The sequence below is a fragment of the Aythya marila genome (genome assembly GCF_965140915.1).
Source record: "Aythya marila genome assembly, chromosome: 1".
NCBI lineage: Eukaryota > Metazoa > Chordata > Aves > Anseriformes > Anatidae > Aythya > Aythya marila.
The window spans coordinates 67,619,082-67,735,745 of NC_139042.1; the positions used below are offsets into that span (position 1 = coordinate 67,619,082).

At 42.1% G+C, this 116,664-nt stretch overlaps 1 protein-coding gene across 1 annotated transcript; it reads left to right on the forward strand.

The window, feature by feature from the left end:
• Positions 1-1,156: 1,156 nt before the first annotated feature.
• Positions 1,157-101,430, forward strand: AFF3 (ALF transcription elongation factor 3; the record flags this gene model as incomplete). The annotated part of the gene is made up of 15 exons (XM_082784610.1): positions 1,157-1,179; positions 2,404-2,455; positions 17,683-17,723; positions 48,921-49,089; positions 56,724-57,776; positions 60,270-60,394; positions 64,603-64,804; positions 67,013-67,137; positions 79,247-79,310; positions 81,986-82,122; positions 84,175-84,246; positions 86,792-86,885; positions 89,871-89,920; positions 90,050-90,264; positions 91,305-101,430. 15 exons carry the CDS (start codon positions 1,157-1,159, stop codon positions 91,424-91,426), a joined length of 2,544 nt encoding a protein of 847 aa, XP_082640736.1. The 3' UTR covers positions 91,427-101,430.
• Positions 101,431-116,664: the final 15,234 nt, after the last annotated feature.

Genomic DNA, 116,664 nt, shown 5'->3' on the forward strand with positions numbered 1-116,664 from the left:
AGCAAGCGAGCAAGCATTTTATGGTGACCTGTTTTTTCCTATCGCCAGCATTCGGGGATTGTTTGTGCACTTACAGTAGTTCCAAGAGGGGCCACGAGCCCCAGGCAGGCAGTGCTTTTCTTGGAAAGCAGTGCTTCTAAAATGAGAAACAGACAAGAAAAATAAAGACAGGCTAAAAAATACAAGCAGGGAAAGCAGGATAGGCCAGCACTGTGGTTTCTTGTTCCTTTTGTGTGGATGATCCCTGCATGTATGTCTTGTGTCTTGCCTTAACTCTGCTTGCACTTCCACTCAACCTGGAGCCTTCAAAGCCTTATGGTACCAGCGAGCCACAGGCTCACAGTACAAAATCTTTTATGTTGATACAAAAAAGCCAGACACTAACAAATACTTACAGCTACCTAGAATATTTCATTATCAGCTTTTGTTTTTCAACTCCTATATAGGAGAAGAGCTAACCTGCTGAATCTTAAACAATGTACTAAAGTACCACATTTCTAGCAGGAATACAAGCACCTAAAATCAAGGAAGCGTGGGCAGTGGCATCAGGAGTTCTCTGCTTTTCACACTATAAGCAGATCTCTCTCTGCTTAAATAACTATCCACACAGTGTTTGTCACATTTAATTACATAATGCAAAATCCCAGATCTGTGCTTTCTATTTTCCAACACTATTTTTCTCAGGAATGCCCTAAACAGAAAAAAATGAGTATCTATACATGTATAATGTTGCTATTTTGAAAAGATCCACTGTAAGTGGCAGGATCCAAAGCCAGTGTGGATCTTACAGTGTTTATAGGAAACTTTCCTCTCATATTTTAGCATCTATGAGATGAATCCTATGTCAATGGTACCTGTACCACCTGCCAACTGCTCAGCAGGTCTTGTGAGCTTGCCCTGTGGCTGCATCCATGCAGTCAAGAGAGTTTCTGCTGACTAAGGAGATGGTAGAGTGAGTTTTTTCCTGCCTGTGGACATATTTCCCAATAAAACACAGGAGGGCCTTGCTATAATATTGTCAGCTTGAAGGGTGTCTGATATACTTTTCATACTTGAGGTGTCTGCATCACACCAAGATTTTGTTGAATTTGCTCTGTTGGCTTTACAGAGGAAAAATCTCGAGGTAAGTAGAAGTAAAAGCTGGGAAAAGCGAGACATGAGATTTAAAGAGGTGAGCGAGTAGGAGTTCCTGCTCTGCCCCCGGTTCTGTTCTCGTACACCTACGTCCTCCTGAAGGTGCTGCAGGGAAATAGGGGCACAGCTGTGACCGCAGCGACTGCACATATAGCTGCGCGTGGTGCCAACAGCTACTAATTTGGGGGAGGGTGCAGTGCTCGTTTAAGACCTGGCATGCCATGCAGCCCACTTAAGATCCACGCTTTTCAGGCACGCTCTTGGAAGATCCAGGCACAAGAACGAGGAGGTGGTTTGAAATTACTACATATGTCTTCTTGATATATTTACACTCCAGGGACCACCCACATCACAGAATGTGTTTGAATTGTTCCCCAAGCTTTCTTCTGGAGTTGAGGCTAAATTACAGATTCCCTTTTCCCAGAACACAAGAAAAATTAGCAACTTTCTGAATGATTATTGTTATTACAGAGGTATTTTTTTTAAATAGGTCCCATTCTTGAAGACCTTTCAAGCAGTGGGAGAAATCTTTGCACCTCTTCAGCTCCTTTAACTGCTGGTTACTTAACCTTAGCTTGTAAAAAAAAAATGCATGGAGGTAAAGACAAACTGCTCTTTTTTGAAAGCCAGTTGAAATAACTTGAGGAAAGGATATGGGAAGGGAAGATGAAATCCCCTTAGAAAAGATGCATTATTTTCTATGTTTGTATGACAGTGAACTCCTTGTGCATACTCCTGTGCACTGAGACAATATATTTTAGTTTTAATTGTTTCAGTCAATGTCAATTTTACATCAAACAGGCAATAAAGTAAAAATGGCCTTTGGGGAAACATCATTGAATCTTATTTTGTGCTGCAGTACTGCCAGTGTAAATATCTAGCTCTGTTTTGTAAGCTCAAAGCCAAATGGAGCAAAATTTTCCTTTCAGAGAGACTACTGACCTGTCAGCATCAAAAATATTATTTTTAGCATACAAAAATTGTTTGTCAGTGATTGTAATAACAATAATCTTTGCAAAATCCATTATTACTCCAGTAAACATTTTCCCTTAGGCACTAATAGCAGGAAACAAATTAAGAAGTTAGTTGATAACAATTGGATAAGAAAAAAAAAAAAAAAAAAAAAAAAAAAAAAAAGACGTCACTTCTACAGAGTTCCTGGCATAAAATATATTTCTTTCTATTTTTTATTTTTTTTACAGTAGCTCTGAGATCTGAAACATTTTGGTAAATCATAATTATTAACTTATTCTGCTGCTTGCTTTCCAGAATGCTAGAAGATGACCTCAAGTTAAGCAGCGACGAAGAAGAGAACGACCAGGTAAGAACCAGACAACAACCGTGTAACTTGTAGCATGTTTCACGTCGAGACAGAGCTACTGCAAACATTTTGCTAATGCTTTTTCAAAATATACATCAAGGTTATCAAAATACATGAAAGTACTGTAAATGGAGTAACAGATGTTCTTGCTCTGCGCCAGACTGCATGTGCTAACTGCTGTATTTGTGGGGAATGTTCTGCAGGGGTCTTGATTTATTACCTTGATGCAACCCAGAAGGTTTTTGTATCAGTCTCCTCCTGATTGGATTTTGTTTTGGAGGGGAGAAACAGGAATTCGGATTAAGGCTTCAGGCCAAGTCCTTCAAGCACGACCTGGGCCTGAGGGACCAGTCCCTGGGCTGTTGACCTGCCTAGAGCCTTGGATGGGCGCTTGGATCCCTCCATTACAGAGCCATTAGGGCATTTGCTTGGGCTTTAAAGACCCCAAAACACCTGCCTGGGAGCAGATTCTTCACCCAAGGTTTTCTATGGGCCAGGAGAGATTGTTTTTGTCAGGGTAGGGGTCTTCTCTCCTTGAAGCACTGCCATGTTTTGTCCAAATTATTCTTTAATCACTGGAGTAGGGCTGGATCTTGGTTTTCCCTTGGCTGGCTGAGTCCCTAGTTGAAAAGCTGTACTATCACAAGCTCTCTCTCAATATACCGGGGTAGATTTGGTGGGAGTGAGAGGGCAAGAGCCACTTCCCTTTCTCCTTGCATTAAAATGCACGTCCAGTGCCTTTGCCAGAGCATGTGAGGGAGGCACTGCCCCTGGTTGCCTCAGGTGTCTCCAGACCAGGATATAACATGGTTTCAAATGTGATTATTTCAGTCAGGGGTAACTGGAGCTATTTAGACTTCTGAAATTCAGGGCCTTAGGCAAATAACTCTAAGTATGTAGACCTGAAAACCTTCCAGGCTTTTCTTTAGCTCTCATTATTAGAAGTCTGTATTTTACAATACATTCCAAGCAACAGGTAAGTCAAAGCCTTTTCATATTTATATTAAACCATTATTTCATCTATTTTGAGCAAAGCTGCTTTGTGCTGAGAAGATTCAGCACATGAATTCAATTATTTACATATTTATACAATTTCCTTTTTGTTTAATGCATTTCATCCCGAAACACTTCACATTTAATTACTCTTCCTGCTTGTCTAGATAGTTTAAAATACATCACACAGACAGCGTAGGGCAAAGTCCAGTGAGGGACAAGAAGGGATGTCTGAAGAATACCAAGGGCACGCAGCAACACTGTGGTGCAGGCAGGGGAAAGGAGTGGTGGGGAAGGGGAGAGGCAGCGATGGGGAGGCACAGCTTGTCCTTTGGGTAGAGAGCAAGGTGGGATCGTGCCTAAAGGAGAGCAGTGCAGAGTTGGCAGAGCCCATGCTTGGGTGGCTCCACACTGTGTGTGCTTTGCCGGGTCTTCACTCAGTGACCAGAGGTTCAAGGCACAGCTGGTCCAGCCAGGGCTTTCTCCTCCGTGCTCCCACCCACAAGACCCCAGAACCAAGGCAGCATTTGCCACCAGCGTGGCAAGGAGCAGAGCCAAGGTCCCATTGCTCAGCACTGGTCATCATGTCAGCAGCCTTCAGCAATTACTTTGTGGTTTGGTCCCCCCTCTCTAAAATGGATTAATGATTTTTTTTTTTTTTTCCAAAGTTGGCTGTACAGATAAAAAGCTCCTGGGGGCACAGGCTGCCTCAGGCCCTAAAAATCCTTTGCAGAATCTCACTTAAGACATGCAAGTTTGCTTAAGGAGCAAACCTAAATATGATTGTGCCTGTTGGCTAAACAAAAGACCATGTTTTCATCTACCTAACAGGAAATAGGCCCCAAAAAGAATAACACAGACCCCTCCCTGCCAAACACATTCACAGATTATTACATGGATATGTACCTAAATGTCAGAGGAAGAACCCTTTTTTTTTTTTTTCACTTTTTAATTCTGAGGCTCTTTAATCTCAGACTGCTTCCTGAACTCAGGAGCAAGAAAGTAGGAAATCAAAGATGAAGGGATAGGAACAGTACATGAGTGATTCCCAGACACTCCTTACTGAATTAATTGGCATTTCAGCAATTGTACTCATTTAAGTAGTCCAGTTTCTTAAATAGCTGAAGGTGAGCTGTGCAAGAGCTTGGATGCTTTTCTTGTTTGCTAATTCCTATATGGAAATTTTGGGGGAAAAGATGTGGAAAACTCAGAAGGTGATTTTGTGTGTCCATTTGAAATCACCAGGCAGAAATGGAAAGTTCCTGTGGCGGTGCAGATGGGGACAGGTGCTGCAGCAGCCCTGTGGCTGGTATTTGGGCTGTGCCCGACCCACAGAATGTGAGCAATGGGCAAGGGAGGCCAAATGTGAGACAGCCGCCTGATTGAGAGCCTCGGGATCCCAAACGCTCCCTCCGTGCCAGCAATTAAGGTAGCAAGATTCACAGACCCAGGAGAGGCAAAAGAGGCTGGGTTTAAGCTGAGCGTGTGTGTGCCCACAGTAATTACATTATCCACACATATTAGTCTCTTAATTTTAATTACATAAATGTATTTTTCCTCTTTAATGAGCATAGTTTATCCATTTAAACTGATCGTTTTAATTTTACAGGCAGTGATCTTACGATCTAATATGCAGAGGGAAAATTTCCTGTTGGCATATTTTACATCACACAGATTGAAGAAAATATATTTTTTAATCCCCAATCAATATCTGAAGAGCAAGCAATTAACAGATACCAAGGTAGTTAACATAAATCTGCAAGTTAAAGAGCCAATTCATTTTGATTTATAACACATAAGGTAATAATTTCATCATCATCTCTCCCAGAAAGCATCTGAAGCTTTGTAGCATGAAGATGTCAAAATTGTACTTAAGATTGTTCAGAGTACTGAATTGTAGTGGTTATTGCCTTTTGGTTCCTTGAAGTGTGGCACAGCACATGAAACTGCCCCCATTATAATACCCTGCTCTTCTCTGTAGAGGTCACTGGATAACTTAAATCAGTCTTGGGTGAAATATTGAAAGGAGATTGTCAATTGTAACATGAACAATTCTCTTTTTTCCCCCTACTTGTCCTTTTACAATATGAAAATTTTGCAATAGCAAGTAGTTCCTTTAAGGGGAAAAAGATCCCTGGATCCATTTGTGCAATTCATGTCAATCAATAGACAAAAAAAATTAACTGACTGGTACACATACATGGAATAATAATCTAACATATTTTTGCAGCCCGAGTCTGCTTCCTTGCATGCATTTTTTCTGTGCAGGATCAGGTTGGTTGCCACTGAAGTTTTGTGGCTGTGAAAATTTATTACCCACAGAGTCAATCTGCGTTCTGGCTGCCAAGTCTGAATAAATAGAGTCATTGTGCTTGTCTGGAATATGTAACCAAAGTTCATCCAGTCAGCTTGACTTTCACATCCCATGAGATTCATAAAAGCCAACACCCTGGTATGTGCTCTTGATTCCTGCCAAAATTTTGTAAAATTGTATAAACAGAAGTTGAAGAAGCAATCAGAACACCCTCCCAGGGACGCAGCTCCAAACTCAAGCCCCTGTTGCATCTCAAAAGGCAAGACAGAGCCTTAGTCCTTCTTCTTCATTTTTAAATATCCCATAGCTGCAGCAGGTAAAGAGGTTGGCTGAGGCACATAGGGCACAGGGTTTTGTTCACACCCTGCACAAAAGAAAGAAAGAAGGCAGCATCTGCCAGGGAGCTGCTGCCCTCCTGCTGAAGGGACAGGGAGGGGGACAGACATCCCTGCAGGATCTGAGGCAGCGTGAGCTCAACCTCTGCAGGGTGGCCAAAGCCAACTGTGGGGGACCTCAAGGGAAGAGCAGCCTCAAGGAACTACTTTGGTGCAGGGAAATAAAAGTCTCAGGAGCATGTTCTAACCCACAGCCCCACAGAACAAGGCATCCCACCCAAACCTGGGGGCTCCTGGGGCTGCTCCCCATCAGTCACAGCCTGGGAACGGCCAGGCTGCTGCTCCAGGGGGCACATCCATGCTCCTCTAGTGCTCCAGTAGTGGCTGAAATGGAGATCTCAATACTGATTCAAGTTGTACCCACAGCTCCAGTGGGGACATCGGTGCCTGTGCTTCCTCCCCATCACATATGTGCTGAGGGATCAGTGTGGGAAATGCATGTTTCTGGCAGGGCTGTCTGCCAGGCAAATCCACTCTGTTGATGCAACAGGGCAAAAGTCCATCCCCATGGTCAGTGGCAGTCAGCATGGCCCTGTTTATATATAAGTAGCATTGGGAAATGACTTTTTAAGTCCTAAAATTGTGCTTCAATGGTAGCCAGAAACAAGTGAGAAGAATGTATTTAAGGACAATCTCTTTAATCAGGTGCAGGACTTTTCCTTCTTATTTCTGGATACGGACCAACGGTCAACAAAAAGTTACAAATTACCCTGAAACAGTCATGCATACACCTTCTTCCAGAAGGACTAATTTTTAGCAGAGTCCATATAAGCACTACTTCTGCATATGAAATCTAATATTCCAGCTAATGCACAGGAATCTGCAATGAATTCTGAAACAGATTAAAAAAGAGGCAAAGTGGCTGCAAGCTTTCTTTCCATCAGACCTCCCCTGTTATGACAGCTCTTTCTGATGTCAAAGATCAGCCAAGCGAAGAGCAGAGCCAGGTACATCCAGAGAGAGCAGCTAGATTAGGCAAATTATAGGATGCCGTTGCATAGCCCTGTTCATCATTAGAACTATTTTTAGTCAGTGCTAATTGCATGCACATATGCCGTGTCCAAATATTTTAACCACTTTAAGTCATTTTAGTGTTGTGCTCCCTTTTATTCACCTCTTCATCGGTGCAATACTTGATCAGAAGTGAAAATGAGAAAAAAAAAAAAAAAAAAAAAAAAAAAGAGAGAGAGAGAGAGATCAGAACACTCAGTCCTGGGGAAAAAAAAAAAAAATAAAGAAAGAAAGAAAGAAAAAAAAGCATGGAACCTGAACCTTTGCTGCAAATGAAGTTGGCTTTAAAAAGTAGACTGATAAACTTGAAGAAATATCTTTCTGATGTGAAGATTCTCACTCCACTGAGCCAGGGAAACTTACTTCATGAAGTCTGCCCACGTGCGAGTGTGACTGCAACTGAAACTACACAAAGCAGAGATAAGCAAAAATGGAAAAATTAAGTTTTGGGTTGAGGAATGGCTGGAACCTCAGGTGCTTTTGTACTTAATCCAAATGGCCTGCTCAGCCCTCTGTCACTACAATGTGAGTGCATTTTCAGACCAGAGGAACAGCCTTTGTAACAGCCTTACTTAACTCAGATAAGTCCATTATTTCCTGTGTATTAGAGAGGCAATCCTTTTGGTATCCAACATAACTAAAATCCAGAGCAAGATTTAAGCCAGCTGAGCCAAGCTTTTTTGTGGTTTGCCAGCTCTGATTTTAAAATCTCTGTGACATCTAAATTTGCACTTCCACTAGGCATGACAAGAAAACCAAGATTGCCTCACTGAAACTGTCAGATGAAACAAAATAAGAGCTCAGTCTTGTCCTGCCAAACTTGGCTCACATCACTGCCTATCTTACAATATCAGATTCAATGTCTGTCATGCACTGGCAGGCAAGATCAAGCTCTAAATTTGAACACCACCACCATAAATGACAGTGAAAAAGGTTAGAGATCAGCTTGACTCTTGGGCGTATGCAAAATCTGGGGAAATTCAAACACAACGCTCTGATCCCCATGCACACCTCTAAAAATAGACTAGAAAATAAATTTAAAATACAAGGGCATCTTCCTTGTCTCTTCATGTTGATGCTTTGACTAAGTTATAGCTCTAGCAAATCCTCTAGGTCTGCCGTTTTCTGCTGGTATCACCCTTTCCAAGGTATCACTTCCTCACGGCCTCTTGTATCTTCCTTTACCTTTCTTGAAATCTCTGGTTAGTTTTTTCACCTGGTGAACTAGAATTCCTCTATGAACATCTGCCACGATGGTCATGGGAACATGTCCTGATGCAATCAATTCAAAAGTGCCCGCTGATTTGGGGCATAAGGAGGGATTATCCCCTATGTCTCCAGGCTTATTTTCCCTTGTCCATACATAAGCATTTGTAAAAACACAGTTAATTAGTTTTGCCATCTTGCAGAAAGAGCCCTTGCTGGAGTCAGCCACCACCTCTGAGCCTGCACCCCTCACAAGAGTGGCCATAAACCTCTGTTTGCCTCCAGGAAAATTCACTGCAGTGTGCCTGCAGGAGGACGGTTAAATAACCAACAGCCATGGATAATTTAGAGCGCAAATTAAGGTTGTTTGTAATACCACAGCTATTACAGGCTGTAACAAGAGAACATACCCCTGACATATCCAGGAGCTCACAGGGCATGTACTTGCTTACCCCAGCCCGTGGTTTCTCTGTTGCTGTACCTGTCTGTCCCACTCAGCTTGTGAGCTTTTAGTACCAGACCAGCTTTGGGGAATCATCAGCACCAGCACAAGGGAAGCAGAAAGGAGAGCAATGAGGAACAGCTCCAGCCACAGCTATACCAACCTCACTCCCCTTGGGCTTTCAGCTCTGGGTGGGGTGGTGCTAGGAGGCGTGGTGGCTTCACCCACTTGGGCAGCAGAAGTTCACCACAGCCACTCTCTCACTCCACCTCCTCAAAGGAAAAAAGGGGAGAAAATACAATGGAAAAGACTCAAGGGTTGAGATAAGGACAGGGAGGTCACTCAACAATTATTGTCATGGGTAAAACAGAATCAGCATTGGGATATTAATATAACTTATTGCCTATTACTAGCAGACTGGAGCAGTGAGAACTAAAAGCAAACTAAAAACACCTTCCCCTCCATCCACCTTCTTCTATGTCCTCCCCCTGAGTGGTGCAGGGGAATGCAGTCAGTCCCTGACGCTTCGTCTCCGCCGCTCCTTCATGGTCCCTCTCTGTCCCTGCTCCCTGTGGGGACCCTCCCACGGGATGCCGTCCTTCCCCAGCTGATCCTGCAGGAGCTGCCCACAGGCAGCAGCTCCTCAAGAACTGCTCCCACACGGCTCCATAGCACGGGGTCCATCCATCCCCCAGGAGCAAACTGCTCCAGCACAGGTCCCCCACGGGTGGGCAGCAGCTCCCCCCAGACCCCTGCTCCTGCGTGGGCTCCTCTCCACCGGCTGCAGCTCCGGCCCGGGGCCTGCTCCTGCGGGGACTCTCCATGGGCCGCAGCCTCCTCCAGGCCACATCCACCTGCTCCACCGGGGGCTCCTCCACCCATGGGGGGGCTGCAGCGTGGAGATCTGCTCCGTGTGGGACCCATGGGCTGCAGGGGGACAGCCTGCTCCACCAGGGGCCTCTCCACAGGCCGCAGGGGAACTGCTGCTGTGTGCCTGGAGCACCTCCTGCCCTCCTGCTGCTCTGACCTTGGGGGCTGCAGGGCTGCTTCTCTCACATGTTCTCACCCTTTTTTTCCCTTCTTTCAGTCTGCTCTCACAGAGGCCCACCCAGGATCTTTCCCTGGCCGTCTCATTAGCATGAGGAGCAGTGGGAAGGAGATGTGAAGCGTGGGGATGGGTGACAGCAGAAGCAGAGGAAGCTGAGAATATGTCAGAAAATAAAAGGATCATGAAAAGAGAATGGGTTAAGGAAATAAAAAAGAAGTGAATGGAGAAAAGAAATTGAAATAAAATGTCATTATAAGAGGGGCAGCAGCAACATTAGACATTATGAAAAAATAAGGAAAAAGAGCCATCATCCCATCCATCAAAACTAGTATTTAAATAAAAGGGACTGGGGAAACATTGCTACAATTTCTCCTGAACCTAAGATGAAATCTTGCTCCTCTGAAGGCCACAGGAGTTTAGCTACTGATTTCAATCATCTTAGGATGCTATTCTGTGTGGGTGTTTTTTTTTTGTTTCTTTTGTTTGCTTGTTTGTTTGTCTTTTTTTTTTTTTTTTTTTTTTTTTCCTAGCACAATCCAAGCACTACCAATTGGGTAGTAACAAATGCTTCGTAGACAATTGACATAGCACCTCACCAGGCAGAGTTACTGCTGTATGGGGAACTTAGGCTGGTATTCGCCCCATTTTCACATATATGGGCTTTTTGGGGAAAAAAAAAAATAAAAATCTTGTAAAACCTGTGGCATAACACGGTCAGTTTGCCTGAGGTATCACGAGTGTTAAGAGTACTTCAACAGCAGTGCCTATTCCTGGGTAAGAAGACTACTTTGGAGACAATGGAAGTTTTCCAAGGTGACTACTGGTTTACTTGCAACAACTGAGACCTTCAACCAACTTTTTTTTTTTTTTTTTTTTTTTAAATTAACCATTTTATTAATGTAAAGTACCAAGGACTTTCAAAGTACCCATGACCTTCTGCTTGTCTCCACTGAAAAAGATTAAATTTAACTCTGTCTTGAAACCCTGTGTGCTTTTAAGAGGCAGAATTCAAGAGAAATCTGAACAGATGCAGGGCAGAAGACTCAACATTCACAGATATATAAAATTTTCTGAATTGTTAATACCCATGCTGCTTTTACAGTAATTTGGAGATCCAAATCACTTAACAAGTATTAACTACTTAATGCAATGCTCCTGAGAGGTATTTAGGTACAGTTAAGCAAGAATTATTATCTCTGTAGAATTGACAGGGAGACAGAGGCTGAGATGTGGCTCGTTTGAAACCACATGGCAAGTCAGCTGCAAAGCCAGGATTAGCACTTGGGTCTTTCAATCCCAGGTGCCATGTTCAAGTCACTAGATTGCGCTGCCCCTGAAGATTTATAAGGATTAATGGGCAACGCAGAGGAGAAAGAACAATGTACGCCAAAAAATATAATAATAAAACCCCAGGGTGAAAAATGAATACTGAGGTGTTGAAAGGCCTGGAGAAATCATGAAATCCAGAAAGGGTTTTATGGTTTCTTAAAAGATGTGGCACTGATGATGACCAACTCCAAAAGGGGAAAGAAGAGAGACCCTTCTAAGTCTTACAGCCTGTAAATCCTAAATAATTATCAACCAGACAGTAAAACTCACATTCACAGACTTACATTGCAAATTTACAGAGAAACACTCAAGCTGCAGTTAACAAGTGATTTTAAATCCCTCAGAAACCCACACTGAAAAGTGATCCTCAAAACAAAACTCCTAGAACACTGTGGAGTCCACAGTATTTCATTGAGATAAGGCACATTAAATATTACTTAGGATAAACTGCCTGAACTGGGCTTCTCAGGCAGCTCCTCGGGCCGTGCGGATGCAGAGGTGTTAAGCATGTCAAGTCTATGGGTGTGAAGGGGTTTTGTTGCCTCTGTGTGGAGTCCTGGTGGGAATGTCATTGTGGCAGGGTGCAGCTCTGCACTCGTCAAAGAAAATGCTGAAAGATGATGAGAGTTTCAAAAGAAGGGAGAAGGATGCCTAACATGTTTGGAAAGCATGCCTTGGGGTGAAAGCTGTCTGCACAGAGAATTCATAGAACCATAGAATGACTTGGGTTGGAAAGGTCCTTAAAGATCACCCTGTTTCAACCCCCCTGCCATGGGCAGGGACAGCTCCGACCAGACCAGGTTGCCCAAAGCCCCATCCAGCCTGGCCTTGAACACCTCCAGGGATGGGGCATCCACAGCTTCTCTGGGCAGCCTGTGCCAGTGCTTCACTATCCTCATAATAAGGAACTTCCTCCTTATACCTAATCTGAACCCACCCTCTTTCAATTTAAAGCCATTACCCCTTGTCCTATCACTACACCCCCTGACAAAGAGTCCCTCTCCAGCTTTCCTGTAGGCCCCCTTTCAGTACTGGAAGGCTGCTGTAAGGCCTCCCCAGAGCCTTCCCTTCTCCAGGCTGAACAGCCCCATCTCACAGACAAAAGTGTAGCATCCAGTGCAAGAAAGTACTTACAAACAAAGCTGGGCTAAACTCAAATCCTAACAAGAGAGTGAAGAACCTTGTGAGTGGTTGGATCAAAGCGGATTCACTCTAAAACTGTTATTGAGGATTTTGCCCTAGGTTCACAACAGCTCCCCAGATCTGAAGTAGAAAAAAGCTCTGGAGAGTCCCATGGTTCAAATTACGGCAATCAATAGTGTTGTGCCATTCACAAAACTTCTCAATGGCTTCACTAACTTAGGAATAAAATGCATTTATATTAAAAACAACCAAAGCATTAAGAAATTAAAATAGAATCAATGTGGAAGACATACGAAGAGTGACACATGAAAGAAGACATATAAAATGTTTGTGCTGGCCTGGTTGCCAAAAGGCAGAGTACAGAATTTCATCTTTCTCACACAGCTGTCATAACTGAGCCCTCTCGTTATAACAGTGATTACTCCACAGGACAAGAAAAAATAGAAGACAAAATGTCTGAGTTTGCCATTGGTCAATTCATTGGCTTTTATTTGCCAAATCATGCCCTGGGCAATGTGAAAGAAAATGGATCCATGATCAACCTGCAGTGTATCCAAGACACCCTTCCAAGCCCAGCAGAACATTCTTCATTAGTTCTCATTTGCTTTTTTTCCAAAAATGACTGTAAACCCAGCAGTTTATGAATTCTGTTCCAACTAATTTTAGAAGTGAAATGAAATAATAAATAAAATAAAATAAAATAAAATAAAATAAAATAAAATAAAATAAAATAAAATAAAATAAAATAAAATAAAATAAAATAAAATAAAATAATAAAATCTGGAGACCACTCTTAACACTCCTGGATCACCAGCTCAAGCTGTGTATTCAACCCATTCTGTTCACTGCTCAATCCCAATTACAATGCACTAGCTAGCTGCTCAGCCCCAATTACTATGAAAGTATTTAACTTCCTCTTTGATTTCTCTTCAACAACAGCTTGCAACTTGTGACACTTCGAGTAATTTTGGTAGCTCATTTAACACACACACTGAAACCTGAATATCTGCTGATTATGTTCCCAAGCTCCGGCTCACTGCAATAAAAGATGGAGAGAGGACATGCAATCTCTGGAGATTGAGAACCTGAACATGATTACTGCTGCCTGAAAACTTGCTTTGTCTCGGTAGTCTTAGGGTACAGCGAGGATCTTTCATGAATGATTAATGAACTATAGGCAGATCAATGAAACTCCGCCCTAAATGTATCTATAACCAATTCAGGTGTGGGACAAAGAAGTCTAACCAGCCGGTATCCTGTAATTTACAACTCTTGATGTAGTGAAACAGAGTAATCCATCAAATGTACTGTGGCTACTTTCTCAAGCCCAAGTACCTGAGCCACCTAAGTGATTTATTTTTTTTTTCCTTCCCCTGCTTCCTACTCAGAGTTAAAGTTATTATGTTGTGGGTTGGCCTCCAATATCCTTGTTCATACTGAGGAGACCCTCCCTCCATGAGTAAGCCCACTGATTCCAGGAACTGAAATTTTAGGATTATACTCATTACTGATGAACACATCAGAGTCTAGCACAATCACTTATCAGGAGAATCACTTATCAAGAGCACCTTTTAGTGGTAATTCTTGGAGATCTTTAAATTCTGTCAGCAGCATTGAACTTTGAAAATTATTTCTTATCCCTAATTTCTGTAGCCAGCGTAGTCACTTACTTCCAGGAATAATAAAGAATGCATAGCATATTCTCATTTTCTTTCTTGATGGATGGTGAGCTGGCCTCAGTAATGTTGTTAATGATGTAAAATAAAATGCAAATTAAATATCACAATCAAAAGGAAGCTATTCAAAAATAGCAGTGCAGGCAGGACACGATACTAAGTACCACCCTTTTGCTTACGATGTTACAAAGATAATGCCAGCGTATTAGAAACATAATAAATCAGAGAAAGCCATTTCTATAACGAGAGTTTTTCTATGGGTCATGACCCTCCATGGGGATTCATGAACGAGCTTAAATGGGGTCACAATAAAACTGTTAGCAAGAACCAAGGGCAGATATTTCTCCCTAAGCCGAGCAGCCAAGTCCTCTAGCAGGGGAACAAGAGAGCAGACTGTAATTAGTGGCCACAAGTATTTATGCTTGCTACAGAACTGCTAACTACCTTTAATTACAACAGTTCACTTTCTCCAGGAGAGGGGAGCAATATAGGCTAGAATTAAAATTGCCAGACAGTTGCTAACTGCCTTTCATTGCAGGTAATAGATCTGCTTCTCCAGGGAGGAAGGGTAAACTTGCAACTGAATTGCATTCCCCCATCACTCAGAAATGGAGCCATGATCAACTCAAAGGGTCACACAAATATGCAGCCAGACATGGCTGTATTTTCAAACAGTGTGAGCAAGAAATCAGTAGTCTCATCTGTAGAACGTGCCACCTCCAGGCAAGGAGTGAGTTGCAACCTGCATTGCATCCTGGTGAAGAAAGATGCTTATTAAAGGACTTAATATGAGAAGCTAATTGAAAAAGTGGAATGATGTCACTGAAAAATACTTGTACGTTTCTCCCTGCTGCCCTGGCTGTCATCTGAACCCACTTGCTGGCCCAGAAAGGATCACCTTTTCAAGGCTGTCAGCAGCTGGATGTACCAAGTTGGAAACTGAACATTGGCACTTGAGGCTGCAGTCCAGCCCCACATGGCCTGGCTCAGTTTAGCACCCTGAACAGATCGAGACAAATCCTCTCCTTTTCCCTCCTAAGGGCTGCTTTCAACTAGACTGGAGGCGAAAGTATACAGTTCTTCTCCCTCTCCCAAAATTAGGGATTTTCGGGAAATACAAGGGTGGTAGGCACTTCACGCCCCCATGTCAGGGAGCTTTTAGGGTCATCAAAGTCCATGTGTGCTTTCTTGGGGTCTCTGCAAGGACCCTGAGGACTGTGGCTACAGAGCAGCAGTCTCTTTTTGGCTCCAGCAGCCACCACAAACCTTGCTCAGGTCGAGCTCTGCATCTCCCCGGAAGGAATTAAGAGAGACATCAGGTGAAAATGAACTCACTAGCAGACCTGCCCTTTTCTTGTTGCCCCCTCAGTCCTGTCCCCATTCTCACACCACACCCTGCACTGCCTCCCTCCCCCTGGGGAGGCAGCTCAGAAAAGGCATGCAGCTTACAAATGACCTGGCAAAATAGATAGATAGATAGATGATAGATAGATAGATAGATAGATAGATAGATAGATAGATAGATAGATAGATAGATAAAGGAAGAGTGTTAATTTCCAGCTGGATGCGTTTTCTAACCTGTTTCATTGCCCAACCACCTGTGGTGGTCTTAGCCAAGACTGGGAGACATTAAAAGTGGCTTAAACAGCACTGCCACATAATGGCTGCCTGCAAAGGAAAGATGTGAGAGAAGAAGGAATGGTGATTTGCATGATGTCTACATTACTTGGGCATGGGGAAGGGCTCTGATAGTGCAAGGAAGCTCCAGACCTTTGCAGACAAAAGCATAACAGTGTAGAGGCCAGCACTGGGAGCTGGACAATATGAGTCACGATGGCCAAAAGCTCCTGCTAGTGAGGGTAATTAAGCATGAGAGGAGATGGGTTCACATTGGTCTGGGTCGTTTAAGAAGAAATTAAGTCACAAGACATTCTTAAACCCAAGATTTGGGTCTCTCCTGTGTTTTTGTGCAAGAAGTGGGGTGAAATTATCATAGGGAGCCCCCCTCAAAGGTGAGAACAAACAAGGTGCCAGCCTACTGAAATGGAGGGCAGGTGCTCTGCTTAAAACCTGTCCTGTACCCAGTGTCCTGGTGGACCCAGACAGGGTTGTACCCAAAGAGCGTGCCAGTAGAATGAGCTATCAGAGACAATAAAAGTCCAAGCTCCATATTATTAGAAAATAACACTAAAACCAGCAGGTTCATGCCATGGGCACGTTCCCACTGAGCTGGTGGGACCTTTCCAGCTCTTCCTGTGGGCTCTCTGCCCACCACAGAAAGTGAAAGCAAAGGGAAAACCCTCCTGCCAGCAGGGGATGTGGCACAGCCCTTATCTCCTGACAACCCAGCATGGGACACACAGCAAACCACTCTTCCCTTTGAAAACTTCCTGAAAGTGCCTACTTCCAAAATCATGTGGACACCCTTCCCAAAGCACTTCTGCACTACTGTCAGATCTGCATAGATCCATTCAGGGAATCTTTTTACCCCTGTCTGTGAAATGCTCCAGTCAATGAGACTGCAAGTGAGGTTTTATCCAGTGTTTCTTTGTAGCCTAGCCAGGAGGGCTGCTTTCATGCTCTCTGGTGCTGACCAGGATGCCGGGATGCATGTTCAGGGATGGGGATGTTCAGGGATGGGCATGTTCAGGGATGCAGCCCCCTGCAGCCTGAAGAGCCAGAGATATCGTTTGCGAAACATGCTTGCCGGTGGCTGCAAAGAGAAAACCTACACTTAATTTTCTGCCCCTTGACTGCCTGTGCTGCGTGGCTTTGTGTCCCTTCTGCGCCAGGCGAGGCACAGCCCGGACAGGGATGAGTGGGAAGGAGCCACTCCAGGCAGCCACAAGCAGAATTGGGGCTTTAAAGTAGATTTTCAGAACATTATGGATTTCATCTTTGCTTAGCAGCTAGTTACTGTGCTGAAGTCATGAATCACCCTGCTTGAAGTGATTCAAGGAGGGGAAAGAATAATAATAATAAAGTGGCAAACCAGCTCAGGGATAGGCTTGGGAGTCCTATTAAACTTGAGAGGCTACGATTTCTATTCCCAGGACTGCTGGCTAACACAAGAACGAGCACCATGCCTCCCCACCCCATCCAAAAGAGTTGTGCTAGGCAAAAACTGAGGAGCAAACCAGCAACAGGTCAATCCTGTGCTGCGTAGCCCAGAGTTGCCAGCAGATTAACATGGCAGCGCTCATGAAAAGTCTGCGGCAGCTCTGGCAAGCTTTGCAAAATCTATAATTATAGCTACAGGCTTCGTCGCACAAGGAACCAAATATGTGATGTTTGTTTCTGTGGAAGAATGGGAGGAGACTGATGGTAAAGGAGAGGGAGTGGGAGTGCGGAAGCGGGGAGAGGGGAAGGAAGAGAGCTGAGCCCTGCAGAGTTTTCAGAGACCTGCAGAAAACCGTCTAAATAGAGCAGTTCAGACCTCAAATACTGCGCTGTGCTTTGACAATCTCCTGGTTTATGGCGTACTTAACAAAGTGTTCTTACATTTACCAGGCTGGAATGTCCATTTTGCTGTAGACTCTCTGCTACTTTGCTAGTACTTTAAAATTTGGACACGTGACAAAAATGTGTGTAACGCATTTTTTAAAGTGTTGATTGTACTCGTAATTTTAAAGTCAGAATATAAAATAAACATCTCTGCCCTTTCTTCCAGCAGGCAGCACAGAGATCTGCTCTCCGCGTTCTGTCTGACAGGTACATTTTGTCATTTTTATGAACTATAAATTGCTTTATGAAACGTTGAGCCCTATTTATTGTGGCATATAACTCATAATCGGATTTTGTCCCCAAAGTATCTGCGAACTGGGATGTTAAACATTTTGCATGCTTGGATTTGTCATGCATGTGTAGAGTTTATTACTGCAAAAATCACAGTCTTGTTGTATTTCATACAGAGTATGCAGAATCCCTTGTTGTGATACCAAACGAGAGATAAGAAACTTACTGGAGAAGGCATGAATGATGCAGTAAATTCTCAGCTTTAGAGTTTGCTGAGATATATCTAAGCTCATTTTTCAGCAATAAGTACTTCATTTATTTTGAGATGTTCTCTTTTGACTTTTTCCAAATTCTTTCCCTGGGAATTGCTCCTCTTGTGATGAGATACTCCGTACATTTCAGGCACAAAAACAATGCCTTTTTTTACCCCATAAGTTTTGAGGGATCAGTATTTTAGAGGAATTTAATTCATTATTTTTTTTACTTCTTCTGGAACTGCAGCAGTGCTTCAGGCAGATAAGAAAGGGACCAAATCCTTAGCCAGCTTTCAGGTTTTACTCAGCTCTTTTTCAAGCGAATTTCCATCAACTTCAATGGGAAACTGGCCTGAGCAAGGAATTCAGGATTCGGGCCATAGTAAATGTTATAGTTGGGCCGTAATCTGCACAGGTATTTACCTTAAATGACTTTTATGAAAGAGGATTGATTGAAATATAAGGTAGCTTTCTAAGACGGTCCTGATTTCTTTTCCAGTTTTGGGAAGAGGGGGGAGGGAAGGGGAAGGAGAGACTGTACGTTTTAGTGCCTGTGAAAAAGAACCAGCAGATTTACATTTATCCACAAATGAGGTACTGTGTCATGCGGGCTGACACAGAGTAAATTTCCCCCTGCCTTGCTGGCAGCCCCCTGCGCTCCGCCTGGCCCCCCGCCCCCCGCCTCCCTGGGAATAAGCAGTAATTGACTCTCGAAGCCAGCTCAGGCCAGGATTTCTCCAGAGCAGAGCCTGTCACTTAGGCTGAATTATATCTTGTGCACGGATGAATAACATTTCTCTCTGGTCTGAGGCTAAGACTGCCAAAATTATCAACCTTCCCCCCCCCACCTCTGCCCAGTTTACAAACACCATTTTGTTTAGGATTTCTTTTACCCCCCTTAAAGAAAAAAAAAAAAATAGAAAAAAGAAAAACAGACTGAAACATATGGGATGCAGGAGAAATCACTGACTCGGTTGTAGAGTACACGAGTATTTGCTGTAATGGGGATGAATGCAAAAAGAAAGAGGAGTCAGGGCAGCATCGTGTCCATCTCCCCGGAGGTGTGCAAGCTCAGCCACCAGGCCAAGCAGCTTTCACACGTGGTGGGATGATGCTGTGACAGTGTGGGGAGGCATTTCTCAGCATCCTTCCCCTGGGCTGAGCAAGGAGCACTCCCACAGAACTGCCCCTGGAAGCAGTCAGCAAACCCCAAACCCTGCTCTGTCACTCCTAGGAAGAGCAGTGGTGACGGTGCGTAGATGGTCCCAGCCCCACTGGGGGTGAGGAACCTCTCTGCATCGAGCAGGGGCCCAAAACTGAAACTGTAAAGGTTCTGCCTAGCCTTGGCTAAAGGGAGAGCTCCTGTGATATTGTTGCCCAGTGCTTGTGTCCCAGGAGCAGTGACGAGTGCCTGGCCACACACCAGCACGTCCCAGCACCAAGGGAGGTGAGGTGGCAGGTTAAATCAAGCTCTCGGCAATTTCACCCACCATTCTTTCTTAAAATTTATTCTCCAGTAGTTCTCGTTTCAGTTTTTGCTTTCAGGTTTTGTTAAAAAGCTAACAGTTAGCTAAACTGAAAGAGGCAAAAAAAGGGGGAGTTTTTAAACCTGTAGCCATTGATTTCTCCAGTGTGCTGCACTCAGTCTTGTTTTCAGACTGCCACAGTAACCCCCAACAGATTTATGTGCAAACACAAAGATTAGTGACCCAGAAGCTCGACTGAAACAGCTTTTCTGCTTCCAGAAGACAGGTTGCTCTGCACATGCACTGACTGTTTTGTCAGGAAAGATGCACTGGCCCCATTCACTTTTCATTCTCTCATGGAAAACCTTCAGTGTTTATACAGCACAGCTTCGTTTTAATTTTATTATGCTTTTCAGTAAAGTGGTCTAACTATAAAGATTGCTCAATTTCTGGGACAGAGAAGTACAAACATTTAACTCATATACCTTAATGGTATAGTGCTAGCATATCTTCAATGGCATGACTCTCGAATCCACTGCCTGAATAGCTTTCAAATTAAGAAAAATGTCTGTACCTAAAATACTCAGTGCGTTCTGCTATTATTTAACAGTGAGCAGTGTGGTTAAGCCAGGTCTTAAACCTGCTTAATCCCACTGAGCTAAATAGATTTTATTATTGACTCCCCTGGTCCCAGCACTCTGACCTCAGGACTAAAGTTAAAAGCTAATTTTTTGCAGGCTATTACGCTAACCCAGAGCACTTGCTTGCTGGATATATTTGCAACGGGGAATGTCCAGCTGTAAATTACAGATGTTTGTAATCATACCCAAACACAACACTCATTATTATTCTTTTGTTCTTTTTCGGCTGAAAAGCCCACCATGAGGGAGACCGCACAGTACTTAATCCACACATTAAATTTAGTCACAGCTCATATTCATGCACAAGATAAGATTTTCCATGAAGTAAAGATTTACAGTGGTCCTAGGGCACTTCTATTCCCCTAGCTGCTTTTATTTCTCTGTGCTGTAGTGCAGGCCAAGTGGGTCTGACTAAGAGTCTTGAGTACTTAGAGGAAAGCCTTGTGCCATCGCTGAATTTCCTCTCTCAGTGTAATAGGGAAAAGCTGTCTCATTCCCTGCAGTGCCTGGGTGGTACTTATGGGACACGCTTCATTCACAGGCCCAGTCTATTATCCTCTTTGTGTCCTTACTGTGGAGGATGCAGAGAGACGTTGCTAGCTCTGCCCACCCTCACCCAGGGGCAGAGGTGGGAGCTGAACTGGCAGCAAGGGGTCCCACACAGCCTGGACATCATGCAGTCATGCTGGCCAGCCCTTCCACCCCACCTGATAAGAGCCAGCTTTCCAGCTTACACTCAACACCTGGTTTATATATTTGTTTCATCAAGGCCTGAACTGTTCAGTACAGGCTGTGATAAAACTGTTTGATTTACTACCCTGAGCTGCTGCTAGACAAGGCATCTCAACACAAACATCAGTTTTGCACTGTAGATGAGCACCATTCATGAGGTTTGGTGAGCTTCAAAGCCTATCTGTCCTTTGGCTCACCTTCCTGTTGGGTGTACTTTACATTTCCCTGTAGCCATACCCTCTCCATCCATGCTTGGTCACTGTTAGGACACTGACATGCAGGCTGTGCCAGGTGTGATCTGTTTTACCCTAACGGGTCTGACCAGTTGCATTAGAGGTCTTGAGGGAAGAACAAATTGTTCCCACTCTCCTCTGGAGTGCTGATCATAGATAGAGTCATAGAATCATCTAGGTTGGAAAAGACCTTTAAGATCACCAAGTCCAACCATCAACTCAACCTGCCCAGTCCCAAGATGGGTGTGCAGAACTGAGAGGAGGGTCATGAGAAGCAGCAGAGCAATACATCTGCAGGCAGAGAGATGGTTTGGAGGCAGAGGTGCTGCTGAACTATCTCTCACAGGTGTGTGCCTGCACCTAGCACCCAGCTGCGAGGAACAATGAATGGAAAAGGTTGGCCTGGGACAATCCATTCCATTCCCCTGATACTGTAAGCAGCAATAGGGTCAGTGATTAGTCCAGCAGGATCTGTAGCATGGCTCTTCTCCTTCAGACAAAGCCACATTGAGATACACCATTTGAGTTATGAGGCCTGGGGAATAGGCTGCTTGTAAAGAATTAAGGCAACAATAAGAGGCAATGTAGACTTTTAATAGATCATTTAAAGTAGGGAACACAGCTGTCTAAGCAGCCCTAAAACTTTCAGTGGACCAAGCCAAAGATTTCTTGTTCTCAAGTATCTGCTCTAGCTGTGATTAAGCAACGCAGTTAAACTTGTGATACCCTGAAGGACGTAAATAGCCCGGTGGCAGCTAGCAAAAATACTCACGTGCTTCATGTCACCCACACACTTCTGTTTGTGTTGGACTGAGTTGTTTGATAACGTCGCCTTTCACACTGAGCAAGTCCTACACTTGCAAAGCTATGTGGTCAGCTTATCAGCGGAGTGACTCAGCTCACAGGCTGGCCAGCAAGCCGTGATGTGACAGGTCTGTGCAGCCAGTGACAGCCGAGGGGAAGCCTTGGCTCAGGACAGCTGATCCACATCCCAGCAGAGAGTGAAGGAACTGAGATCATGGGGGATGCAAAGGCTGGCTGGAGAAGAGCATGCATGCACGGTGCTCTTTGCCATAGAAATGAACACGAGTCCCTCCAGCAGAGTTGGTACATTGCTTATACTTTCAAGATTATCTTTGCAAGGAAAAAAATATCTCTGACAGGGGATACGGATTTACCATTAATTCCCTACGTGGAAGCATGGCTGTTTGGAAATGCTGGTGCCCCACATTTCCACTAGGCATGGGGTAGGAAAGGGTGACAGGTGCTGCTTCTTGTGGCAGAAATGATCTAGAGTTTCTTAGCCCTCCTAGGTACAGAACTTGAACAAGAGTAACGTTATGTATTGCATATAGGGTATTATTTCCAGTACTGGAGTATGCTGTGAATTGGTGAAAAGGGGCTTCAGAAAAGAGCCTGTGTGGAAGGCTTGGAATAAAAAGGAATAGATATCTCTGTAAAACTGGATTCTATTTCCTTTTATTTAACTTGAGAGCAAGATCTGCAACACTCATCCATTCACTGCTGGATGCTTTCCCATGCCTTGACTGTTGCTGGTGTTTGTCTGGAATTGTTCTACGACAGCTCTGGAGATGCAATTTGGGTGTATTGCAAAGCTGCATGAGAAGGTGAGGCGGAGCTGTTCCAGGGAATTTTAGCAATTTTGAGCCCTAGCTAGCCATACTAAATACCAAAATTCCTTTGGTGTTTAAAGAAAGAGAAAGAAAAGTGAAGCTGCATTTTTTCTTCAAGGAAGTAATAGCAGTTTGCTGTCATGATAGCCAAATATTTCGCAGATCCCTATGGGCAACCCCATGCACTCTCAATAGCTCCCCAAAGATATTAGAGGGGAGACGATCGGTTCTAGTTCACAGAAACATTAGCATTTTGAAAAATATCTGTCTGCTAAAAGAAAGGTCTGACTAGCAATTTCTCATGTATTTTCTTTGGCTCACTAGTTCTTTTAAGAATCCGTGTGTGGATAATTACAGAATTAACATGGGGTGAAAAAGAGACAAGGTGCATGACTGCGGTCTTTTAAATATTGGTAAGGGGAAAACAGGTCCCATTGCTGGCTGGCAGCATGAAGAATATGCAAAGTGCTATTGGGAAGAAGAGTGTATATGCGTGCAGCATATGAAGTGCCTCAGCATATGATTAACCTCACTGGGTATGTAGTAAATAGTAGATAACTGTGATCAAAAAAGTATTCATGTGATTTATCAAGCTGAGCAACTGTGCATTTTGCAGTGAAGCAGGAGGTCAATCCTGAAATCTAGGGCAAGTAGAGCAATAGGAAATTGCAGGGACTAAGAAGTTAATCATACCGTTGGACTGCTTCCATCTGGTTTTGAAAGACAGAGTCAGTGCAGTGCTAGCAAGGGCTCTTCACGGCAACAGATCAGGAATTAATTTTTTCAGCAAATCTTCAACTATCATTTGCAGTAACACAGGCTTATAAAAATGTAATTTAATTTCTTGGGAATAAATCACCTAGGACAAGAAGTGTGAGAGAGTGTTTTAATGTGTATACATGAGGTAAAAAGGAAAAAAAAAAAATGAGCAAAGGAGAAACAGCGAAAATCCAAGAGGAAACAAACATTAATGATATGAAACCTGGAAGGCATAAATGGCCGCCTGGTTAAATCATGCAGGTAATTGTCTTTGAAAAATCAGTTTGCAATTGGGAACCTTCTACATTTTTATGACCCTTGGAGGCATAATCTTCTGTAACCTGTCTGTCCATCTTCATCAGCACGGGTCAAAGGAGCACTGACTTTAAGTATTGTCGAACTGATGCTCTGAATACCGCTCCCATATATCATGGGTACATAGCTATGGGCAGTGAATTTGTTAATATATTCTGTGTTTTCTTTATTATTGATATTACTTACTGATATTTCAATGAGACTTGAACATTATGCTCCCTTTGGGCAATGACAGTGCCCTTAAGCAATGAACATGTTGTAAAACAAAGGGGATTTTAACCTTGATAGCAACACTAGTAGCTGAAACGTGCTTTATGGGAAGAGGTAGGGAGGGCAGTTAGCTGATAATATTATGCCTTTCTTCCTTCAGCAGTAGGATAAGAGAATAGAGAGACCTGTACTATGAATGATGTATTGTGCTATTTTTAGGGCTATGCTGCAAAAGTGAAATCTTATAAATACTTTTGTATCTATTTCCTGGCAGTCTGAAGAAAAAGAGCTCAGGTTTACACAGCACTAATAGCAGGAAACCAGGGATCATGCTGTTCCCACAAATCACCATGCTTCCATTACCACCGTATTTTAAGAAACGCTGAAATTTCGTAGCAAGCAGCGTCACCTCAGCCTGGCCCAGTTACATGACGTTAGTGTGGGGCTTTAGACCCTTTTGTGTCTGTTGACCATGTTCTAGCTGGAGCTCAGAGAGTCTCCAGAGTGGGTACAGCAACATGAAGGAGAAATTTCAGCTCCCTGTCAGCGAGCTAGCTGTCCTGCAGCAGGTGGAAGGAGATGCCCCCTTCAAGCTTTAATCGCTCAGTAATCAGCAAGGCACAACAGGGTTTTCTGGCACCTGTCCCACGCTCCATGGATGACATGCTCACTTGAGTCACTTTTTCTTGCCTCTTGCAAAGGTAATTTAGAAATTGTAGCTGAACATCTGTTAGCCTTGTTACTGGTAAGGCTATTTGCCTACTGCCCTATATATGCATATGGCATATATACATGTATATACATATATATATTTATTATTATTATTATTATTTATTTTAGCTTCAGGAGCACTTTCTCCTTGCTCTTCGCTTTCTTCTGACCCAGGCAACAATGGAGATAAAAAGGAAATGGGAGCCCAGGTTACGCTGGGGGAGAGCGGGCACTTTCTGTAGGAGGCCAGTCCCCCAACAGAGCTGTGATTGTGCCCAGGGTAGGCAAGGAACTCCTCAGTAAAGTGTCTTCATTTGGCCCCCAGTCACGATACACACAGTCTGCACTTTGTCTGGCCCTTTGCTTTTTGAAGGGTGAAGAGGACACCACACAGGACAAGCAGAACTGCAGCCCGGTTCTTCACAGGCAAAAGTGAAGGACAGTATGTACAAAGAAAGAGACTCCCCCAGATTTCTCCACAGTGATCACTGTGTGGCTGAATCACTCCTGAGATGTTCCTGTGAGGAGATTGTATTGTCATGGTCTGAGACACTTTCCTCCCCCATGCAGTCTAATCAGGTGCCTCTGCTTTTTCTTCATGACTGCCTTGGAGTTGATGTAGGCTGTATGAAAGCTTTTATCCTTTCCTCTCTCCTTGAATTTGAGAAAAGATGGATTTACTCTGCTGCTGAGGAAGGGTTTGCACTGTTCTATATTTCTTGCATTTCAGTGAAAGAAAATAAAAGTGTGATCTTTAAGCAGCCTGGGTTTCCTCCCAGAGAGAAAAGTGGGAACCTCTCTGAAATCTGACAGGGCTCTACGTAAGAAAAAACAGTTTCCCACTTAGTTATTTTACATACACCAATGCAAAGGTACAGCAGCAGGCTGTTAAGGACCTGAAGCTTGGTGTGATCAACCAAGTCTCATAGAAAAGCTGGATACCTCTAGAGAAGTCCTTGTCAAAGAAGTCTTGAGAAAGACCCACATCCAGAACTTTCTGGAAAAAAAAAATCACAAAACTATTTTTGTCAGCTTCCAGACTCCTCTTCCTTTGGCAATGCTTGGTATTTTCAGGTCATCTCATGGCTGAGACTTTTGGCCAAAACAATAACATCTAAGTCTCTTGAGGACCACCGAATTCCTACAGCAAGTCTGTGAAGGGGCTTTTCCACAGCCTGCTAAACAGACACCCAGAATCATGGAGGTCCTAGTGGTGGCAAAAGTCTACCCCCATCCACTGAATATTTTTTTTCATTCATTCCTCTAAAAACAACTTTTTTTTTTTTTTTTTTTTTTTTCCTGTGGAGTACAATGAAATCTAGATCCTAGATACATTCAGAGAAGCAGAGAAGTTCTATGTATTGATGTACCCAGAAGCCAAATTAAAATCTTTGGGAGTTTTTGGTGGGTAAGGAATGTTATACCAAGCTGTAGGTCTTGAGCTGGTTAAAGAGGAATACTTTTTCCATGCATATGAAACGTCTTTCATGCAGACATCAGGAGGAGGAGGTATGTTTATATGCTTTTCAGCCAACATTGACAAATTGGCTTTGCATGCAAACCTCTTGGTTTACCCAAGTAGTTTGTGGCAGCAGGGAGCATTTTTTCATGGTAGATGTGAAAAGTAAATAGAAAAATGACAAGTTTCTGGTTTAGGATGATTGAGGGATTTTTCTGCATGAAATGGAAGCTTAAATCATATAATTGTTTTTAACGTTCCGAGTCCCACAGTAATTCTCTGTGCGGTTCATCAGTGGCTCAGATAGGAGCTCACTGGCAATGATTCTTACTTCACACTGAACTCCACACTTTAAAACTCTGTTTTAAACTTCAGTGACCAGATTTTCAGTGGTACAAATTGAAATAGCTCCACTGATTTCAGTAGTGTTATCTCAGTGTTCATCCACAGACGACCTGCCATCAGCAGTTTGGAAACATTTCCAGCTCTTAAAAAGCATGTTGCTTCCAAAGGTTGCACAAGTGAAATCTTCAGAGGAGCACACCCAGCACGCAGCTCAGGCTTCAGGATCTGGTTACGGTTCTTGTTCAGCTCATCCTGACTGTCTATCAGCTCCCCCGACACGCTTGTTGGCAGTCAAATGAGAAGGGCTGCATTTGGGCTCCTCAACCGCTGGAGCTTTCTTGATGGAAACCGAGATGTCAAAAGCTCAAATGGCTCAATTTCCAAAGTTGCAAGGTTTCTCTCCCAGCCAGCATTTCCAGGAGGTCTGCCTGGTGACATTTTCTTCACAAATGTTCAGAACAAACACTTTCTGCTTATTTTTCGCTATTATTGCTTTCTTCTGGGGCTCTGTTTCATGGGAAAATTCAGAATTGGAAGGCTTGGTTCCAAACTGGAATGGCATGAAATTTCAAAATCCTTCTCAAAATGGAGAAGGAAGACCTTCCTTCTCCCAAGGACTCTATTTATAGTAGGCTGCCCTTTTTGCAGTCAGAGAGGGGCCAGATCATATTATAACTATGTGCTCTCATGTGTTTTTAACTTAGATGTAAAATTAGGTCTGGCTTGAAACTAGGTGTAAAGAGTTTAGGTTCAGACATTACATTTTTATAACCTGAAAATGATATAATTTAGAAAGGCAGAAATAAATAGAAATTACTTAAATTAAATTAGACTTTTTTTTTTTTTCCAAGGGATATGATTTAAATGAGACACATGCTATCTTTAATATAGTCTGTAATCTTCTGGCATTTTAGCAAAACTGGAAAATTATTTATTTTAAAGGAAAATATTTTCTGCCTAATGAAATTTACTTTTCGTACCGGTGTATCTTCTGTATTAGATTGCTATAAAGATTTTAAAGGTCTTTTTCATTCTCAACTCAAATGCATAACTTTTCTTCATGCCTATGGGACTCCCTCTTCACACACATTCACACAGAAGAGAATAGGCCCTTCTCTGTGGAAATCCAGCAGCACAATAATTCACGAAAAGCACTCACTTATTATTTACTGGGACAATCAAGCATAACTGCTCTAAATGAACAAACAGTTTGTCAAGTTAATAAAAAAAAAAGAAAAAAGAGAGAGAGAGAGAGAAGAAGAGAGAGAGAGAGAGAGAGAGAGCAGGGTAAAAGAATTCCATGATTCTGATTTACACAACAGATAAAAATCACCCCAGAAGTCATAGAGACCTGCCAAGTAAATCTCTTGCTTTGTAACAATCCTTTAGGACACTTTAATTTGCTTTTGTGAGTATCTGTACTGGTCCTGGCTTTAGCTCACACTGTACATGACCAGGGAGATCTGTGTTGGTCCTTGCCTGGATAGGTGACGGCTGCTGACGGTGCTGATGGTATTGCCTGGCTCACAGCAGCTCTGCAGGAGGTCACATCTTCCTTTTTCTTCCTTTCCACAACCTGTTTAGAGAGGAATGAGGAATGAGGAAAAAGACACTGAGCCTCTACCACAGGCATCACCCCTTTCTCTTCCCCAGCTCTCCGTGATGTCCCCAGCCCGGCCCTCAAATTTCCCTACCAGTTTCTTGAGGGACCTCATCCCAGAACCTCCCTTGCTGGCTCTCTGACCATTTTTCACAGTGCCTTGCCTCCCTGCCTGTCATGTCTGCCCTTTTCCTGCTCCTCAAAACCACTCCAACCCCATCAGGATACCTGGAGCCTTCCCCAGGACCCAGTTCAGCACCCACTGCCAAAAAGTTGACGTGGACGCGATCACTGGAGGGTGTTGGCCTACTTTCCTACTGCATGGAAGAAATGGCCACAATGTGGGGCCAACACAGCTGTCTGGTTTCACAGCCCCAAGGACACTGGCACAAGATTTTACCAGCATGTGGTGGGACATTAGTAGGGGGACGTCATTGCCACCTACCCATCCAGGGCCACCCCTCAGCCACCGGCCCCATGGTGGGGTTTTCTGCATGTCTGCTGAGTCTTCTCCCTTTCGTTCCCTGTAACCTCCATCACTCACCCCTGCTAATAATGCCCTCAAATGCTGATTTCCTGAAGTCACTTCTTTTAAGGTCATGATGTCCCTTCTTCTAAAAGGTAATAAGCTTGATACTGACCATGTGGAGCTAGAGAGGGTTTGTAAATATTTGTATCCACAGTATTATTCCTTTGATAACAGATACTAGGACAATATTTCCCACATTAAAAGGGCTCATGGGGAGGGTTTAGGAACTCAGGCCAGGCTAAAATAGTTGCCTGAAGGAAGAGGAAAAACCTTGGAGAATTACCAGACACTTTTTTTTAAAAATTTTGAGACAAATGGACTTTTCAAACTTTGCCCTGAAAAGAGATCTGGTCATGACCTACTATAAATCTCATATGGCCATTTAAAACCTCACAGAGCTCTGGTTAAACAGCATCGCACCAGACAAAACCTCCAGGGCATGAGGACATTGCTGCGGTTTTTCCCTTTCAAGCTTGTATATTGTCCTCATAACATATTGCCAATGTTCACAGGACCAAATGAGACTGTGGCCTTTCTTTAATGTACTCAGTGCTCTTGTGTTGAGAGCCTGTGAGGTCAACAGGAAAACATGGGATGAAATCTCGGCTGAGTGTCGGTCTTTCCCAGGCTTCCTGGCAATTTCCAACTTCTCACTCTATTGTTTTCACTTAATAAGATAGAACTTGTACTCTGCTCAGAAAAAAAAAAAAAAAAAAAAAAAAAAAAAAAAAAAAGACTCAGAAAATGAGCAGTTTTGTAAAATCCTGGCAGCTTCCCAGTGTGCTGAAACGAATAACAAGCACACTCATTTTTCCAGTTTGAAACTTCTTGGTGCAAATCCCTCATGCAAATACCTCTCAGGGCTTGCAGCAGGAGGTGCAGTGTACAGAAAAGAAGAGTGTTGGGCTTCTGACATGAAGGCCATAGCCTGTGTTTTTGAAATAGGAATGTTGAAAGGTGGAGCTCTCAGAAGAAACTCCTGTGGGACTCTTCCAGCTGTTGAATCACCTTTTCTCCTCCTGTTGGAGGGATTCACAGCACAGCACCCCTCTCTGTTTAAGCTGAAGAGGGAAACAACTGCAAAGTCGGCTGTGCATGCCCAGAGAACAGTTTGAGAAGGCAACAAAATCTAAACACTCCTCTGAGATTATCACTCTGTAATTGATACGGAGATGTACTGTGACCTTTGGTTCAACTTGTCTTTTTATGCCATTTTCTGTATTAGCATGTTATCTGCCTGTCGTCTTCCACTGAATTTTAACCTTATACTGCCAATATTTTCCAAGTATTGTGTAAAAAACGTATGTATTTTCTTAAGTAATTATAAGGGATTTAATGCCAGTGAAAAGTACAAGGTTGATACCTGATTATCCAGGAATGTCTCAGTTGTGTTGCAAGGTTATCTGCCCCCCTCCTGCAGCCCTGTGCTATTCCCATGCATATTCTTTACTTGTGCAGACAAAGGGCAGCATTAAAGCAAGCAAGTGCCTTAGCATTCAATGTAGAAAACTAAGCTGAGCCAACACCACATAATTTTCAATGAAATGAATTTTATTCTTTTCTTACATTTGGCCAAAATGTAGTATTAATCATTTATTAGTATTATAAGAACAATGAAAAATTTCTGCCATTGGCCACTGTACATTATTCTCCTCCTCTGCTTGTGTAAGGTCTTCCAGGTTGATTTTACCAGGCAATTAGAACAAAGTTGCCCTACCCAAATTATTAGGGCTGTTTTTATGGCCAAAAGTCTGGTATCAACGTGGAGCAATAGTAAATTGGGAATCTGTTTTGAATTGTTCATATGCCAGTAATTTACTACATCAGTCTTTTAAATACATTACAGCAAATTCTATTCCCTTTATGGTTAAATGAGGAAACATCCAGAAAATTAATTCCCACTGCCCCATGTGGAGAAGATATACTACAGTGCCACAATGCATGCTTAGTTGCTTTGGAGTTCAGCTGCACAAGGGTGTCAGCAGTGTTCAACTGTTGAACCAGGAGGTTAGCTCAAAAGGACTAGCAACTGCAAAAGCCATAAATGCCAGGACCCGCCAGCCCTTTCTCCAGTTAATCCAAACACTACAAAGATGAAGAAGTGGTGAGATGTGGTTGTCCTGGCCAATGTAAAAAGGGAGATCACTGGGGGAAAGTATAAGCTGGAAGGAGAAAAGATGAGACTCTGTTAAACTAAGAAATTCTCTGGTACTTTTTACTGAGGCCATACTTTGCCTGAAAGAAGAGATTTTATGACACTATTTTCAAGTTGTGGTAAGCTGCAGTTTGATTGAGTCAAAGCTCAGCTTGTGTGAACATTTAAGGTACTCAAATGCACTCTGCACCTGTGCTGAAAAATAATTACCCCCCAAATGTCACACTTTCCTTTTTTTTTTTTTTTTTTTTAGAAGTCACACCCAGCTTGCTTGGCAACTGAAATCCTAAAATTAACAACATATGTTTCCAAAGCTGAGATGTAAATGGGGTTTGCTTGGTTAGGAAGGGATTGCCTTAGGTTTATCTTGCAGCTGGTAAAGAGCTTGTTAAAGGTAGTAATGCAACCTTGAGGGGTTCTTAGTTTAATTGCTAACTAAGACAGCATTTTAATAGCATTGTTTTAATGTTGCTACCATCTTGTGGGAAGTAGAGTTATTTATTTGTTTGCAGAGCCACATAGCTAGGAAGTATCTTATTCAAGTTACATACATCTTCAGTTGACATGACTCGTGTTACAACTGGACCAAATGAACCAGACCTGTGCACTAAAACTAAACAAACAAATGTAAAATACATCACCATATTACTAGAACCACAACAAGCTAATTAACGATGGGCAACACAGCCATCAAATCAAGGTCACAATCAAGACCTGAACCAATGAATTGGTTCATGGCTTTAAGTTATAAAAATAAAATAAAATAAAATAAATAAATGTGGAAGGTAATCAGCTTTAAATTATAAGCTTGACATGAGACAGAACTACTTCGTTAGTTTTGCATGAGGAAAAACTGAAGAGAAGCCAACTCATGTTTCGACCAAGTTCCCCATGAATGTTGGCACAAGGCACTGACTAAGGCAATCAAGGACTATACACTTCAATCCTTGCCAGTGGTGCATGGAGGACTAATGCTGGTGTGTTTCAGCCGAGGGTAGTACACCCGTCAGAGCGAGCTCATTAGGGATGCCCAGTTTAGCATTTCCTTCTTACATCACATGATTAGCCTGAATCAAGACTTTTACTCTTATCCACCCCTGATCATCAAACTCGAATCAGATGTCACTGAAAATGATACACAGGCGCAGCTTTTATACTACACTCAACATTTATGAAAAGTGCTTTCTGAAGAATTACTAGGTAGGAATTATGAATAACTTTTGGAATAATTCACCAGCAGTTAATGACAGATTTAAGAGTCTGGCACTTGGTGCTAGTCTAGGAAACAATTAATATAGACCTTTTCCTCTTTTCCTTTTTTTTGTCCAAACACCTATGCACTCATGCACATGTGAAATAAGGAGGGATCCTTTCCTTAAAGGAAAAGGAAGTGTTCAGGCTTACGCTTTCTTCCAATGGGTCTTTATGTTGCATGGTTTCTGGCTGCCAGCACAGCACAGCAGAAGCTGGGGCAAGCATGACAGAGCTTAAAATGTCTTCTCCTCCCTGTTCACATACTGCAGGCATCTGGGTTGGTTGGACAGTCTCACTCAGAGGTCAGCCTCTCCCCTGGGGACCTGCGGCTCTTTGGTCAGGTTCTCCACAGATGTCAGGAGGAGCTAAGGCAGGGTACAGCTGAGAAGCACAGTTTTCCCCCCTGGTCTCAGACAACAGTACAAGCTGGAAAAGTGGCAGTGCACCGCATACGTGAAGCATAGTTACCTACACATAGTCAATGCAGCCTGGTATCTAGTTTGTAGATAATTGTGGAATATATCCATAGCCTTGCAGATGGGGACTACTGGCTGGGGTGTGACTCACTGGTCTCCTGCAAAGTCATTGACCTACACCAACCTTCCTGTGCAGGGAAAGCACTTAAAACCCACACTCAGCAGGAGCCACCTCCTAGGGACTTGCTAATAACCTCATCGGCAAACACACCCTCTCCACGCCTTGTCTAATGACAGTCACTTCTTCACCTTAAGTGAGGAAGCTGATATGAATCCGTTCACAGCTTGCCTTGATGACTTTTAATCTAAGACCACAGCTGGCCTTTGTGCTTTTTAGCAGATGAGTTTCAATAATCATTAAACAAAGTTGTCTCGGGTCCACTTCAAGTCTGAGCCAATGTATTTCACAGCCCTTACTCTTGTGTCGTACTTGCCGGTGTATTTCGTGCTGTAAAATATATCAGTTACTGCAACCTAAATGGTTAGTTGCTGTATTTGTGCAGCATTGGACCAATGCATATTTCCAGATAGCTGTGCTGCTTTTCATTTTACCTAGAATCATGCTGTCTAACCCTGGAGAGCACAGAATAAGTGTGCAAAGTCTTAGTCCATGAGATCATCCCAGTAATTTGTAACTCCAGGCGCTGTCTAACTTTATTTCCCTATGTTAAATAATTGTGATATTGTTTCTTCAAAACCCATGACAACAAAAGTCAAAACAACCTTAAATAATCCACGGACATATGGAATTGTTTTGAGAAGGAAAGTAAATTGCTGAGACCCCTTAAAAAATGGAAATCTACCAAGGAAACCCCAGCAGTCTCTTTGACAGTCTGCTCTAAAACTTTTCATTTGCTTTGATGTTGTTCACAATTTATGCTCCTCAGAGGCTCTTGGATGAAGGAAATCATCTATTTCAATAATGTGAAACCTTCTTCTGGCCACCCGAGATGGGAATTCCTGCGCTGTTTCCTGTGCCTCTCTGATGGGGCCAAAGGGGGAAGAAGGGCTTAAAAACCGCATGGCTGCTAGTGATCAGTAGCGCAGCATCACCTACCACTCAGAAATGGCTGCACAAACGTCACCCCTCTGTCGGGAGCTTTCAGGAGCTTACGTGTTTAGGAGAGCTGTCTTTTTCAGCTCATGCTCCGCAGTAATGTTATTTCACTGTATTAGTAATTCATAAGGATAGGTTATGTGGTGGCGATTATCGTACAAAAGCAATTATTGGAACAGTCTCTCTAATTCAAAATCATTTTAATTACTACTGATACCTGTCCTTTTTTTTTTTTTTTTTTTTCTGTGCTAAGTCTCTTCATGATTCGAAAATTGCCACTAGGCTATCACCTTTGGTAATTGCAGTTCTCTGAGCTGAGTGAACAAAGGAAAAATTAAACTGGAGTGTGGCAGGCAGGCAGAATAGGAAATATATGTTCCTGCAGGAAAGCTACTCTCCTCCTAATTACCCTGCAATTGCCAGGTTCAAAATCTAATTTATGAGCAGTACAGATAGAATGGCCACATTAGTCCATTATTTCATGATGATCTTTTCTACTCTTGATTTCAGAAAGGAAGGATTTTGCAGCTCTCAGTGCATTGGCATTGTCAGCAGCTGCTCTGGGCAGTGATGCCAGACAGCTACACTTGAGAGAGAGTCCAAAAAAAAATGGAAAGCAGTCTCCTAACAGCAAGGTTTTATAGAAGGAGGGAGTACTATAAAGTACGGTGAAATAAATAAAGCATGACCTGATGGGCTGCCTCAGACAATGCTGACCACATTCAGAAACAGACCCAGAAATGTATGAAGGAGAAAGAAGTTCTCCAGCCTGCTGCTGCTGCACCTTCCACCTGCTGTAAAATGCAACAAACACAGCAAGTGATTCTCTTAACACCCCCAGAGTCCATTTTACTCTGATGAGCATGGTGTAGCCTGCTGAAGCATGGAGCAGTGGGTGAGGCTGCCAACATGCAGTGTCTGGATGGCCCGCAGTTTCAGCTGCAGTGCTGGTGCCTGAGGCCATGCCTACCCTTCAGTCAAGTCAATGACTTATTTAGCCATCTCAGTGAGCTTTAAACACACAACGGGAGAACACTCACAGCCAAATAGAGCTCAGCAATTGTTCACTTCCTATGTATTTATCCAGCTTCTTCAGTGAGCATCATACGTACCCCCCTAAGCTTCGTCTTCCCACATAGCACCATAGTTTGTGATACCTGAGCTAGATGCACAGGGTCATGGGATGGCTGAGGTTGGAAGATGTCTCTGGGGTCATCCAGTACAGCCTCTGCTCAAGCAGGGTCAGTAGGTTTTCTTGTGTTCAAATGGAACTGTCAGTGAACACCACCAAGGAGAGCTCAGCTCTATCTTCTTTACTCCCTTCAAATTCCAGTGGTATTTTATCCCTCCCAGTTCTCTCAGCCTCTCCTCAAATGAAAGATGCTCCAATCCCTTATTCATCTTCATGGCACTTTGCTAGACTCAATTCTAGTCTCTTTTGTACTGGGGATCCCAGACCTGGACCTCACACTCCAGCTGTGTCTCACCAGGACTGAGTAGAGAGGAAGGATCACTTCCTTGACCTGCTGGCAATGCTTTTCCTATTGCAGCCTTGGGTGCCATTGGCCACCTTTACTGTGAGGGAACATTGTTAGCTTAGGGTAAACTTGTTTTTTCCATCAGGATCCCCGCAGCCTTCTCTGCAAATCTGCTTTCCAGACAGTTGATTCCCTTTGCTTATACTGATTCATGGGGTCTCACATGAGTCTACTCAAGCTCAAACCACAGCAGTCCAAAAATGATGTCTGGTGTTGCAGGGAAGTGCCTTGATGGAAAGAAGATCTGCATCATTCCCCTACTGTACATGTTTCAGTCACTAGTCCCACAGGCCACAGATAAAACAGCTCTGCAAGTTTCCTCTCCCTTCCACCGCCTATGATTTTCCTCCAGCCTCTTTTTTACTTGCTTCATGTCCCAGTTCTTAATCCACAGTTATTTCACCACTGAAACCCTTCCAGTTAAAATAAGAGAAATGAATACTTACATTTAAACTGCCATTGCGTTTTGCAGTCAACAACCCTATAAAGCTAATTTTGATGGGAAAGTTTATACCATTTTTTTTATTCTGGTTGTCTGCAGAGCCAGAAAGACCGTAAGACAGTACTGCTTTGTTTTACATTTGGACTCATATGGAAGGATTTCTTCAGAACTGTGGGATGAGTAAGTCAAGATGTGATCCAGGTGCCTTAACACAGGCATCTAAAATAACTTGAGATGCCCTAAGATAGGTGAGATATCGTTATGGTCCTGGCACTCATATTGCAAAGGCAGTTAAAGACTTCAGAGACAGAGCACAGGCAGTAGACAGTGGCATAGAGGCAACTGAATGTAATCTCTCTCCATTAAAAATATATAAATAATTAAATAAGTCAAGGCAAGGGGAGTATGGAAAGAAAGGGGAAAAGGGACATTCAAGGGGAAAGCAAAAAAAAAAAAAAAAAAGCAAAAGGGGAAAGACAAGCACAAAGGCAAATGGGAAAACTATTTTGCTGATTCTGGGTGTGACATGCAAGCCTCAGAGTCAACTGTCCAAAAGTTCACTGTCTCTGAGCTGTACACAAAGCCCATCAATATCTTTCCCTTTTGCAACATAAGTCCATAGAAAGTGATTGCCCCTTTCCTGAGAAAGCACTTGGTTATATTACTCGGGAGTTTCACTCTTAACTATTCCCTTTCAGTTTTGAGTGCAGACTGTGAAGAGAATGCTCTTAGGAAAGGGAGATGCCTGCCCTGATTCATTCTTCTGAGGTTTTGTTTTTTCTTTGCCCCTGAGGAACTGGCTATTTTTAATGACTTTTATGATTAATAAAACTGTCTGGAAGCCTGCTGGGGTCTTCATGCTAGTTATCAAAAAAGTCATCTAGCCCTTTCCCCTAGTGTCTAAGCTAATGGCAAAGACCCAACATTTGATCTTTCTCCTAAAACTGTGTCTTGTCTAGCAGGGGTGAGAGTCATGCCGAGATGGTAAAAAAAAATCCTGAAGAGTTTCTTTATTGCTGCACTGTCTGTGAAAACCCATACCGTCCGGGAAACCTGTCTGTCTCATCTTCTCTGCAAAGCTCTTGTGCAGAACATGCATTCCGCTTTCCCCCAGCCACCTCCCAGCTACGGGCAGGTGACCCGGTACACGGTTAAAGAAACGCCAAATGCATATCCTCACAGCTGGGCACTGAGCTCCTAGCATCCATGCACGTCAACTCCTACACCTTCAACAATCTCCCTGCTGGTTCCCACCGCTAAACATGTGCTCGTGCTCTGAAGAGGCCCCCCACTTCACACAGCACATCCAGGAGCACGCAGGACCTGGGGCAGGCGAGGAACGGAGGAGTGTTTGAGATACTGTGAAAAGACCAGAGTGCCATCAGGGGCTTCTTAGCCTGAGGGGAGGGAAAGGAAGGAGGCGGCAGCAGCTTGCAGTGGCACAGGGAGGGAGAAGCAGCACTGATGAGCAATGTTCTCCCCGCTCCCCTGCCCTCTCCCCGCTGCCATGTGTGCATTTCCTTTCTGCGCTTTGGGAGAGGCAGGGAGAACAAAAGGCACATTGAGGGATAGGCAGAGGCATCTATGCATGCCTTACTGATATTGTAATATCACGAGAAATCTAAAAAGATGCATAGCAGTTAAAGAGCAGCAAAACATACGAGATACGGATTGAAAGATATATCGGAAGATATAAGAATAACTACATCAGGACACAGCATGGTGTAAGACTGATTTTTTTTATTAAAATGTCATACCATTCGAGTGCTCTTCTTCCTAGTTGGTAGCACATTTTACAGAAATAGAGGATTGATAACATCCTGCAGGAGGGTGCAGCTGGGGAGCCACTGAGTCCAGACACATCGGTACCACATTCTAGATTAATAAAGCAAATAAAATTATATTTGCTTTGTAATTTATTGCTGCCTCTCCTCATATTCTGTGTGTGCATAAACAAACCTCAAGTTTGCTTCCCAAGGATGACATCTAACAAAAGGATGCGATTCACATTTGATTTTTCCTTTGAATTGCAAAGGGCAATTTACATAACTCTTTCTTAACGTAGATTTTTATCTTTGTACTTACCATACTTTTTCATTGCTTTTCACAGGCCACCTTTATAAACTATCATTGAGGAAGGTACAGCAAGAGCTACTAGCAGGGGCTGTTGTTTATTTTAAAATCCTTCATCAAGACTCTGTACCCTGTTAAGCTCTGCTTCAGTGGGACAGATCCTGATACCCTCAATAGGCAAACCATTTCTGGGCTTCATGAGCACCTCTGCATGCTCTGATCCAAGCTGTAAAGTACAATGCTACTAAGCCAGAGTATGGGGTCAAGAATCTGAGCCTGGTCAGAAGACTGGGAGTAGTTTTTTTCCCAGTGGCTCAGACCCCTGAAAACCCAAGGCTACCTCATGGGCAAACAGCTAAAAAAAATTGTTTTGAACATCCTTTATTTTGAGCTAGTATGTCAATAATAGGTAAACAGCATTTCCTGAGCAACTGTCTAAAAACATGCTAAAATAGTTTTGCATGTTGCTGGAAAATAGGCTGTACTTACATCAGAATGGAGAATAGAAGAACCTTTTACAAGTCTTCAAATAATCTCAAAGTAATTAGCTTTTAACATCCTCTCTGCTACAATTCTGGGCTTTATTAGCTGTTCTGCTTGCCATTCCTGACTCTGCCTAATGTCTTCTGTAGAACAACTATGCATTTTTCCCAGGCATTTGTCATTTCTTGAAACATATAAAAGAGAGCACTTGGATTCAACTAACAGACCATCTAAATGCTGCTCTGCATAGGAAGTGATATATGCTGACAAGGAGTAGAAGTCAAATTTTCTTTATATGGTTCTTTATGGTGAGCAAACCTACTTAAAACAAGCTCCTTCTCAAGGCAGCATATTGATTAGAGCTGACGGGCCGAAAAGACCTTTGGGAGACAACAGAATATGGCTCGAGTCAAAGAGTAACACTAAAGCTGGCAGCAGCAACATTAAGAGTCAGTAAAACCTGAGAGAGTTTGTCTCACGCTGAAATTTATTGCACCCATTTGGACAGCCATTATGGTAGTTAGTAATTTTATCTGCACAAGTTCATCTGTATTTGGACTCTTAGAGCTTAGCAAGAGGTCTTGCAATACAGAGCCATACCAAGGGCCCTGCTGACTGAGGCAAAAGACTGCAGTGCTGAAGCGTGGTGCAATTGCATCTGAAAATTATAAAAGGCTGCCTGTTTAGGTGGGTAGCGATGACAGGAGTTATGTTAACAGTAACTCTGAAATAAGGTGATGGTAGGCCAAAGCAGATGAGAGTTCTAGTCTGCAGTGCAGTGGTTGTCTCCTTTGGCTTAATGAAGCTGTCACTCAGGAGCAAGAATTGCTTGGGGTTTTTTGTGTTTTTTTTTTTTTTTTTTTTTTTTTTGGATAGAAGTGCATCTATGCTTCATGTTTTAAGAAATAAATGAGGCAAGCAAAGCAACCACCAGGTTGATTTCCAGAGAAGTGGTAAAAAATTCTCCTAATGAGACATTTTGAAGATGGTGGATTAATGTCACACTACATTTTCTGCAGAACATTTTGCATTGCTCCTTGCTCTGACTATTCAGATATCTATCTACTTTATATCTTTTTCTGCATTTTCTCCTTGTCATTTGACCTACAAGTACAGAATGTATGTTTCTTAACAACCTCATCTGTATATTTACCCACAGAAATTCAAGCTCATCTAATCCTTTTTCATATAACTAGACAAGATTAATCCTGCCTAAACCTTTCGAGGAAGCTCTTTGCCCAACCTAGTTTCTGACACTTCATGATGGATAGTTCACATTTTCACTGATGAGCTGTTCGAGTGCTTAATTATGTTTATCTTTACAACGTCTCTCCCAGAGGTTTGAAACTTCTTACATCAAAGACCAAGCTGCTGGGACCAGCTGCAAAATTTTATTGGAGAATGTATTCCTGAGATGAGGAGCACTCATATCACTGAGTCTGATAAGAGATCAGATTTGATAGTTCTCTAATGAAACAGTGCAGCACCAAGTCGGGAATGGATATAGGATTTCATACTGCATACCACACCAAATCTTTAGGACAAGTGGAAGGGAACTGAATGAATCCTGAAAGGGAAACTATGAAGGAGAGTCTGAAATAAACCTCCCTTGCTACTCATCTAAGTCACAATGGATATGGTGTTGGGCATACCATGCATAATGTTTAAGCAGCTCTTAGCACCCTGGATTCCCTCTAGTCAATCAAGACAAGCAGCAAGGGCGTTTCTGAGTGCTTAAGTTAGGTAGCAATTAGGTCCCTTGTAAATTAAAGGCAGAAAAATTGCAAACCCACCACCCTATACTTCACTGGCTGGCTTTATCACGATCTGACAAAGGGTGTCCAATTCCACCTTTACTAAGTTCTTTTTCGGACCTTTTTTCAAGCCTTCCACAATAGGTAAAGTTCTGACTTCACATGTCTTATTTATTCACAGTCAGCAAATTGCCTTGTTCCAGATCTACAGGTGATTCTGCCAGCAGATTTATAAGCAGTCCTGAGTTTTTGCCACTCTTTACACTCTCTCTTTCCATACCCTTTACCAAATCAAACCTTTCTTCCTATTTCCATTGACTTCAGCTGGAACACCCTATCTTCTTATTTTGCTGAACCACAAGGATGTCCTCCTCCTACTGCCATATGTGACATCAACATTTTGTGAATAAGAGACCCCTAAGGAGCTCTCCCTCTCTTGAAGGGCCATTGGTTCAGAGGTCGTTCTTCAGGTGGTAGGGTTCAGCACCTCAAGTGCTTTCCCATGACCAAAAGAACTTGTGCAGAGCCTCACAACTTTCACATTAGCCCACACTAATGAGACTATCTGAACCCTGAGCCCTGAGCTCAGCAATCTGATCTCACCTGAGCTAATGAACTCATGCTCTCTGGAGACAGTTGGCAATTGCATGCAGCATCTCCTGATGCTGACAGGAAACAAATTTTTCAAAGCAGAGTGAGGAAGAAAGACAGGTGGGAAAGAAGAAATGGAAAGGAATGATGTCCATAAGAATACACTTCATTATTAAGAGTAACCATCGAGTGCCAGAAAGAGATCCAAAGCTTCAGTATTATCAGATATAGAAGAACTCTGCTTGACCACAATCTCAGGTACTAGTACCATATACAAGGGCTCAAAAGAGTCCTTTCTCCTTCTTGCATAGTCTGTCTAGGTTTCCCATGCTTTCCATTGGACCTTTTGGAATTAAAGAAAATAATTATGTGAGGGCTAGATTCCAAAATGAAGATATATAGATATAGTCAAAATATTCCAGAAGGTTAATTGATTTGCTTACCCTCCCTATTCTCTTTCTCTCTTGGCTTCAGAACATGGAAATAAAAAAAGTCTACAGTGGTCACTGAGTGCAGTCCTTTTAACATTTCACTTCTGTTCAGTGTATGTTGCCATTCAGCAATAGCAGAGGGGAGTAGCAGATCTGATCTCAGCCAGGGCATCCCTTCTCATCTGCTTATTAGAGAAGAGGAAAGAGTATATCTCCCACGAGAGTCCTTTGAGTAACACCACATCCGGAGTGTGGTTGTCTCTCTGCAGCACCTTAGCCACTATCAAGGAGAGCCCCCACAAATAGAGAGCATTCCAGATCCAAAAAATAAACATGTGTTCTACATTCTCTTTCAGATGTGTAAATTGAAAACACTGTCTGATTTCTACCCAGCAGCAGAAGCTGGCCTCAACTAGACAACAGATGGGATCTCAAGTAGAAAGCTCCCAAGATGATCAAAATGATGAAGAAAAGAGAGAAAAGCAAAACTTTGGGGGTGCATAGAAAGGAAAAAAAAAATTGCCTTTGTCTGCAGGGAGAAATGAAAAGCATAGTGCTGACTGAATCTTCTCCACAACGTCTTGCACTTGCAACTTATTTCTGTCCCCACCCTCCACCCTGAAAAGGTTTCTCAATTTCACTGTGGGGATAGGAGGATGTCTGTTTATAGGCTATTCTCAAAGCTGTTCATCATTCTCCAGGCCACTGGTCCAAGGACATGTTTCAAGGACAGCACAGGGCATTTAGGCAGTGGCTGACACTTCTTTTTAAGCTACCTACTTTGAAACATCAAGAGACTAATTATACTATCAAAGTAAGAAGATTTTTAGTGGTCCCTTCTACTAAAGAGTTAATTTTCCTGGACCAGGGAACCTCTCCACTCATATTCAGCTGATGCAAGGTCAACGACAAACACATTGAGGAAGTCAGAGTTGCTTTATTTTTCTTGTGAGCAGGTCAAATAAAACACTGCTGATGCTCCATTTATCTGGAGCGACAAGCAAACATTTGGCAGCGGTGGAAAGCATACATTGGGATCTGGCACCGGGCTTCTAGCACAGCTGTCAGCCTGCTGACTAATCACTTCATCCCCACGCTAATGCTGCTCCAGGTCTATTGGACCCTTTCATCTCAGATACCCTGGCACACGCTCCTTCTGATAGAGCTATTTATACAAAGATGTCACTATTAATTGCTATGTAGCATTTTATTTTAGAAGGGGTTTTTAGCCAAGTTTTTTTTTCCGTGATTTTTCTCTTTCCTACTGTAGGCATCCAAGGTGGTAGTTGTGATTCTGCTGCTTCCAGTAGCAACCAGAACTTAAATAGATACCCCCCAACCAGACTCAAATTTCTTGAGGCTGAGGGGTGTGTGTGTGCATGAGCTTCATAGCTTGTTTTTCTAAGCATCTGTTCCTATTAATTTATTTTTCTTTGGCAACTATTCTGGCAATTAAGCTGCAGTCACACAGGGCACACCTTACTCTCTGAAAAGACACGATTTACCTTAGGTTTGCTTTGTCAGATGATACTTGCAGTCTTGTCAGCACAAACTATTTAAGCAACTCCCAAGGACAGTGTTAAAATATAGGTGGAGCCTATGAACTCTGTTCTTGGCAGTCGTGCTTTATTAGTTGTGCTGTGCAAAGGTGGTGCGACTAAGGTAATGCAGCGCTTTCGCAGGAGCATTATATATTGTGACAAGCCAAACAACCTCCAGGACTCTCACTCATCATGATTCCCATTTCATACCCCATCTGTTATAGGAATGAGGTATGAAAACATTTCTCTGTTTCCGAAAGATATTAACAGACTCCTGGGAAATCGTTTACCTGGAGAAAGGGAAGTGCCCAGGCTCATTTTTTGCCGACCATGGCAGGGCTAGCTGCTTTTTTTTTTTTTGGTTAGTGAACAATAGGTTTTCACAATGGATAACTGTAAAGAACTCAGGCAGCTAATTGGTTTCATGTTCTCAGTTAGCAAAGGTACAAAAGCATAAATTTGTGTCGCTTCTGTACTGTGTTTGCACTGAGGATGTCCAAGTGCTTTTTAAATAGTTGCAAAGGACATCTCCAAGTACCTTAAAGACAGGCAAGTTTGGTAATCCCCATTTATCACCGTGTTGGTGATCAGATAAGAAAGACAGAGCCCTAGAACGCCTGATGACCTGATTTGGTCATTCAGACACCACATGGCAGACCTAAAACTAGAGCAGAAGCTCCTTATAGTCACATTTGTGCATTAAGTGCAGAACCAGCCTTCATATTTTAAGCCCTGGAGATGCCTGTCTGTCTTTAAGCGGATGCGAATTCTGGAGTTTATGGTATCATCTCCCTTTTCTCAGCATGATTTTGGACTGAAGTGAATGGATGATATCCATATTCATTCTTTAAAGCTATCCTTATGGGGCTGTTTCTTGGCATTCTACAGTTGCCTCAGAAAATATCCCCATATGTTCTGTTACAACACTGGGATGGCCTGATCGGCAAGTCCAGAATAGACCCCTGTGGTAAGTGTGCTTCAAATGTCCTCACTGGAAGAGAATTTTGAAAAATACTCAGGGGCAGCAGCAAGAAGTGGGCATTTCCATTGCCTCTGTGATTCATTCACAATTACCAACACAGGAATTCCCTACTGTGTGCATGGAAGGCTTGCGGCATCTTCAGTGCCAGGCAGCAGAGATAATTACACTGATCTTGGCACAACGTTCTCAGTTTGCACTTTGAGGAAGCACCATGTGGAATTTGCTTCTCACAACAAAGGGATAAAATGTTTTCCCTAAAAGACCTTCACTATGCTTTAGGTTGGCTTCAAGGGTAGAGAAGGACGCAGTGTTTCAGATTCTTTAATCTGGAATAAAAATAGGGACTCTGCCAACAGATCTCCTCTAAACCGTGGAATATGTTTTCATCACTGAGTTTGAAATAACGTTTCAGAGTCTTGGTCAGATTTATGGTTTGATTTAAAACAGTGTGGCCTAATTGAAGTCAATGGAGCTATGACAGTTTATGCCAGCCGAGGGACTGGCTGTCTGTTTCAGAGTATTGTTTTCCCACAGTCGTCCTTGTTCTTCAAGACAGTGATGGATTTCCCTGGCATTTCAAATACTTCAAGCATTCACACAGCCTTACTTAGGATTTTCTCCTAAAGTCATGACATCTGCAAATCCAGATCACCTTTTCCATGTTTACCTCTCAACATTGACAACATGATCCCTAAGAGCAGCATTGGTATTGGTTTATTCAAGTCAGATCTTTATAGTAATTGTAACACTGTTCTTTCCTATTGGGAGCCTGAACCACTTGGTAGGGGAACAGTACCTGGTGGATGGTCTCACTGCAGGGTGAGATTTAGAAGAAAAACAGTTTAGATGATTACATCAATGCCAGTGACACTGGCTAAATATTGTCCCATCTCCAGACAAAGAAAAAAATATAGCAGATAGTGACTGGTTTGGTTACTAAGCTTTCTGATAAGAAAGCTCTGAATACAATTGCTGCATAATGAAATTAACAGACGCCAAAATATGAAGCTTGAGTATGTTAATAGCCATTAATGTGGCCAGAAATGTATTTCAGAGTGTCACTTCAATATGTTTTCTTGGCACAGGCTTTTCTTCAAGGCCTGATTCTCTACTTTGCATTCTTGATTGTCTTCCATAGCTGTGTGAAGTGGGTATAAAATGCCATCAAGGAGTGAAGAACTGGGATCACAAATTCTCCAGAATTTGATGTTTTTTCCCACTTTTGAGACAATTTAATATTGTTACAACAAACGCTTCAAACACTTGAAGTTTGGTGAAGAACTGCATCTGTTATATGTGTACCTTGATCTGGCATTGAACTTGTTTGCCTTTGAAATATTGAGACTGAATTCTGGCAATATGTTGTACACTTAGCTACCCAGGAGTTTCTGGTGCCCAATGTTCAACACCATGATTTATTGTCATGAAAAGTAGTGTAGCTGTAAGCAGTAGCTTAATATGAAGCATGAAGTAGGGCCCAGATCCAGTCTAATTAACCTCAAGAGGTGCCCCAAAGTCAAATGAGGCAATCTGATTTGGGAATCTTTCTCCACTGGCTGAGTAACAAACGCCAGCACCTTCCCATGCAAGTGTTTAAATCACCTAGGTACTGTTCAAAGGCTGTCCATGGCCATGCAGTCTGATGAAGACTATAACTGGTCCCAGCATACCTAAAATCTCAGGCTCTTCCAGGGACTGAGGTGACTCCCCCTCTCAACTTTGATCACATATTGCTTTGAGTGGGAAAGTATTAATCTCCCCAAATCAAGGTGTTTCTGAACCTTTACATCTGAGAAACTTTGACACTACGTAGTGTCCAGCAGTCTATCAGAGAAGGTGACTTAATCACTAGGCAATGCAGGAAAATAGGTCTCTGGGGACTTGCATGGAATTTGGGTGCCCAAGTCCCATGTAGCCAGGATCACAGGACTACGGTCAGGAACTTCAAGTGTTTTGTTGGTTATGACGTGCTTTACTGAGTTTGCAGCACCTTCACAATGTATTTAGTCTCTCTCTTAAGTCAGAGGTTGCATGTTCTGTTCAAGGGCTTTAAACAAGAGTGGTTCCTACCCAAATTGTTGTTTAATTGCCTAAAATAAAAATATCACTTCTATGATGCAGTAATTAATTCTGGGGCATAAGCCACTAGCAAAATATGCATGAATGTTATGTGCCACAGTCATTAAAATGCAAATTGGTGTTTTATTTTGACTGCATGATCTTGCTTACATGTTTCAGAGAGAACAGTCCAAAATGGAAGTCACAGACTTAAAATAATGGTCATTTTTCCTAAGAAAGCATGAAGAAACATGTAGGTGTTATCACCCTGATCACTACAATATAATGAGGATCCTTATAAAAACACATTACATTTAATAACGGAAAATGTAGAAGGGGGACAGGAGACTTCAATAGGATCAGCATAAATGGGGAAATATTGTAATGCTGTTTAGTTTCCTTAGTATATTGGCTACCATTAGAGCAGCAAACATAGATTTCCAGATGTTTGTGAAGAGTCCAACAGTTATATTTTATATCTATGGCTGTAGTAACAATTTCTATTCAGCAGCCTAGAAAAACACTTCATGTCACAACAGGAAAGAAATATTACTGTGGGGTTTTTTCTCCCTCATCCCCTACATAGCAATTCTGAATACTTCAGTCAATGCCAAACAAAAATGATGGTTTAAAAATTAAAACCACAATCACTAGGGGCAGGACATAAATGTGCAGATGTTCTGTGATGCTGAAGAACTTTTCAGGCAGCAGTCACAATGGTGTTGGGGAGAGGACAGGGAATCCATCAGAGTCGGACACTGTCAAAAGCATTCCCTAAGCTACGCTGTCAGAAAAGGCACTTACCTTTTCATATTCCCTTAAGAAAAAAAAAAAAAAAAAAAATCAAAACCAGAAAACCTACTCACAATGGCCTCTGTATAGCTCTCACTATTTTATTAGCAAGGGATTGACTATAATCTGTTAATATACATGAGCAACTTAGATCTGGAGTTTACTAGGCAACCTATACAAGTGGAAAAGTACATTGTCCCATAGCAGCATACGAAACATCAATTTTCCTTCTCTGGGAAGAAAAATTTTTACCAGCTTATTAGCTGTTACTGTTTCAGGCACCTATGTGCCTTAATGCTGTTATACAAATGGCTGCCTGAAGAGCTTGCATTTTCCACACCTACCTGGCCAGACAAAAAGACGTGATGAATAGCAGCAAAAACAGCAGAAGGCAAGTTTTTAAAGGCACACTTTGTAATCAGTACATTTAATGCCCGTGTATGGTAACAGACCTCTTGTCTCCCACAAGTACACACAGGCACTTCTGCCAATTTCTCCCTAGCAAAAAGGGAAGGGGGATAAATAAGAGAGAAGGCAATGTGGTGGGAGTACTGGCCTGGATGGGATGGATGCTCCAGTGAGGAAAGGTTGACATATGTTGGGGGAGGCAGGGATGGGGCTGGAAAATGTGCACCCTGGGGAATCACAGAGTTGAAACCGCATCCCTGGTGGCCTGGCCTCTTTTCCAGCCCCAGAAATTGCCTGTCATATGTGGCTAGTGTCAGGTATCAGATGCTAGTTCTCCAGAATGAAATGCACCATTAGTAGGTAAAGACAATTCATTAGGTGCAACATAGCTGAACAGTAATTAATTATTAGATATTATTTCTCACAAAATGCATCTCCAAAGTTCACATCACATTAGCTGCAATATTGGACTGATGGAGCATAAACAAGGGTAATGATAAACACTGGTGAATGGAGGTGAGAAGAGATGGTTATTAGGGTACTAGCATGTTTCATGTGGGGTTTATTTAACAGTCTTATTAATGATCTGGAAAAGGAAGTGAATAACTATTTAATTAAGTTTGTATTTGATACTAAATTAGAATTTGCTGTAGACACCTCTGAGGGCAGAGAAATAAATCAAAAGGAGCTAGGAGCATGTGCAGTAAAGAAGAAAATGAGATCTGGCATGGGAAAAAAGAAAAAAAAAAAAGGCAAGCTAATCTCTCTGGAAGCAAATAATCTCAAGTGTAGCTATCAGTGGAGGAATTCTGGAGAAAGAGGTGTTGAAAGAGATGTAGGAGTGTTAATGGACTATATATTCCATCACAGCTCTGGTATATGTTTACAGAAGCAACGCATCAAGGAGCAGGAAGGTAATAGCCCTCCATTGTAGGGCTCTAGTGAGAACCATCTATAATGCAGCACTCCGTTTTGGGCATCCTGTTATCAGAGAGATATAGACAAATTGGAATGAGTTCAGAAAAGAGCCATAAAAATGATCCCATATCCCTGGAGATAATGACTTATGAAGAAAGATCAGAAGAAGTAAATGTGTAAGGCCTTGTCTGAAAGATGACTGAAGTAGGGCAGGAAAACAGTCTGCAACTACGTGAAAGGAAAAAGGGAGGAGGATAATTTATCACAGTAACTATTAGTAATAGGATGAAATAATAAGTAACAACAATAAATTTTAAAAGGGCAACTTCAGGTTGAATGTAGGGAGAAATTTCTGACAGTGGAATTTGGGTTAGTTTGCAGAGAAGTTTCCCAGGGGTAAAAGTAAAAGCTGCATTCAAGTCATTTAAAATCAAATTGGACAACTCACTAGAAAATGCACCCTGCTATGGGGAACAATCTTCCATTGCCTGGGGAATAAGCTGGATGACTTAATAGGACATTTCACACTCGAGCCTTTATGACTGTGATATTTTAATATGCATGGTCAACTATTTTGGGAAAGTATACATTTCGTGCACTGTCAGGTCTCATAATACAAACACTTGCATGGAAACATAACTTTTAAGATGGCAAGCAGCTCTGCTGACAGCACGGCACTGCTGATATGCAAAAACACAAGCCTGAGCTCCTCACATTTCTTCAGGATCAGAGTCTTAGATCTTACAGTTGTCAATATCAAGCAACCACATCACTTATGGATAGGTGAAGAAGTATGCAGGAAAAAAAGATAGGGGTAGGAAGCTCCAGTGAGGATGTATCATTATTGGCATTATTATTGTTACTCTATTACTGCAAGTAAATGGCTGGTACAGTGGAGTTCAGCTCAGTTTCTTGGCTGTTCACCTTTTCCATCTCCAGCTTTCACCTCTGCATGGTGTTCATTAAACACTGTAAGACTGCTTCCTCTACTCTGTTTTTACCATGTTTCATGTTTTTTAATGTATCCTAACGTTTCTGTTGAATGAGAAAAGAGATAAGCTGAAGGGAAAGCCTGACCCTCTCTTGTGTGAAGAAGGGATGGCAAAGGCTGTGGAAGTGAATGAACATTCAGCTAGCATCAAACCTTCCCCTCAAATTACAATAATACAATGTTGAACTTGAACTCCCTTCACCATTTGTTAGCAGCAGAGGCAAGCTCACAGATAGGTATGCTCCCTAAAACACCATGTTTTTTACATGTTTTTCTTTCTCTTTGTGTGTTCTTTTTTTCTTCTCTCCCCTTCTCTCCCCGTGGGCTGCATGTGGGGCCAGCAGCCTGGTGGTGCCGCAGTCCAGCACCCGAGCCCCGGGACTCTCCAGCAAGGGGTCGAGCAGCAGCAGCTCCAGTGAATCCGAGACCAGCTCGGAGTCTGACTCGGAGAGCGAAAGCAGCTCCAGCGAGAGCGACGGCAGCAAGCCCTCACATTACTCCAGCCCAGAGGTAAGGGCTTCTGCTCTTCGTGATTTGGGGTGGTGAGCCATTATTATGCCCACTCAGACTTTTTTTTCCAGCCAAGGTGACACAAGGAGGCTGGGGGGAGATGAAAAAAATAAATTAATGGAAAAAAAAAAAAAGGAAGAGAAAATCATAAAGATCTTCCTCCTGGCACCCTGTGAAATGCAAGTGGCAAGGGATGTTGGGGTAGATTTGAAGCATTTGAAACAAAATGAAGAAGGAAATGACCCTGTGATATTTTCCTCAAACTCGAGCTCCTCACAAAGCTCACAGCTTGCTCGAGGCTTTATGCAACTCTGCTTCCATAGCAATGGCTTGCTTAGTGCTTAAGTCCTGATGTGGACTCTCAGCACTGGAAGGGAACTAAAGGCTTCTCTGTGCAGGAAAGCTATTATGAAATCAGTTTGAGGGTAGATTTTTAAAGCAAAACAGTTGTTTTTCACTCATGCACTTCCCTCACTTCACTCCCCAAGTGAATTATTCTCTGCTACTGCTGCCTTTCTGTGATTTAGTTTAATCCATCTCTAGCATGGGCTAAACTGAATTACTCATGGTGCAAAACATTAAGCCCAAACTTGTCATCTGGAAAGCTAGCACTGAAAATTTCCACATGTAGACAAGCCCTAGCCAAAGTACAATTAAGCTGCCAGTGCTGTGCTACCTTCTGCTTTCACCTCTGCAGTGTGCTCAACAGACACATATATGGCTGCTTCCCCTACTCTGCTTTTCTACCAGGCTTGGCATTTTTATGTGTTTTGGTCAATGTACACCTTCGGTATAAAGCCATGCACTCCACAGCCACATCATACACATTAATGTATGTAAAATTATTCAAAAATCTAGCAGCAGGATTGTAAATACTCATGAAATACAGTCAGTACTTTTTCCTGCTCCACATAAAACATCCCCTCACCAGACTCCTCCCCTGACAACTAAGCCTCACAGATTCTCTCACCCTGAAAAATTATACTGAATAACCAGCAAGCCTTTCCTCATATTTTGCTCAGTGTTTGGGGCCATGTTTCCCATCAGGGAAAATACAGCACTCACAGAAACATCATTTCTATATTTTTCTCAGGTTTTGTTTCTTGTTTAACACTTATCTTCTTTTCTCTCTTTCTTCCATAGTGCTTTCAGATCCATTTCCAGTTAATTTTCCTCCACTTTGTCCCTTTCCTAAGTCTCTCTCTTGTTCTCTCCTTCCTTTCTTCTCTGTTTTCTTCCTTCCAGTCTCTCTTTCCCTGTTGCCCTCCTCACGCTATCCCATTTCTCATTTCCCATCCCAAGTTCTCTCATCTGACCCATCAAGACCTTGTTCTGTCTCGTTCCTGGCTGAGTTCAGTGCAGAGGTCTCACACTCTCTCTCTGCTTTCCCTATGGGAATCTTAGAAGATAGAAGAAAAGGGATGAAGAGAAGAAAGTGTAGGAACCAGGGTAGGGGGGAAGGAAACACGAGATAAAAGGGGGAGATGTATAGTACCCAGGAAGAGAGGAGTGTGTATACTAAGATAAAAGAGCATCTAGGCAAGGGACCGAGAGCCATGGAAACATGGAGGAAGTGCCTCCTCTGAGGCATTTTATACATATTCTCTCGAGATCTGTGCAGCCACTTCTGCGTGGAGTCTGAGTTATCAGTGATCATTGTCACGAAACAGCTGCACTGCTTCAACAGATTGCTTGTCTCTTTACATTATGTTTGTGTGGTTTGCCTTCTAGGACATGCTGTACAAAACAGGCTTATATGAAAATGTAAAGGATGCAAAAATGTGATGGCTGCAGTGGTTTTCATAACTTACTCCTTGGGATATGGGAGAGGCCACGACATTCACCTGGGCAGGGTTGGGTTGTCCAAGGGTAGTAGGATATCTGTGCTTTCCCAAAGGGCCAGTGCTTTCCCAAGCCCATCATATATGACTGGTGGCACCAGTTCCAACATGTTTGTGTGATGTCTCTGAGTTGAAGTCCTGTCTGCCTTACATTAATGCTTTAACTTACATTTAGGAACCCAGTGAAGCCATCTTCCTACAGTACATGCCATGTTCTTACCCCATAAATGGAGAGAGACGGGTCCTTGGGAACTCTTTAAAAAGAAGTCCTGCCCACCTGAATTTAATTAGTGGGCTCAGTTCCAGTCATGGTCTCAAGATGAATTTCATCTATTGGATAAAATAAAAGAAGCAAATACATCTTTGTCATTACATAAGCATAAACCAATAAAGATACAATTCAGGTACAATGAACCTGAATAATCCTGCAAAAATCTGTACAGGAAATCCATATGTCCAAGGTGGGAGGAACTTCAATTGGTAATCTGCAGGCCATTATGAGCCCTTCATTCTTTTTTTTTTTTTTTCTTCTTGTTTCCCATAATTAGAAATATCATATGCATATATCCAAAATATTTTCTAGGACAGGTTATCTTCTGCATGCTACATTATATAAAAATGTAACTGCTGTTTCATTTCTTCTGTAATTATTCTTCATCTCATTTTGAGACCTTTGAGTTGTTTTCAGGTGTCTTAATGCAGTTGCCTAGAGTGTAAAAGCAGCTCATTGTAAAGCATACATATAAAATAGATTAGATGAATTGCACCCTAAAAGTGTCCGTTTCTTTCCAGTGACTATTTAGAGCCTGTAGTGACTAGCTCAGCTGTCTACACTTTATGTCTGCAGTAAACTAAGAGTAATGGCTGAGCTAGAACAGGAGACAACATTCAGACTGGTTTCAGTGATGTGGACAAATTAAGGTGCCTCAGACAGTAATGTGAGTAGTTACAGTTTTGTGGACTGCCAAACCTGAAATTATGAACAAGGGACTGAGACTTCTATCTCCTGTTTCTTGCTGAGGCCATGAATTCTTTGTATGACCTTAATTAATGTCATAAATGAGGATTCTGGAAAATGGCGACATCCTTCCAATTATTTTAGATGATAGAAAAAAAATGTAGGTCTCAAGTCCACAGAAGAACTACATTTCAAAAGCTCAAAATTTGGTTTGTTTGTTCTTTATTCGGTTGAATTATCATGCAGACCTTTAATAAGACTGGGTCTGGTTAGACTACTCGGGAAGTCCCATTACACAGGAAGGGCCAGAGGGAGGAATGGGCAGGAGGGAAATAGAGAAGCAATTGCATGGAATGGAGCATCAGTGGCTATTCAACAATAATCTGGCCAGAAGAGAGAGATGTGCTGTCCTGGACCCTGTCAGCACCCCACCCCCAGATACACTGTCCTTTACAGCCTCCACTGTAGTGACCAGTTCACAGCCAGCAAGGGTTTTTACCATGATTATTCTATCATCACAGGATAGTTTTGGCCTCACATCCACACGTTGTGTCTGACCTGGTCAAAGCTGAAGTGATTGGAGATGCTCTTCCCAGCCTTCCTCCCCTGTCAACAGAGACCCACCTCCTGCCCACAGCATCCAGTCCTTCAAGTGCATAGACTTTAGTACTAATAGCCACTGCTTGTAAATTCAGACTGTTCCCTCAGGAGTTGTGTGGCATTGGCTCTCTTCTCAGCTCAGAGAATAGGAAGAGCATATGTATCTAACCAATTAGCTAACTGGTGAGCATGCTTCTGCCACCTCACCAGCATTTCTTCACTGCTATATTTCCTCAGGGAGTCAGGGAAAGAAGAGTTTAGCTTCAGGGCTGGTCTGTGTGTGTATGTTTTCTGTATCTGTCTTGTTTTCCAAAAAAAATTTGAATGGGGATTAATTTTTTTTTTAACTAAACCAACAGTAGACACTACCTTCAGATTTGCTCATAGGATTAATGGACTTTAGCTCTTCTATACACTGTTTTTGGAAAGACTACAAATTAAACTTCCCCGGCCCTCTAGAAAACCCTTTGAGGCAGGAGCCACCTCTTAGAGTATGTGTGCACCATGCCTAACTGATGGGAATCTCCAGTTCTAATTTGATAAAGTTCTAGCAGTACTAATAGTAGAAGCAGCAATATTAATCGTCATCATCTTCTTCACCTATGTCTTAAATACAATGAAAAGGCATCGGATTTGTATGGGAATTGCTCTGAACCAAATCTTTGATAGTAGGACAGCACAAACAGGTTATCATATGGGTAAATTAATGTGTGGTTTTCCAATAGGTCAAGTATGTTGCAGGGATGGCTGATTGCTCACTCCTACCCTGCATTGGGTTAATGACATGCACATTATAGGCTATCCAATTTCTCACTGAAAGGGGTATCATGCTTCACTTTTACCATGGTATTAACTACATCTTAGGTTCCTATTTATAATGACCAGCATAGAGTGATCCCATTACACTTGCATTGTTTAACAACCCTTCACCCAGCAAGTGTTTTGGGATAATGAGTGTTGACAAAGGTTTCATTTGGATGGATGTCACTCATGCCTCTGGTTGCACTTGTAGCCTTGAAGAGACCTGAGATACATAGATATACTTTGTGTGAGTCATCCCACCCAAATCTGGACATTCGTACTGTAGATACCTATATCTGCTCATCACCTCAGCCTCCCCTGTACAATTAGGGGAGAGGAATGGACATTTTTAGGGCCCAGATCATCTGGCCTATTTTGGATGTCTATTTCAAGATGAAACAGTTCACACTCTAGAAAAGTAACCCACTGATCAGGGAATGAACTTTTTGACTAGCTCAGATATAGCTATCTATAATATACAGATGAATCCACACACATTTTTTAAACAATAGTATCACATCCTTTTGTTTCTTGATGAAGCCTGGAAGATGTACATCTATAGTATATTGGTCCCTGGAACCACCTTTCTCTGGAAGAGTTTCCTGATATTGGTTTTTGTGACTAATTTATACCTCATTGCAAGTCAGCTTTACTACAGACTATTGTTCCTACTGCTGCTCTCTGTCTGGCCACAACCAGCTTTACTCCAACTAAAAATTGACAAGGTCTCTTCAAGACCTCCATGGAAGTGTATTTCCATGACCTAAGACCATTTTGCTACTTGATCCCTCTGGATCTCCATCCATTTCCGTCCTTACATGCTGCTGAAAATATCTCACTGCAAGCAAACCAACTTTAGTTCCACAGGACCATGTGGAACCTCCCTGCTCAGGGAGGTAGTGTGGACTGGAGAATTAGGATTTTCTGTTCCTCCCAAAAATAATTGCAGTTGGACATGTGAAGTGTACTGGTAAAAACTTTCCAGTGAATCTTCCCGGTCCTTTTTTTCACCAGGTCTGCTTTTCTCTCCTGGCTGGTCTCTTGCAAGTTACATTGTGTTTGAAAGTGATTTCAAAAAATACTAATTTTTAGAGAAATCAATTGAGCAAATTACTTGCAAAATAAAACTGGCATCACTCATGTACACTGACAATCTTAAATATTCCAAAACTGTAAAAGGGCCTTAAAATAATTACAGAAGTTTAAAATTTCTGATTTTCTAGAATCCGTATTCTTTACCTTATCAGCTGCAGGCCTTTTGCTTCTAGCAGATGCATATGAAAGGTTTTTGGGTTTCTGATTAACTGTTTGCAGATACATCTTAAAGTTTCTTTCAGCAGCCACATAAACTTCAATTTTTCTTTAAATAAACCAGATATGTATCTAAGTTCATGACTTGGAGAGCTGAGGCTTTAAGAAAATCTAACAAGTGTCCTGAAAGCCCTGACAAAATTAGCAAAGTTGGCAATATTGCTGATGCTTTTTATTAGACTTTGTAGTTGGCTTACAGGTTGGTGGGAGTGTAGCTATTCCACTTAAATAGCAGACATATCACTGTAGGGAAGTGCCATATTGACAAGTTATGATGCTTTAGCAGTTAATCACTGTTTTCTGCTGTTTTACTGTTATCCCTTGAAATCCATATTTTGTGAACCACTGTTTTAGAGAATGACAAGGTACATAAAGAGACAAAATGGGAAGTAACAGAAAACCTGGAAGATTTTTTTGAACTTTCAAACGGCCCTCACTCTGGCCTATACTTACAGGCAGAGGTGTATTTTTTCTGCACATTTCTGATATATGTCCTTTTGTTGAATATAACTCCTGAACACTGTAAAGGCCTCCATATATAGTGAACCTTTTATTATATATGTAATAAGTTCAGTATGTACATAATGAATGGCATAAAACACATCCAACTCTACTCTCAGCAGCAGTCTAAAAAAATGTTGTTTATTTTACACAAAGAGTTAAGAGTCCTAAAAATACATCTTCATCCAAGAGAAATGCTGCCCATTCATTTTCAAGATTTACAAGTCTGGAAAGAAATTCATCATGTATAATATTAGGGAGTATGATTAAGAAAAAATAAACTTAACGCAATCCAGCAAGCTTCCTGTAGGTATTGGCTAGCTGGATAATGAGTAAATTAGACACTTCAGAGGGAGGAATATTTTTATCATATGAATTCCAATGTCTAACTGTTCTGCTTATTTTAGGAGACTTTGGTCCCTGTAGAGTGAATACAGCCCTCCTTGGGTGACTCTGAAGACACCCTTGGCTATGCAGAAAGCCTATGCTGCTTTCAGGCACCTCCTTTTAATAGAGGATCCTTTGTGTTGGAGACTGTCTTACATCAGAGACTGTGGATATTCTCTCTTAGGCAAACATTCTTCCAGAGCATCAATAGTTTTCATGTGCAATTACTTAGTTGATCAAATTTTGGTTCCAGTTCAAGAAATTTGAAGACTTTTCACATTGGCTTCTGTTGGTTCAGAATATGGCTGGCCATGCGCTCCATCTTTTCTTTTTTTTTTTTCCCTTTCCTTTTCATTTTATTATGCTCAAATTACTGATTGCAAGAAGCATTAGAAAATACTTGCACATTGTTCTGAAATAACATTTTCTGAGCTGTGGTTACATTTGAAATCGTAATTATCCTACTACTTCACTGTCCAAACACCATTATATTTTAGATGTTCTCTTATAACTTGATCATGTTGTGACAGGAACAAAGAGAAAAACTAACAGCCTCACAATACTTACCAAATGAGCATTTGACAATACCACCACACAGCAAATGTTTGTGTGATCTCACAGGATTATAACATCAATACCAGACAGATTATATGCACCACCTGGTTAGCCTTCCCTCTCCCAGGAGCGACTACATGCCCCTTTGTATGCTGTTTAAATACTTTTTGTATTTAATGCAAAGGTGAAATACGTATATATATATATATTATATATATATATCCCTAGCTTTCCAGCTAGCTATCCTAGTTTAGCCTCAGCCATATCCCTGCCATGTTTTCCACCCTTCCTATCACCATTACTTTATTCATTGTTTGGAAACTTGGTAGCATTTCCCAGTAAAGCCAACACCAGTAGCTCTGCATGAATCATCCTTACAAATTATGACTCATGAAAGCTGTTGTCCTTCCCAACCTCATCCAGAAACCAAAAATATCCCTACCCATGGGACATGCCCCATCTTTCCCAGCCCTAATGCCCGGCCAGGACCTCTCTCAGGGCAGCATGGTGCATCCTCACCACCTCACCTTTCCCACCCATGGCCATGGTGCCATGGGGCTCAGGGTGGCCCCTTGCCCAGGGTAAAATCTCTTCACTGTTAGTGTTTTGGTGTCCCTGAGGAGACCCTGCAGGCAAGGGCAGAGGGGCTTGGTGCTCATTGTTGTCCACTTCTCTTTCAGCCTGAGCCACCCTCGTCCAACAAGTGGCAGCTGGACAAGTGGCTGAACAAAGTCACCCCTCACAAAGCACCCATCCTGACCCACCATGACGGCCCGGCACTGGAGGCCCATCCCTACTACGGCCACGTGAAGGCGGAGCGGCAGGAAGGCGAGAAGACCCCAGCCACCGGCCCAGCCGAGCACCGCAGCGGGGAGGGCCGTACCACCACTGTCACCACCACCGCCACCGTCGGGGACGGGCCACGGCCCAGGACCGCCAACAAAGCACCAGGCAGCAAGGGCGGCCGGCAGAAGTCACCCCCGGCTGCCGACAGCGGGCCTCCAAGGAGGGCAGCAGGGAAGAAGGCACCACGGCGGGCTGAGAGGACCTCAGCTGGGGACGGCTCCCACTGCCGTGGGGCAGAGGAACCCGCCGGGAGCCACGGCTTTCTGGAGAGCACCGCTGGTGAGGCACCGAGAGCCCGACCTGTTGGCAGTGGCAGCGGTGGAGGCTGCAGAGCAGGGCACCGCCGGGAGCCCCGCTCGGCCACAGCCGGCGAGAAGCGTCGGGCACGGGGGCCGAGCAAAACGGCACCCAAATCCAAGGAGTTCATCGAGACTGAGTCCTCCTCATCGTCATCTTCCTCTGACTCGGGCTCTGAGTCGGAGCGGGAGGAGCGCCCGCTGCCCAAGGCGCCGGCGGCAGCTGGGGCTGAGCCGCGCACCAAGGACGCGGGGACCGGTGCCGCCAGCAAACCCCACGGCGGCTGCAGTGCCTTTGGCTCCATTAATGCCAGGACTAGTAGTGAAATAGCAAAGGAGCTGGAGGAACAGTTTTACACCTTGGTTCCTTTCGGTAGGAATGAGCTCCTGTCTCCTCTGAAAGACAGTGATGAGGTAAAGTCACTGTGGGTCAACATTGACTTGGCTCTTTTGTCCAGGATTCCAGAGCGTTTGCCCGAAGAGCCGCTGGCAATGAGCACCGGAGCAAACCAGGCGGCCAGCCTCCCGCAGGGTAGTAGTGCTGACCCCCCCGCAGAGAAGGGTTTACCAAAATCTAGAAGGAAACGCAAGGTGAGCTCCGGGAGATGGGGGTGGCTGCTTGGGGTGGGAAGGGGGACACAGCCCAGCCGCGGTCAGTGAGCATCACTTGTGCCCATGTCCAGCACTCAACAGTGGTGTCCTCACTGGGCTTTGTCCCCTCACACCACATTGGAACCAACAAAACCCCAAGGGTGGTGAAACTCCTGGACCCAAGGAGCTGGTGTTGTCTGCTGGCACATGGCTTTTTGTACTCTGGTGAAAGTGAAGTCAGATAGCTTTTCCTCCTGAGGCTTCTTGCAAAACCAGAGCATTTGGAGGTGATGCTTGTTTTGGCATAGGGAACATTCTGGCACAGTCTGTACGATATCACCACATATCTGGAAAAAAAGCGAGGAAGCATCCTTTTTCCCTTCTTATTGACAACAATAGAATCCTTCAGTCCCTGCAGGCAGCCCTGGCTTATCAGGGACCTGCCTAGCTCTGCTGCTTAATTCACTGACACTTCTGCAGCTCCCTGCTACCTCAGGACCCCCACATGAATGCAAGAGGTGAGAGGGTAGCTGACAAGCCGCCCTGTCCCCAAGCAGCACCAATGCAGCAGCCAGGTGGGCACAGCCCTGTGGTCATATCCATCCCTCTGCCATGCCACTCCTGCACGTTTTCAGAGCTGCCAGGTGCACAGGCTTTATCCCTGCTGAGGAGCTGCCTCCACCCCATGGCTGCAGCTGTCCATCAAGAAGGCTTTCCAGTCCATTGGTACCAATCTGCCCCCAAAAGTCACTCTGAACTGGAATTGCCATCTGCCCGATTTCTGGATGGCTTTACTGTGCAGTTGTCTGTCACCCTCTGAGCTACCATATGTGTGCAGACTGATCTGTATGTTTCTTGGGATCATTTAACCAAACAGCTCTTTCATTTTTTTCTCTCATTATTTTTTGGCTATTTTTTTAGTATCTGAAAGTATTTTTTTTTAGTATCTGAACTATTCTAGCTACTGGTAGAGCAATAGCAGAGAGCCCTGCTATGTTTTGAAATGCATTTGTCTGCATTTTCTTTAGGAAGTAGCATGGAAGTAATTGCATAATACAAAATGATGGGGACCAGGTCAAAGAGTGGCAGAAGTAAAAGATTGATGTTTTGTGCAATAGGAAATGTCTGTGTGATGTTGCCAGCTGGTACATCCAGAATAAAACAGGGGGATATGATAAAAGAGCGAAATAAATGCAGCCATTCTAGAAATGCTTAATTTGACTTTCCGTGGCACAAATTATCTTTTAGTCTTCTGTCTTAAAGCATTGCTGTTGTTGGTGGTTTTAGTGTTACAATAAATACAATGGAGTACCAAATTGCTTCTTTGCCTGTAGTAAGACCCTCACTGTGATAACTGCTATGCAAACACACAATATGTGTTCCCCCTTCTCAAAATAAGAATAAGTCTAAAAAGAATGGATTATCAGGCATAACTACAAAATTAGATAGAGGTCCTTATCACTTCCACATCTGTCATGATCTCAAGAAGGGCAAAGTACAGATAGAAGAGGATGGTTAAGCACTAAGGTGGAAGAAGATCTTCACTCCTGTGGGGTGTGATCTATGTTAACCCCATAGCAGCAGCCACAGTGGCAGTGGATAACACAGAAAATGTTGTTGCCATGCAGCAAAGCAATAAACACAGCAAAATCAAGAGATCACGAGTAAAACTCAGTCATCAGTGGAAATTGGATAATGTTAGATGTGGAAAGGGATGTAGACTTCATAGAAGGCTGGGAAAACAGGGTCACTGGGAAACAATGGTAGGACCTAAGGAATTCAACCAAAGTCAAATAGTGGCAGGAAACAGTGGCTGCATTCATACTGCCAGGACAGATAGGGCCAGGATGCAGCACCAAATGATGGCACACAGTCATCCACTTTGTTTGATTGTTAGCATGCTTGCTAACGTGGTTTTGGCCTAGGCCAACTTCTGCTCTTCCAGAAGGTGTCTGGCCCCTGGCCTGGGACCAAACCAACTAAGATGGCTCCCTAAAAGGCAGTCCAAATGTGATACAGCTTGGTTTCAAGGAGGAGCAAGTTACATGCATGGAAATGAGCTGTGCCATGCTGGCTGGCCTCAGGGCCTGCTGCTGATCTGTTGTATTTACTAGCACAGGCATAGTTACTGATGACAAGAAAAGAGTGGGAGAGACAAGAAGAATGAGGTTGAGGACTAGGCAAGAGAAAAGTGCACAGGAGACAGGCAAAGATGGCAATATAAAGAAAAAAAATATCCTGAGATGCGAGTGGGAATATGGTTGAAGCAATTCAAGTTTTATATTGTACTCTATCTTATACTCTACGTTTACGTACTGCCTCTTTAGATTTTAGTTTTTCAAGACGTGAACCAATCTTCTCTGATCGCTGTTACGTATATGCTTGAAGGAAGCATCAAAATGCCAGAAAATACCAGCTCCTGATTTGTCAAAATACTTTCAGATCTATCGTAAATCCAAAACCTACAAGATTATTATTTTTCTCTTTACTCAGTGTGAGAATGAAGAAGAATACAGAGATATCAAGAAGACTCATTTAGAGCGAGAGAGTTCTTCACGATTAGCTGCCTCTGCCCATAACATCACAACAGCAAATCACTGCAATATGAATGAAAATAGGTAAGCATTTTCCTTCTTATTTACCACTGAGTCAGACAACTAGTTGCAGTTTAATGTCGTGTGTTATTTTTGCCTTTAATAGGATTTATTTTTTAATTATCACATTTTATGTTGAAAAATTGCCCGGTGCATTCTGCTTTCTTCTAGTTTAATGAACAAGTTAGCAGCTCTGACACATTTATATACTTGCATTTTTGTTGTATTGCACAAAGTTGTGAGTTCAAGTGCAAGGCTCATGGAACGAGTAATTATGGCTAGAGTAGTGCGATCATCCAAGACATATTTTCAAACACTGTCTTGTAGGCACCAATTCACATGTGCAGCCATCTTTTCTTTCCTTTGTGTTACGAGTTTCAAACTTAAAGTTTGACTGTATGTCTGGGTTTAAATGCAATTGTCTGTAAACTCTGTTTAGATTGCAAAAAAATATTCATAACAATGCCTGCAATACTCAGTTCCAGAATATGCATGAGATCCAATATTTTCAGATTACAAGCAATCTATTCTGTTTAAATAAGGTATTTTAGTGCAAGGAACTCAGATTTTAAAAACAATTACATTTTAAAAGGATAAAGGGTGTGAAAAAGACAATGAATATTTAGCTATATTCTGGCATGGTTTGTGTACACAGACCCCTATCAATGTCAGATCAATCATTCTGAATCTTTCTGGAGCATTCTAGCAGTGAAACTTTGATGTCTTTTCAAAGTTTAGCTGCATGCTGTTTAGTACACATTGGCCACCAGTATTTCAAAAATATATTTATTTTTTTTTCTGGCAGTATTAGGGTATGTCTTAGAGTGGAGTTGCTAAAATTAGAGAATATTTGTATTTATTGTAGGAGGTTTTTCTATTGTACACATCACTGATGAGTTTGAGCAATTCTTGTCATTAACACTGGACAAAATCATGATGAAAACTGGTATATATACTGCTTACTGAGAAGTTTTAATTCAATTTATTTGTCCTGGTATAAGTCACATGTTTCATAAAGTGGAAAAAAAAAAAAAAAAAACATACACAAAACTGTTTTATTGTGAGTGACTGCATGCAGGCAAGACATTCCTGTGTGGAATAATTGCCGGAGGTGACTTCAAAATTAAACTTATATTCACATTTTAAAGAAAAGGTATAGCATTGAAGAAACTTCCAGGCTGCATTCCATAGAAGTTCCCTAGGCCTCCAATCTTAGATGTTGACCACACTGGGGGAACTTGGTGTGCTGACTCTAAGAGGAACAGGACGGAGGGTGGAGCGGAGTGGAGACACCGCGGCCAGGCTCTGTGATAAGATGGGAACTTGAAGGTACATCAGAACCGATAAGCTGCATGTTTGCTTCCCTGGGCCAGCAGCCTGCCACATTTTTGACAAAATGCTGTCCTTTTGGTGAACTTTTCCCATTATAATATCATTATAATACCAAAACATACCTCCGTCCCAAAGGCTACCTGCCTCCAGGGTGTAACCATGCCTCACGGAGCTTTCACTTTAATTTTTTCTAGTCTGTACCTTTAAAAGCAAAGTGAGAGAATTTCACTCCAATCATAACAAAGGTATGTATGACTAGAGTCACTCAAGCTCCACCTGAAAGATAAAAATATATATATAAATTAGCTTAAGGGAGAGAGGATGTTAGGGAAATACCATCATGTTAGGGAAGATACTCTCGCATAAGGAAAGATACTTTCTGACTTCTGGGATTAGTTGACAGGCTGAGCCTCTCTTTCCTCCCATTGGGACACCTTTGGGTAAGATTCGAACACTTGATTATGCCAAGTGCCTCCCCGGGAAACTTAGAAATCTCTGTAGAGCCACTTTATATCTTTAAATGCATTTGTAGCCAGGCAGTTTTACTTATACTCTTGGTATTTGCACATGCTTTGCTGACAATGAATTTATCACAGGCAATCCAAAGAACCTGTGTATCTGTTGCTTTAATAAACTGCACTAACGCATTAATCTACCTTTGGTAGTTCTCACTGAACACAACCAAACTCTTTAAGAGTGGCTGTGGTAGTTCATGGAATGCAACTAGGCTGAGGGTGTGTTATGTTATTTGTGCATCCGTAATTGCATTAAAAATTGTATATTAAATACATTGTATTAGGTGCTCCTGGTAGAAAATGTGCATTAAAGAAATATATTTAAAAAAAAAAAAAAAAAAGGTCTTAAATGAATATTCACCCCCTAATTCTTCCTGGGCCTGCCCTAATTCCAAGAAGTCCAGGTGTTTTATGCTACTGTAGGTCACGATATCAAGCTCCTGAGGCTGTAGCTAAACCAGCAGCATGTGTGTCAGGACATCCTGTCCCTCTTGCAACCAGCAGCCACTCATTCTAGCACATCCCCCTACAGTTATGCCAGCATATCTGCATGTGGAGCCCTCCTGTAAATTCACTCAAGAAACTTGTTTGAAACTTGTGTCAGCACAGCTGGGGGTTGGTAGCAAAAAGGGGAGCAAAAACATCTTCAGACATGAGCATTTTATATTCCAGAACTACAACCTGATGTGCAGACTGAGGAAGGCTCTGTTTGACACAAGAGGCTGCAGTGACATGCACAGATACCCTAAATATCTTACACCTACATTGGTTGCCACAATTCCAAGTCTCAGCAGAGCAGAGCTCACTGCAGGTTGTTTTTTTGTGGCTTCTCAGTATAATAAGGTCGTGCTGCTGCAGCTCAACTGCTCACAGTATCCTTTGGTGGGCATAAGCAAAGTGCCAGAAGGCATGCAAAAAATCTACCACACAACTAGAAATTGTAGCTACTCCTCACACGCCCTGGGCCAAGCTTTTGAGGCTTGGGTAGGAGCCCTCCAAGGAGCAATGGCTTCCAAGGAATGATGGCTTCTTTTGGATGATGTTGCCCTGCATTTTGACAGTGATGTATAGACATGGCTAGCCAAGACATGGTTTTATGTTTGAAAAAGGGAAAGGAAATAACAGCATCAGCCTTCACTTTGAAAACAGTGCTAAAGATCTTATTTTCCTTAGAGGGAAAAGAAGAACACAGTTGTCCTTTTTACACACCCTGATTCTTGCATTCATAAAGATCATTGGTCATTAAAGTAAAACAGTTCATGTTGTATTTTAAAAGTACTACACTGTGGGAGACAGGAACGGTTCTGAATTATGATTTATGGCTTCTCTCACAGATAGTTTTTAAAGATATGCCAGATAACTGGACAAATGTATGATAAGTGCACATTTAATTAGCTCTGTTCTCTGAAATGATGTACAGAAATAAAGTATATTTTGTACCATATTCCTTTTTGTGATTCCATTAAGTGTATACTGCCTGATACAGTAACTATAAAGAAGTGAGAATTGTCTATAAAAAGTAATAGGCTGAATAAAGGGGAATATGACAGGGGAAGGTATTGTGTTAAAATAGTCTGTCTGACCTTAATCACAGTTGTAGTCTTAATGCAAACCATTTCCATTAAAAAAATGTTTATTTTGTGTGTGTTGCTTTAAAATTTTCAGATAAATGTATTTTTTTTTTCAGATTAGTGCAACTAAAGCTTATTTTGGGGATATTTTTATGGTTTGTTTGACTTCTCATCCAAAACTTCCCTCAAATAAGTGAAAGTTGAAAATACTGTGTAGCTTTTTTCTTCGGATGAAGGAGCAGCTCAAATTGCTGTGTGTCTACTGTTTGCATGTGTTTTCCTTTGTCTGCAGTGCCAGTTTACCTTTCTTTGTCTTCAAAATCTGTGTTAGATTAGTATAAACAGCTCTACCAAGGGCTGGTCATTGAACACAAAGACAACACAGCCATCTTTAAGCACATTTCCTGTTTTAGTTCACATATGGCTTTATTGCCATGGCTTATAAATTGTCACCTGTAATGGTGAAATAAGGCTCCATAACCTAAACTTACACTTCAGAGCCTAATCTTCGTCTCCAGCTATCCCTTAAGAGATGGTGAGCAAGTGGCCATTTATCTCTGTATTTTTTTCAAGTACTCTGTTACAGACTTTATATTAACTCCAGAATTACAATTTGCCTTGAAGGGAAAGAGGAGAAACATGATACAAATTTGTAAATGAACTCTTGGTCCCCATACTGTAAGCTTGTTTCCAGATACCAATAGACTTTATCCTGCCAGCAGGTTTTAAATTCAAAGTTTTGGTAATATATAAAACATTTACCTTTCTCAAAGCCAGCTTTGTGACACTCCATTACTGTAATTTCCATTTCCAGCTTGGCAATACCAATAAATAAAAATGAGAAAATGCTTCGGTCACCTGTCTCTCCCCTCTCTGATGCATCAAAACACAAATACTCCAACGATGATTTAACTTCCTCCAGCAGACCTAATGGCAGCAGTCTATTACCTTCCATCTCCTCCAGCAAAAAACATAAGGGTGAAATCCAGTCTCAGCCACATCCCGGAGACTTCAATGTAAGTTTATGCTGTTGTTCACAATATAAAACCTAGCTGTATATTTTTCACTTCGTATTGCAGTCCATGATAGCTTTGCAGAATGTTACAGAAAAAAAAGAAGAAAAAAAATAGCAATAATGAATGTTGTACTGTAAGTTCAGTTTTTCTGTTTTGGATTTTAGCAAGGCATAGAAGAAAGACAAGTCAGGGTGTAAATTAGACAAATAACAAAAGCTACATAAGCAGAAGGCTAATGCTAGTGGCCCAAAATGAATGGATTTAGGCCTCTAGAGTATTGCTTGGGCATAATGCAGAGCCACTGTATCCAAAAATGTGGTGCATAAGGCCTCTGCTGTATAAGGCCTCTGCTCAGACACTGCCTAACCATTAGTGCGCCTGCAGTTAGGTAATCCTCTATATCTTCCAAAGAATATTCTCAGACACTTCTGCTTACTGCTGACACCAGTGAACAGCTCAGCACCAGCCTCACAACTCAGCTCCACCAGAGCCCAGTCATTCAGACACTTATCCCATCATACTCTTGATCATGCCTTTTCTCCTTGCAACAGAAATTGTTTATATATTTTATTCAATGCTTATTTGTTTTTTACTCATATGTTATTTGAAACATGAGAGGCTTCAAAACCCTACGTATTTGTGCCTAAGCAACTTTTAGGAAAAGAAAATACCTGAGTTGTAGCAGTGGTCGCTTCCAGACACTTTTGGTTTTGGAAACCTGTGGGGATAACTGCCCATAAAGTCAGATGTATATACTGTGGTTTTTTTTTGTTGTTGTTTTGTTTTTTTTTTTTGACAGTGAAGGGAGAGGTAGTAAGTATAATCTTAATTTTAGACATTTAAAAAAACAAGTTATTGTAAGTTATATTTTTCAAAAATATCTCACAGATGCTTTTGGTAAATTGAAATAAAATTAAGTGCATAAAATATGCCAATAAAAAGGCATTTTAGCATATAGTAGTGATAAATTTATCTTTTCATGGATTAAATGTAAATTCTTAAACATTTAAACTTCTAAAACATAAGTTTAGAGGTTTATAACCCATTCAGAATTATAATGATATGAGTCTTCACTGGATATCTTGAAAACAATTTAAATTCCTTCACAGGCAAATGTGCTGGAAATCAAAAGTAGAAGGTGATTGCTTTATGATCCACACCCTTAGCAAATGCATTTCACTGAGATTTTCTGCATAGCCTAGCAATGCACCATTTGGTCAACATTTTAACAACCTTTGCAATAAAATTCTTATGTATCTGATTATTCATCTGAAAACTTTAGCCTACTGAACTGATCTTGATGTGCCATATAGAATATGAAAGCTCATGAACTATAAATGTTAAACTTAGCTTTGTTTTACCCCATGTTCCCATTGGGTATCTAGCTGGCATGCCTGAGTGCTCCCTTGAATTTCTGTTAGAGACCACAAGCTGGGGAGTTGTTCATATCCATTTTAACTTTTTGTCCATTTCACTATTAAGTTTCCATCTCCCACCTGAAGGAGAACTAATAGTGATTTCTGGCAGTGGTTACAAGCCAAGAACAACCTGAGGCTGTCTGCTTTGCACTGTATCAGTGCGTGGTTGCCCACACAGCATGTCACCAGGTGGTAGGAAGGGCTCATGAGGCCGCATGAAGAACAGGGCTGCAGCTGAGAGAAAGCATGAGACCCTGCCAAAAGCTGTGCTTCAGCTGTGGTACAGAGCAGTGATCTTTCAAGCTCATCAGAGACCCAGAGAAGAAAAAAGCCTGGGCCTTGGGTGACTAGTTCTCACCACACAGGCACATTAGCGGCGCAGTGTGGAACAAGTCAAAGAAGTGAGCCTTGCTCTCCTGGGGCTAGGTACAATGCTAGTTTGGAAGCTGAAGACTAGAGATGTAACTCGATCTTCTAAATGACCACAACAGATCTATTCTTTAATAATTTCACTGACTGTGTTACAGAGCATTTTGATAGTTACTAATAGTTCAGCTCCATTCTGTCTGTATATCGCACTGAAACTCGAGCCCTTTACAAAGTGCTCTGGTTGGTATTTGTGAAGTCATGGCTATCGGTGACAGGACAGTTATACATACTCCTTGCTGAAATAGTAGGAAAGCTAACTGGCACTTTACAACACAATGCAAAGACACTCTGTTGTTTATTAGTTGCTTTTTTGAAGTTAGTAGCCAATTCCTCAATGTCTTCTATGCTGTTTGTTGTCTAGAAAGCAATTCACATCAATTCAGAAAACGTTCTCTGCAATAAGCCACAGTCCCAAACAGAGCCTTGGTCACCTCTGTCCGGCACACCCAGGGACTGCAGAAGGACAAAGCTTATCTTTGATGACATGTAAGTACAGATGGCTTTAAAATAAAGTAAACCATGTAGTCCAGTAGTATTTTAGTAACGCTGTACATTGAGCAATGGATGAGACATACTGTATGAAGTCTTTGATTTTGGTCCCTTCCAACCCAAGCTATTCTATGATTCCATGAATCTATAATTCTACGATTCTATCATTCTATGATTAAGGCTTATTAGTGCTCTCAGAGCTCAGACATTAATTCTGTACACCTCAGACTACTTACATGTACACATTCATATCAAGGGAGGGTGATGCCTTCTTGTGTGCCCTTTGAAGCAGGGGAGAGGACAGATGGGAGTGTTGACAGCTGCTTTTGTTACTGCTACTGCTGCTCAGAAAGAAAGGTATTACAAAGGCAGGGTGAGTAGGAAGCAGCGGTAGTTGCATGAGTATCTGAAGGGATACCTGCCCCTCCCCACCTCCAGTACAGCCTTCAAACATCCCTGCCCTCCTTTGAAAATAATTTCAGCTTGTAATTGTTTTTATTTTCTTTTTGGTAAATTAAAACTGCTGGTTTGTTTCCCAAGGTCATTTAGGATATGATATTATTTAGATAAAGTATAAAGTTGAAACTGAATGTTGGAATCCTAATATTTAGAAAACCCAGATTTTTTTTGCCTAGTAATGTTCTGGCCTGAAAATACTAATTTTTCTGGCTAGTGTAGAAGAAATTTTGTTCAAGCTATGTCTCAGACTGTCTCTAACAAATACAGTTCCATGAGCTGTGTGACCTTGATGCACCTTTTGTTCTTTCACAATTACACCCACCACATCGCTCACTCTTATATACCTAAGAAAACCCTGGGAAAACAGCCCTGTTTCCTCATGAACTGTTTTCTACCAGAACAAATATTTTTAATAATTACTGGTAATAAGAATTGTAATAATTGTAAGGCTCATTCATATGACCTAGTCTCAGAGACAACTAGAGGGATGACAGCATCTCATAACGAGAATCCAGGGTTCCTACTGTAAGATGTAAATAATTCACATAGACTTCTAAAGGACGTAAATGTATTGTATGTCAAGAAAAGAAGGCTGGTGAGATTAATTTCTGCGTGCATTCATGGAAGTCATGAGGAGATGTAAATTCAATAAATGTAATCATTCTTTCTTCCCCTTTTGAAGAAAACTCTCCCTTGTGTATATATCCTCATTTTCCCTCCTTCTCGACTTCCCTCCATGCTATTTTTCAACTTTTGCAACACATTTATTCAACAATTTCCATTGAGGAAACCTCAAACTGTTTAGAAGTACTACCCAACTCTTCATATCTCTTGAAATACTATATCATCTGTAATTTACTTGCAACTGTTCAGTTTTTCTACACTGTAAATGCACATACAAGGCAAAAAGGTATCATTGTACTTGATAAAAGTCAAAATGTAGGATGTGCTCATCTGTTTGGATTAGAAAAAAAAAAACACAATCAGAAACACCTACAACAGAACTATTGTGTATCTTCATCAGATTTTCCCTCAAGATGCTGACAAAATACTGGGGTACCATTTTGGCTTTTTTCCCCCTAGAACACTGTCATAGGAAAACTGTTTTTTCTGTCTCTGTCATCTAAGAGGCCATTATCACTTGCTTTCTCCATTAGTGATATATGTGATTTCTCTGGCAGGCATCTTCAATAAAGCTGTTTCGCCTTTTCAGAGGGAGATACAATAAAACTGTTAGTATATAGTGCCTTCCATGTAGAGTGTCCCTGAGCAATTTGCAGCCCATAAAAAACATAAATAGATAAATAAAAAACAAAAAGTAAAAAAATCTGAAAAGCCAAATAAGATAAAACACAGAAGTCAAGTATGTCTTAATTTAGCCTTAAAAATAGAAATGGTTAAATGCCCGTTGTGCTAACTAGAGGAGGGAGATTTTCATGTCATGCAACTGTCATCCACAAGCTGTATCTAGGAAACACCACCAGAATACCAGCTATACTAGACCTTGACTCTGAAATTACCATGTAGAGAAGTCACTGAAATATAGCAGATTGGACTGGCTGCAAATGTTAAGTGTCAACAGATTCGACTCACATGTTAGAAGGATCAAATTAAACATGGCAGCCAATGTCTTTCAAATCCTTGTACGACCACAGCAGAATATTTGAAGAAATGCAATACAGTGTATCTAAAATTATGTGGTAACCCTAATGGCAGTATTTTGTCCAAAATGATGCCTATGTATTATTTCATCTCATAATCCATGACGTTCTGATTTACAGTAATCCAGACATGGCTTTAATCAGCCTCTATAGTTTGAAGAGACTAAATCTCTTATATTTGATTTAAAACAACAACTAATTTTTTTGACCAATCAGTGTCTCTTTGCTTTATTCTCAATTTATTTTCTCTAGATCATTGACAACAGCTGTCACTAGCAATAAATTGGAACACAAGTAGGTCAATAAAAAGTATATCTTGCTTGGCAGAGTGCTGTATACACATGCATCAAAATATAAAAGTAAATATAGCTAACAGTCTTCAAAAGGCAGCCAAAATACTACTTTCCCTGTTTTGCCATTGTTTACTGCCTGTTCTGAATATGCTTCAAGGTACCCAGCATGGCACATGTATAAATGACATCAGTGATGTTTCCAGTATTAATTCTTAACAAGATTTCCTGGATTTTTGGCCATTCTGACTCTATAAAGAGAACATTTTAAAGGCTACATCATAATGCTTCAAGCCAAATTCAGTCCTGTTGTAATTTTGCTGAATGATAGAATTCCCAATAACTGCATTTAGGAACAAAGTCTGTTGTCTTTGACATGATAAGCACAGACATGCTGTGGGTGCCTGAGGGCACAGTTCCACACCCTCCTCCAAATACGGCATGTGTGGTATGAAAGGAGCAGAGCACACCCAGCTTTCCCATTTCTCCTTATGGCTAAATCATAACTTGTTCCTCAGGATTGCTTTCTTACTTTCATTGTGCCTTACCCTTTCAAACTTGGAGTGAGTTTTTTTCACTTCCATTTATTTTCCATTTTTTTCTGGCCTTATAGGAGCAAAATAATACACCTTTAGCATTTTTATCCAAGTTTTTTTTTTATTATTATTTTTTTTATCTTTTGCTGAACATTTTTTTCTGCCTTCATGGATTTAGGTGCTACATACACCCAACAGGTTGATATTCTCCCAAATTCAGGGACATACACTGCTGTGGGATAGTATTAATGTGTTTGTTTGTCTATACATAAATCATATGGCCAAGAAATATTCCAGCTGTAAAGATGTTATGGATATAGCTCATAAGGAGCTGAAGAGAACTTCTTATCACACCTCTCAGTTTCAGCTTGGACCCAAATCTCTCATTTTCAGTGTCCTTTTCATTGTTCCTCTGCCTCAAGGCAGAAAGGAAAAGGTGCTCTTGAGCTGTGGCTCCCACACAACCGCTGGAATCCAGCACACTTTACCTTGCCCAAAATTCCTCAAGGACTCCTGGTCTTCTGAAGTGTTTAGAGAGATTTCTGGAGTGATGAGAACATTTTCAGGAGCATGGTTAAGGAAAAGGAATTCCTTCTTTCTTCTCATCGGCAATCTAAAATATTATTGGCCATATGGACCAACATCTGCTGTACCAAGGTCCTCACAAATTCATATGCTTACTTTGGGGTGTTCCCATTTTCTTGGCCTTGGGGGATTTCAAGACTTCATCTGATCGTTCCATTCTTCCTCTCTTTCCCTTTTAACTTGTGGCACTGAATTTTCTTACGTGCACACTGTTCATGAGAAAACAACATTAAGCTCTTACATAGCAGACACTGCCTCGGTGATTAAATAATTAAATTGCCTGTTCTCTGCATGACCACCTACCCCCTTTCTTTATAGGCCACTTTGTAAGAGCTTGGTTTGGTGGGAAATAGATGCTTAATCGGCTCCAGCAGGAGATTCTCACGGGGTAAAGGATTTATAGCCATTATTCCCTGTTGCCAAAGAAAAGCAGGGGCTGTGGACCTCGTTTGAACTTACAGGCTACATCCATGCCGCTCCTCTGTCCCTATGGGCAAGCGATCCAGCACTGCTTATGGTTATATGATTAAACTGTCTTCACTCCCCAAAACAAAAAACACTCACTGCCTCCTGAGAACAGCCCCCGGCCTGTGCTGTCCCCCAGCTGTGCCCAGGCATTGTCTGGGAGAGAGCTCAAGACTGTGCCAGGGAGAGTATTAGCAATTAAACAGCATGGACATCAAATGATAGAGCTGGTATCCTTGCTCTGTTTATTTCACCAGCACAGACACAGCCAAGGTTTCAGACGTACCGTCACCCAGCAGTTTCACCCGCACCTTGGCTTCTCACTCACCAGTGCTGGGATCACCAGAGCTGGCTGCCAGGTACTCCATCTCACAGAAGTCTCTATCTGCCTTTGGATTTCAGTCGCCTCTTGGGAAGTCAGGGTGTGATTCCATGACATTTTAAAACAATGTGAGTCTGGGCAGCTGTGGTCCTGCCCTCTCTCCCTAGGTTTGACTGTAAAGGCTTTCCTCAGCCTCTACTGAAATTAGTTGATTTCAGAATATTTATCTAGCATACTACAAAAGAGATACAACTGCAGTTTATCTGCAAGGCTGTGAGATTTTCTCCCTCTGCTTTTAATACAGGAGCTCAAGTGCCTATTGTTAATACTTCTTTCATTCCTCCCTCTTCACATGCACACTTTGCCCTCGCATGTTTTAGTCCAGGTATTGATTTCACATGAATATCTTTAAGTCATGAATCTGGGTCATGCCCAGGAATTAGTAGTGGATTTTGACTCTTTCTCTCAGTCTCTCATATTTCACCACATTGACATAGTTATTCTGGGGAATGTTGTGTTTTTGCCAAAATAGGAATCCCCACTTATTTTAACTTTCTGCGTTTCATTTAAATTAGGTGCCATGCTTTAATTTGGGTTGCTTTTTTTTTTTTTTTTTCCCCAACAGTAACTGTCTTTCTAGGTATCTGAACTATTCATCTATTCATTTAATCTAAACCATTGACCTGGTTATATTAAGCCCATCAAGATAGGAGTTGTGCAGTTGTGTGATTGAGTAAATTTTTCTTACATTTGGCCTGACTCCAATCAGATCCTTTGTTCCCGTGTTTCTGAAATGCCTATAGCACTATCATATAAATGGGTCACCAATGCTTTCTCTGCCCTCTATTATGCTCCTCTGTTGAACTTCCCAGACCTGCTGGGTCTACCACAGTGAGCATGAGAGTCACATAACTGGGTACCTGCCTCACGCAGTGCCATGGGACCCCTGTGTGCCACGTCCCAGACACAGCAGTTAAGCAGCATTTATTTTCAGTTGTGGAATGGGCAGAAGGCCGTGATGCATCGGGGGAGAACACTATTTTGTACAGTAATACCCGCTTCCCAGCTTCAGCCCCATTCTTCACCCCCAGCATGAATCTTTCCCTACGACCCAACGTGTCGGACATGATCCTGACACATCTCCAGGTATAACCCCAACCGAAACAGCAAATAGGCAGGACAGTATACACCCACATTTTACTTTATGTGGTTATCTTGCCCTTAGAGGATTTTCTTCTCTTCTTGGACTGAAAGTTCAGGGCCTGCTGGCACAACTTCAAAACTGGACATGGGCTGGCCCTGGCTATACCAGTATCTTCTGGTCTGCCTCTAGCTCTGACCAAACTCCAAGGTTGCTCGTTTTGTTCCCTTCCAGTACACACACTTTTTTAGGGGCTAGACTACTAAAGTTGTGAAACTGGTCCTATATTTAGAATTATGATTTAAGCTGCTTTTATTATGTGCAATTGTTGTACACTAAGGAAGCACTAGTTTGTTTTTTTATAACACTTCAGCATCATTATCTCTGAAGGGTATTAAAATATGCACTTGGCTACATTTATGATGTTTAATTGAACTTTTATTAGTTTTTTTTTAAATGTATCCTCATAAAGCACCATACCACAGTAAGAAATAATGTTCAAGTGGAAGATTATGTAAATGAAGCAGAAAATGCTATAGTTTAGTATTTAGTTCATGTAAAATATAAAAATTAGATGAAAAACGTGCTTTTGAATGCAGTTATAATTAAAATTGTATATTTGAGTCTCAGCTATACCGTACTCTGTAAATACCAGCAGTTGCGCTGAGTTTCAAGATTATGTTGCAGTAGATGCCGATAAATTACTGTACGAAGCAAAGCTTTTATTGATTCACTTTGTTTGATTCTCTTCCCCCTTTTTTACTGCACGAGTTTACATTTTTGCAATTATCTGCTAAACTGGAGTAAATTAAATTCACAGAAGGTAGCAAAAGACAAAGGTGGCAGAGATGCACTGTAATGGCATACAGCTAAATAGGATGTTGAGGGAGAACCATACACACACTAGCATTTTACCTGGGTAATAGTAACACCACTCTCAGGAGCTCAACAGTCCGGAAATTCTCAAAGGCTGCTTCTGGAACGGGAGTAATTACCATGCCCACAGCCATCTCACCTCACGCTGGGATCCTGTGCAACATAACAAGGGATGGAAATGCTGTATTTCCTGCTGGTTTTCGACAAGCTCCCACAGAAAGTGGTGGCAACGCGAGTGAGAGAAATTCTGGACAGTAGCAGATTGTTTGATAAATCTCGTCCTGGATTCAGCCACAGACATGCTACTGAGGCTGCCCTTGTCAAAGTCATAAATGGTTTGAATACCACTGCTGAAAAGGAAGCCTGGCCTTGTTTGTACTATCAGATCTAGCCATGGGGGGGTTATTCTGTAAAAGGCTGGATTCTGTTGCAGTGCCTAGGTGACTGGCTAGCATTGACTGAGAATGCGTTGAACTGGTTCCAACAGTACTTGATTGCTTTCCCCAATCAACATAGTAGGGTAAATTCTCCTCGAGAGCAGCCAGTTTCACATAATGACACTTGATCCCAGGGAGAATTCACCAGCAGCCTGACTTAGTTGGCACTGATGCTTTACACTCTTTCTCTTGCCTTTCAGAGAGATATATGAGATGCATTAGAGCAGTGTATTAGAACTCCTTTTTGGCTTTGTTGAAGAGGACTATATTTCTACAAGTACCAACAATCAGATATTCAGAAACAAAAGAGGGTTTTTGTGCAGTCAAAATTATTAATAGAGATAAAACACTTGTTTTTACCTGCTAATTTGAAGTCAGACTTCTTTAAATTTTTATTTTTTTTTAAATAGAGGCCTGAATTCTGTTTGTAAATCTGGAGTGACAGTGCTGACACCAACAGATACAGACAGTTGCAAATAACTTAAGAGGAGAATCAGACTCATCTGCCTGAAAACCAGAAGTCAGGGAATATCTTTCCATCAGACTTCAGTATATATTTATGACCAGTAATCTTTTTACCCTAACAAAGAGACTCCAGTGCTAGTACCAATTTAGCCCTGTGGACATTTTCTCTACTCCCTGGCTTCTCAGGCTGTAGTGAGGCTGTGATCTGCAGAAGGATTGCAAACCTTAGACCAAAGACCTGAAAAGGGGCTTATCCTCAGATCTTTCTGAATCTCTTATGTGAGGAAACAGATTTACTTCTCCTTAAGACACCTCTCAATAATAACATACAGTATCTGAAATTATCATGCAGTGAGATTACCTGTAAATTCTTCAGTCTGAGGTTATAACCAATTTCTCTAGAGGGGCCAAGTTACAGAGGAAATTTGGTTGAACCTTAATGTTTGTAAAACGTACAGGTTCTCAGTCACTGTAACTTAAGGGTCTGTAAAATCAGATTATGATTAATAGAGTATTCGTGAACTTCACAGATGCGAAATAAACAGTATGCAAAAGAGCAATCCTCAGAACTTAATTTATGCATCAGCTTTTTCAGGTGTCTTCATTTGTCCATGAACTGAGATAACCTCCTGCCTTCAAGGAGCATACAGAAGAGAGGGGTTTATTTTGTTTCTTTGCTTCATAACATAATAATTTAAACTAGTATACTGTATTTAAAAAGACAAATGACTTTCATATACAACAGTGGGAACCTAAACAAAACTGAATTTGGGACCTTTCTTTCTCATTAAAAAAAAAAAAAAAAAAAAAAAAAAAAAAAAATTAAATCCAAGCACATCCTTATTTTGTTTCAAAAATGATATAAGAAATGCAGTTCTATGCAGTGTACATAAACATGTATTAAATTTATAGAATATTTCAGCTTTCCATTTTCACACATACATTTGTAATCTGAATTGCAAGTTTATTAGCATGTAGCGATCTATTGAAGAATAGAATTGCACAGATAACATAAACAGATCAGAATTTGACTTAGCATGTTTATTAACACTTTTGAACAAGCACTGTATAAGCAACTAGAAGATATACCCAACCCATTTTTTCCTAATGAATCTTAATTTCTGTTAGTCACCCACTGATTTGTAAATCAGTCTTGAATTTTTCCTGAGAAAATATCTAAATGTTCCTACTGTGAATATATATGCTTTGCTTAACAATAGTCTTTTAATAGCTTCTTTTTTACATTAGGCTTCCCCCAAAAACAATTGGCCTTAGTACAAACTGATGACTTCAATTTTTGCACATTGTATTATGCCCAGCTGTCCTATAGCAGGGCCCTCAAAGAAGGCCTCTTGGCTCAATGCTGTACATGCCTACTGCTAATGCCTTCCTTGCTAAGCGTACTGGAGAATAAATCCTGCTGCAAGTTGAAAACCATTTTGCAATTAACTTACTTATAAATAGACCATAATTACATTGTGTTATCTTGGTTTGTTTTTACAGCCTCTTCCCATGCTTCAAATAAGCAAATTATATATATAGTGCTGAGTGTCATATGGGAGGGTATATTGCAAAGGATACATTTTAATGACCTGAATTTGAAAGGATCGTGTAAAGGTTCATCACTTTGATTATTTCAGAGAGCTGAGACCACTACTTTGTTGATTTGGTCTGCTTTGCTTTGTTTTCTCTCTCTTCATGGTAAACTATCTTACCTGGGTCATTTCACAAGACATCAATTGTCTTGAGAGACAGGACATCAATTTTTACAAATTCTTTCAATGGTTCTGAAAACATAGCTATTTTTCCACATCAGACTAACACTGTTGCAATGTCTATTATTTCATAATTGACCAAAATAAAATCCAGATGGTTTGTATTATTAAGATAATGTTAACATCTTGCTGGGTACAGAAAGTATTTGCAACTGTAGTAGGTTATGAGATACTGGGACACAAACCTGTCTTTAGTCCCCTTTCTGACCTACCAGCTACAGTAAGCTAGGAAGAAATTCTATTCTAAGGGAGAACATTTTAAAGAAAGATGGAAAAAAGGAAATATTTTTCTTTGTATCAAGCTTCTTAGGGCAGATGTCATTCAAAATTATCCAGACTTCAAATTTTATTTCTATCTAATGATATTTAGCCTTCCTTTTCTTCAAAATAGGGTTATGACTAACCTTCTGTGATGCAATTAAATCTCCTTGAAACTGTGTGCATGTAAGTAGATGGAAACAGACTAAGTAGACACACTAGCAAATACCCTTATTGTCTCAAGGAAGTATTCATGGCTGTCCTCTTCTGTTGAGAGGCTCCCCCTTGTTCCCACTAATCTGTTATGGATCTAAAAGTGCTCTTACTGCTGTCAGCAAGAATTTTTGATTCATACATCCCATTTTTATATCTGTATCTTCTCTGACTCACACACAAAAAAAATGTTTTTAAATAAACATGCTGAGAAATCCCAATTTAAAAAAAAAAAAACAAAAAAAAAACTAGTTAGGATTGCTAAGTGGCAATACTGTATTTTTGATGAAACCAAGCTCTTAAAATCGTGAATAGCAAGAACATCACTATTCATTCTGCAAATACTCAAAAACGTATCTCATTTTCACTAGAAGGGCAAAGGGATAACTCTCTAAGCATTTCTAAGAAAATGATTTTGCAAGGATAAACCTCCTCCTCTGAGAGTGACCAGGAGTTTGCCTCCAAGTACATGGAGGTACTGTCTCCCACAACATCTTCATGAGCAAGCTCAGGAAGTGTGGGATAGATGAGGGGCCAGTGAGGTGGATTGGGAACTGGCTGGATGGGGAGTTTGCGGTTGTGCTCAGAAGTGTTGGAGTGATCAGGAGTCCATGTGGAGGCCTGTAGCTGGCGGTGTCCCCCAGGGGTCGGTACTGGGCCCAGTCTTGTTCAATTTACACGTCAGTGACCTGGATGAAGGGACAGAGCACACTCAGCAAGTTTGCTGGAGTAACAAAGCTGATACCCCAGAGGGCTGTGCTGCTGTTCAGGGGGCCTGGACAGGCCAGAGGGCTGGGCCGAGAGGAACCTCATGAAGTTCAACAACGGCAAATGCAAGGTCCTGCACCTAGGGAGGAATAACCCTGTGCACCAGTACAGGCTGGGGGCTGTCCTGCTGGTCCTGGAGGACAGCAGGTGAACCATGAGCCAGCAATGGGCCCTTGTGGCCGAGAAGGCCAATGGTGTCCTGGGGTGCATTAGGTTGTTGCCAGCAGGTCAAGGGAGGTGATCCTGTCCCTCTACTCAGCCCTGGTGATGCCACAACTGGGGCATTGTGTCCAATTCTGGGCTCCCCAGTACAACAGGGATATGGAGCTACTGGGGTGAGTCCAGAGGAAGGCTGTGAAGGTGACTGGGGGACTGGAGCATCTGTCATAGGAAGAGAGGCTGAGAGAGCTGGGACAGTTCAGCTTGGAGAAGAGAGGACTTGAGAGGGGATCACATCAGTGTTTATAAATATCTGAAGGGATGGTGTCAAGATGATAGGGCCAGGCTCTTTCCAGGCTCTTTTCTGTTGGCCCAGTGATGGGACAATAGGCACCTGGTACAGATTGTAACACAGAAAGTTCCAGCTAAATATGAGGAAACATTTCTTTACTGTGTGAGTGACAGAGCACTGGCACAGGTTGCCCAGAGAGGCTGTGGGGTCTCCTTCTCCGGAGATACTCAAAACCCTCCTAGATGTGATGCTGCACAATGTGCTCTAGATGACCCTGCTTGGCAGGGGGGTTGATGATCTCCAGAGGTCCCTTCCCATCTCAACTCTTCTGTGAGTCTGCGTGATTCTGTTAAGGGTACGGCAGTAACCACAGTATATGCTGAGAACCAGAGCACGTTTTGGCTGAGTATTATAAGGATGGCCACGTCCCACACATAGGAGACTGGAAGAATCTGCAAGGTCAGGAAATGTGAAAACTTTTATGAGAGGCTTGAACTTAAGGTGTTAGGTTATGTACTGCAATGACATGGCAAATGGCTCTCTTCACAGTGATTGAGGAAGGCACAATAGAGAGAGCTTGTGGGAGGAGGTGAAGAAACCTGCCTCAACCAAGAGGAGCTCACTGGGGTATTGCCAAGGAGACATCAGTTTGTGTTTTCAGTTTGAACAGAAGTGGATAAGTCTGTATCAGAAAGGGACTTGTGAATTTCAGCACAGAGGTAGCAGTTGAATTTGTCCCCTACAGTCAGTAGGTCAGGTAGGTTAAGAAAGGGATGGAGACTCCACAATTTATTCCAGGAGAAATCAATGGAAAATTTCACAGAATTTGGCATGAGCAACACCAGTGGCATTCAGCAGGCAGCCTAGCACCGAGTAAACAGCACTCTCAGCATGCTTACAGATAAGAGGGAGAAGGAGGAAGAGATGGTAGCAGTAGAGGCAAGCAGACTTAGTGTGTATTTTCAGAGTGGAGACATTTAACACACACTTGTTTTGTGAGGAGGGAGAAGCCGAGGCAAATGACAGTGTACAGAGAGGAGTAGAAAAAGAGGTAAGCAAACACAAGGGAGAGAAGAAGATGGAGTAACTCGTTCCGCTTAATGCTTGCATCCATTTGGCAGATCAAAACTGCACTAATTTGGGAAGCAGTTTATATAATCCATAAAAATGCATTTTATTAGCTTTTTTTGCTTTGAATCACTGACTTCTAAAGAATGAGAACAGCCATAAATGCTATTGTCTCCACAGGCAGCAATTTGAAAATATAAGATGCACGGTTACATGATAAGTGTATTTTCTTCATAAAAAGTGTTTGCAAATCAGGTTTAAAATAAGAGAAAAATAACTTGAAAACATTCTGCACTTCAGAAAATAATAAAGTGTCTTCTTATTTTCCCCTGGTAGGCCACGCAATGCAGATTACTTTATGCAGGAAGCTAAACGGAAGAAGCATAAAGCAGATGCAATGGTGAGAACATTTTCTTTCCAGTTATGTTGCTCCAAATTATTTGTGTAATGCAGTTTCTTCATCAGTGCAGTATTGCTGGGGTAATTATAAAATCTATTATAAGGATGGCTAGGCTTGTTAAATTAAGAAATGTTTATATAATCAAATGTTCATAGCCCAATAAACTATGACTTAACAAATAATGACTTACTGAGATAAAGGCCTGGATAAATAAAACTTTCCATTTATTCCTTTGCTTTAATTAGTAACTATGGTAATAGAGACTGTATAAGGTAACCACATACCTATCTTCTCAGTTTAACGAGCTGGTTAGGCTCTATAATTTCATCCCAAATTTGGTCTGGTGCCCGAGGAATTTGCCCTTTTTTGAAAATTCTTTGTCTCTCCAGTGCCAAAAGAATCCTAGTTTCATGACAGACCCTTCCTAACACAATCAGAATCACACAAGGCATCTGTTTAACCCTAGAGAAACATGTTTCATACACAGGAGTGCTGCAACAAACAGGTTCTTGATCCTAGCTTTGACTTAAAACCATAGTCAGAAAGACCCTCTTGAAAAAGAGAAAGCTGGGGCTATATGGAGTGCTAAAGTGATCCTCTTCTTTCCAAACAAAGACATTCAATGAAGTACTTGGTGCTCCAGGAGACCTCTGCTTAGCTTTCTCTTAGCTTTCTCTAATGCTGTGTTTGTCTACCACTAGGAATAAGCTAGCACGGCATTAAAAATGCCAGGCTTCTGGCATGACAGACAGATGCAATATATGGGGTGGAACCCTGCATGAGTAGGGCTATTTTCCAGGTAGGGGTAGCTGCAGTCCTGCCTTACTCTGTTTGCACTTTGTGGTCACAGGAGCAAGAAAGAAGAAAGGTAGCTCACACCCTGTTTCTTCACCTCCTTTTCTCAGTTGTGCAGAGTATAAAATGGCAAAGGAAGCAGAAGTGGGCCCTTAATTTAGGACACTAACGCTGAGTTTTACACTTTACCTGAGTTTATTAGCACAAATTTCCATGGTTTATTCAGCTCCATATTACTTTAAAGCGAGTCTTAAATCAGAAAATATTGTGGAGAAGTACAAATGGTACATTTTAGTGTGTTGCTTTAAACAGAACAGAAAAAAAAAATCACTTAATATGCAAAGTAAATTCTGTCTTAGCCTGAAGAGAAATGTTTTTATGGTAGACTCCCAGAAATAGGAGGTACAAGCATTATTCTCTGCTCTGCCACAAATTTGCTGCATGAAAGTCACTTAGGCACAGTTTAAACAGCCTCCCATCAGAGTCAGGTGATTGAAATATCCTTCACATTCAGCCTTCCTTCACAGCGGACCAGCATCTTACTTACACCCTCTGAATCGCTCTTTGCAGGTACTTCTGCCTTCTTAACTGTGTAGGGATCCTGGAAGAAAATGGCAGCACTTTGAATCACCTTGCTGGGCTCAATACCTCCTCTTTTGGCTCTGCAATACCTAATATAGGCACTTAGAGTGAGCAGCCTGAAAATGACTCTAAGTCTCTCTGCTCCTTAGTCCCCCATCTGTGAAATTGGGATAATAGCACTTCCACCCGCACAAGAACGTCAGGGAGAGAAATATAATAAAAAGTTTGTGAAGTTCTCCGGTATGATCGCAATGGGAGTCATATAAGAACCTAAAATAGATTGAAGCCAGTGTGCCATTCCAAACTTACTATTTAAAATCTTTATCCCTTAGAAAAGAATAAGGTCCATTAACCTTTCACTGTGTGCATCAGATTTCAACCAAATGCATCCAGTCCATTAATGGGCTTTATGTACCGCAGGAGTTCTGACTGAAGGAAAGACAAGTCAGGACAAAGAGGTAATAGTATGATTCATCTCTATCCACATCAAAAAGGAAATTCTGAGAGCAGATAGGTGGTATGTAAGTGTACACATCTGAACGTTATGTGCACATATGCATATACACTATCATGGAGGTCATACATGTATATATATCTGTTTAAGCACACAAATACACAGAGTCAAAGTATGGACAATAGGAGAAGAAATGGGGCAAGAGAGAAGAATGTCAGGAGAAGCTAAGGGAGCAGAGCAGTCCCTGAAAGAAAAGGAGGATACAGAAAGTAAAATCCCAACAAGAGGTCAAGCTGTGCTGAAAATGGTAGGGATAAAGAAGAAATGAGGACAGAGATGAGCCTTTGAATAACACAATGTTAGTAGTCAAACTGCTTAATTCTGATTCTCTTAGTTGAAGATATTCATTACCTTTCTTTGTTGACTGATGAAAGACTGCATTTGCAAAGAGGTGTGAAACTGTTTTTACTGGTAATGATGCTTGAAAAGCTGGGGCAAAAGGCCTGGTGATTCACGGAATTCCCAGCACTGGAAGATCTTTGACAAACATCTGCCAGGAATGCCTTAGGCAGAGTGGATCCTTCTTTGGACAGAAGAGTGCGGACCAAATAACATCTCATAGCCTTTTTCAGCTCTGCTTTCTGTATCTTACAATTTTCAGTGATGCACAGATTTTGATGGGCTTTAGCTTTCTCATAGAAAAACTTATGAATCTGAAGATATGCTCTCTTGTGTCAAGTTTATAATTCATGTTGAGAAAATCCCGTGTTGAGACAATCCCTTCAAATGTAACCATATCTTGATGATTACACTATTTCTCTGTGTCCTTATTTTTTCCCTCTAGGTGGAAAAGTTTGGAAAGGCACTGAATTATGCAGAAGCAGCACTATCGTTTATTGAGTGTGGAAATGCAATGGAACAAGGCCCAATGGAATCTAAATCCCCCTATACAATGTATTCAGAAACAGTTGAACTCATCAGGTAGGAAGGGAGGAGATGACTGCAGGGGTTACTCTGTTCATGCAAACATGCTCACCTACATCACCACATAATTCCCTAGATAACAGTAAAAGGGGAGAATTGAGGGCCTCCCAAGTGCCTGGTCAGTCATATGTAACATGTATGGATTTTCTATGATTTCAGTGGAAATTAGGAAACCACGTAGAATGCAAAATAAACAAAGCTTTTCATATTACTTGAATTGCAAATTACTTCAAGAGTTTCAAGATATAAGTCCTGTGCTCCTCAAAAGTAGAAAAAAACTGCTACATAATACTAAAACACTCATGGAGTAGTAATTTGCAAGATGTTGAAACATGTTTAAGACTGCAGTGTAATGGTTACCTGAAAGAAGAAGTGAACAGTGGTAGAAAAATGACATTTGAGGTCCATCTGTTGTGTGTGCTCCCACTGTAGCCAGCGGAGTCCTGAGAGCTGTCCAGCTCTTATTCAAGCAGACCCCCAATTTGGTCAGCTGCATGGCTCTCCAAATAGGACAGTCTAGAGTCCAACCTGCAGTCCCTACGAGGAAAGTTTCTGTCTCATAAGTTCTTTCCTCCGTTACAGTTGGTACCAGTAGTTAACATTACTGGCAGCTCTACTAGGGGAAAAAAAAGGTCAAAATCATCCCAGCACCTGAGATGAGACTGGGAGAGAGAGTCCACAAGAGAGTCCAGCCACACTAGCAGAAAAAGCTGTACTGTCAGTGACCATGGCATAATTGCTCAGGACAGTCAACCATGCAGGTCTCATCAGTGCTAAGTCCATAGAAATTAAAACAGTTTATTTCTTAATCATATTCATAATGAAGCAAAGCTCCTAAAACAATTGCATTCTTTTGGATTTAGTGTTGATGCGATGATTTTCTCACATATGTTAACAATTCCATTGGCATTTTATTCCACTTAGGGCTGTCTTCTCATGCATTTCAGTGGATTGAGGCCAGCTTTCTAACTGGAAGGTTATTAAACAAAATAAAATTTTATTTTTTTTCAGTAGGAGAATAGTACAGTGCATCTCTGCATTTCTTCCCTTCTTTTTTTCAATACTTGCGCCATCACAGGCACAGAGCTCTTTCTTTGTCTACCCTGTCTTTTCTCATGATAGCAAATATATGGTCCTAACTCTGGAAATGAATTTTGCTTGCAGATCCATAGCTTTCAATAATGTGTGTAGCTGTGGTTGTGTTGTAGTGTGAATTGCTTTTGATCTCACTTGCTGTGCAGCTCAGAAAAATATACTAGGTTTACCAGGTATGCCTGTTAAAACAAAATGTTCCCACTGAATCTTTGCACGGGTATCAGGATTAAAGTTTGAAAACAAAGATAAGAAAAACCACAAGCAGCTAATTATAGGGAACAGGTATTTTTCTGGAAGCAAGCCCAGAAGCACTGTGTGTTGTCCTAACCTTGCCCATTGTTCAGGTATACAGCTGGAAGCCAAGATTTCCAGAAACTAATTTATGATTGCATAGCACATACACTCTTGAAACAGCAGTGCTACCTCTGTGGATGTTTAATATTTATAGAATTTGAATGTAATGTCATACGAGCAAAAATAGCTCTGAGCCACATGTTCCCCCTCTGCTGTGCTCTGCTTGGAGGTGCAAATCTGGGTAGACACGTTCAGAACTGGCAGGGTGAGGGCAGCACCAGCTTCAAGGCAGGCTGTCGTCTGCCTTCGAACACTGTGAAAACCTTCCTGCATGAACTCCGTGTAACCGGGCTCCACGGCAGTGGAGGTTATTGTGGCAGGACAGCACAATGAGCCAGGAAGCAACACCTTGCCCTCTGGGCTGTACTGACAGATCAGGTCAGGGGAGTTGCTGCTGTATAAGGGGTGCAGGGAGGCACTGTTCATGGCAAAACAGCTCCAAAACACAACCAGAAAAGGATATGTGCGTTTGGTAACTTCAGCAAATACTTGTAAGGGGGCAGCTCGAATGACATTGGTCAGCATAGCTCTCTCAGGAGCTGATCGGTAACATAAAGCTGTCTCAGTTAACTCACGTTGGCTTCTTTCCTTTTGCTCAAGGTACGCGGTGAGACTAAAAACCCACTCAGGCCCCAACGCCACGCCAGAAGACAAACAGCTGGCAGCATTATGGTTAGTAGATCAACATTTCCTCAAAAGGCTCCTCAGCAGCGAGCCAGTTCTTGAAAATCAGATGCTGGACGCAGCCAGATAGGATTATGTTGTCTATTGAAATAAAGAGAGTACTTTCTGCTCCGGGAAGGTCCAGCCCTTGTATCCCTGTAGCAGGTCTGCATTCTGTCTCTGTAAATAAGCAATTCGTACTTATTGACTGTGACAGGTCAGCTATGGTGCGCCAGCATAATTAATTTTTAAATGCCTGATGGTTTGTTGTTTTTATGAGTGATGTACTTTTGTACCGATAGTTTGGTAATTTTTTTGTGGCTGACATTTTAGGCTCAATAATCGTAAATTATATTTACATTTCCTGAAGAGAGATACGGTGATGGTGATAATTAAACCTCCTGGATTACCTTCTAAATTGGGAGTTCTGGATATACGCAGGCACCTTAAATTCTATAGGGTGGTTGCTGATTGCTAGTAAAATGCTAAAATGTTATTAAAATCAAATTTTAATTTAATATCTATGTAGTTAATACATAAAATACCTATTACATGGTTACTGATTCTCAGTAAGTGGACATTTACAATCAGCAAGTGTGTTTTTAACATCTATTAACCATCTGTTAAAAAATCCAAATTAAATGCATCTTTAGCCTCCACAAATAAAGAGTCCTAATTAATCAGTTGCATTAAAAAAAAAAAAAAAGAGAGAGAGAGAGAAAAAAATAATCAAAGGTGTTCGTTTCTTTTAAATGCCCTGGGTCTGCTGTGTGATTAGGAGGAGCACAGAATATACGAATGGGAATTGCTTTAAAAACACTTAGGTGGGGAAAGAAGGGAAGGAAGGAAGGAAGGAAGGAAGGAAGGAAGGAAGGAAGGAAGGAAGGAAGGAAGGAAGGAAGGAAGGAAGGAAGGAAGGAAGGAAGGAAGGAAGGAAGGAAGGAAGGAAGGAAAAGGAAGAAAGAAAGGAAGAAAGAAAGGAAGAAAGAAAGAAGAAGAAAAGAGAGAAGAGAAGAGAAGAGAAGAGAAGAGAAGAGAAGAGAAGAGAAGAGAAGAGAAGAGAAGAGAAGAGAAGAGAAGAGAAGAGAAGAGAAGAGAAGAGAAGAGAAGAGAAGAGAAGAGAAGAGAAGAGAAGAGAAAAGAAAAGAAAAGAAAAGAAAAAAGAAAAGAAAAGAAAAGAAAAGAAAAGAAAAGAAAAGAAAAGAAAAGAAAAGAAAAGAAAAGAAAAGAAAAGAAAAGAAAAGAAAAGAAAAGAAAAGAAAAGAAAAGAAAAGAAAAGAAAAGAAAAGAAAAGAAAAGAAAAGAAAAAAGAAAATAGCAAGCAGCCAGCAGCCGCATGTGCCCGCACCTGTGAAGGTGACCGAGGCAGCTCGCAGGACGGGGAGGCCGCTGCCAGGCGCCCTCCGTCTGCTGAGCAGAGGCTGTCCTCCAGCGGCGAGCGGCTGCAAGTCACCGGCTGCCGGCGGCCGAGGGAGCCCGGCTGGGGTTTTTTGGAGAGCCGCTTGCCCTGGGGGTGGTTTAGTGAGGTCTGGGCAGCTCCTGAAGGTGGGCAGCAGGGCACAGCCCCGCGCTGCCCGCCTGAAGCCTCCCAGCAATTCGGAGACCCAATATCGCTTTTACAAACAGGGCCTCCACGGCCACAGGAGAAGTGCAACACATCGGCTTTTTGTTCCAAAAGCTGTGTTCTGTGGTGCAATCCCACACGTTCTACTCAAAAAATCTTACTGTGAAGAGGTGGTGGTGATTCTTGTTTCAGAAAATAGACAGGCACGCCTAAATCCAGTACTGAAGACATGAGTTTGTGCATCCTGAATGCTGATTATCAGTTATCATTATGTAAAATTAAGCACTGATTATCAGTTATCCTTATGTAGAATTAATAGCCGTTACTCTTGTTTAATTACATAGCATTAAAGGCAGCTGCAGGCTACCAAGGAGCATGGGGCACGCTGAGGTTCTCAGCCCGCTGCTGGCTCCATCCAGGGAGCAAACCAGGCAGGAGGCATAGGAATGGCCCCGAACCCCCTCCATGGCCTCCAGCCTGGCCTCCCACGTTGGAGGTTACCCCACAAACTCCAGACAGGTCCGAGGCATTGCCTGTTTCCCAGCTGACTCCATCTGCTGGAAGAGGTGACTGGGGGCGCACAAAGTGGACCCCGGAGCGACTCCAGTTCCTTATATAGGTGCCAAGATATTTTGTTGTAGTCCTAGGGTAAGACACCCCAAAAGGCTGCCTTTGCGTTTGCAACAAGGAAGGAAATAAAAAATAAATAAGATATACGTGTTGGGTTCCAGGCTTGCAATGACTTTTTGACAGGCAAGGCCTTTGGCCAAGCGAGTGGGCTCCAAGTCAGGGTCAAGGCCTGGGAAGCCAACTGTGCAAGGCCAGCTGAGCACAGTGGGTTTCGTAGCACCCTTTTAGCAGCATGCTGATAACAACACTAAGCAGGGTGCCACCAGCCTTCTGCTGCCTGTTAGTTGGGGAATTTAAGACAATTCACCAGGATTCCTGTTTGGGGGCACACCTTACCTTCTGCTCTCCCTTTTGTTCTAGTTACCGCTGCCTGGCCCTTCTGTACTGGAGGATGTTCCGACTCAAGAGAGACCATGCTGTCAAGTATTCGAAAGCACTTATTGAGTATTTTAAGGTACATTTTTTAATGATGTTTTAAAATCAGTGTGTCTTTCTAGTAAATACAGCATTTTATTAAAAAAAAAAAAAAAAAGAAAAGAAAACAATAGCTGTGCTGAGTTTAGTTTTTGGCCTATCAAGTCAGCAGAAGTATTACTACAGGCTCCCATGGCAATACTTGGTCTCTAGTTAGTTATATTGCCTTCACAAGACAATACACAAGTCAAGTCCCTTCAGGATGAGAACTTTATCGTACCAACAAACAGGCATTTTCAGATTACTCTTAATCACTTATGTAGTGCTACCCTGCGCTGCTGTGTAGGTTTTGGAGATTTTGCTCTAAGGATCCCCTCCAGGATTATACATCCCAATAGACTTCTGTGGGGTGATGACTTTGATCCAGATCAGTCTTCAGCTGCAGGGCTTCCACTTAGCAGCGTCCATAGGTAAGACAGTGCAATGGGACATGTTCTCACCCAAGGAACTGGAAAAGAGCCCACACTGACTTCGGTCGTACAAGAGCATCAGAAGGCAACCAAACCACCTGCCTTGAACTTGCCAGAACTACTGGCTTCCCCTTCCTGTTTTGCTCCACCTGTACTACCTTCCTTCTCCACTTTCTGCCTGTACCATAGCCTAGTTATTGTGAATAAGGCAAGAAGTCATTCTGCATATTTCAATGTATTTTATTTGACAGACAGCTTTCCTCTGAAAGTAACTCAAGAACAAAACCTTTCTGATGGAGCCCTCTTAGCAGTCAGTCCATCCAGCGTTTGATCTACAAACAGAAAAATAGCCTCTATCTTTAAAATAAGAAAAAAATATGTACATACAAATGTTTTAAGAGAAACTGTTTTGGGAACCTGAATAACCATTTGTCTTTAAACATGGGACTCTTTTTTTTTTTTTTTTTTTTTCAGAAGAATATACCTTGAAATGAAAAACATCCATCCTTTGACATTTAGTTAATAAAAAATTTCAAATACAAGCACAAACATTCACGACCAGATTCTAAACACAAAAAGACAGTGAAGGAAATTGACAGATCTGTTATTGTCAAACTGAAATTGAAGTCACTGTAATTGCTTCTAAAAATTTAGCAATATATAATTCAACATTATGTTTTTCTAACAATGACTTGATTTCAGAGGAAAGAAATATGTGCCCATTATAACACTTTATTTTTCTTTACCAATTCAGAGAATGCCTGCATTAAGAACAGGATGGTCAGGCTCTCAACCACGTAAAATGTCTCCTACTTTCGACAGAAACTGTTTCACAGCAAACATAAAATGGACTTTTACTCTGTTATAGCCAAGATAAGCTTGTTTTTTTGCAAAGCTCCTGCCGATGTAATGATAGTGTAGTTTCACATTAGAAAGTATTTTCACCTTTGAAAGTAAAAAATGAAAAAAAAAAATCCATTTGCTATAATTTTCAGTGGAAAACAAGCCAATTCTCCACTCATTTCATATTTGGTAGCTAAAAGCTTTCAAAACCAAGTGATGTGAAATGCTGACTACATTAAGAACTTCCACATATATTATCAATCAAAGAAACATTTCGAACCATGTCACACATATTTTCAGGTAAAATTTGACATACTTTTATTTTAGAAAAGAAAAAAAATAAATATACTTTCAAGTATTTTATTTCCATTATATATATAAAAAAATAAAAAGCAACAGAGAATTAAAAAGCAGACACAGATATTCAGGAGCTAGGTGCATCCCAGAGTATAAAGAAACCAGGAGAATGGGTAGCAGTAAGAAAAGTGGGATAAGAGATGGTCTCTTATAACAATTGCACTCTCTTCAGAATCCTTACTGCACCCTTCTGGTGCAGAATTGAAAAGAGGCTGGAGTAAAACATCTAAAACATGAGGTTTTTTGAAGTTGTACAATAAGGCAGAGGATAGTTAAATTTACACTGGAAGTACCCTTGATTCCAGTTTGATTTTCTCTTTTTCCTGCCTCCAAATCTGTAAGTAAATTACACGTACTCAGTTTCTCATACACTAGAAAGATGAAGGCAAGTAGTTCTGAAACAGACCAATAATAATAATAATAACACTGAAGGAAGAGCCCACTGCAGGACACTCCAAGTTTAATTTTTCATACCAGTTACCTGCGACGTAGAATGCCCAGTGTCAAAATGCAGGAAGGATGCCAGGGCCCACACAGCACTGATGTGAATACTACTAAAATACCATAGCCAGTTCTCACATGTGCACAAAAGATGTGGGAACACAAGAGGGAATTCAGGGAATGCGTCAAAACTGAGTAAACAATCTTTTTGAAGAGAGGCTCAGGTGGTGTGTCCATCTTAGGTTAAGAGAGGATGTGATCACTGTGTGTATGGAAATATCACTGATAATGCCAGGTGACATGCAGGCTTGCTGGCACCGGACCAACAAAACCCCAAAGCTAGCACTGAAGTTCAGAAAAATTCAGCCTTGAAATCCTGAAACAGATCTGTTCTCATAACTGCTAAACAGTAGAATGGGACACAGGAGAGCAAGCAGGATAAATAGTGTTTTAGGATTTCTATATGACTAGCTATCCTTTTTTAAAAACAAAAACAAAAAAATGTTTCTGGGTTTCTGGTAGAAGTTCCATGACTGGTGGAAAAGGGATATGCACACTGAGTGACCTTTTGGTTTTCTGGTTTTCTCTATTGCAATAAATTCCAGCCTAAACCTCACAGAGAGTCCTAACAGCACTTTCTTCTGAACACCCAGGATTTCTGTCAAAAGGCTCAGTATCAACTAGCATGTTTTCCTAACAAGCCCCAACCCTGGGTGTTTAATAGGATGTGATTTGAGTCTGTGCTACAGCACTGCTTCATCACAACACCAAATCAGGCCCAGTGGCTTTACTGCATTGTAAGACTTACCTACACCATTTTTTTACATTTTTTTTTTTTACTTTTATGCTGTTCACTGTTTTTCATTTTATCGTTTTACATGTTATGTGTATTATGAATTATTTTTCTTTTACAGAATTCCTCAAAAGCTGCCCAGAACCCATCTCCTTGGGGTACCAGTGGAAAGTAAGTTCACATGTCACACGGAAGCTTAGATCAGATCGGTTGTCAGATATTTCCTGCAGTATGTTCTGATACTCACATGTTTTTAAAACAAACATCCTCTTAACTAATGGTGTTAACATCTGATTTCAGGAGCACAGGAACTCCATCACCCATGTCCCCTAGCCCTTCTCCAGTCAGCTCTGTAGGGTCCCAGGGGAGCACAGGGGCCCCTTCCCCATCTCCTATAATCAGCATCCCACAGCGCATTCATCAGATGGCTGCCAACCACGTCAGCATCACCAACAGCATCCTGCACAGCTACGACTACTGGGAGATGGCTGACAACCTGGCCAAGGAAAACAGAGGTGAGTGATTCAAGGCAAAGGTCTACTCTAGAAGAATCTCACATGATTTTGATCACAAAAATAACTGTTTTGATAGGAAACCTATCTGCAAAGTAGGACTGCAGAGGTGATTATTTTTCTTCAGCCTGTTCCTAGTCTGTCCCAAAATTGCCCCAAAATGCAATTTTGACAGCTATGTCACTCTGAAGCATCTTTATATCACCAACTTCTTTTTTCCTTCTGCAGCTGGTCAGGACTGGGGGCAGACAGGTCACAGACATAGCTGCGTGTAGTATTCACTGCCATCTAAGTGATTCTGGATAGAAAAGTTTGAGAGAATAAAGGCAGCTTTCTGTGCCCCAAAGTCATAGATCTGGACAGGATGCATCCAACCAGACCATGTCAAAAGCCAGGAGCACCCTTCCTTTCTGCAGAAGAAATGAACACCTCTCCACCCATGCACCCACCCTACCCCCATGCAGACACAGATGGGATGAGGTGCCCTCACTCCCTCTTCAAAGCAAGAGCTGTGTTAGGTCTGCCAGCCCAAACTGTATGTATCAACTGCCTGAGGACATCTCAAACGGGCGTTATGTGCCTCTGCATAGGCAACTGAATTAAGTCCCTCGTGGCTAGCTAGGCAAATTACTACTTAGGATGGGATGAACATGTCATAGAGGTCTCTATTTGTCCATCAAGGTATTTGGATATCTAGTATATGTATAGACAAACACTCGTGTTTAGACTTTTACATTTAGTTGTCCTTAATCTCGGAATAAATCTTGCCCAGCATCTGTTTGCTTTATCAAGACAATGGAAGTTAATGAAAGGCAAAGCCGAAGAACTCACTGTTTTGTTCCTTCAAAAGAAAATTGTTGTGCATCAGCCTGTAACATCATGAACCACAGGGCTTTAAAATTAATCTCACCAGCACTAAACTTTCATTTCCATGAAACGTTCAGCTCGACTCAATTTGCAAGAGAATAAAATCTATTAAAGGTTGACAAGTAGCAAATACAGCTTCACTCTTCTGATGCCGAATCTTTTTTCTTTCCCTGTAGATTTTTTTAATGACTTGGATGCATTGATGGGACCTATCACCTTGCACAGCAGTATGGAGCATTTAGTTCAGTACACTCAACAAGGACTTCACTGGGTGCGGAATAGCGCTCACTTGTCATAATGACTGTGTGCCATTCACATGGACTGTATACCTTTCATGGATAATTCAGTTATTCTGGACACTGTGCTACAAAAATAGTCAACCACAGCATTGATCCAAACAAAGGTGAATATTTCTTCAATGTTGAGCAAAATTTTTCCGAGTGTAGACATTTATCTGTGCATATGTACAATATACAATGATGTCTTTTCAGAATGAATAGTTCTGTACCGCTCTCCAAACATTTTCATACGCTAGAAGTACTAGAAGAACTGATCTTGATGCACAAAACATACCTTTTCTGTTCACGGGCTGAAAAACTCAGAAACCAAAATCTCATGGGTTGATTGAACCAAGTGCAATAAGCACAAATCCCTGTTCAGGAAAGCTCTCAGTAGACTCTTACCTTTAAGCTTGTACTGAAATCCCATTGACTTCAGTAGAGCTTAAGCACATATACGAGGGCTTTCCTGAACTGGAATGAATGAGGGCAAATCTCTGCCATGGAGAACTTTTACTGCGAGCACGGACACTTCACAGAAGTTCCAACAATAATGTTCCATCTCCCTGTAACCTCCCCACTGGGGCGGGCATGCAGAGGAGTTGTGTAGTCTGCATTAAGTTGGAGAAAGACGGCATTCCTTCATGTGCAATAACTTTCAACAAATTGCATGCATTTCTTTATCTCCTGTCTTTTTAAATAACTTTACCTCTTGTTCAGCTCCGCACCAACAGTACAACCTGCAGTATCGGGCAAAAAGCCTGAAAGCAGATATGCTGATAGCAAGAACTTTTAAAAGAGGTGGTGGAAAATTGCATTCTGTTACTGACAGTAAATAGATAAATGAAAAAATATGGCAACCTGCAATCCACTTAGTAAAGAAAATGTGTTAATTTCAGCTGCATACAGACAGAGAGACATATCTGTAAGAGTTGTTGGCTTTGCATGGGAAGGCTTCATCTTACAGATTTTGATTTTCATATCTTTTTCATCTAGCAGAAGCTCACAGCCTGTTCTTCTAGTCTATACGGGAACGTTACATGCAATTTCCTTTATCTGGGAAGCTGAGTTTGCTGCTCATCAGGCTAAGAACTGTTTCCTATCATAATCCTCTCACTCTTCATCCATAATCCTCAACGAAGCTTTAATGTTTCTTGATTTATTGGATGTTTTCTGTTCCTGTTGACAGGCTATGTTTTTTTGTGCCAGAAGAATTAATCCCACAATGATTGGAGTTTAATTTGGGTCAGCTGAGGTCAAGGCCAGTTCATACCAACTGTGTTTGCATTTAGTGCATTCGTGTCCATTTTCAGTGGTTTTGACACATTTAGTTTTCTTCCTCTGTTACTGGAAATTTTTTTTTTTTTTTTGCTTGCTTTGCAATCAGATTTGCAGCCCTTACTCAAGTCAGCAGCTCTGATGACTTCAATGGATTATTCTTGTCCAAGTCACTGACTGGACCCTTTGACTGTTGTTTCCTATTCTAATTTACAAATATATTAAGGAAACATGAGTGCAAAAAACTCTTTCAATAGAAGATACAAGTAGAAGTAGCCACTGATATTGATGGTTGATTGATTGGTCTCTGCTGCCTTTTTTTTCCTCCCAGATTTTTGAAGAGATGCATTAAAAAAAAAAAAAAAAAAAAAAAAAAAAGATACCAAACAAAGTGTCACATTTGCTCAGTAGAACAAAGGTTGTATTTACCCTGTGTTAAAGGCTTGAGAACATGCAGAGCCCTACATATGTGCATTTTTTTGTCTAGGCTACTTACCATAACTGCAGCTATTGCTCAGACTCAGCACACCACTCTGTTCTTCGAAGCAGCTCAGCAGGGTAATTTCCAAGGGACTGCTGAGTCCCAAGCCATCCCAGGCCAATTTTATGTGCTGGTCAATTCTCGGATCCTGCCCAGGAGAACTCCTGAGCTCAGGCTGTGGTAACCTCTTAATACAGACTTGAGTGTTATAGTGTGGCTGGCTTTAAGAGTGGACATGGGCCTGCCTTTAAATGACAAAATACACATCCTCCAAGTCCTCCAGGCACTCTTAATTCCAGTCAACCGCCCTAGAAGGAACACAAGTTGTTTGGTCCCGAGTATCGTGGAGAACTTGGTCAGTGCCTTTTCTGTTTATTACTTGCCTGATCTCCAGCTGTGGAAGTCTGCCATGATGTACTCGACTAGCAGCAGCAGATTCCATCAGCTGCTTCCATACCATATGAAGGTACTGTGGGATTTCTCCTCAGATCAGGAAAGTGAAATTCCGATTAGATTTGCTTCTCTTTTCTTTGATGGTGCCTATGATGTTTATCTTCAGATAAGTTTGGGGGTTTGGGAGCCCTTGTTGCTATTTAATGTTGAGAAATTTTAGACGTGACATATATTCCTTGCCTTAAATGGAGTTTAGTTTTATTGCACACGTGGCATTTGAGTTTCAAGTATGGAACTTTGAAGCATGTTTATTTTACTAAGATCGGGATATTTTTCTTAATCATGATGAACTCTTTGTATGGATGTAATATGTCAAGCAACTTCACAAAGAAATGCAAGAATTAATGCTGTCCTGTTGTAACGTGTTTCCAAGTACTAAGTATCTCTTGCAGATAATTGTCCTTTCTTGTACATGGTTCTAATATTTAATTACTCCAGCTAAAATACCCATTGCTTCCATGGAAAAACACGATGGTTTTTTAGGTTTTGTGCTGGCATCATCCATGTTGTCTGATGAGCCCAACCAAGCCTTAACCTCTGGTGGTGTAACAGGATAAAATAGCAGCCAGTTAAACCAACTAGACATAAATGGATTAGAAGTTTTGGCCTCCTCTCTGTAGGGTTTCTTACAGCTGTGTTTTCTAGAGGTTATTTAGGATACTCTTCCGTGCGGGCTATTTTGCTGTATAATGGTTGTTGCAGTTTAGATGACTGAAGCTGAATGTGACATGGTGTCAACAAATACTTTATTCATTTTCTTAGGGCCAGATTTGGTAAAGAGTATGCAGCTTTTAGATTTCATCCAATTAAGCAGATGTTCCACGTTAAGAACCTGAATAGTTTTAGACATTTCAACATGACTCAAAGGTGTTTTGTGTGTTCTGGATGAGACCAAGGGAGTCCAAGGACTTTTTTGGGGCTCAGTGAGAGATGTTTACTTCTCTCAACCAGTTGTAAAAGTCCAGGAACATGCAGGCTTCTTTACACTATAACATTTTCAGGTTCATTTTGTGAAAGTAAGAAGTTAGTCCGTACAAACCTAAAAGGATTATGCCTGGAGGGAGAGGCTGGTAAAGCAATGGGAATGCATTCAAAGGAACTATATATTGCAGGTGAATGCAAGAAATGCAGTGCAGCCTACAGGATCCTCAGAGACAGCAAGATCATACAGACCCCTTGGCCTTAATCGTTTATAGTATTCCATAGTGGCATGAATGACAGATAAGAACAAATTATATGCAGAGGTTCAAGTGTGGCCAAAAGTCAAGCAGAGTCCCCCCTGTCACGTGGCAGGATACCCCAGCTCCTTGCTTGCCTATTTCTTTTATCCAAATATCACAGGGCTCCAAAGGAAGAGGTTTCAGTGAACAGAAGACCTTAGGTAAAGGAGGTTAAGAAGATCAAGCCCTAAGTGTAGATACAAATATGTATGTATATACTGTAAATCTAAATAGTAATAAAAGTCACTCAGCATGAAGGATATTACTAGTGCCTACCATTGATCATCAAGTACTCATCATTGAGCAGCCATATCACCTCAGAACTGCAGTAACTGTTATCAAAATAATTTGTGCAGCTAATTAATTTATAAGAAATGCACCTTCGGGACTGTGCCATAGTATCTCTTTCGTAATACAAATGTTCAACCATTTTTCATGGCTACTGATTCAAATCTACATCACTGAAATGTCAGGATATCTTTTTTTTTTTTTTTTTTTTTTCCCTAGATGAGGGCATATACTTAGACCTGGCTAATCTGTGCTTTGTTTATCTACCCAAGAGACTTCTATAGTCACCAGCCTTAACGCGTGTACAGTATATACTATTCACTGACTTCGTTGTAGGTTTTAATCCAAATGAAATTGGAATTTGCAAAATGACTTGGATTAATGGCGTCTGTCTCAGATACCCTGCAGATGCGACATTAAATGATTCATGATTTTAAGCAGGAAAGGTTGACTTTTATGTAAATAACAGGGGTGAGTTCCAAGGATTTCTACAAGATTTTTTTTCAAATTAGATGATTGTCAAAGTAATACATTTTTTTTCAACTCTTCTAAATCTTCTGGGGGGTCATGGGTTCATGTCAAAGCTATATTAAGAACTTCTCCTTCTGCAATATGCCTTGCCTTTGCATAATCTGCTTAATGCTTAATATGTCAAAAAGAAATGTTTCTTTTTCACCACAATAGCAATGTTTCCCTCCCCACCTCCAGGGAGAATCCTCAAACTAAAGAATAAAATCTCTTGGCACAATAGAAATACAAACAATGCTTGAAGAATATGAACTTGTTAAGATAACGATAGAGGTTTGGCTGGCATAGACCTAACATGCCTCTCGTTTTCATATCTTTCTGTTAGCATTTACATCACATCTTTGAACTCATTGTGTTTGAAACTAGAGAATTAGTCTGATTTTCATGTCTTAAAAAGGCCTGATAGGTCTGATCAGTATCATAATTATAATTGTTACATTAGCTTATGTGCTGTGCACTGAGGGCTGGGAAGGCATGTAACCACAGATAAATTTGTCAGAATTCATTTAGAAAAGCATTTGGATGATCTTATGCCTAGCCTGTGAAGAAAACCGGAGAGCAATGTCTCCCACCCAATACTGTTAGCATGAAGACTCGGCTACTTTAATGTCTCCCCTAAAGCTGCCAGTTGCCCTTTCTAAGGCTGAGACTCCATTTCCAGCCTTACTGGTTGCCATGCTATCAGTTGTTCTGAAGGTTGATTAACAAACTGGGAAAGTTACCGTAGGCCCTGTTTGCCCTCACCTCACTAAAGCTACAGGGAGGATAAATACCAAGATTTGGAGTATCCAAGGCTCTATCAGTCCTTCAAAAGGCTTTCCTCACTGAAATTCAGCTGGAGATGTTTCTTAAGTCATTCTTGCTTGCTGTCTGGCTCCTTTGCTCTTGGAAGTCCTGAGGTATGAGTGCCCTTTCAGGGATGTTTTCTTCTCTGGTAGCCCAAGCTGCCTTTCAAGCAACGTGCTGGCGCATGGAGCAAGTATCCCACAGGTTGTGCAAAGGGCCTTGCTTTCCCCCACAAAACCAGCAGAAAATACAGCAAGGTTTGCTCTCTTTCTTGATCTGTGTAACTTGCATCTTGCACAGTGTAGCTTGAATCCCAGACTCATCCCTGCTACCCTGAAAGGGTTTCACTGGGTCCAATGAAAACAGGGGGATGACAAAAAAATGGGAGATTTCCTCTGTCCCAGGGCACATATTCCTTTTGGGGAGTGAATATAAAGAACAGCATGGATCATGAGGCATTCAGGTCTCATGTTTCTCATATGTACTAACACAGGGGTACTTAACATTTATCTGCCTCATAGGGCTTTATGAGTATTAATTAGTGTTTGCAAATCACATTGCATCCTCAGAAGGGAAGTGCTGCAGAAGAGCTATGGAAAAAACTGCTAAGCACACTGGATGAATTTCACCCCCGAGTCCAGAGCTACAAGACCCTCAAATTCCTTAAATATCATCTAAACTCTCAGTGTAAGCACCAGAGCATATAAAACTAGTGCTTAGTACTGAGGGGAGTCATAGAGTCACAGTCTAGGTGAAATTGCCATTCCCAGAGTATCTGTAACTTTGATCCTCGTAGCAAGCAAGAACCACAACAGTGATTCTGGGACAAACGGTGTAGGTTAACCAAGTGGTGGGGAGCCATCCTAAGAACTGCAAATTCTTTTTGTATATAAGACACTTTGTCTTTCTGTAAAAGAAATTTGCCTTCTCAGTCTCACCAAGAGTGTTTTTCAGAACAGCCTCAGAAAAGTTCAAATTTGTTACTACAAATCTGGCTTGAAACGAATCCAGACCAATAGATGCTGTCCTTTAGAATGGTGCATTGCAGAGAGGACTGGTCAGCTATCAGAACAACAAAACCAAAAAAAGTGCCTCTCATAAAATATCCATCTGTTAGTGATGTACATTACCAGCATCTGATCCAGGAAGTCAGGTATGTTGGAGGACAATGTTGCGTTCCCGAATCATGCCATCATTAACCACTGTCACAGGGTTAAATTCCATGCTCTGTTCTGACACGTTGCCTCTAGAAGTCACCAGTAAAACACTTCAGCAAGAACTGAACACCAGTCAAATCAACAAAATATTTCTACTGCTGTTCATCTTATTCAGGCAGTACGAGCAAATCCTTCCTTACTTAGCACTACTTGTCTTTTTGTTCTTATTTATGGAATCATTACCCTAGCCACAGACATGAAAGGAAATGTTTCCTGTGGGAACAAGCTAGATGTGGATAAGATTTACCAAAGTAAGGGCCATTCTTAGTCTTTTTTCCCATTTCTATGCCTAAAAATATTGGTATTCTAAAAGAACAATTTCATCTGCAGTTGAGATTTTGGAGTCTGCCTTCACCCATGACAAACAAGTCCATCTTCCATTTGCTCACATAAAGTGCTGCATGGTAGCATGGGGGCTTCTGGCATTCCCCATGAAATCACATATTTTACTGCCATCATCAATACATGAGTGTACCTTACATCTCCTCACCCTGTCATTTTACCTCCCTGGTCACACAGTCTGCTCTCCCTGTAGCTTTCCTTGCCCCACAGCTTTCATCCCCAACTCCATCTCCCAGCCTGGGCTGGTGATGCGCAGGACAAGGGACAGAGCAGAGCTGCTCCAAGCAGCTCAGGACCTTTCTGTTTTCTTCTTGTTTGCACCCCACTGGTGGAACTAGCACCCACCTTCTTCCCATTACTGCTAGCAAGAAACTAGTTCCCTTCTTAGGAGGAGATGGGGAGAGCTGATGACTCCATGCGCAAGTTCTGACCAACTCTTCTTCTCTAGGTGAGCAGATGGATGAGAGGCCACTAATCTTGGGACCCAAAGCCTTTGTGCTGGTGACTCAAACACCCCAGGTGCAACAGCAGTGCAGCTAGAGGGGTTGCAGCAGTGCCAGTGAGGCCAGAGGCCTTTGGCTCAGGTGTTACTGATTTGCTTGAATGAACACTGAAATTTGGGATCCTGCAGTAGAACCAGCAGGAACTGGTAGCCTCATACCTGTCCAAGGACTTTCTGTAGGTCATTGAGACCATGCAATCAGCCTTGTAATGACTCTCTGGGGTTAAATAGCAATAGAAGCCAGAAAGGAAGAGGAAAAAAAAGTCCTGATTTAATCACAGAAGGTGGGATTCACCTCATCCTGTACTGAAAGTCTAAAATAAGCAAGAAGAAACACATCCTAGTACTTGTACTTGTTTCTGTCACTAGCTATAGAGGGAGTCTACGTGATGAGCTCAGAAACAGAGACAATACAAATCCCACCCCACGTTTATGATTGTACCTGTTACTACCTGCTGAAATTGGTAAAATACCACAGGGTAGGCTGAGGCAGGGTATGGCTGAGGGAGCAGACAAGCAGGAAAATATGTATGAGGTAAATAAATTTATTTCTGAGGTGTTTAAAGCATGTGTTTCAGACTTGAACCATTCCTAGCCCACTCTCTAACTCACTAGGCCCAAATCCAAAGTAGTTCCTTGAGGGTTGAACGTGCACCTTTCTTCTGTTAAGATTACTGAAATATCCAGAAAATACATTTTACAGTTTAGTAAACACTCAAAGGCACTTTTTCATACGCTGTCTGAAAGTGCAGTTGGCTTTTTTTAACAGAAGGAAGTGTTTCCGTCAATGGTCAAAGAGATCAGACTGGCCATCAGCCCACAAGAGGCCAATGTTTCTATGGAAATTCAACAAATTGTGCGAAAGAACTCGAACAACATTGCAGTTTTATCCACGGAGAATAATCTGCAGGCAACACAAGGCCACCTAAAGCTCATAGCCTGCCTGCACGCTGCCAGTGCCATAGCAGCTCCTCCAGGAGATGAGGCAGAAGAGTTGAGAGGCATCAGGGCTCCTCTCCACGGCCAAGCCAGGCCTTCCACACGGGGCCTCTGTGCTGGCCACAGTGGATGGAGATAATAACCAGTGCAACAACACAGGGCTGTGCAAGGACTCGTGCTTCACCTATGGCAGCTCCCTGTCCCCCTGTGCTCATTACTGATCGAAGCTTGGGCAGTGATGCCTGCAGACCAGGGGTCCTGTCAAAGCGGGCACCTTACAGGGAGCGAGCCACAGACTTGCTTCCAAAGAGCTGCCATCGTACAGAAGCCAAAACCAAACCAAACTGCAGGTGGGCAAGGAAAATAAAAAATAGGGGAGAGAGTAAAGGGCAGCCAAAATAAGAGGATGTTTAAATTTGTCATTACTTACCTAATCAGCAGCAATAATGACAGTAACCATAACTCCCTTCCCATTTCCTAAGGGTAGCAGCAGTGGTTGAAACAGCGATGTAGCAGTCCCAGAGTGAGGTCCAGCCACTGAGATCCCCCTTGATCAATTTGCTGGATGTGTGGGCAACACACAGTGGGTGCTGCCACGTTGTGACTCTCCACCCCTCCTTTCACATAGCCAACTGGGAGCCCCTGTTCAGCTGAGGTACTCAAGGGTCAGATAGCAACCAGAATTATTTTTGTGTATTTTCATATTTCATTTCTTGCAACGAACACTGGCTTTTTTTTTTTTTTTTAATAAATTTATTCAAGACAATGTGGCTTTATTTGCATCTCATAAAACACTGCTTACATTTCTCTCCGAGGGTGTTCCTCCTGAAGCCTCGCCCACCCAGCCAAAGCTACAGCAGTTTATCTTTCCAGTGAGAGCAATCCCACAACACATCCCTACGTTGCAGGCAATATTGTTTACACAGGTTAATAAACGGAGTATTCTGTACAGTAATTTATGCTGTAAGATATGTACATATATCACTGTAGCAGTCACAAATGCTTTAAACTGCCTTATTTATTAGATCAGTTAGCATTTCCCCCCTTGCTCCAGAACACTTTAAATTATTTTTATCTTTTGCATTAGGTAATTTTTTTAGTTACTGCATTTTGACCCAATTATTGAAAAAAAAAAAAAAGGTCTTTACAGTAAATAGATATCTAAAAGTTAAGTAGAAATAGCAAATTTACCACCCATCCAACTAATATAGCTCTAATTATGATTAAAAATAAATATCTTATATTCTTATCTGTGTATTATAGTATATGCCACAAATCATATTCCACTTGTGATCAATACAAACAAGAGCTTTAGTAACTTTCACCTGTTTCATTCTTCCATTCGGAGACAAAAACATAATAAACCACTTAATCTAAAATATTCCCCGTGAGAGCCCTGGTCTTATTCCTCCCTCAGGCAAAACTTATGTTGGCTTCAGTGGGAGCTTTACCTTGGAAAAAGTACAAGATAGGGACATTACAAAACAAATATATCATGTATGAACAGCACTTGTGCTTGGTACTCCTTCCTTTTCTTTTTTTTTTTTTTTTTCTGTAGTGAGAAACATAGGGTAGGTATTACATCTGTAACAGTTGTCTGTCTCACTCCTTCCTTTTTGCCGTACAAGTACAAAATTAAGATTCAGAAACAATTGTATTGGTTCCAGTCACTCAAGCAAATCAGAAATCTTATGGGGATCAGTTCCAAGCCAAACTAGAAAGTACAAGAAAATTTTGCTTTTGTTTGTCTTCATGTTAAATTTTGTCACACGACTGAACAGGTTCATACGTACAAAGGCAATGAAATTATTAACGACTTCTTTTACTGTTTGGAGATTTTGCTATGTCCACAGTTCATGTAAAACTCATGTAGCACAGTTTCTGGGATGGTGAAAAATCCTACTGTAATGTAACAGAATGAGCCTTAAGGATTTGTAAGAATAAGCACTTTTATATTAAAAAGCAAATATTAATTCATCAGTAAGATTACTTTTTTAATGTGACAATAAACCATGAAATCAACATCCTTCCGTCTCAAGTACGTCTCATCTGTCTCTTTCTTAAACCTTTGTTCCGAGTGAAAAATTTGCCTGGTTTTGTGGTGCAGCCTCTGGGTCCCATCGCAGCTGCCTGTGCTCCAAACTAAGCCACCTGCCCTTCTCCACAGGAGAGGTCTTTGGAAAACTTTGTACCGGGAAAAAGGAAAAATTCCCATGTAGGATTGTTCTCCCTCTGAATTACTTATTCCACCATGTTCTGCCAAAGCCAAAATGCTTTAACATGACTTTTTCACAGAATGGTACCTCCTAGCCATTTTCTCTGCTCATCTGATTCCCCAGGTAGGCGGGAGGGGAGCTAGGTGTTTTCCTTCTTCTTCCTGGGGAAATCACATTTTCCTGAGCAGCTCCTGACAGCACGGCAGGTACTGGCTGGATGTCCTGGGGCAGGCCAGAAAGAGTGAGCTTCCTCAGAAACCTTCTGCTTTTGTGACTTGCCACCATGCACACGTTATCCATACCCTGCCTGGGTCTCAGCTCAGTCCTACACACCACAGGCAGCTCCATCCAATTCTGCCAGGGTGGGCCGGCGTGCTTCGGTGCTGCCTCCCCTCCTTCCACATCGATGCGGCTTGCTGGCAACCCTGCCAAGCAATCTTGCAGGATTTCACTTCTGGTTTGTTCCACAAAAACCTTCTCAGCTTAATTCAAGGTCAGGAAAGAAGTCAGGCAGCACCGAGCTGGAGACCTGGAGGGCTCATTATGATGATCTAGTCTTACTTCCCAGGAAAACACGGGCCATAAGGTTTCATCAAGGGATTCCTTAATCAAAGGCTAATAACCTGATGAAGAGAATTCTAACCTTTTATTAAGGCACCCAATCTTGATTTAAAGACGCAAAGTAATGAAGAATTTACCACGTCTCGTGGACTGCTATTTGCTAAAAATACTGCTCCGGGGCTTCAGTTTGAATGGTGTCAGAGCTAATTGCAAAGCCAAACCAAAAGGAAAAAAATAAAAAGAGTGAGAGAGAGAGAGAGAGGGAGAGAACTCAAAACCTGAAGATGGAATAAGTGCACTAAAAGGGAAAAAGAAAAAAAAAAAAAAGCAATTTATGGGGAAATTTTGCATTCTAGTGGAGTTTCTGGTCTTAATGTGAGGAAAGTGTGCATAGGCAGTCGTATTTGCTACTCGGAAACAGAACAGGCTGTGACCTTGTTTACTAGGTATGCAAGCCCACAGACAAAGCACAAAGGGGAGCTTTGCTACAAGCACTGCTGAAATGCAGACCCTGTTGTGGCCCTTTCACGTTTGTGCCAAGCCCACATTTACAATAACGTGACTCCCTCTTAGTTTTCTTTAAAGTAAGAACAGAAACCAGCAGAAAACAACAGCATGTGTGGATGTTTCTTAAAATGAAAGCCAGGCTACCCAACTCTCTGGGTAGGAATTCGTACAAATCTCCTGTCCCATAAGGAATTACAAACCAGTAGAGATGTACAGTTACAATGTCTCCTAGGATCATTTATGCAGCTCCCGACAGTGTGAGTTTCTACTGATTTTCTGTAGTCATTTCTCAAATACCAGCATTACAGATCAGAAGCTAAGGTTACATATGTCAAGAACTCTGACTTCGTAACATATGCCTACACATAGTGTAAAACAATAGACAATATAGTCCTAGAGACACAGATCTTCCTTCCCTTCCCTTCCCTTCCCTTCCCTTCCCTTCCCTTCCCTTCCCTTCCCTTCCCTTCCCTTCCCTTCCCTTCCCTTCCCTTCCCTTCCCTTCCCTTCCCTTCCCTTCCCTTCCCTTCCCTTCCCTTCCCTTCCCTTCCCTTCCCTTCCCTTCCCTTCCCTTCCCTTCCCCTCTCCCTCAGAAAGGTCACACAATGCTGTGAACAGCTTACGATATGCAAATCCCTCCAGGTAAAGCAGAAAGAAGATACTAAGCACAAGGAGTATATCCAATTTGAAAAGCAGCTGGGAAAAGGCTGCATGTCTTTGAAAAACTGCCTTACAATACATCCCCAGCCCTCTCACTGCTACTGAGCTTCTTAAGAACCATTAAAAGCAAGATTTTGGAGCTACGACCAGCTAAGGGTTTTGATGTTGTAACAAGTCACATAATTTAAGGTGTCTGGACCCAGAGTACAAAGCCCTGTACCAGGCACAAGGCCATCATCTATGTCATGCAAAGAGCTCTGGATGACTTGAATAAACAATTTAAAATCTTCACGTGAGGAGAAACCTCCTGGAGCCAGGCGAGTAGCAGCACCTGCAGTGAACTCCAAAGCATCAGCACCTGATACGGGACTGGCAGCAAGCCCTCTCATCCAGGCAGATCAAGTGCCTCCAGGAAAACCTCTTAAGAAACAGCTGAACCAGGTGACAGCAGCGAGAGTATTTTTCTGTTTGCAGGTCAGCATGGCAGGTTATTTGCTAGAACCTGCAAGCAAGCTGTTCTTAACATAAACAGGTTCTCTGTCAGGAGAGGACCCGACTCCATCCACAGCATGTCTGCTCCATCTTTACCTCCATCTTGCACATCCCACACTGGCAACAGCCAGAAAATGGTCCTTTGGTGCGATCACTGGAGTAATTCTCACTGGCATCCAAAACTTACTGATAACCTGAAACGAGAGGAAGCTAAGACCTCTTGTGAAGAAAGGCTGAGAGAGCTGGAGATGTTCAGCCTGAAGAAGAGAAGGCTCCAGGGTGACCTCGCTGCAGCCTTTCAGTACCTTTAAGGGGCTTATAAAAAAGATGGAGAGTGGCTTCTTACATGAACAGGCAGGGATAGGACAAGGATAGGACAAACTAAAAGAGGGAAGATTTAGACTAGGTGTTAAGAGGAAATCCTTCACTCAGAGGGTGGTGAGGCCCTGGCACAGGCTGCCCAGAGAAGCTGTGGCTGCCCCATCCGTGGAGGTGTTCAAGGCCAGGCTGGATGGGGCTTTGGGCAGCCTGGTCTGGTGGGAGGTGTCCCTGCCCATGGCAGAAGGGTGGAACTGGGTGGGCTTTAAGGTCCCTTCCAACACAAACCATTCCACGATTCCATGATTCTAAGAATGATAAATGTTATTTAAACTTCAAAGACAAAAACCACGGTATCATCTGTTTTGGCAAGTGGCTGTAACCTGGCCAATCTGGATTCAGTGGATTCTTTTTATAGCTCTCTTCATGACGTTGCCAGGAGTAAAAGCTTCAAAAAGGTTTAGATAGAGCAGTCGTAACTTGTTCTCATTTCATCAGAACATACATTTTGACTAGGGAGAGATTTAAGGACCTAGGCTTAGGTCCTCAGGTATCTAGCTCAAGCTTCTATTTTCTAACCACAATAAAATATGGTAGACTTTGCTGTGCATTGAGCTGAGTTAAAACACTGTCCAAGTGGAGGATTTGAACTTAATGAACAAGGTGTACACAAAACATGTACTCTGTCTTGTCATGCTGCTGTAGGTCACAGTCTCACAAAATTCCTCCTTCCCCTCCACACAAAGCCACAAGAAGAGGATGAAGCTATATTGTCGGTCTCTGAGCATACGAAAGGGGTAAATTGATACCCACATCACAAAGCTCCTATCAAAGCACAGATGGGTGCTTTGAGCCGACAGAAGGCAGCTGGAACCCTGAAAGCAACCCAGAATTCACTTTTGATTATAGCTTTGTGTGTGTGTGTCCTGAGGATTTTACACTGAAGAAGCAGAAGTGACCCAGCTGCAGCCCAGCTCTGCTCTTTGCCTTTCCATTCGCCTTACAAGTGCCAATTTAAAACATGTGTCGGGCACAACTGGCACATAATGAAACGATGGCATTCAGATTGTACTGCCTTCATTAAAGCAATACCGAGTTTCCACTCACCAGGGTCCTTCTCATTTTAAGCCATGCTGCAAACTGTTCTCCATCCCAGTTGCTCTCTCAAAAATTAACTGGACAGGTCCCTCCCAGCATTTCTGCTGCACCTTTTTGAGTCAGACAGCAGAAATAAGTGCATTGTGGCACTTTCCCAGGTGACATTCTTCGGGTACCCTCCCAAACTTCATTCAGTCCACTCCTAATACACTCCCAACTTCCTACCTTCAAGAATTTATCCATTTTCAATGTTATATACCAATATGAAAGACACCTCGGTTTATCCAGACAACACAGAAAAACATGGTGGTATGAAGTAGGCTCAAAGAACAAGAAACGTTTGGAAGTAAATTCCTTTTTCTACTTCAAGAATGTTTTTGGTTTTAGTTCAAGAAAAGGGTACTTTGCAAACAGGGATCCTGGACAAAAACCACAGTCCACAACAACTGCATGTGAGAGACATCACAGCTCCGAAACTGCAAGAAAGCTTTCTGCAGTGTCATAACAGGATGGGGAGTGGGATTTTCTATGTGGCTGAGATGCATTTGAGTGCCAAGCTCCCCAACAGCCCTGGAGGTCACTGCCTAATCCCACATGAATTATTTTTGCCCTTCCAAGGAGCTTTCCATATGAGCAAGGAAGCATAGTCAGAAAAGGGAATGCCTCACATCAGAATTACAGCTGCCTGAAAGGAAGGTGTGGGAAGCTGGGGGTCAGCCTCTTCTCACAGGTAACCAGTGATAGGACCAGAGGGAATGGCCTCAAGTTGCACCAGGGGAGATTTAGGTAAGAAATGAGGAGACATTTCTGCTCAGAAGGAGCAGTCAGGCACTGGGACGGGTTGCCCAGGGAGGTGGTGGAGTCACTGTCCCTGGGGGTGCTAAGGCAAGGTTGGGCCTGGTGCTTGGGGACATGGTTTGGTGGGTGACAGTGGTGGCAGGGGGGTGGTTGGACCAGGTGATCTTGTGGGTCTCTTCCAACCTTAATGATTCTGTGATTCTGTGATCTCAGCACCTCTCATGGACGTACCGTGTAATTCCAGATTACCCTGCCCTGCTGCCCTTTGCTCTGTCCTGGAGGTAAAAGCAGAAAACTTGGCATGAAGGTGGTCAGAACAACTACAAAGTAGTAGTAACCTTACGGTTCAGCATGGAAAAGCTCATCCCATACAGACTGCTTGGGCAGTGTGGGAAAACCATGTCAGAGCTACTTATACATGAAAAAGCAGCCATGAATACTTTGAGGATGGCATAAAAGCAGGCAGATATCAAAAAGAAGCATTAAAAAGGCCTTTTTTAAATGAGGGTAAGACCTTTCTTCCTGAAGTGATAGAAAAAGAAGTAATAAGGAAGGTGAGGTAAGGTCAGGTTGCTGGATAACACAGACCGCCCAGGTAGCAAGATATCTGCCAAATGAAGTGAGACAGCATGACTGTGAGAGGTGCCAGAGAGAAGGTGGCTACAGAAATTAAGGTCTGAGGTGAAGAGCTCAGCACCAGCTGCCTAAACAGCACTGCAGACGGCTCACTGAAGACATCTGCTCGGGGTACAGCTGCAAGCCAAGCATCGAACAAGGTGTGTGGCTACTCAGTGGACAAGACGGTGGATAAAGCAGAAAATATTCTCCATTTATACAGTTCAGTGCTGAATTCTCACCTGGCATACTGCCCATGCCCCTCTGCGAGCTCCAAAAGATCCTGCAGGAATGAGTGGAGGTCAGAGAGTGAGAATAAGTGAGTGGGCAGTGGAGGCAGAGGCAGGACTATGGCAGGAAGAGCTTGGAAAGACTGAGGTTTGTTTATCTCAGAAAGGAGATGGAAAAGAAGGGACACAGCAAGATAAAATACCAAATACTCCAGGAGAAGATGTCTCAGACACTTCTCTTTACCTTGCTGTATAACGCGAGAATAAAGGAATGGTCGGCGAAATGAAGAGCTCGTGCATTCAGAGCTGATCAAAGGAAATTCTCCGTCACGTAGTGTGTAATTGGACAGTGGAAGGTATCACCACAGGAAAGCACCGAGGTCAGGAACTTTGGAGGATTCAAAGAAGGATGGGATGGATGTGTGGATCACAGGAATATCCACTCAGAACAATTATGCTAAACTTTGGAAGAAGCATAAAGACGGGGTTTCAGAGTTTAAGCCAGCATCTGACTACGGGAGAATAAAAATTAGGTTTCTGTAGGGGTAGATTATCCCACATCTGTCTCTGAGGTCCTTCTTTGCCAGCAGCTGATACCTGCTCCTGCCTTGTGTTCCCTTTTACAGAGTTGCCAGCATCAACAGGGAGGGCAAGGCTAAATCATGACCTGAGCTGAATCCCCAGCAAACAGCTCTCTGTTAGGAGGCTCCTGCATACAAACCACCTATTTCCTGACAACATGCTCCTTAAGAACCAACCTTTTCTAAAAGCAGCGGATATACCTCTTCTCTGACCACGATTCAAACTGAAGGGAGCCCAGGCCTTCTGTTGAGGTCCGTATAACTAATCCATATGCTCCAAACTGTATCTGCCAGCTCCAGGACCTCAGGGCTCGGCTGGAGATCCAGGCTCCATCCAGCTCAGCCCAGCTGCAGCAGCAGCAGTTTCAGAGCCCCCATCAATTTACTTACTTCAGGAGCCTCTCTCTGACGCCCACACAGCCAAGCACAGATTTTCTGCGTAGTTCTGGTGCCTGAAGCCCATGTAATTGCAGTTGAAATGCTTATATCCCATTTTGCAGAAACCAAACAAAACCAAACCCTGAAACACTGCAGAGTGGATTGTTCCCCTAAACCATCTTGCTATTTTTTCTGGGCCTTTCCTGCCCTCCTGCTCGTTCCACAGGAGAGTCCCATGCACTCACCGGCCTGAGTTAAGTGTTCCCAAGGCTGTATTCACCCTCAGCTAACTCAGTGAAGTCAAAAGGCAGTGGTTTGCGAAGTTTCTGCTCTCTGCTCAGTACCTCTTCCTTAATTTTTATAATCTCAGAGCACTCTAAGCATTGTCTGCTAACTGTGCCGATCATTACTATAATTTTAAAATCTCTTTGAGGTCTCTTTGACCCCTCAAAATGAGCCTCTTAACTTTGCCTCAGAACTGAAATCACCGAAACCATTACCGATTAGCTGCTTTATAATGCACCTTGCTCCAAACATAACCTTCCTGAGACAGTGACCCATGCTCCTTGCAGTATTCTAGCGAGGCCTAATAACCATCTTCCAGAGGACTGTATTGCCTCTTTCCTGGTGCATTATAGCTCATTGTTCCGTCGGGCTAGTGTCTTGTTTGCCTTTTTTATTGCAGCTGTGCACTGAAGTGATGGTTTCTATGATTTTTTTTTTTCCACGGTAACCCCTTTCTCTCTCTGAGCAGCGTGCCGGATGTAACACCCATTCCTTACATTTGCTCTTTGTTCCCAGACTAATCACTTTTCATTTTCTATACCAAGCAGCATTTGCCATCTGCTGGCTCATCAACTAAATGATCCAAATCCCTTTTGAATCCGCTTGCATTGTTCCTTATCGCTCCTGCGTGCTTCCAGTCTCACCGTCCAACCAGCAGAGATTTCACACGCACGGCGCTCAGCTCAGGCTTGGGAATCCACAGGATCTTCTCACACCGTGGGCAGAGCGTCCCGCCCGGATTTGCCGCTTGCTGCCTCCATACAGGAATGAAAGGTTGGCTTTGGCAAAAAATTAGGCTCACATGTGCTTCAGGCTGCTTGAGAAGGATGGCTTTAAGCCCAGGAGCTGCACCAGGGGATGGCGCAAGGCAGCATCCTGTACCACGGATCCCAAGGATTGTGGAAGGGCTGCTGCAGCTTTCAGAGACCCCCACTAGTGTGCCCACAGCAAGAGGCAGCATGCACTCAGCTCTCCCTACCTGTGTTGGAAGGACAGGCACATGCCACATCTCTTTGCACCATGTACCATCTCCGTATGTGGGGGAAAAGGGAGAAAGTAGAGAGTAACATGAGCAAAACAAGAACTCACCTTTAGAAACCAGGGCTTCTGGCCCCATAGGCAAAAATATAAATTTCCTCTCACCCCAACAGTGCACTCTCTGAAACTCCAGCACAAAGAAATTGTTCTGACTCTCTCTGGGAAATGCATGGAAGGCCAGACGTGTGGAAGAAGCAGGGGTCAGCTGGGGACACGCAGTCTTTTCCCAGCTCTCAGCACCAGTTGTGGCAGGGTGGTGTGCACTAAGCACTGATGCTTTTAAAGCAGGGTTTATGGGCAAGCCTTCTGCTGAGCTGATGCCTGTGCCACACGGCATTCTCTCGGAAACTCTTTTCTGTCTTAGCAACAGCCAGCCTGACTTGCTGGTCTATTGCCTGTGCTTTATTTTGTTTGTCGTTTCAGGAAAAAATTGTCTGAGATTGCCCAGAGTGAGCAATCTTTTGGATGATCTTTTCTGGTCTTCCCTTAAAAGCATTCCCGCGTTTGAGGCATTATCAGTTGCCTGTCCAAGAAACACTCAGGTGAGAGAAGAACTGGACAACCTGTGCATTCTCTAGCATATTTTCTAAACATGTATTTTTATGTGGAAAATGATCACAGAGTGGTCAGGTCAGAAAGCTAAGATTTTGCATCTGTTTTGTGGTCCACATGTAAAAAGATCTAGTTTTTCTTTAAAGTGTGTCATTTTTTCTAAATGCCACATTCACAAGGGCTGGGCCTGATTTTGAATGACATATGCTGCTCCCATGTGTAGTTTTTTCTACATGGGGATTTGAGTTCACAACATGAATAAATCTTTAATAAGCTACAAACATCATTGGAAATAACTTGTACTATGCCTTTCTCAGTCAGGACACCAGCATGCCCAGCCTAACTGACTTGCCCTTGGCTATAATCATGATTGGAGATACCAGCTTTTATCCCAGACTTTCCACACACTTAAAAGCAGCTTGGGTTCTAGGTGCTCAGCATTTCTGAAAGACAATTTTTACCTTTATTTGAGCACAGAAAATCAGCATTCACTCCGTACTGTTCATATGCTCTTTCCTGCTAGGATAGGGTGGTAGGAAAAAAAAAAAAAAAAAAAAAAAAAAATTTTTGTAAGTAATGGCAGCATTCCAGTGCTCTTTATTAATACATAAGTCAGAGGAGTTCATCACAGGTATGGGTAGAAAGATTTTTCATAGTCCTCCTCTTAGTCTTACTTAGGTCTCCAATAAGAAAATGAAGCTCACAGACAAATTTAACTTAGTTTCACATCTAAAGAATTTGCATTCCAGGAGAAAAAAAAAAAAAAAAAAAAAAAAAAAAAAGAGAGAGAAAGAACATTGACAGCCCATATTCAGCCCTTTTTTAACAATAAAAGTCCTGCAATCTGGTTTAGACCTGTTCTTGTGCATTGTAGCTGTATGATTTGTGCAGCATGCAGCCTCATTAAACTGCCTGGAATTCATGAGTGCGATTTGAGCATGCACCTGTAAGATTATTTGATTCACTGGAACTTCTGAAAATCTCCTCTATTATGACATTTAGACACAGCCTGGCTCTTCTGTCTTCCTCTCCCTTTTGGCAAATTTGCATCCAGAAAAAGTAAGACTTGCAAAAGGGGTAGAACTCCCATGTCCTTTCAATAAAAGTACAATTTTCCCTATTTATTTCATTGTCTGAAGCAACCCAAATTCTCTCCAAGAGTACTGCAGAGCCTCTGCCCACATGCAAAAATAGATAAATATATACATTGATCAATCTCTTCTCCTGGCTCACAAGGTCTTTTCCTATCTCAAGCCTCAGGACAAGATTTCTCTTGTCTTGTAGTAGGAGCCACTAGGCCAGTTGTGATGTTTGTGCTGTTTCATCCTGCTGACATGCTGTCCTCCTTTCCCCATGTTAACATCCACTGTCTACTTGTTTACCCCTTCCTGAAGTGTTGTGGTAATTCTGTCTCTCTCTGACACTCCACGTTGGGCTTAGAGCCTGAGTAGGGTAGAACAGTTCAAGAGGCTGCATTCTCAGGAGCTGTCAGTGGGTTTCTCAGCAGCCCAGAAAATTCAAAGGATAAGGTGGCCCCTGTTGCCCTTACTGCACCTTTGATGCACTGAGACTTGCAGGATTCACAGGACTGCCCAGAGCTGTGTTTGAAGACATTCTCTTACCAAGTTTTCCTCATTTCAGACTCATTAGTCTCTCCTACAGCCCATTTCCTAGGCAGCCATTACATGTGATATTTGGGTTAGTAGCAAAAATGTTGCTTTGCCTTATCTAATTGTTTCTTTTCTCCCTATCCCTGTCTTTCCCTGAATCTTTTGTTAACAAGACGTAGACAGGTTCTGATCCTGTAGTCCATAATATGACCTCATGCAATATGACCCCATGTATCAGTCTGGGCAGAGTGGGTTTGAAGGGGTACAGCTCTGCCTGTGATGCATGGCAGAAAGGTGAGATGGATATGCGATTGACTTCTGTGAGTAAGATTCATCTTAATTAATATCAAATACTCCAGAGTGTAGCCCTTTACGTATGAGCTAGTCCCCCTAGGGTCACTTTATACTGGGTGGAGACAGGTCCATTCAAGACTAGCTCAGCTCTAGGTATCTAAATTAGGAGAAATCAATTCAACCCTTCATTTCTGGTTCCAATTGCATCACCTGTGTCTGCATTCACTGGAGTCACTGCATCTGCTTCACTGATGTCAGTGGCAATTTCAAAACTTGCACTCTTGGAGGTACCAGCAGGCATACCATGCGGAAATGTGCCAGAATACAGCCCTGTCTTCCAAACGTCCTCAAGATCCTTCCTGACTGTTAACTGGAAGTTCTAATAGGATCTCTGCGACTTGATTTTCTGGATATGCCACCCAATGAGGGAACAAAGGTATCCACTAATTTCTGTCACTGAAAAGATGAGCTCTTCTGCGGCTGTATAGAAAAAGAACCCCTGCAATAAAGCTTTGCTGTCTGTGCAGTAAGAAGAGAATGTGTAAGCCTGTTTAAATGCTTTCAACAGCACTCATTAAATCTCTTATCACCATGAGGGAAAAAAAAAAAAAAAAAAAGAGAGAGAAAAAAAAAAAACACCTTGGCAACACTAAGAAGTAAAATTTAGGGATTTTCATATAACTAAGATATCAAACAATTCTGAGGAGGAGGAAACTGACTCCAAGTAGAAAAAAGGACAAAAATAATTGGGAGTGACTGACCTGGTAACAGAATAATCCTTCCCCTACCTTAACATAAATACAGACCACACAGAGTTTACAGCAGAGAACTGACCTTTCAGAGAAAGAATCCCACTCCTACCTAACCTGTGTATATGTTTGATAAGTGTCAAACTTCACAGCAGGCAGCAGAGAGTCTGTCTTGGTCCCTGCAAGGAGAGATGCACCTTTCTGAAAACGGAGAAGCTGGGGAGTTAGGTGAGAGACACAGCTTTAGGCTTCTTTATGTTTCTGTAATCCAAATTGCCTATTCAGTGTTTGAGTAGGGTATTTTTTCCCAGTTGCCTAAAAGTGAGCAGCTTTGTTGTTTTGAACAGGCCATCCCCATGTTGTAGCAAGCACCTGCTTTTGGCAAAACTCCAAAAATTGAGTGTTTGTGCCCAGCAAAGCTCTAAGCTGAGCTGGGAATGATGAAGAAACTGTAACAAGAAACACTGCAACTGAAATCAAGGACTCCATATCATCTTATCTTCGGAGTGGAGATGCAGAAGTTATAATCAGTAAGGGAATATGAGCCTGGAAAGACTATTAAAAAAAAAAAAAAAAACAAAAAAAAACAGGTCAACGGCATAAAGACATCCATTTTATTATACCTATATATAGAGAAAGCATATTATTATCTAACAATATCTTTGAGTACTGAGTCATGGTTTCAGATCCATGAAAAGCTAGGCTGCAGGTGGCAATCCACTCATGCATATTTGCTCTTCACAAAACCCATTTTGCATTGAGGGTACTGCTAAAACGGAGATGCCAGAACGCTATCAGGATGGTGCAGAAATCTTTGCAGATGCGCAATTTTCATCTAAAATAAGTTCTACTACTGCAGAGTCCTAGAGTACTTCAGCACAAAATTAGCCAAAATGTATTTTTATGTAGTCTTCCCAGTTTCAAGAGCAGATGCAGCCCTGCTGTATGAGTGGAGGAGGACTGTTACCACATCATCAGCACCAGTTAAGCATTACACCAGTAGCAGGCAAGGGGAAAAGAGGACAGAGGGATCCTTAGACTCCTGAATAAATCCAGACTTTGTGCAAAATAGGTTTGATATATCGGCTACCTTAACACCTCTTCAGAATGACTACTGGGGAGTAAAGTTTGGAAAAGAAAGCCAGCAAAAAAGGCTCATGTGCCAGCATTTTTGCTCTTCTTGGTCAGGCTAGTTGAAGACACAGGAGAAACACCCACTGGTGACATCTTTCCCATCAACTGCTGGACTGCAGCAGTAACCTTAGAGCTGTATTGCTCCATCATTAGCAAAATGCCCAGAGCTGTTAGCTCTGCTTCTTTCCATCAGCCTTTCCAGGTTCATTTGCTTTTCATAATTGTTTCGCTTCCCACCATTTTTCAGCCAGATCTTTGTCATTGTCTTGAGAGTGCCTTCTGCCCAGAGCCCCGTGGGCATTTCCCCTAATGCCAGGCCCCAATGCAGACTGCTGCTGTCTCTGTGAGTTTTGATGTCGTGCTGCTTTAGCCTTTCACAACTGCTCTTAGTAACACACTCAGAAAAATAAATAAATAAATAAATAAACAAATAAACAACAACAGCAGCAGATTGTTTGCTAGTGTAGATTATCCTGCAGAGGTTTCTTTTTCCTTTTTTTTTTTTTATTTCTTTTTTCTTTTTTTTTCCTGTGATGTCTAAAAACCATGCAAGAGAGACAGGGATTTCCATCCCTGGCTAGAAATCTTTCCTAGCCTCTTTCACTCTTGAAAGAGCAAGAGTAGCTCTGCCTAGCAGAACTGATTAATTGTGGTTATAATAAAACATATCCCTTCTAAAAATATCTGACTGCATTGTGTTTTAGGAGCTAGAGAAAATTGGCATCATGGCTAAGATGTATGTGTACGGAGCGACAGGCCTTATGTAACACATTAATGCCAGAACTAAACGCTGCAGATTAGATTTTTACAACAGCATTTTTCACCGGTTACCATGAAACAATAGTGCTTGGTCAGGAAACCGCTGCAATAATCCTGCAGCTTTTTTACAAGTCAATATTTAAGGCATCGCTACAGCAGGCTGCGTTACTACAGCATTGCAGGAGCTGTGAAATGAGCCTCCGTCATTCATCATTACCTAGACGTAGGAGACTGCTGCTGAGCACGTCCTCAGCTTAAAATCGGGGGCCGGGGGGGGGTTTCCAGCCGTGCAGCCTAAGGCGACCCCTGCGGATCGCCAGCAGAGGCAGCGCAGCAGCAGCCTGCAGCCCCTGCCCGGCTCCACGGGGTGTCAGCAGCGGCTGGCGAGGGCTCAGCTGGATGGGGAAGGTGCCCACGTCTTGCTCTCACCTCCCTGTTAGATGCTGTCCAGGTGAGGCAGGTGTAGGAGCCTTCCAACCCAGACCGCCCCGTGGGTCTATCCTATAGGGCATGAGAAGGAAATGGGGTGCTGTCTGCCGCCTTGCAGCTGTTCCCAGTTGGTTGTTGGTCTGCTAGGGGATGCTGGCATGGAGTAAGAGCTGCAGAAACTGCAGGACAGTGATGTATGGAAAAGCAGAGAACATTAACTGGTAGCCAGTCGGCTTCACCTTACTTAGCCTCTGGAGCTGGTATGAGGATGGTGAGCCTTCTGTTACCAGATGATCACCATGGCTCTAGCAGGGCCAAGTAATTGCCAGTCCTTTTCCTCTAAAACATTGCTAACTACATACCAGTACAACGGGAACTGCAAAAAAAAAAAAAAAAAAAAAAAAGAAAAAAGAAAAAAGAAAAACATGGCCAATGCTAAGTTATCCCCATTCCTCTTTCTGTGGCATAGCAATGGATTGAGTCCCTGTTAGCCCTCGTATTATGATGGCCCAAGACCAATCAAGTAACTGGGAAATAAGAGTAGAAGGAACACACAGAAGTATCAATGTGAGGACAGGCCTTCAGTTAGCGGCTCTACGTGCCCTTCCTGGCACAAGGAGGCCCAAAGTTGTCCTGTATTTGTGACAACAGCCTTCAAAGCATCTCACAGCATCTGCAGCCACTGCTAGGTCGTGTCTCCTGTATCAGGCTGCAAGTAGCATGACATGAAGCCTCTCATACTTCACCTGAAATTCCCTTGTGCTGAACTGATTGAAATTACTTCTTTGTTTTTTGTTGGTTGGAGCAGAATTTGACTCAGACAGTAGGATTTATATGGACAAGCTGCTTACCAGTAACACCTCACTGAGATGCTCCAGCTAAGACCACAGTCCCATTGAACTGAGGCCTGTACGTATGTTGCCTCTCTCTCCCTAGCCCCAGATTTAATTCCAAACTTGGTGAAGATAGCAAGAATTATTCTTCTGAAGTCAACACGCTTTAAACTGGGCTTCACCCTGTAAATATTTACGCAATGAGTAAGCCTATGCCCCTGTTCCTGATCTGGCTATTATAACCTAAGATGTTTCTGTCAGCTTAGAAGCCTGCCAGTGCAGATGAAGTGCAAAATGAAGGTTTTACAAGACACAGAAGAAAATAATTCCTTTTAATATTTGTCCCTTTACCTAAACTTTTGTACTTTTTCCTTTCCTTTTTACTTATTTTAACTAATTGTACGTAATCTTTGCTGAAAGTGTTATATGGTTACTTCACCCTTTTTCACTGTTAACTCTTACCCTAGCTTTACTTCACAAAACAAAACAGCCGTCCCCACATGCCTCCCTAAATAATTGTTGGTTCCTCTTATAATTTGCTAATATGCCAGCTTCTATTTAAAAATAAAATATAATCATTGACTAACCATTTTAAAGCTGCTCTTGCCAACCTAAATTAATCCCCGTTCCACTTGTCTTTCTGCCTTTCTGCTCCACAACTGCCCCCTAGAGAAATAGCTCTGGAAGGAAGCAGCAACGCGCACATCCACTCACACAGCACTGGGAACACTTGGTTTGCTCCAGACTGGCAAGGACTGAGAGCGGTTTCATTAAAATTCTGGGTAAAAAAAAAAAATGTTTTTGGTTTTGTTTTGTGGGGTTTTTTTGTTTGTTTGTTTGTTTGTGGTTTTTTTTTGTTTGTTTGTTTTTTGCGTGAAGGTGCTAGGTTTCCCTTGAACATTTTTCTAAGTGCAATGAAGAAACCACGCCCTGAGGGCCACCAGACTTCAGTCTTCAGACTTCAAACATGAACTTCGTGGACTCAACTTTTCCTTAGTCTATGTGGACATTTTGATAAGTGTGAGTTAGGTGTGGGGAAAGGCATGGCCAGTGCTAAGGCTCTCGGCTCCCTCACACAGTGCAGGGC